The sequence below is a fragment of the Aotus nancymaae genome, unplaced genomic scaffold, assembly GCF_030222135.1.
Source record: "Aotus nancymaae isolate 86718 unplaced genomic scaffold, 86718_ANA_hifiasm-v0.15.2.pri h1tg000064l_1, whole genome shotgun sequence".
Classification (NCBI taxonomy): domain Eukaryota; kingdom Metazoa; phylum Chordata; class Mammalia; order Primates; family Aotidae; genus Aotus; species Aotus nancymaae.
This window is the reverse complement of record NW_026988479.1, coordinates 25,206,790-25,313,696: the sequence shown is the minus strand read 5'-3', so window position 1 is coordinate 25,313,696 and position 106,907 is coordinate 25,206,790. Positions and strand designations below refer to the sequence as shown.

Below are 106,907 nucleotides of genomic sequence, written 5' to 3'. Positions count from 1 at the left end.
TACATTATCTCATTTATTTGCACTAGCAGGCACTGGTTTTCCCAGTTTCCCTTTTTCAGAGGCCCAGAGAGGCTAAGCAACTTCCCAAGGTCACGCTGTAAGAGGCAGTGTTAGGATTCCAACCCCAACTTAGGTTTGTCTTGTGCCAAAACCCATGCTCTTAATACTCCCAGTCACCCAGAGATGGAGGGTGACTTGTCCTCAAAGGAGTAAGGGTGTTATCAGGGAAACTTCTCACTCCTCCCACCATCCCTTCCCGGCCAGACAGTTGCTGGAACTTTCTCCCAGTGCTACTTCACAGAGAGCACTCAAGGTCAGTGTCCAGCTTCTGGACAGCATGGAGGCAGCTCTGAATCATCTGAATCCCGGCAGACCCCAACAGGTCAGCTCTCAGGCCATGACTGGAGGCCACTCATACACTGACTCTTTTACTCCTAGCCTAGCTGGAGGATGTGCCAGGCTCACCAAGGTACATGGGAAGGGCCCTGAGGCTGAGCTGCGCTGCTCTCAGCTGCAAAGAATGTTGCTGACTCATAGCAGTGAGGCAGGCAGATGGTGACTCAGGCAGGGGTCACACAGGCACAGCCCCTCGGGAGGAAAGGAGAGGGTCTCGTTGTAGGATGCGGATCAGGTCCCAGTTCATGGCCTGACATACAATGAGGCCTCTCTCCATGCCAACGATTGTTATCATCTTGCTGAATGATTCAGATTGCCTTCCCCTCAGTGGGCCTTGACCTCCCTGCCTGTGAATGGAGCAGATGCAGAGGATGCTGTATGATGGGATGCAATCTGTGATTAAGGTAATCGAGTGGATGAGAACCAGGTGTTGCAAAGCTGCGAATGCCAGTGTGAAGAATCGAGATTGGACTTTCTGGAGGCCAAAGCCCAGACTGGAGAGTCAGAAGTCCTGGGTTCAAGCTCTTCCCTTTACGAGGACTCATGTATGAACTTGGTAAACATTACCTTGCCTCTTTGAGCCCTGATTCCTGCATCTGTCAAAAGCCAGCTTCTCACGGACAGAGTGTCCCGTCACCAACTTGACTTTGTCACACTCTGTCCTCTGCTGAGAACGCCCTGGCCACCATCTCAGTCTCCCGATTCTTCAAGGGCCTGTTCAAATGCCACTTCCTCAAAAAAGTCTTACAGAATCTCCGGTTCAAAATTAACCTCTCACAGATATTAAAATGATGACATAAATCTTTATTTGATGACATAAAAAATGTCCAAAATATATTAAGCGAGAAAAAAGCAGGAGACAGAATAAAATGCATTTTAATCTATGTATATGTCTATGAATGGAAATGCATAGGGAAAAAATGGCCTAGAAGGATACATATAAATGTTGACTATGGCAGTCTCTGAGTCATGGAAATTATGTCTCGGTGTTCATTTTTCTTAATATGTTTTGAGCGTTTCTAAATGGCATGGAACAAGCATGTTGCTTTTATAAATAAGAGACAGTAGAGCCTCTTCCCAATTAAAAACATCATCTCCACTTTTCCTAAACTAAGCCCTGAGTGTTGGTTATGGCTGCGGCCCTAAATTGTTGTGTGTGCTTATATAAGTCACTTCACCTCTCTAGGCCTCATTTTTCTTATCTATAAAATGAAGAAGTCGGCTGGGCACGGTGTGGCTCACTCCAGTAATCTTAGCACTTTGGGAGACTGAGCCTGGAGTTCAAGAGCAGCCCGGCCAACATGGCAAAACCCTGTCTCCACTAAAAATACAAAAATTAGCTGGGTGTGGTGTCGGGTGCCTGTAATCCCAGCTACTTGGGAGGCTGAGGCAGAAGAATCGCTTGAACCCAGGAGGTGGAGTTTGCAGTGAGCCGAGATTGCGCCAATGCACCCCAGTCTGAGTGACAGAGACTCCAATTCAAAAAAAAAAAAAAAAGTCATACTCTGCAGTCTCTAAATTAATGTTCTCCAGTAGAACTTTCTGTAATGATAGAACATGTCTACCTCTTTGCTGCCCAGTTTGGTACCACTAGCTCTTGAAAGGTGGCTATTGCTATTTAGGGATTGAATTAATTTAAATCTAACTAGTGGCCACCATATTGATGGAGCAGTTCTAAATTTTCTCCTATCTCCAATGTTTGGTCGTGTCACATCTTATTTATTAAACTATAGAGTAATAAATCACGTTTGATTGTGTCATATCTTATTTAAACTATAGTTTAACAAATAAGAACTCTTTTCCAAGAGAATACTCTGTCTTCCACCCTGCAAGAATGTACTAACCCCAACTGCAGCCTCCTGACTCCAGTGGGAGCTGCCCTTTCTTTTGTGAGTGCCACCCTAGACCCTGTTGATTGATCATCATTTCAAAAGGAAACCCTCTCCATTCCCCCTTTCCCCTAGACCCTGGCAACCACCAATCCACGTTCTGTCTCTATGAATTGACCTATTCCAGATATTTCACACAAATGGAATTGCACAATAGATGAAGTTTTGCATGTGGCTTGTTTCACTTAGTGCCATGTTTCTGAAGTTCGTCCGGGCTGTGGTGTGTATCAGGACTTTGTTTCTGAAGTTGGTCTGGGCTGTGGTGTGTATCAGGACTTCGTTTCTGAAGTTGGTCTGGGCTGTGGTATATATCAGGACTTTGTTTCTGAAGTTCATCCGGGCTGTGGTGTGTATCAGGACTTCGTTTCTGAAGTTGGTCTGGGCTGTGGTGTGTATCAGGACTTCGTTTCTGAAGTTGGTCTGGGCTGTGGTATATATCAGGACTTCATTTCTGAGTTCATCCTGGTTGTAGTATCCAGGTTGTGGTATATATAACTTAATTTCTTTATATGGCTGAATAATATTCTACTCTGTGTATTTACTACAATTTATGCATTCATCCATTGATAGGACATTTGGGCTGTCTCTACCTTTTGGCTATTGTAAATAATGCCATTAGGAACATATATTTGAGTCCCTGTTTTCAACTTTTTCAAGTATATACCTAGGCGTGGAATTGCTGGGCCATATGGCAATTCTGTGTCTAACTTTGTGAAGAATCGCCAAACTATTTTCCACAGTGGCTGTACCATTTTACTTTCCTCCAACCGTGTCTAAATTCTCTGATACATTTCAACTTGGACCTAGAGAGTGGCTCTTAGTCCCTTTCTGGTCATGAAGAGGGCCACTTGTCTGGAAAGATGACAATGCTGCCCAAATAAATGTAAAGGTGAAAGATGGAGATAGTTCAAGTCACCTCTGAAACTTGACTCCATCCTGTCTCCTTCTTTGTGGTTACATGAGTCAGGAAATCCCTCCTTTTGTCTAAGCTGGCAAGTTGGGCTTCTGCCACCCAAAGAGTTCACCCTGATGCCCGCTCAGTGCTGGGTTCAGAATCTTGTATTTCAGGGTGCTCTAGGTAGAACCATCTATAATGTCAGCCACCAAATGCCAACCTGGACCCTGCAACTGAATCACTTTTTGGTTCCCTCTGCTCTTCCCCAGGTCCTGAGCTGAGAGCTCCAGACAAACCCTAAGGAAAACTTGACCCCTGGCAGGTCACCTGAATAAGAGAGCAAGCCCAAGAGGCTGGTGGCAAAGGCAGGTCTGAGGTGGGTTGGAGGAGGAGAAGCGGGCCGGGGTCCCCTGAGGACACTGTAGAACAAGGAAAACGGAAGGGAGTCTGGAGGCCTGGCAAGAGTGGGGAGGAGGAGGAGGAGGAGGAGGAGGAGGAGGAGGAGGAAAATGTGGAAAGAAAAACCCAGCAGTATCGCCAATATTTAGATGGCCTTTCCCAGGGTAATCGAGACAGCTCGTCTGTCTGTGGCCAAACATGAAGGTAACATTTTTTCAGGTTCTGAGAGGAAATAACTCCAATTTCATTTTCTGGCTGGGAGAAAGGAATGGAAAGTGATGAAGAAGGGCAGTTTTGGAGACAGAGTCCAGGCCACTCTGATCCCTTAATTCTCTAGAATCTCAAATCTGAGATCTGGGCCATGGGAGCAGAACCCAGCCAGTGTTTCTCTAAATAGGATCTGGACAGCACACTCAGGCACCAGGGAAGTCCTAGCTGCAGTCGACAGAAGAAGGCCCAGACGCAGGAGCAGTGCAGTGTTTGGAGGATGAGCATCGGCCACAGGTGTCACCACAGTCTTGATAGGAAAATGGTCTTGTAATCATTTTCTAAACATAGGATAAAAAGACAATCCACTCTTCCCTCTTGCATGGTTAATTGAGTTTTTCTTCTTAGTGTTTGATGGTTGCAATGCATAAAACATGAGATGTAGTCACTGAGCGCAATGCTGCTGCTGGTTGGTGGCCCACAGACACGGGTTTTCTGATAAATTCTCCTTCACGTGCTATTGGCTTGCTAGGGCCGCCATAACGAAACACCACAAACTTAGCAAGAGATTTAATTTATCAGTCCAGGAGGCTAAAAGTTGGAGATCAAGGTGTTGGCAGGGTTGACTCCTTCTAAGGCCGTGAAGGGATCTGTTCCAGGCAGGCCTCTCCCCAGCCCCCGGTGGTTCGTTGGGAATCTCTGGGCTCCCTGGCTTGGAGATGTGTCACCCTATCTCTCCTTCATCATCACGTGGTGTTTTTCTTTTGTATGTATGCCTGTGTCCAAATTTCCCCTTTTTATGAGGACATCAGTCATATTGGATTAACGGCCTACACTAATGACTTCATTTTAACTTGATTATCTCTGCAAAGACCCAGATAAGGTCCACATTCTGAGGTGGAAAAACATATCCTGTTTTTCTGGTTTTTTTTTTTTTTTTTTTTTTTTGGAGGGGTGGGGACATAATTCAACCCACAACATGATATCCATCAAAAAAAGAAAACGAAAGCAAAAGAATTCCGGATGTGCTAGCTCACGCCTGTAATCCCAGCACTTTGGGAGGCTGAGGCAGGTGGATCAATTGAGGTCAGGAGTTCAAGAACAGCCTGGCCAATATGGCAAAACCCTGTCTCTACTAAATATGCAAAAATTAGCCGGGTGTGATGGTGGGTGCCTGTAGTCCTAGCTACTTGGAAGGCTGAGGCAGGAGAATCACATGAACCTGGGAGGCGGAGGTTGCAGTGAGCTGAGATCATGCCATTGCACTCCAGCCTGAGAGACAGTGAGACCTTGGTCAAAAAAAAAAAGAAGAGCTAGTTAAAAAAAAAAAAAAGTTTTTGGTGTGTGTATTTACAATGGTATGCACCCTATTGTAGAATATTCCTGATAGGAAATAATTTTCATTTTGTTTAAGCATCTTTGAGCACTGAGTCTTTTGCTCAGAATTTTACAGGTCTGAGAGTTGGAAAAATTTTCCACAGCCTAGCTCCTGGCTCCTTAGATTTCAAAATTGTGCCTCTTCTTTGACACATATACTTCTATTGCCAGGGACTGGAAGATGCCTTCACTCTGCCATCCAAGCTTGGGGCCTGCACCTTTGTGTCATTATATGTCAGGTGAGTCAGCTCAGCGGACAGCAAGAGGCCTGGAAGACATTTCTATACCAAGACAGCTGACTTAACTGTACATGTATATCCAGTTCAACTTCCCGTGAGCCAGACCCCCAAAATGCCACGGCCCTTCTAAAGCCATCTGTCCTGAGGAAAAATGACAGTGAGGAGGTCAGAGGGAAGAGTCATTGATCACAATTGATTGCAGTTCAGATGACGGGCTCAACTTTCACAGATACATGATCATGTGAACACATCGTTGGGGCCCCCTCGGGGCTTAGAGAGGTCCCTGTGCCAGGGAGGGGTCTGGAAGCTTAAGCTGTACTAGTTTCATGGTCAGTCTGTCTCAGAATGGGTGCTTCTCCTCATCTTAAAAAGTCCTGTGAACAGGCTGGGCATGGAGGTTCACGCCTGTAATCCCATCACTTTGGGAGGCTGAGGTGGGTGGATCACTTTAAGTCAGGAGTTTGAGACCAGCCTGGTCAACATAGTGAAACCCTGTCTTCACTGAAGATATAAAACATTAGCCAGGTGTGGTGGTGCATGCCTGTAATCCCAGCTACTTGCAAGGCCGAGGCAGGAGAATCGCCTGAACCCGGGAGGCAGAGGTTGCAATAAGCCGAGATCGCGCAATTGCACTCCAGTCTGGGCGACAGAGTGACACTCCATCTCAAAAAAAAAAAAAAAAAAATCCTGCAAACATTCATGCGATACAGACTTAGTCATCTACTATAAGCCAGGGTCTGTACCAGGAACTGAGGAGGCAGAGACAAACTCAGCCAGCTGAGTGCACATGCAATTTCTAGATATCACAACCTCCATGAGGGGCCTGGGTTTGCCCAAGAGACTAGGTTCTCCTAAGGGTGGGTCACAGGATAAAGGGAAAAAAACTAGGTTCAGATTAGGCTCTAACTTGGGGCTTTTCCGTTTGATAAGCATATTGAAAACTCCTATGAGAAGAAGCCTCCCTCCAGGGTAATCTTGATGCTGAAAGGCCCCTTCGCAATCCGAATTCCAAACCAAAGCGAGTCTACCCATAAAGCCAGGAGCATGGGAATTGACACCTTCAAATGAGACCTCGGAGTCATGCTGCTTGCAGGAAATGATCCCCTGCCTGGAGTCCTGGATCCAGGAGACTAGGGCCTCAGCCTCCAGGTCCAACCTCCAGCCTTGGTCTGGAAGCTTCCTGCTGAGCAGAAACTCACAAATCCCTAAACCAGCCCTTCCAGCCAGTGACCAACCAATCCCCGCTGCCTGCCTCAGCTCCAGCCCAGCTTTACGCAGGACTGAGGCACTCTTAATCATGTGAAAGACTCATATTTTGGGGCATTCTCCTCTCTGAGCCTCGGGGTCTTAAGTCTAAGGGAACGACAATGGACCATCAACTCCAAAAGGACCTGGTGGTTTGTCTTGTCCATATCTGAAGTCTTAGTCCCAGTGAGTGAAAGGCCCATAATAGTTGCTCAGTAAGTGCTTGTTGAGTGAATGAATTGAATAAACAGATCCTTGATTTCTGTGTGGATAAGATAGCATTCTTTTTTTTTTTTTTTTTTTTTTAAGACGGAGTTTCGCTCTTGTTACCCAGGCTGGAGTGCAATGGCGCGATCTCAGCTCACCACAACCTCTGCCTCCTGGGTTCAAGCAATTCTCCTCCCTCAGCCTCCTGAGTAGCTGGGATTACAGGCACGCGCCACCGTGCCCAGCTAATTTTTTGTATTTTTAGTAGAGACGGGGTTTCACCATGTTGACCGGGATGGTCTCGATCTCTTGACCTCGTGATCCACCCGCCTCGGCCTCCCAAAGTGAAGACAGCATCCTTACAGTAAGTGGTACTCATCTAGCAGCAAGTGACAGATGTCAACACAAATTGGTGTAAGAAAAAAGGAATGTATTGTTCCCATAACTGAAGTCCAGGGGAGTAGTTCTACCTTCAGGTAGGACTGGAAAGGATCCATACACTCAAATGGTGTTATCAGGGATCTGTCTCCCTTTACCTCTCATTTTGCTTTCCTCTTGGTTGCAGTGAGCTCCAGGCTGGTCCAGGCTTCCAATCTTCTTGCTCTAAGTCTAACAGCAAAGCGACAATGTGCAAGGTTAACACAATGGACAATCTTCTTCTCAAAAATCCAAACAAAATTCTCAGAACTGAGTCTCACTCACCGTCTTAGGTCACTTGCGCATTCCTGAACTAATCCCTTTGGCCAGGGACATTTGATGCTCTAATTGTCCAAGCCTGCTCCTGGAGTCAACCCATCAGTGGAAACCCATCAAGGAAAATCTAGGTTCTGTTTCCAAGAAATGGGAGCAGCTGCAAGGCGGACAACAGGTGCCCACCATGGTATTTGCCTAAAGTCTGAACATTTAGGCAACTCTTCCCTTTTCTAAGTCTCAGTCTCTTCATTTGTCTTTGATAACAAAGATGACACTAACAAAATTCCAGTCCATTTTTACATCCTAGAGCTTTTGTGAGGTCCAAACAAAATCATGAGTTATGAAAACAATTAACATTTTTTGAGGCATCACTGGACATCTGGCCCTGTGCTAAGTAAACCCTTTACACATTTAGTCTTAGCTTTACAACAATCCACATTACTGATGAGAAGCAGGTTGAGAGGCTACAAGGCTTGTATACTGGTCACATAGCTAGGAAGGGTGGAGCTGGGGTTTACAGTAGTGCCCTCAAGCATGAAGCTATATATAAACTGTAAATAATTTTACAAGTATAAGGGATTATTAGTAATGGCATGTACTATTAATAATAGTAATTTTTTAAAACCCTGAAAGGAAATTCAAATAAATTCATACAAATGTTTGTTTAGCACCGACTGTGGGCTGATCACTCACCAGGGGCTCAGAAAGAGACACATAAATAACTGTGAAACAGGCAGGTTGTGATCTAATAGAAGCATAAACATGCCTCAGGGGACTGTGGAGAGCAAGTGATTGACTCTGAATGGGGAAGGAAGGGAGGAGGAGGTCTGGAAAGGTCTCTTGGAAGTGATGGGATTTGAGCTGGGCTTTAAGATTAAAGGACTTCAACAAAGGAGGGGAAAGAGAAAATCAACTTTTAAGAGGCCTGGAAGGATCTAAAGACTCAGAGCAGAGTTCTTGGATAAGGGTTCAGCACTTCTATGCAAAATAACTTTTGCACCAGCAGGAACTTCAAAAGTGATTGACTTAGCAGAGCACAGCAGTTGCCATGGGAACAGAGGCAAGCCTCATCCCTGTCATTAGTGAGCATCTCTGGCTTCGAGCAGTCTAGCCAAGGCCAGGAGGCAGTGGGGGCTGGGTTATGCCATCCCTTAGAAGAAAAACCCAGCAAGATTGCTGCCTGGGGAAATTGACTCATTTCACAGGGAGGTAGAGCTGACAGGTGACACCTGGGTTTGAGAAGATAGAAAGCCAGAGGAAGCCTCTGCCTCGAGGGGCTTTGGGACATCTTGAAGCTATTGGAGCAGGCAAGGGAGCCTCAAGGAGGGAATGGAAAGGCAGAGAACAGGCCTGAGAGAGGTTTCCAAGATGGATCCATTCCCACTCAGTCCTGGAGGAGGGGAGCAGTGCTGGAGGCAGCTCCACCCAGAATCCCAGAGTGGCAGGGGGTGGAGGGCGTCTCCCAGAGCATGCATCCATGTCACTTCTAGGCTCACTCGGACCTCCGAGGCCCTCTGCCAGGGCATTCCACTGCATTGGGAGTGTTGGCATCTAACCACTCAAGTACAGAGGGGACCTCATTCACAGGCTTGGTGACAGGAGCACATATGGTAGGGACTTTAATGTAGCAGGCAATAGGTTTGACACCTAGATTCAAATCATGGCTTTGACACCTTTTTTTTTTGTTCCTGAGATGGAGTCTTGCTCTGTCACCAGGCTGGAGTGCAATGTCATGATCTCGGCTTATTCTAAACTCCGCCTTCTGGGGTCAAGCAATTCTCCTGCCTCAGCCTCCCAAGTAGTTGGGATGACAGGCGCGTACCACCAAGCCCAGCTAATTTTTGCATTTTTAGTAGAGATAGAGTTTCATCATGTTGGCCAGTATGGTCTCAATCTCTTGACCTTGTGATCTGCCCGCCTTGGCCTCCCAAAGTGCTGGGATTATAGGCATGAGTCACCGCACCTGGCCAGCTTTGACACTTTCTAGCTGTGTGACTTTGGGCAAATTACTTACCCTTCGTGTGTTTCTCAGTTTCTCCACCGGCAAGATGCAAATAATGATAATAATCTTACCTGCCTTCTAGGACTATGTGAGGATTTAGTGAGATAATGGATATAAAGAGTTGTGCATGGCAATTTTCAATAAATGTAAGCTATTATACTATTATTATCACTTTCAAATTTCAATTTGGTATCAAATCAGGTGGTTTTTTTTTTTTTTCAGGCAGAGTCTCTTATCATTTGTGCCAAAATCCAGTTTCTCCAAGTATAATAGATGATGACAATGACAGCAGTAATAGTAGTGATGGGACCCATTTACCTTCCATATATCCAGTGACATTATCATGAAGAAGGAAGGCAAAGTTCTAGTGCCCAATGCCTGGCTAAGCGCTTGAGCTTTTTACTGCAGGCAGCTAGTGGCTATGGAACATTTTGGAGAAGAATAACTTGATCAGGGGAATGTAGATTTTTGCCCTGAGGCAATACACTTGCAGAAATAGAATCTAAGTATAACAACAATAATGCTTAGTAACAAAAGCAATAATAGCTACCATTTTCAGAGAGCTAATTGTTTACCAGGCACTGTGCTAAGAGCTTCAGAAGCCTTGTATGTTGTAATCTTCACAACAATCTCATGAGATTATGTATTCCTCCTCCTCTTCCTCCCTCTTCCTCCTCTTCTTCCTCCTCCTCTTCTTCTCCTCCTTCTCCTTCTCCTTCTTCTTCTTCCCATTTTACAAATAAGGAAACTGGGCAGGGTGCAGTGGCTCACGCCTGTAATCCCAGCACTTTGGGAGGCCAAGGGTGGTGGATCACTTGAGATCAGCAGTTTGAGACCAGCCTGGCCAACATGGAGAAACCCCGTCTCTACTAATAATACTAAAATTAGCCGGGTGTGGTGGCACACGCCTGTAGTCCCAGCTACTCGGGAGGCTGAGGCACAAGAATCACTTGAACCTGGGAGGTGGAGGTTGCAGTGAGCTGAGATGGCACCATTGCACTCTAGCCTTTTGAGACGGAGTGAAACTCCGTCTCAAAAAAAAAGAAGGAAAGAAAGAAGAAAGAAAGAAAGAAAGAGAAAGAAAGAAAGAAAGAGAAAAAGAAAAAGAAAACTGGGCACAGAGAGGTTAATTCAGGTAGCTAAGTCACACAGCTAGCAAATGGCAGAGCTGGGCTGGAATACAGGGAATCTGGTTCGAGGAGCCTCACATTTAACCAGAATGTGCTTTCGTCGGGGGGCAGCCCGCCATCCTCACTTTCGAGAGCCCCTCCGTTTTTCTGCATCTGAGCACTGCCACTCTGTTTGATTCTCCGGGACTTCACCTCTTTCTTTGAAAGTGTGTGTGTGTTTGTGTGTATGTGTGTGGGTGGGTGTTTGTATAAGAGAGAGACTGCAGCTGACCAGTGATGACAGAAGCCTCTGGACATCAAAGTGGGCAGAGCCCTGGATGGATGGGCTGGAGGCAGGCCTGGGTCCCATTAGGCTAATTCCTCTCAAGGCTGGAAGAGGCCAGGGCGGGAACTTCTGAGAACATGGAGAACAAGTCCTTTCATACGACCTCCCTTTGAGCTGGCCTCGGGGTGGGACCGGGGTCGGGTGGGTGGAGGGTGGGGGTGTGAGGAGAGGTGAGGCCGCAGTCAGGCTGGGCAAACAGATTGGGCAGCGGCTGTGAGCACAGAGTGCCCATTGTGTACCCAGAGCTCTGCTTTCAATAATCTTCTCTGAAGAATGCTTCATTGAGCGCCAGAGAAAGGAGCCATTGAAATGCCAGGGCTGGGTCCTCTAAAGGGTTAAAGACAAGAAGGCCATGGGTACCCAGGCTCTTGCCACTGGCTCAAAGACCTGATATGGGGATCCTGATCACTAAGACAAGGGACACTCAGTGAGACCACCCACAGGTCTGGAAGCAAGGGTCAGAGGGGGATGTATGTCTGCCACAGAAAGGCTAAAAGGGGTGCCCTAGTAACTAGGAGGAAAACCCCTTTCTTCCCAGAACCATTTTGCCCAAGTAATATCCAGCAAGATGTTAGATATCTCCTCAGATACCCACTCAGCCTGCCTACTGTGGAAAGCAACCCATCGGGCAGGTGTGTCTCTGTGTGGACTTCCTGCATGGACCCATACCAGGGGCCCCGCAATCCATTCTCCACAACACAGCCAGCATGGCTTCCTTAAACACCTCTGGCCTTTCCATTAATCAGTAATTAATTGGCCGGGCATGGTGGTTCATGCCTGTGATCCCAGCACTTTGGGAGGCCAAGGTGGGCGGATCATGAGGTCAGGAGTTCGAGACCAGCACAGCCAACTTGGTGAAACCCCATCTTTACTAAAAATACAAAAATTAGCCGGGCATGGTGGCAGGCACCTGTAATTCCAGCTACTCAGGAGGCCGAGGCAGGAGAATCGCTTGAATCTGGGAAGCGGAGGTTGCAGTGAGCCAAGATCATGCCGTTGCACTCCAGTCTGGGCAACAAGAACAAGACTCTGTCTCAAAAAAATAAAAATCAGTAATTAATTATAAAGAATGATGCTCTAGCGGAGAGTGTGGGAGTTACAGTAAGAACCAGTGGTCACTAAAGTAGGTGAACAAGGGAACATGTAGAGTTTTCTCTTCCAAATAGAAAGAACTAGTCATTAGAGGGATATGGCCTGTCAGAGAGGGCACCAGAATGGGATTCTCTGCTCCCACACTGACTGCCACACGTCTTTGCCAGCTACAGAAGCTCGTGGGGGTAGAAGTGTGGGTAACACCATGTTGGCCTCTGTGGGTGGCACAGAGGAGGCAGAAGGTGAATGAGAGGGGCTTGCCTCTGCGGAGAGAGGGCACTCTTGTTGGGCAGCTGAGAATGACCTCCAGCATCACCATGGAACCCGTTGGAGATGCTGCTTTCTCACTGAGCCTGTGTCTGCAGAGAGGATGTTCTGCAACTGAAGCAGACCTTACTCTATGAACTGTTCATATTAACCATTTTGGATGGAGACCTTGAAAAACAGATAATGCCTTTCTGGCTTTCTTAAAAAGAGGATCCTCAACTGGATCTAAACTGGAGGATGACCTATCATTCACTTCTGTGCTGGACGGTGATTTGGCCATGTTGCTGGGTCTGTTCAGGTGAATATAGCTCTTGGCTCCTGCACCAAAAAACCCCAAACTCCCAGGCTTTTGGAATTCATCAGTTTGATTTTTTTTTTTTTTTTGAGACAGAGTTTCGCTCTTGTTGCCCAGGCTGGAGTGCAATGGTGGGATCTTGGCTCACTGCAATCTCCGCCTCCCAGGTTCAAGTGATTCTCCTGCCTCAGCCTCCCAAGTAGCTGCGATTACGGGCATGCGCCACCATGCCTGGCTTATTTTATGTTTTTAGTAGAGATGGGGTTTCTCCATGTTGATCAAGCTGGTCTCGAACTCCCGACCTCAGGAGATCCACCCACCTTGGCCTCGCAAAGTGCTAGGATTACAGTCATGAACCACCACGCCCGGCCCATCAGTTTGATTTTTATGTTTTTTTTTGTTTTTGTTTCTCCTTAATGTTTCACTGTGAAACATATGAACATATTTTGCTGTAAAATAGGCAAGTGTCTCAAGTCACTTTCTTACATACTCCATCTGAGCTGCTTCTAATATTCTTGGACTTGGAAAGGAAATGATTGGCCTTGTGAGAACTGCGAATGAAGTAAGAGTCAGGAGGTTTACACTGGGGAAGGCCTGAGGAGTTCTCCTCTGAGTTCAGTGATTGAACTCTGTGATATTTTGACTGTTCAGAGGCCTTCTATGTTTTCTTTTGGTCTTTATTTGATCCAGCCTAGACAAATTGACCCCTAGAGAGAGGGCGACAGCATGCATAATTTGTGCATAAGGTTTTTCCCAAGGGCAATAAATCAGAAGGAAATAATATTGGTACGTAGATAATTTTAGTTCAAAGATGGCCAAACATACATATATACCTAGCCACTAACATGCACGTGTGTGCACACACGCACACACACACTCACATACACACGAATGCCAATGAGAGACAAAGCCACAAAACCAACCCACCCAGTTTTTCACATTTATATCTCAGTTCCCTACAAAGTTGTCTGGGAACAAATAATTAAAATCATAACATTTTCAAATGGGAAAGAGCTTTCAAAGTCCTTTAGATTTGCTCCCCCTTTTCTTAGTTCAGGAATCTCTTCTATTACCTCCTGGATAGACGGGCACTTTAACCTCCTTCTTGCATGGATCCAGTAATGGGAAGCTCTGCTTCTATACATGTGAATGGTTATGATGATTGTTCTCTGTGCTTTTGAGAGGAAGGACTAAGTCCTATGGGTGAAATTTACTTTCTGAAGTCTGATTTCATCAATGGAAATCTGTGACAGGAAGTAACAAAAGTACACCCCGGCCACATCTGATCTGCATTTTGTATGCAGATATTAGGCTTTCTGTAGCGTTCTAATGTGGATGTCCTTTTGGAGTTAAGTGACGAGAGCACATCTATGTGAATGGGGGGACAGATCTTTCCTGTGTGGGGTGGACATTCCTGGTGTCAATTGTCTTGGAAACACTGAATTCTGAAAGAGAAACTGAAAAGGCTAGTTTAACTGGCTGGAAAGGGAACGTCTGATTCTCTGTCTTACTTCTTAGGCCTGAACTCGAGACATCTTGAAGTTTTGAGAATCTGTGTGGGTGAGAGTAGGGCTGATGGACATTATCCCAGGGAAGAAGGCAGGTAAGCACCTTGTCTTGTAGAGAACACAAATGGAAGTTAAGTGAGCCGATCTTGAAAGCTATGCCCATGATTAACATTACGCGTTGTGTTTATTTCCCCCTTGTCATCCTTGAGCCTTTGGAAATGTCTGGTTTAAATGTTCCAGCCCGGCCTACCTGTGTAATGGCATCATTGGAATTGCTGAGAGTCAGGGTTTATTTCCCTAGAACATTAGAGGGAGGATGGTGCTCTCTGAGGCCTCTGTGGGTTTTGGTGATTATGGAGACTCTCAACAAAAAAGTGAGTATTGGGGAACAAGAGTTGGACCCGAGGTCTACCCACTCCTTTCCACATGGTGATTCACCCATCGCTGCCATTCGTTTATTAAGCAGTGGCCAGATTTCCTACAAAAGCAATCCTGTAAATTGGTCTGAAATCTGTCTTCCTGTAACTTTCACTCATAGGAATTAGTCCTTCTTCTCAAAAGCACAGAGAGGAATCATCACAAGCATTCACATTCACCAAGTGCTTACTATGAGCTGGACACTTTAATGAACACTGTACTATATCTCATATGTACTATTATCCCATTTTACAGATGAAGAAATTGAGGCTGAGGGAGGTGAAATAACTTGTGCAAGACCAGACCCCAAATGAGTGGCAGGATTTGAACTCAGGCAGTCTGATATCAGAGCCCACTGTCTTGAACTTCGAAGTACTGCTTGTCTCAATGACAGAGATCTGCCTCCTGTGATCTTGCCTCCTTGGCCTTTTTTTTGGTCCAGGGGGAATCCCCACCCCAACCCTTTGCTGTTTCTCTTTGTGCATGGAGTAGAAGGAAGGCATCCCTGCCCAGTTCCTCTTGCCCTGAGGCAATGGAAAGAATGCAAAACCCTAGTCCACCTGACCTCCAGTGACTTGTCCCACTTCGACCCCCAGGACAGCCTCATGGAAGCCTTTGGAAGCACCATTTTATCGGCCTTCCCTTTAGGAGGCTGTATTTTTCCTGTCTGTCCTCAACATGTCTTCTGCCAGAACAACAAGCTCAGTTTTCCCTTCTGATAAATCTGGTCACCCTAAATATGGGGCTTTGAGCAAACGGGAGCGGCTGGCCCCACGCAGCCCTCATTTCGAAATGCAGATTCACACGGGCTGCTATTTTGGAGGTCTGGTTTCTTTCCCCACACGCAGTGGTTTTAAGTAAGAGGGAAGGGACCATGACAGAATCTTGGCAGGGGAAAGATGCTAGGAGAGAAGATGCACCTGGGCAGTCTTTGCTTCCCAAAGTCCCCAAACACTGGCCCTTCAAGAAGCTGGGGGGTGGGGGAGAAAAGAGGGTCCATGGTCACATAACACTGGGATGTACGGCTTACCCAGCCCCTCCTGCAGAGCAGCAGTATGCATGTTAAACAGTTGAAGTCCTAGCAGTAAAGAAGTCTAACTGGTTTTGTTTAGCCCAGTTTTTCCATTTAAAAATGTAGCCTAGTAAAATTTTGCAAAACAATGATGCAGAGCAGAGCTTGCAAACCAGTACCGATGGTCTGATATATTCCTGGGAGAGGTTTGATTTGGCCTATAAAGTGCTTAAATTTTGCTTTCAGTTAGTCACTAACATTTCACAATTGGAATATTTCTCTAATAAAGAGGGTATTCTTCTTGAAAAATCAGAAGATTACGGACCTGGAATCACAGGTCAGTATTCCTGCCTGACTATGGTCAGCTGGAAACCAGGCTGTGATTTTTAACTTGCTGTAGCCCCTGTGTCTCCTGAGGGAAAGACAGCTATCTCCTGCTCTACTCATTTCTGATGCTCCTCGGGTTCCAGAGTCCTCCAAGCTTGCCTTCTCTGGTGTGGAGGTTTCCTTGGGTAGGCGTTGGCCTAGGTGACCACTGGGGCTCATTCGTCCATTCATTCATGCAACAGATACTGATTGAGCTTATACTGTGTGCTGCACCCTGTGGATACAAGATGGATAAAACAGCCCCTGCCCTCTGGATTCCAGCGTTGGCATTCTAAGATTCTACTTGGGAATTGCAGAAGGAGGAGGAGGGAGGGGTTGAGGAGAGGGGAGCTGGTAAGGCTACAGCCAAGCTTCTCGACTAGCCCCGCGTGCTTGTCCAAGGCTTGCCATTCTCCATCGCTTTCTCCACTGGCTTACCGAAGGGAGCTGCCTCTCCAACAGCCACGATGCGCCTTAGAGAAATAGCCACTGACTTGCTCTGTGACTTAGACGCGTTGCGGCTCATCTCAGGGCCTCAGTTTCTCCATCTGTAGAATGACCCGGATGGATTAGAAAATGATGGGCTTTCCTTCCAGGGCTGGCATTCAGAGAGGCTAAGACTCCATGATCGAGGAATGTCTGACCCAGCCATTCCGGAGCTGTTCCATCGAATTCCAAGCAGCCCCACTCCCTCCTTTCTCCATCTCGGTCAGGGGCGGGCGCTGGAGCCAGCAGGCCGGGAGGGCCTGGGCTTCCCGCCCGGGGGTGGAGCCGCTGCTCCGCGTCCCGCCCCTCCACCTGGGGATCAGCCCCGGCAGATGTTACAACTTTTTCGAATTCTCTCCCGCGTTGTCCTCTCGACCCGCCCAACTCGTGCCTCCCTCCCCTTCTCTTCTGGGGTCCTGCCCACCTCCCTGCAGGGAGCTGGACTGTTCTGAGGACTCCGGGTGGGGCGAGAGGCCGGGAAAGCAGAGGCGAGAGAAATTAGGAGGCGGGAGAAATCCAGAGCAAGAAGGAAGAGGGGAGTCAGAAAATGGTACAGAGCACTTTTTGGAAGCCGCCACGCCGCGTCTCAGGCTGGCCCGGCTGAGCTGGGGAAGAGGGAGCGAAGGCGGCGCAGGGCCGGCGCTCAGGCAGCGGGAGGCAGCTCGGCGAGGGCCTGACCTCCCCAGAGCGCCCCGCTGCGGCCGCGCAGATCTGGCCCCACCGTCCGGCGGACCGTCCCGGACCAGACACTGGGCCGCCCCCGGGGGCGCTGAACTTCCTCGCAGCATCCAGGCCGGCGGGCCGGTGGTGCGCCCTGGGCGCACGAGGTGGTGAGGCCCCAGGTGCCCTGCGCGCTGGGACGCGCGGGCCGGCTTGGCGATGCACGCCCTCACCGGCTTCTCCCTGGTCAGCCTGCTCAGCTTCGGCTACCTGTCCTGGGACTGGGCCAAGCCGAGCCTCGTGGCCGATGGGCCCGGGGAGGCCGGCGAGCAACCCACGGCCGCTCCGCCCCGGCCTCCGCACATCATCTTCATCCTCACGGACGACCAAGGCTACCACGACGTGGGCTACCATGGTTCAGATATCGAGACCCCTACGCTGGACAGGCTGGCGGCCAAGGGGGTCAAGTTGGAGAATTACTACATCCAGCCCATCTGCACACCTTCGCGGAGCCAGCTCCTCACTGGCAGGTAGGCGTAGCTTAAGGCCTTGGGGCTGGGTACCTAGGCCCCAGATCAACCCATTTTGTAGATTTCTCCTGCCAGTACCACCCCATGCTGGGATCTGGGAAATCTCCTATTGGCTGTGTAATCATTAGTTAGTCCCTTGCCCGCTCTGGGCCTCAATTTCCCTTCCCTTACACTGAATGGGCTTCATCATCTTTGAGGTCTCTTCTTGCTTTCATGTTCCAGAACACTCACATTCTACACAATGTAGAGACATCTGGTCATCCCTTTGTTAGAGGAACATGGCAGCCTCCGACATTTATTGCTGCTTCTATTTATGGACCCTGAGCAAGTCATTTAATTTCTCTAAGCCCCAGTTTTCTTGAACATAAAATGGAGCAAAGAACAGTTTTCATTTTGAAAAGAAGTGGCAAAGGTGGAATGAGTTGTGTGTGACCTGCTTGGCTGTCAATATATGGCAGTCTCTATGTCACCTGAGGGATTCAAGTCCCCATACTGTTTGATGAATACATTGGGAGAAGACCAAGGAATTGATAGGTGGAAGAGAAAGACACATACGATGCCATGACCTGTGTAGTCTTAGGCTGGTTACTTCATTTCTCTGAGCCTCTGTTTTTTCATCTGCAAAATCCTCCCGGGTTGGCTGGGAGCCCCAAGTAGACATGCTGCTTTTTCGGTAAGGAAATGTCCACAGGTGAGTTGGCAGGATTACAGGATGAAAAGAGCAGGGAAACAGGAGGTGGGGGTATGGAAGGCAAACTCTGGCCACTTAGGAGAAAATCCTCTGGCAGAGCTGAAGCTAATTCTCCTTGGATGGGGTCCAAGGCATGCTTTCTCCCAAGTTCCACCCAAGAGCCACTAGTGTGATCTCAGGAACCAGAAGCCTTAGTCTCTCTGTTTCTTAGTCTCACTATTTCTTGGATGGGAGCAATTGAGGCAAGGACTCAGGGGGGACCCAGCTTGGGGCCTGTGGTCAACTTCAGGGTCTGTGGGAGATGGGATTGAGAGGCCAGGTGTTTGGCAGGGATGCTGGAGCTGGGAATCAAATGGTGCCCTTTCTTCCTTTGATCTGGCACCTGGCGTTTAGATCCAGGAACCAGAAGGAGAACAGAAGAAAGATGGAAGGGTGTGTATGGGTTGGGGTGGTGGTGCAGGGTGGTTGTGTAGTGGTAAAGACCCATGTTGACCTGCAGAAGAGGGAGGAATCTGCATTCCCAAGAGTTGTACACAACTCAACGTTTCTGTCCTAAGAGGTGACTTTTGGTTTAAGCAGCGGAATGAACAGACAGCAACAGGGCAGTGCTCCAGTCCCCTGATCTGTGTGGCTGGCCAGTGCCTGCCCTCCACCCGCTGCAGTTGGCTCCATCTCATTGATGCTTATAGTGCTCATCAGTGTTTGTTAACACATCCAGTTGTGTTTTGTGATGCTGGAGAGAGGCAAAGTTTCTCATGTGACTCACTTGCAGATGGGCTTTGGTGACTCTTAGCTGGCCCATCCACTTTACAAACCAGTGCTCCACGGCACCCCACCTCTATGAAGACAGGCCCAGTTGTGACTCAAGGCCCTAGGGTGCTTCTCATATCAGTTCCAATCACTTATTAGCTTGACTGGGGCCTGGAGAGGCGGTTATCACCAAAAGATTTTGAGTATGAGTTGAGTAAACCCGGGTTCAAAGCTTAGCTCCACTGCTTGTCAGCTGTCTGAACTTGGGTCATTGCTGCACTTTTGACTCAGTTTCATCATATGTAGAAGGGTGATGGTAATAAACTTCCCTGCAGGTTTTTAAAATGAGATTTAAATTAGATAATGTGTCCGTATGGCACATAGTGTTAAAAGCTGCCATAGTAGCTAATTATAGCTAACAACAGTATCAGCTTTAAGATAAGGAAACCAAAACAGAGAAACTCACTCCTGTGCTCTGGTTGAAGATGTCAAGTATTCAGGGCTTGGCTTAATTTGGATGCCTGGGGGTGAAAAAAAGGTGTGGGATTCTAACATACTTGTGAAGTTCCAGGCTTCTTATTTACTCTAGGACTTTCAAGACTTGAGTAAAGGCAAGATACCATAAGCAGATCACATGGGAGCCTTGACCACAGAAGGAGGAAGCTGGGATGTGAATGAATAAGTGAGGAATTCAGGATTCACCTAACCATTCATTCCTGCCTCAGTGTGAGCAAGGGTCATATGAGCTCACAGGCAGGCACATGGGAGCTGGTCTTGAAAAACTGGGAAACTAGACGAGTCTTAGAGATTTCCCATTTCAACCAAGTCCTACACAGGAGCAAACTGAGGCCCCCATATGGGAAGAGACATGGCAACCCAGTTTGCTGAAAAGGAGTCCCTGCTTGGACTCTACTTGTATTTATGTTCAAGTCCTGGCTCTGTTCCTGACCACTGAGTGACCTTGGGCAAGGCCCCTCCCCATCCCTTAAAAAGACCTTAGGTCCTTTTTAAGATGAGATGAGTAAACTAGGGGATGAATTGGGTCCCTTCTGGCTCTAAAACCCTCTTGAGTGTCATTCATTTCTTCATTTCATAAATAATCGAGTGCTCTTTGAACATCACTTGGGTGCTAGGAATAGAAGGTTGAATAAAGGACAGTCCCATTACATGTCACTGGGCCCAGAAGCATGTGCAAATGAGTATAATCCCACGGCCGAGTAAGAAAATGATGGTGTGTACTAAGTGCTAGAGCAACCCAGAAGCAAAAGTGACTAATTCTTTAGGAGAGTTATGAAAGACTTTATAGCCCGGATAACATTTGGGCTGAGTTTTGAAGAGTGAGTTAGAATTTGCCTGGGAGAGCAGGGCTTGCTCTAGGCCCCAGAGCAAGTTAACAGCTTAGAGCTTAGGGATTCTGGAACCAGACTGCCTGGGTTATAAATCCCACTCCAACTACTAGCTGTGTGAATCACCAGGCAAGTAATTTAATTTACCAAGCCTCGGTTCCCTTATTTGGAAAATGGAAACAATAATATGTACCTTCTAATTTGTGGTGAGGATTTGGTAAGATAATTCATGTAAGAGGCTTAGTGTAATGCCAAGCTCACATTGAGTGCCCGGTATTAGCTGTTATTATTGTCATTATTAACCTGGGTTCAAATTTTAACTCCCCAACTTCCTAGCTGTGTGATCCTAGGTGAGTGGTTTAACCATTCTGAGCTTCAGTCTCCTCAGCTGTAAAATGACAATGTGATCGACTTCCAGTGATTTTGAGGATTGGATGAGATAATGCATTTGAGGTGCTTAGCACATTAGATAATACCTGGTGGTTGCTGTAATTATTTTTGCTGGTAGCGCTGGGACCAGAGCCCACCTCACAGTGGTTTTGGGGACTGGGTGGCCAGAGCAGTGGTCTGTAGCTCACCTGTGCCTTCTGTGCCTTCCCCTCCTCCCCACCAGGTACCAGATCCACACAGGACTCCAGCATTCCATCATCCGCCCACGACAGCCCAACTGCCTGCCCCTGGACCAGGTGACACTGCCCCAGAAGCTGCAGGAGGCAGGTTATTCCACCCACATGGTGGGCAAGTGGCACCTGGGCTTCTACCGGAAGGAGTGTCTGCCCACCCGTCGGGGCTTCGACACCTTCCTGGGCTCGCTCACAGGCAACGTGGACTATTACACCTATGACAACTGTGATGGCCCAGGCGTGTGCGGCTTCGACCTGCACGAGGGCGAGAATGTGGCCTGGGGGCTCAGCGGCCAGTACTCCACTATGCTTTATGCCCAGCGTGCCAGCCATATCCTGGCCAACCACAGCCCACAGCGGCCCCTCTTCCTCTATGTGGCCTTCCAGGCAGTGCACACACCCCTGCAGTCGCCTCGTGAGTACCTGTACCGCTACCGCACCATGGGCAACGTGGCCCGACGGAAGTACGCGGCCATGGTGACCTGCATGGATGAGGCTGTGCGCAACATCACCTGGGCTCTCAAGCGCTATGGTTTCTACAACAACAGTGTCATCATCTTCTCCAGTGACAATGGTGGCCAGACTTTCTCAGGGGGCAGCAACTGGCCGCTCCGAGGACGCAAGGGCACTTATTGGGAAGGTGGTGTGCGGGGCCTAGGCTTTGTCCATAGCCCCCTGCTCAAGCGAAAGCGACGGACAAGCCGGGCACTGATGCACATCACTGACTGGTACCCAACCCTGGTGGGTCTGGCAGGTGGTACCACCTCAGCAGCCGACGGGCTAGATGGCTACGACGTGTGGCCGGCCATCAGCGAGGGCCGGGCCTCGCCACGCACGGAGATCTTACACAACATTGACCCACTCTACAACCACGCTCAGCATGGCTCCCTGGAGGGGGGCTTTGGCATCTGGAACACGGCTGTGCAGGCTGCCATCCGAGTGGGTGAGTGGAAGCTGCTGACGGGAGACCCTGGCTATGGCGATTGGATTCCACCACAGACACTGGCCACCTTCCCGGGTAGCTGGTGGAACCTGGAACGAATGGCCAGTGTCCGCCAGGCTGTGTGGCTCTTCAATATCAGCGCTGACCCTTATGAACGGGAGGACTTGGCTGGCCAGCGGCCTGATGTGGTCCGCACCTTGCTGGCTCGCCTGGCCGAATATAACCGCACGGCCATCCCGGTGCGCTACCCGGCTGAGAACCCCCGGGCTCATCCTGACTTTAATGGGGGTGCTTGGGGGCCCTGGGCCAGTGATGAGGAAGAGGAGGAAAATAAGGAAGAGGAAGAGAGGGCTCGAAGCTTCTCCCGGGGTCGTCGCAAGAAAAAGTGCAAGATTTGCAAGCTTCGATCCTTTTTCCGTAAACTCAACACCAGGCTGATGTCCCAGCGGATCTGATGGTGGGGAGGGAGGAAACCATCCTCTGGATGTTCTTCCCCACTCCGGCTTGGCCCTGCTCTTTCTCAGGGAGAAGCCTGTCACATCTCCATCTACGGGGAATTGGAGAGTGTAGAGTCCCTTGGTTGAACTGGGTGGGGAAACTAGTTGGGGGTGAGTGGGAATAAACCAGACTGGGATATCTGTGTCTCAGTCCTGCCTCCTCACTGACTTGCTCTGTGACCTCAGGTGACCCGCATGAGCTTTTGGCCTTGGTTTCCTCATCTGTAAAATGAGCTGTAATGACTTTGTGACTCTGCGGTGTGGCCCTGGAGCCTGGGGCCATGGTGGAGTTCCTGGCCAGCCTTGCCACTTGGCAACTCATTTAAGCCTTCTCCCTTAATGCGGGATCTTTATGGTGGTGTTTGGGTGAGGGGCCACATGGGGGTATCTCGAGGCCTGGCCCCCAGCAGAAGGAAGCATGGTAATCTGGCTGCTTTCTACAGGGACCCCCTGAGTGCTGAGGGTGGAGGTTCAGGGATCGGGGTGGGGGCGTTGAACCTGGGTCTTCACATGGCCTAGGTCAGTCTTCAGGTCAGGCTGGTGTCGGGGGCTGTGGTGCAAAGCTCTTCTTCCTGCCCCTCCAGTACCCAGAGAAATTGACTGGGCCATTAACCACTGCAGCACCGAGGGTGGTGGAAACAGCTGTGAAGAGCCCCCGAACCAGTACACAGGACACCTGGGTTCTCCTCTGACCTTGGGCACAGTTCTTCCCCTTTAGGCCTTGATTTCCCCACCTGCAAGTGGGGATGCTAGCCCTGGCTCTGCCTCCCTCACGAGGCTGGGGAAGACTGGCCAAAGCGAGGTTGTGGAGGAGCTTGTGAACTTGATTAAAGTGTCATGACGTGGAAGCAAGGGATGCAGTGCTATCTGACTGTGAGCACGTGTTGACTGTGAGCACGTGTGGGTGTGCGCAGGTGTGTCCCGGGGGCAGGTGCAAGCTCACAGTTGGCCGAGTGAACAGGAGGGGAGGTGGACAGCCTGGCTAGGAGGTAGAAGGGATGGGAGTCCTGCCGTAGATCCACTGTGTGACCTCAGGCAAATCTCTGACCCTCTCTGGGCCTCAACATTCCACTCTGTTCAGTGGATGAGCTAAGAGCATTTGACCATTCTGGGCTAGTGTGCATGTGTGTGTGCGCATGTGTGTGTGTGTGTGTGCGCATGTGTTTGTGCATGTGTGTGTCTCTGTATGTGTGTTCGTGTGTGTGTGTGTGTGTGTGTGTGTGTGTTGGGGTGGGGGGCAGGCTGAGTGGTGGGGAGGAGGCCACGGTGGTTGGAAAGCCCGCCTGCCGCCTAGTGTGCCTCCATCCGCACACTGCGTTCTGCATATCTCCCTTCAGGTTCCAGTCGGCGCAGTGTGTGTAGGCGAAAGCCCTGCTGTGAATTTTGAAAATAGTTATTTTTGTCACTGGCAAAGGAGGCCTGTTAGGACTCATCAGCTTGTGGATGAGCAGGATGGGTGGGGTGGGTGCGGTATGTGTGGGGGTTCAGGTATTGGTTACAGAGCTACATCCCCACCGCAGAGGTGGCTGAGTCCAGGAGTGAGGGTCTGGCCTCAGGCTGCTGGGTGGAGGTGACCATTCATGCGCTAGGCCTCTTCCTCCTGGCCCTGTTCTTTTTACCCCTTATCACCTCCCCCAACTAGAATCCTTCCCTGCCTCCATGATGTTCATGCCTGGCTGTGGTGGGCAGGACCCAGGACAAGCAGAGGCCTCTGGATTCCAGTGAATTTCATCTGCTCGGGAGGGAGGCTCTGAAGAAGTCACCTGCTAAGGCAGTGGCCCAGGCCTGACACACCCTGGGAGATGAGCTGTCCATAGCTCACCCACTCCTCAGGGTACTCCAGCTCTGCTGAGTGCTTGTCCCAGCTGTGTGGGCGGGGCCTTTCCAGGGTGGCATGGAGCCAGGGCTTCCCTGCCACTCCAGGCTTGCACGAGCTGTATGGAGGCCTCTTCTGTGCCTGCTGAGTCAGCCCTGCCCGAGGCCTACCCTCCAGCTTCAGTCCCCACTTCTTTCCCGCAGCCCCTGCCCTTTGGGGTCACAAGTGCAGGACCATGAATGACCCTTTCTGCTGTCCCCTAATCACTGAGGCTTACTCCCCCTGTCACCAATCTAAACCAAGAAAGACCAGCTGAGGAGGGGCTGGCACCTGTTCCTGGTGCCCTAAGAAGGAGGCTTGGTCCCAGGTCTCGGTCCAGTCTCAAATCCAGTCCAGAACTTGGCTGGCTCAGCGTCCTACCCAACCCAGCACCCAGCAAACAGCCCGGTGGCCCCACATAAGCTTGAGCCTGCAACCTGGTCTAGGGAAGCTGGCAGCTGGCCTAGGCCTGAGATTGGTGGAGTCTTGGGTGCCCCAGAGCATTCAAGCACTACGATGACAGGCTCAGCCTGTTGTGACTTCTGCTCTTCCCAGCAGTTAGCATGGCTCCCACCAGCCCCCTCCCATCTCCTGTGGCCCAAGTTTCCTCCAGCCGGGGCACCTGGGTCTGGACTCTGCCAGGCTGCCAATTGGCACTGCCAGGCAGGTGCTTGTGCCATTTGAGCACCTGTGCTGGTGGGGAGGGAAGGGAAGGCAGATCAGAGAGAGCTCTGGCCCCTCAGGCCACAGATCTGGGGAAATGGAGCCCAGAGATGCCTGGTGAGACCCCCTGTATCTCCCTCGGCTGCACCAGATGGCAGCTGATCTGCCAGCTATAGAGGCCAGAGCCAGGAGGCAGCCTATCTAAGCTGGGCCCTGCCAGTGGAGTCGTGGGCTCTGGTGACCTATCTCCCAAGGGCCAAGAGATAGTGCTTCACCTGGGAGGGCCGGTGCTCTGGGCTCCAACTTTCTCAGGAGAAAGTGGAGGTTCCACTGGGGAGACCTCCTGCAAGCTCTTCCAGGACTCGAACTCAGGCCCTCTAACTGCAGGGCGTGCTGTGCGGCCCTTGGCCCAGGAGCCACTGTCCTCTGTCTGATGGCTGTCTGCTTCACTCTCCCCTGCACGGAGTGCCTCCTGTGTGGGGAGACCTCAGGGACAGTGCTGCTCCCTGACCCCTGACTTCCCCCACTTCTTCATGTAGGCCTAACCTTACTTACTGCAGTGGTGAATGAATCCAATCACCCTCAACCCAGACCCTCAGCAGGAGCATTTCTCTCTTGGCCCACTTTCTACCATTCTGCCCCCCACGCTCACTGCCCTTAGTGGGACAGGCCCGTGGGGACCCTTTGGGTGGCACGCTTTCTGTGGTGCCTACCCAGGCCCTGCAGGACCCCGAGGCATTCAGGCATATGTGTGTGAGTACGTGTGTGGGCTATGGAAGGTGGCATTTGAACCAGCTGTCACAATGCCACTGGGGCTGCAATCACCCACCGTGGAACCCAGCCCTGCTCTCCTTTTGTCCCTTCTGTCTCCGTGGGGCACTGCCTGTGTTCACATGCCAATCCCTATTCTGGCATGTCAGGGCTGACTTCAGCAACCTCCAGGGCTCCCACCCCTGGCCACCAGCCCATAGCATGCAGGCCTGCTCTCGAGCGCCACAGGCGTGTTGCAGATGGGGGTCACACGTGCTGCCTCTTGTGCCTGCCTTGGCCCTGGGGAGTGGGGAGTTTGGCAGGAACAATCCCCCTGATGCAATCATCGGCTCATTCTCTCAGCACCACAGAGGGACGGCTGGCTCCTCAGTGCCCGCCACCAGCGGGCACAGCTGCTAGCTTTGAGGGCTCAGGGGAGGCATTGAATTAGCAGTCGTGCCTTCTCAGCAGAGTGGTTGTTACCCTCAGGATGGGGTGGTGCCTGTCCCAGGCAGTGCCCACACCCCTGAGCTAGGCTCTGGAAACCTCAGAGGCTCAGAAGGGCATGTCTGTATGCTCATGTATAAGACTTTCAGAGGGAACTTCTTCCTCTTCTCCCTCCTTTTCCTCCCTCTTCTGCCTCTCCAGCCATCTCTCCACCACCAGGGTCCTGCAGCCGGCAACTTGCCCATCCCCCAGGACCACATGCACAGTGCAGGCCAGCAGGGGAGGAAAAGAAGAGTGACAGAAAGAGAGGGAGATGGAAACCAGAAAGGAAGTCAAAAGGATGAGAAGGACAGAGAACCGAGAAGGAAAGATGCAAGGGAGGGAAGAGGGAAAATGAGGGGGAGGGGAAGGCAAGAGGAGAGAAGAAAGGAGAGTTGAGGCCGGGTGCGGTGGCTCACGCCTGTAATCCCAGCACTTTGGGAGGCCCGGGTGGGTGGATCACAAGGTCAAGAGATCAAGACCATCCTGGCCAACATGGTGAAACCCCATCTCTACTAAAAATACGAAAATTAGCTGGGCGTGGTGGTGCGTGACTGTAATCCCAGCTACTTGCGAGGCTGAGGCAGGAGAATCGCTTGAACCCGGGAGGTGGAAGCTGCAGTGAGTCCATATTGCACCACTGCATTCCAGCCTGGTAACAGAGCAAGACTTTGTCTCAAAAAAAAAACAAAAACAAAAAAAGGATAGTTGAAAGGAGAGATGTGGAAGTAGGGAAGAAAGACAGAGGTGACAGGAGCAGGGCTGTGCTGGCCCTGCTCCCAGTGGCCACAGAGGTCGCCCCCATGGTCCCCATCACAGACATGGAGAGAGGTGGCCATCTTCCTGCCTGCATTCCTTCACACCCTCCTCTGAGGGACCTGTTGCCAGGGCATTCCCCACATACTCTGCTCACTTCTGAGCATGCTCCATTTCATCAGGGGGAATGGGGAGAGGAAACAGGGGTCAGGCCAGCACCCAGCCATGCAGGACTGTCCCGGTTCAGAACTTTACATTTTCATTAATACGGCCTCATAGTCTCACAGCATAGTTGCTTTTTTGTTTTCCTGGTGAATTTTTAAAGCAGCATCATCGTTCCTTTGGCACCCGACGAGCTGGAGAGCCTTGCGATTCCTCTCCTAGCTCTAGTCCTTTGTTCTATGGAAATTGCTGCAAACTAGGCTTAGACAAGGTGATCTCCAAACCATGAGCTAAACTCCAGTGCGGACTCAGGGAACAGTGCCCTGGAGTGCAGGGACTCAAGACGCTGGTGTGTGCTTCCGTGATTCAGGGAAAGAGGTGTGAGGAGAGAGGACTTTTGAGTTTCTTGATAATAATTTCCCATTTGTTGAGCATGTATAGTATCAGCCACTGTGCTTGTCTTATTGAATCCACAGAACAGCCTGGAGGTAGGGAATATTATTGACCCAATTATGCAGATGAAGACACAGAGGCACAGAGAAGTTGGGATATTCATCCAAAATCACACAGCCTGTAAGTTGTGGAGTCACCCTAACTACTCAGCAACACTGCCTCTCCTGTCCCTGTGCAATGGCAGGTGACCTCAGTGGTCACTAAGGGCTCTTCCAGCACTTTCTTGTGTGGAAGCCATCCCCTCCTGGGGGACAGGCTAGAGGGTCTGAGGCAGGAGTGACAGTGCAGCCCTCCCCTACCTCCCCATGGAGGCCTGTAGCTTAGCCACCGTGTTCTGTGCCCTGCCAGCTGCCCACCGGCTGTGCAGCCCCCGGGCACAGGCCTCTCCTCTCTGCCTCTGAATTGCAACGTTGGCGGCAGAATCGGGAAGCATATTATGCGCAGAAACAAAGCTGAGTGGTTTTCCCTTTTTCTGAAGGTGGTAATGGTGCAATTAGTGGCTAAGCCATTACCCCCCTCCTCCCTTGCTCGCTTCCCCTCTTCCCCTCTGCCGCCCTCCCTTTCCTCTCCTGGGATCAGTGGCTGAATGGGAGAGCTCGCCCATCATTCTCCCCCACCCCCCACTCCCAGGAGGAGGGGCAGAATGGAGGGGTTATCTGGATGTCTCCAGGGGGCCCCTGGATGTAGGATAGTAAGTCAGGGACTTTGGGGGGTTAGAGAATCCCAACAAGCAGGTAACATCTCCTGCAAGTGAGAGGACTAGCAAGGCGATGTGGAGGCTCAGAAGGGGTGGGCTAGAATCGCTGAGGGTCTGGATGGCTGGATCCTTTTTTCCAACCCATGCTCACTGGGGGCAGGTGCTGGCATGAAGCCTCAGTCCACCAAGCTGTGAAATGAGCCAAGGCACCCTCTTTCCTGAGTGCAGAGGGGAAGGGGTATGCAGGGTCTGAGATTCCAAGTCCGAGCTAGAGTGATGGGGTGGTCATGGGCCTGCTTTAAACCTTCATTTTCCTACTCTAGAACCTAAAAAGAGGCCTCCTGTTTATATCGTTCCCAAAGGCCTTTACAGCCCTTAGCCCACTCCATCTTCATGGCCTTCCTCTGCAGGGCATCTTTGTTCCTCTGTTGTGTAGAAAAGAAGGTGGAGGCTCAGAGAGGATGAGTGACTTGCCCATGATCACACAGCTAATAAATGTCCAAGAATCAGAGTTCAAACTCAGATCCTTAGGCTTAAACTCCAGTCTCTTTTCTTCTTAACTCCAAGACCTTGAAGCAAGATCTTGTGGCTGTAGGTATGGCTGATGCCCTGAAGAGCTGAAGTTGGCAGGGAAGGTGCCCACAACATTTGGGAATGAAGATTTCAGGGCAGGTCTCCGGCCAGTGGCCTAGCCTGGGTAAGCCATGCCATGCTCACATCCCCACAGCTGCCTCTCGCCTCTTTTACCTTGAGTGGAAGCACAAGCAGAAACTGGGACGTGAGCCCCAGGAGACCAGATCTCCACGGTCCCCTTGGGGGCATGGAGTGGGAGAGAGGTTGTAGAGGGGGGCTCTGGAGGGGAGCAACTGTCACAGCTGTGAGAGGTGGGGGTGAGCAGGGCTCAGGGACAGGAGAGGCAGTGTTGCTTAGTAGCAACATTCAGGGCTGCTCCCTCCAGAATCCTGGGGTGTCCTCTGCGCTTCTCCGCCAAGCTAGAGTGCTAGTGTGATAGATCCGGTGGTAGAAGAGCTGAGAGAGCAGAAGCATAACAAGAAAGACAGAGGCAGAAGCCAAAAAAAAAAAAAAAAAATACAGAGGGCAACAGAGAGACAGTTACAGAGACTACAGTGATCCACAGAGGGAGAGCCATCCCCGTGAATTAGCCATCGTTTCCCTGTAAACCTTAGAACCCAGCTGTTGCCAGGGCAACGGGGCAATACCTGTCTCTCCAGAGACGAAGTTGCCAGGGTAACTGCATCCTGTCATTCTTTCCTGGGGACCATCCGGAATGCGGCACCCACTGGCCGTTACCATGGCAACTGCCTTTTTGCCCCACTTAATCCTATCCCGTCTGCTACAAGGGCCCCACAGTTGGAGATGGAGGAGGTGGGAAGAGAAAAGATCACTTGTGGATGAAGTTTGTTCTATTCCACCTCCTCCAGCCCCTCCTTGGGTCCATCACCCCAGGGGTGCTGAGTCCATCCATCCCCAGGCCCACACAGGCTTGCAGTATTGTGTGCTGTATGGCCAGGGCGTCCGAGAGCAGGTTTCGCAGTGGAAGGCAGGCAGGTGTTGGGGAGGCAGTTACCGGGGCAACGGGAACAGGGCGTTTCGGAGGTGGTTGCCATGGGGACCTGGATGCTGACGAAGGCTCGCGAGGCTGTGAGCAGCCACAGTGCCCTGCTCAGAAGCCCCGGGCTCGTCAGTCAAGCCGGTTCTCTGTTTGCACTTGGCAGCACGGGCAGGCGAGTGGCCCCTAGGTCCAGGAGCAGAGCAGCAGCACCCCAGTCCTGGTCCCCCAGTCCCAAGCCTCGCCTGCCTGCCCAGCGCCAGGATGGCCACCATCACCTGCACCCGCTTCACGGAAGAGTACCAGCTCTTCGAGGAATTGGGCAAGTGAGTTGTGCCTCAGGGAGTTCTGGAAGACATGGTGGGGGGGAGGTCAGTGTCTTGAGCGAGGCGTGTGTGCCTGCCATGCTTGGGGAGCATTCTTGTGTATACAGATGAAGGCAGACTACATGAGTTTGGGGGTACCTGCCTGTGCACAGAGCGTCCAGAGTCAGGCGTGGGCATGTTTGTGGGTGCATAGATGTGCCAAGCTAGCCAGGCGAGTGTGTATGTAGGGATGAAGGGTTGACAGTGTATGCCAGTACACACGCACACACATACACACACATGCACACAAGTACACACAACCTGGATACACACAGATTCTTAGAGACTCAGGGTTAAAAAGGGATTTTCCTAGTCAGCTGGGTCCAAAGCTGGAATTCCTTCTCCAGTTTTGCTTGAGGTGGCCATTTGGCTTCCACTTAGATACTTCCAGTGACAGAGAATTCACCAGCACCCAGTAGTTCTTCCTGACTTTAGACACCTACAGTGACTGTACAGAGTGGCCAACTTCTCCCTCCCCACCTCCCCCTTCTCAGCTCCTGCCAGGAGTGAGGGCATCAGTACAGTAGGGGTTAATATCTGAGCACGACAGGCTTCCCGGGTGTTGGGAGGTGGGGAGGGGCAATCAGGCAAGCTGTAGCGGAGGCACTGCTGTTTCAGGGGCTGGGGTATGAAGGGTGCAGCGGCTCTGGATCTTTGGCAAAGTTGTCCAGCCCAGAGCTCATTTTCTGTCCTGACGACTGCTGTGGAGAGAAGGGAGGGAGGATGAGGAAACAGGGGAGCCCCTTGTGGGTGGCCTAGTAGGTGGTGGAGTGGCAGGGAAGGGTTCCTGGATGTCTCAGTTGGGTTTCTGGAGGATCCTGGGATGGGTCAAGGGTTGGGTGCATTTTGGAGGCAGAGTTTGCCTTGTGGGCAAAGAAGCACCGATGCCCTGTTGGTTTCTGCTGTGGCAGCAGGAGCACGGGGGGGAGGGGCCCTGGAGGCAGGTGTGTGCTGGTGTGAGTTCTGAATGTGTTTGCACCAGTGTGCATTTTGAGGAGGAGTGATGTGTGTTGCTGTAAAAGGACTTGTGAGGGAAATTGATTGTGACACTGGGGTACACTGGTGTGGCCCGAAAGGGTGTGCAAGCATTCATGCATGTGCACCAGGAAGAGGTGCTTCATGTGTAAGATCTGAAAATGCAAGTGTGCCTGGAAAGGGTGCATGTGTCCTGTGACTATCACAGGAGTGCTGTTGGTTGGGTCGAATGAGAGCAAGGGTGTGGACATGACTCATTATATGTGCACATGTATGGCACGTTAGAGCTGTGTGCACATAGGAAGACACATGTGTATGAGGTCTGGGGGTGTGTGCGGATGCTCATGTGAGATGCGGACACAATGGTGTTCCTATGAGGTCTTGACATGCACATCTTTGAAAGCTGGGGTCATGCACACAGGAAGATGTACGGGTGTGTGCACACGCATGTGTGTGCATGTGTGAGGCCTGGGCTCACAGGCTTGTGTGGGAGTATGGGTGTTATAGGCATGTGTGAGCTCATGCTGGTGTCTGTATATGTGTAGGAAGGAGGTGGCCCTGTGACTGTATACAAGAAGGCTGCTTGCGCGCACACACACACCCCCCCAGGCTATCCTACAGGCATATACCACCTCCCATGAGCACACATACCCATGTGTAGGTGTGTGTTCACTCTTATCTGCAGACTTTCTGCTTTTCTGAATGTGCTTTTATTGGGGGTAGGGGCAGAAACAAAATGTTTGGGGCTTCTCTAGAGGACTGAGGCTGTCTACAAACTTGTGCAGGGACCCCTCTCCAGGTGTTTTCCAGTGCACGCCTAGAATCCAAGAATTCCCTGATTAGCGACGAAGCTGCCTTTCAGGGAGTGACCAAGACTGGGTTCCAGCAGGACTGCGTCATGAGTACAGTGAGATGGAGTTGAGATGTGACTCAAGCACTCAAAGTGAAAATAAAAGTGATGTTTTGCCCTGAGAGGAGATGGATATCATTAAGACTGGGTTTTGTGGGGACAACTTGGCAAAGAGACCCTTTGTGAGCCTTCACAAGGAATTTCAGGGGTAAGGGAGCCCTGGTGTGGCCATGGCAGGAAAACTGAGGGTAAAAGACATGGCTAGGCCTTCTTTAATCAATTTCAGGCTTCTTCCTTCCAGAACCATCAGTGCTTTTAACCTTTTTTAGGTCACATATTCCTTCAGGAATCTGATGAAAGTGTAAATCTACGTTCCCCAGAAAAACGCACAAAGCTACGAAATGTTGCATGCAATGTCAGGAGCTTGCAGGACATCAGGAAGGCTGTGTATGAGTTGAAGGTTGCGGAAGCTTATATCAGAGAAAAGGGGATGAAGTGGCCTGGTTCCACACCTCTGATGTCTGTGTTAAAAAGGCCAGAGCACATCACTGAGGAGTCTGGGGCTCCTGCTCTGCACAGCAGCTTCAGTCTGAGCATCCAGTGGTGCAGGGAGGGGCAGTGCCCTGCATGGCCATTGAAGACACAGGCTCTGTCCCTCACCACCCATAGCTCTGTGACACTGGGCAGGCTGTGCTACCTCTTCCCCTCCACTTGTAGTCTAGAGATAAAAAGGGCTGTGAGGATTCAATGAGATGTTGCATGTAGAGACACAGCCTTGAGCCTGGTGCACGATGGGTCCCCAGGGCCGATTGCTACCGGGGTGACTGTTGTTGTTCTCAAAGGCTGGGCGAGGCTAAAAGCGAGGAACGGGACCTGCTTGTACCTTTTGTCTGGAGTCGGTCCATCCAGGGCTGGGAGGAGGTTGCCCAAACCGTGCTTCCCTGCTGGCTGGCTGGGAGGCAAATACTCCTCTTCTGTGGAAGGAAGCCATGAGGGGTATAGGAAGGAAGCCATGCAGGGCCTGTCCTTCAATTGATGACCCACAGTTCCTACCAGCTGGGACACTGCAGTCACCACCCAAAAGCTGAGCCCGCATCCCAGAACCCACTTCAGATCACTAGCAGGGTGACTGGAAGAGGCAGCCAGGTTGGCCTTCAAAGGGCACATGGGAGCCTTTGGGTCTCCCTCTTCAAGGCCTTGGGCTGCCCAGCTGGAGAAGTGGGCAAAGCCCTCTGGAGGGCTTCTGGCATCCTGCCCAGTGAGGTCTGGCTCAGGACTGCAGGCCTTTGCAGAGCCCCAGGTAGGGCTGGCTATGGATCTGAGAGGAGCTGCTCTTTTCCAGCCCTAGTGGGCAGCCCTCTGGGAACCTGTGACTGGGGCCGGAGCCCTGTGCAGGGCTTCTGGAGCCTCTTGATGCTACTGGACTGCAGTATATGAATTCAGAAGAGTCAAGAACTTGATTCCGGTCCCCTAGAAGGTTGGGGTGGGGCTGTCTCTTGGGATCCAGGATGAGCTCATCCTTCCTCCTTTGACCCAATCCTCTTCTCTCCTGAGGATGAGAGAAATAAAAGCCCAGACCCTAGAGGCACAGAAGCTTGCAGGAAGCATGCTGGACCAGCTCCAGGGTTCAGTGTGACTGAAGTGGCCAAGCCCGGGCTCCCAGCATACCCAGCCTTCTCCAAAGACCTCTCTGAGAAAGGGAAGAATGCTGGTTATTGGGCGAAGGGGTGGACACAGATGCACCAGAGGGCCCAGGGAAGGGGTCACGTTCAAGGAAGTGGAAAATGAACCTTTTCCAGCCTTTGGCATTCTCTGGGCTTCTGATCCTTCCCTCAGGAGGGGTTAGAAAGGCAGAAAGTTGCCCTGAAGCCTGTGTCATCACTGGGCTGTATGGGAAGAGTCTCCGAAGGAGATTTTACTTGAGAGAGGGAGAGGGAGGGAGGAAGAGAGACTGGAGAGAGAGCTTAGCCCACTCTTTTCTCTCTAGAAACAGATTTGAAACTGACTCAAGGCAGAGCTGGGGTGGGAGACGGGGTTGTCGGGGCTGCAGTTGGCCAGCCTGGTTGACAGGGAGGAGAGGGCAGCTTCCTCCACCTGGGCTTCTTCTCACCTGGGCTGATCCATGAGTGGCAGTGTGGCCCAGAGGCAGCTCCCTGCACTGAGGTCCTGGGGCCTGGGTGCTGAGCTCTAACATCTGTAGAATGTGCTTAGTGATCCTGCCTTTCCCAGGCAGAGCCGATGGGGGGATGGACAATGTCATGTTGGAGAGAGAACACTGAGCATCCACGCACCCGAAAACTGGGGGCCGTACTTTCCTCCACCTCTTATACCCTCTCCTATCCACAGCACTTTGGGGCCGGTGAGGCTCTTCATCCATGAGCTCATCTCTGGAGGAGGCGGGCAGGGCTTACTCATCCATCTTACAGATGAGGAGACCGCAGCTTGAGGAGGTGGAGAGACTGGCTCAGGGGATTGTGTCCAGGCCTCCAGCACCCGGCATATGGGGAAGACTGCTGAGAGGGATTGCAACTGGTGCCATAGCTGGAGAACGTCCTTCCTCTTGCCCACTAACAAGGGAAGAGGAGCAGTGGCCACATGGGCAGGGGAACTCTGAGGTTGCTGATTTTCCAATCATGATTCCACCTCTGATATACTGGGCCATCCTGGGTGAATCATTTGCCCTTTGTGTGCCTCAGCTTTACCATCTGTAAAATGGGGATCATAATACCTCTGGAGATGCCTGCAATGCCCCATTAGAGATGCCACTGTCTGTAGCCTCCCTCTGTGGAGGGCACACATGGGAAATTGCAGACCCCCAGAACATCAGAATTGTAAGGACCATGGAGATGCTCTGCTCATTGCATAGATGGTCCTTGCCTTGGTCTCTGGGAGCCAAGGCCACAGGAGAGACAGGGCCTGGGCTTGGGGACTAGATGATGTGCAGCAACCAGAGGCCAAAGGATGGGAAATTGAGGGGCAAGACCTCAAGGAAGGGGTGTCAGGAACAGGGAATGGACAAGCTTTCCTCCCTCTCCTCCAAGCCATCAGAGCCGCAGGCACGCACATGTTCTGGTGCACGCTGCAGCCCTCCGCCCCCGCGCAGCCGCCCCCACACAGGCTGAGACACACTGACACTCTGCTGAGCCTCCCTCCCTCCCTCCCTTCCTCCCCACCTCCCTCCACAAGCACAGTGACACTGCCGCCAGCATCCCCTGCAGTCCGGGCCATGGCCGTCTCTGTGGGTGTACGCACAGCCTCAGAGCGCAGCACCTGCATCCTGTTGCTGATGTCTGCGTGCTCACACACACCTGTGCATCTTCACACAGCTCACAGGAGCACACACATGCACATGGACACACATATACGCTGGCTGTGACAGGGCATAGAGCATCGATCCATCTCCCAGTGCAGGGAGAGCAAGATGGCGCTGGCTGGGTTTCTGGGCTCTCTCTGACTCTGTTTGTCTCCCTCTATGCTCGTCTCTCCATCTCTCTGATCTCACTCTGTCTCTGTCTCTCTGCCTCTGCCTCTGTCTTTGTCCCCCTTTGCCTCAGTCCCCTTTCTGCATGTGAACTGCCTGTGGTCCTCTCTCCCAGCTTCTCCGTGGCACTGTAAGAAGCCTTCCACCCTAGGCAAGCCTGGTGCAGCCCACCCTGCTGAGACCTAGTCCTGGTCCTCTAGGTCCTCGTGTGGCATGGCTGTCCACCACGGAGTCAGGGGGGCTCTAAGGCCAGTGAGACTCTCTGTGCTGGAGAAGGTTGAGGGCCTTGGTGTCTTGGGGTCATATAAAAGGAGGGATACACCGTGCACAGTGGCACATACCTGTAGTCCCAGCTACTTGGGAGGCTGAGGCTAGAGGATTGCTTGAGTCCAGGAGTTCTGGGCTGTAGTGCAACGTGCCGATCAGGTGTCTGCACTAAGTTTGACATCAATATGGTGACCTCCCGGGAGTGGGGGACCACCAGGTTGCCTAAGGAGGGGTGAACTGACCGAGGTCGGAAACGGAGCAGGTCAAAACTCCCATGCTGATCAGTAGTGGGATCGCGCCTGTGAATAGCCACTGCACTCCAGCCTGGGCAACACAGTGAGACCCTGTCTTAAAAAAAAAAAAAAGAAAAGAAAAAGAAATTGAAAAAAAAGGAGGAATACATCCAGGATCCTTGCATCCTTTCAACAGATATTTCCTGAGCACGGACTCTGTTCCCAGCCCTAGGTTGAGCCCAGCATGTACCACATGCAAAACTTATGTGATTTCTGCCCTGGCGGGGCTCACAATGCGGTGCAAAGCCAACATTAATTAAATCACTTCAGAAATCATTATTTAAATGCAACTGGGTAAGGGCTTTGGCCACACACATGGAATTGTGAGCTGCAAAGAGACCTCAATTAGTTGGGGTGAGGGAGGTATCAGGGAAAGTTTCCTGAGGCTGTGACATTAGGGAGCTGGAGGCTGAATAAGAGTTACCTAGAGGTTGGCTGGGTGTGGTGGCTCATGCCTGTAGTCCCAGCTACTCGAGGGGCTGAGGTGGGAGGATTGCTTGAGCCCAGGAGACAGAGCCTGCCGTGAGCTCTGATCATGCCATTGCACTCTAGCCTGGATGACAGAGCAAGACCTTATCTCTGTTTTAAAAAGAGAGAGAACATGAGAGGAGGGAAGAAGAGGTAACCAGAGGAAAGAGGGTGGAAGAGTGCTCCTAAGAGTGGGAACAACTCAGACAAAAGCTCTGAGGTATGTATTTCAGTGGAGCATGCAGCCCTAGGGGTATCTGGGGTCCTACTCTTTTCTGGCCTGTTCAGCCTGACCTGAATCTCTAGATGCTGGGTCCTAGCGGGACTATTAAAAATCTGTAGATTGTCTGGAACAGGGGACCAGGCAGGGTGGTGAAGGTCTGGAAGCTGAATCAAGTGAGAGAACACTGAGGAACTGGGGGGCAGACAGAAGAGACCTCTTGGGGGCTACATCTGCCTCCTCCCCAACCAATCATTTCTGCAGAGATGTCCTGGGGCTTGAGAGGTCCTAGAGGCAGAGCTGCCAACTTTCTAGAGTAAGAGAGGTAGCTTTCAGCTCCACAGAGGGAAGACATTCTTATGGTCAGAACTGCTCCTGCATCCCAGAGCTGGCTGTGGCCTCAGGAGCGAGTGCTCTGGCAGCAGAGATGTGCAAATTCCCACCCTCATTCACTTGCCTTCCTTGCATGCCTCCTGCCCAAATCCCTACCCTCACCTGGGGAGATGCTTTGCTACAAGAATGAAATGGGAGACGGTTTAGGGCCAGGGTATTCCATTTAGCATATTGGAGGGAGGAGGGCTCCGTTGTCTTACAGATAGCAAGATAAGGCTCAGAGGGGTCGAGGGCCTTGCCCATGGTGACACAAGCCAGTGACACAGGAGAACTGGACACTCCAGCCTCTGTCCATTCTAGTGTTTGGCTCTCCTACCCCTGGAAGCCTCTCTCTTTGATGCTCGGACCTCTAAAAGCCTTTGTGGTGTATACTCTGGACCGGATGAGGCCATCAAAGACTGAGAAGAAAGTTACCTCTTGGCATATCCCCTGCCTTGCTGGGCTGTAGACCTGCCTTTAAGCACTGTAAAAAGAAACTTGAGACTGGGTAAGGCGGCTCACACCTGTAATCCCAGCACTTTGGGAGGCTGAGGTGGGTGGATCTCCTGAGATTGGGAGTTCGAGACCAGCCTGACCAACATGGAGAAACCCCATCTCTACTAAAAATACAAAATTAGCTGGGCATGGTGGCACATGCCTGTAATCCCAGCTACTTGGGAGGCTGAGGCAGGAGAACTGCTTGAACCCAGGAGGTGGAGATTGTGGTGAGCCAAGATTGCACCATTGCACTCCAGCCTGGGCAACAAGAACGAAACTCCATCTCAAATAACAAAACAAACAAACACCCCCAAAAAACCAACAACAAAAAAAGAAAATAGAAATTTTTCTGTTTTTCTTTTTGCGACCCATTTGAAAAAACCCTTGCGCAGCCAAAATAAGGAATCTGTTGGAACTTCTGTTGGTTCAGTGTTCCCTGCAGCAAACAGATTCTTCCGGTTCCCAGCCCTTCTGTGTCCCCCACGAGACTTCTGCTGAGCTGGTGTTTGGGGGTGGGGGGCAGTGTGGGACAGCTTGAACACACTGCGTCCCTGCAGCATCTTCTAGAGTCTGGGAGTGGGTGGCTGCAGGCAGTCGAGAGGACGGAAGAGGTATGGTTTCAGTAACAGGTCCTGGGATTTTCTGGCTGTATATATAATGCTTTGGTCTGTGGAGTTCTGCTCACAGAGCTGGGAAGAAGTGGGGAGAGTCAAGCAAAGGGGATGGTGAACACCCAGCCCCATCTTCTCAGAGCTGTTTGCCATTTGAGAACTTGCATAGCTGTGTTTTGTTTGTTGATTATTAAGAAAAGGTACTAATGCCTCAATAGGAAAGAAAGAAAAAGAAAGAAAGAGATGGCTTAAATATTACTTATCAAAAAAGATAAAAAAATGAAAAAAAGAAAAGAAAAAAGAAAAATAAAAAAAGATAAAAACAAAAGAAAAAAAACTAAAAGAAAAAAAAAACAAAAGACAACCAAAAAAAATTATTTATCAACAGTTGATTTCACAGATGGGTAAGCTGAAGCCTAAAAGCTTCTCATTGTTTCTGAATGAATTAGACCCCAGCTTTTTAACTGTTTTGGGAAATAGGAGCCTTCAGAGAATCTCACCTAAGCTATGGGTACTCTCCCCCTCCCAAAATGCACACTCACTGTGACACGCAGAATGCTGTTATTTTCCACAGGTCCTCCTACTCTAAAGCCCAACTGTGGACCTCGAGGTCAGAACCCCTCTGATCTGAGAGTACTGCGTATTGGAAAAAGCAATGGACTATGAATCAGCAGTCCTGGGTTCAAAGTCTTGGTTCCAGTTTCTTCAGCTTTGGAATGGGAGGGGGTGGACTGTAACATGATGGGCTATACCAGGTTCTGATGCAGCCACATGTGGCCCACACTCTAGCCCAGTGCATGGTGCTGCCTCTGTGGCCAACCCCAGCTCTTTCCTTTTCCCCAGGCATTCTAACCCTGTCTATTCTGGGTTCCACGTCCTGGGTAATCAAATCAGCCAGCCTGGGCTATGTGTTACTGACCACCAAGGGGTTTTGGATGCAGATTCTCTCACATATAACAGATCTATCTGCAATTGACCAGGAACTTTCTGAAATCCTCCCCAGCTCATCTCAGAGAAGTGAAATGCTTAAGTATCTTAACTGAAAATGGGGAAATTTTGGGGAGGAGACTGGGATTTGATTATGAGGTGCCTGCCATGTAGCATCCAGGCAAGATAATGAGTAGCTAAAAATATGGGGCTAGAATTCCAAAGACAGGAGGGGGCTCTGCATGTGGATTTCAGTCTTGGGCGATGGTCAATGGCTTTAACTATTTGGGGAGTCATGGACTCCTTTGTGGAGCTGATGACTACGCATCCTTTTTCCAGAACAATGCACAGACACAGAATCATTTAAATACAGTTTTAAGTGGGTTCTCAAATGCCCAGAGCCTCCCCAGAGATCGCAGCTAATGGCCCCTGGTAGAGGGGATGGGCTGGAGTGGTAAGAGGGCGGGTGGAGAGAGGCCAGGGAGCAGCAATACTAAGGGAAGGTGGGGCAGGGAAGGCATTGTCAGTGATGGGGGAGGCCAGGAAACCGCTGCGATCTAGAAACAAAAGAAAAGGTGAACTCAACGCTGTGTTCAGTGGGGCCAAATGCTACCTGGGGTGGGGCAGGCAAGGTGCATTAGGCTCCTGGGGGGACTGCGAGGGATAGTGGTGAGGGTGGGAGGAAGAATGGGTGGGCAAACCTGGCGCCGGCATTTCTTCCATGGAGCCCTGGGGGCGGCAGCCAGATTGTAGTGGGTTCATGGAGTGTGGGAGGTGGGAAGAGGAGGCGGCGGATGTCGGACATTTGTTCTGGAAGTTTGGCAGCAAAGAAAAAGGGAGGAAGGAAACAGCCCAGGCTGCTGGGTCGAGAGAAGGGTTCTTGGTGGTTTTGTTTTATTTGAGGGAGGTGTTTTATTTTTCTGGAAGGAGGGAGACCTGAGCATGTTTGAAGAAACAGTCAATGAAGGGCAGAGAGTAAAGACCGCCCTAAGGGGCCCAGACAATCAGACCCCCATGGAGCCCAGAGTGGAGGGGAGTGCGCGGTGAGTGTGCTGTCCCCAGAAGGCCGCAACAGATAAAAAGTGCTCCTGTCTGCTGAGACTCACAGGTATACCACGGGCTCTGAGTGGCTTGAGGTGAAGGTGAAGAGGCTTCCTTTTGAGAAAGTGGCAGCAACCAGTCTTTGGTAGCAGAGACCCCTCACAAGTGGCCCCAGGAGGGAGGCAGGGCTGGTGTTCCTCACCCCCGTCTTTCAACTGAGGAAACTGAGGCCCAGAAGAGTAAGCAAACTGGTAGCCAAGCTGAGTGAGGCTCAGGACTTCTGACTCCCCATCTAGTGCTCCTGGAGCCGCACTTGGCTACATGTCAACTCTTCCTGCTGTTTCAGGCCAGGGAGGGCGGTGGGCCCCTGTGGGCTGCCAGCCAGCTACACCCGGGACACCTTGCCTGCCAGGCAGCCAGAAAGCAATTTCCCAGCGTGAATCTTGCTTTTCACAGCCCATTAGCACGTTCCCACATTCTCAGCCGCGCACCGGACCCACTGTCACTGTGCCCTCTCGTCTGTCTGCTGGAGTGCCAGAGCGGGGCCTCCCTGCCTGCCCACACTCCTGCTCGTCTACCCTCAGGGGCAGGCTGCTCAGCCACCTCACTGTGGCTCCCACAACACCTCCACCTTGGCTTGCTTCTTCCCCAGGCTTGGCAAACAATGTCCGTTTTGTTTCTAATGATGCCAGCTGTCCTCCTCCCTTTGTGGATAATGATGCCTACACAAGGCATTGTTCCTTGAGCATTTACTATACCCCAGGGACTCTGCCAAACTCATTGCCTACCTTATTATCTCATTGAATCCTTGAAACAACTGCATAGGATTGGTGCTATTATTGTCCACATTTTGCAGGGGGAGGAGACAGGCTTACTGAGGTGAAGTAGCTTGCTAGGAAGTAGCTGACCCATGATGTGAACTCTGCTCCTCTCTATGTAGAACCACACTCTCCATCACCCACATATTGTTATTTAAATTAAATCAAATAAGAAATTGGGTGCCTAGTTCCACTAGTCCCATTTCAAGTGCTCTGTAGCATCTGTGGCTGGTGACTGCCGCAGTGGACAGCTCAGAGTGTTTCCATCATCACAGGAAGTTCTGTTGGAACTGGTAGAAAACATTAGAGCTGGAAGGCCACCGCATTCCTGAGCCTCATCCCTACCCTAACCTCCACATTGCAGATGAAGAGACTGTGGTCCTCACTGGGACCGGTTCTCGCCTAAGTCCTCTCAGCAGGGCTGAGGGCTGAGACTCGGTTCCTCCAGTGTCTGACTGTCTGTCTCTCCCCCACACACCCCTCCCTGCCTACATTCTGTGTCCCTCTGGCTCGCATGGATGCGTCATATCTAGGGTGATATATGTGTGCTTTGTCTCACCTACAGCCCCATAGCATCACACACTTAGGGGCTAGACCAGGTTGCCAATACATGCCTATGGCCAGACACCCACCCCTTGCACACAGGAACACTTCCACCACCCCTCCTCCTTTGCACCCAGGGCCACTCCCCCACATCCCTCCAGGAATTCAGAAACACTTTCACAGACACTTCTAGGACTGTCCATGGCCATCCAGCACAGCCCTCACACCCAGGCCTCATCCCTTCCTCTTGGGACCCTTGGCCATCACCTCCCACCCTTGCCCTCCCCACCTTGGCCTCCTTGCCTCTCCAGCCCTATCCTGTTCCCAAGCTCCAGCCCACCCACCCATCTGCTGGCCACCTGCTCAGCTCAGGGCCACAAGAGGAGTGGGCTGGCTCTTCTGTTTGCCAAGGTTTCCTGGCTGTGGCCACTTGTTCATGCAGGACAAGAATATAGAAATATGGTTTTTTAAAAAACAGAAGATAAAAAGAGAGTTTAGGGCTGCCGACTCACTGCTCTCACTCTCATTTTTGCTAGGACTTTCCTCTGATCCCCACAGCCATGGCAGGCAGGGATGGAGCCTGAGGCTGCCTAGGTAGCAGCCCAGCCCCTTTCCTTGCCTCATTCAGCCCCCCTTTCTCCCCCCGCCATGTCCCATGTGCTTGGTACTGTGCCAAATGTTTCACGCCAGTTACTTCACTTAATCTCCTGACAAACCCAGGAGGTAAAGGCTATCATTGCCCTCTAATAGGAAGACGCAGAAAGGTGATGTGTCAAGTTCAGCGTCACACATTTAGGGGTGAGCTAGGATTGGCCCACAGGTCTTTGTGACTCCAGAGCCTCTGCTCTTGAAGAGCACATTGTCCTGTCTTTGGTTGAGTCAGAGGAAAAAGTGCAAGTGACCTGGATTCTCTTTACAGCCTCAATTTAGAACATGCCTGCTCATGTGAGGCTCAGTTTCCTGATCTGTTAAATGGGCGATCAGAATTCCGACTTCACAGGATTGCTGTGAGGGTCCAAAGGGTGCTTAATGGTGAATGTACATTGGAAAGGAGGAAGACTTCTGGGCTTGTGAGGGGCTGGTACCCTCTGGATCAGCCGCTCTAAACTTGTTTTGAGAAACTCCTCCCTCTGAGCATCTGATAAAAGCTATGCACCTTTACCTCCCCTCCAAAAAATGCACTTGCTTATACTTGGATGCACTGGGTGTCCTTCAAGGGTTCAGGGTTCCCACACTGCCCCACCTATGGCATGGACCCCTGGTGAGGAGCCTCTAATTTGCACCAAAGCTTGCTGCTGTTCTGAAGAGGAAGTTCAGCAAGTGTGGCTTCTCTTGTTTTATAGACGTGGCTCTTATGGCCTCTGCTCACTGAGCCAGGGCCCAGGCTCTTGGGGCCCGTCAGGCCTCCCTGCACAGAGCGCTCACTGGCCCCCACCTGGGTTGATTTCCAAGGGAGGCAGGATATGCGGCAAGACTTCCCCGGAAGGCACTGGGCAGTGCTGGGCTCCCTGGGAAAGAATCACCCCTAGATGGAGTTAAAATGAAATTGCAGATTTCCTGGACCTACACCCAGACATACTGATTTAGGAGGTCTGGGTGGGGCCTTGGAATTTACTTACTTTTTCTTTTGAGACGGAGTCTTGCTCTGTCACTCAGGCTGGAATGCAGTGATGCAATCTCAGCTCACTGTAACCTCCGCCTCTGGCACTTAAGTGATCCTCCTACGTCAGCCTCCTGAATGGCTGGGACCACAGACGTGCACCACCACGCCCAGCAGTAGAGATGGGGTTTCACCACATTGCCCAGGCTGGTCTCAAACTCCTGGGCTCAACCGATCCTCTCACCTTGGCCTCCCAAAGTGTGGATTGCAGACATGGGCCACCACCCCCCAGAATCTGTTTTTTTTTTTTTTTAAAGATCCAGCTGGGCCTGGTGGCTCATGCCTGTAATCCCAGCACTTTGGGAGGCCGAGGCAGGCAGATCACGAAGTCAGGAGATTGAGACCATCCTGGCCAACATAGTGAAACCCCATCTCTACTAAAAATACAAAAAACTAATGAGGAGTGGTGGCATGCACCTGTAGTCTCAACTACTTGGGAGGCTGAGGCAGGAGAATCACTTGAACCCAGGAGGCGGAGGTTGCAGTGAGCCAAGATCATGCCACTGCACTCCAGCCTGGGTGACAGAGCGAGACTATCTCAAAAAAAGAAAAAAAGGAAAAATATAAATAAAAGATCCTCCAGGGGAGTCTGAGGCAGCCAGTTTGATAAGCACTAATCTAAGGTCTTTACCTAGAAGGGCGTTTTGCCTCTCTAATGGAGAAATTATCTTCATCCCTCCCTCCCTCTGTCCAACCATCCCTCCCTCTATTCCCTCATCCACTCAACACATATTAATTGAGCTCTAGCTTTGGACCAAGCTTTGGCAGGTGCTTCTGAGCAGGACGAGACCCAGCTCCTGCACTCTGGAGCTTATAACCTTCCCTGCCTTCTGCCCTTCTTTTCCTGGAGTTCTCAGAACCTTACCCAGATGTGGCCACTTTCAACATTTTTTCTCAAAGGGCTTTTGAGGATCACAGCTCCCAGCTAGACGGGGACCTATAAAGGTCTTTGGGTCCATCCCCATGCCTGGGTAGAGTGGGCACCTTTGAGAGACCAGTTGTCCCCGACCTTCCTTAGATGCCTTTTCCTGTTCCTAACAAGCCATCTGAAAATTTCCTTTTCTGTCTTATATCAGTTTCTCTCACTCTTGCTGAAATCTACCTCCTGCTCCTGCAAGTAACACTCACACCAGGTAGTCAACCACTGGGGGCAGAGAGGAGAAAGGGAAAGTCCTGGCCCTCAGATACTCACTGTCAGTGTGGGAGAGATAAGCAGGAGGAAGAGCCACCGCCAATCTGAGCTAGATGGAGATGTAGGATTACGATATTATGATGTAATAAGAAATATAGAAATATATATTTGGTCATTTTCCCTGGTTCTTGACACAGAACTCCCCAAACTCTTGGGGGTACTAACAGCGTCCTTTGTTCTAATATTTGGTCTTAGAACCCAGTTCCTGACTTGGAGGTCCCACCTGCCTTGGAATTTCCTGGGTGATGAGAACGTCTTTTGTTCTAATGAGGCAGCTTTGGGTGGGTGCCTGTATGGGAGCCGGTCACAGAAAGACCAAACCATGATCAGAAGCTTGGAACTTTCAGCCCCTCCCCCCATTCTCAGGGAGAGGAGAGGGGCTGGGGATTGAGTTAATAATTAATCATGCCTAGTGATGAGGCCTCCATAAAGGACTCTTAAATATGGAGCTCGAAGACCTTCTGGGTTGGTGAACACATCCACATGCCTCAAGGGTGGCACACCCCAACTCCATGGGGACAGAAGTTCCTGTGTTCGAGATCCTTCCAGACCTTGCTCTGTGCCCCTCTTCATCTCGCTGTTCATCTACCCTTTATCATAACCTTTATTGTAAACACTCACACACACACACACACACACACACACACACCCCCAGTAAAAGTAAGTGTTTCTCTGAGTTTTGTGAGCCATCATAGAAAATTATAAAAGGAGGGAGTTATGGGTAACCTGATAACCCACTCTTTGTGATTGGCATCTGAAGCAAGGGGACTGTCTTATGGGACTTAGCCTTAGCCTGTGAGGTCTGGACTAACTCTAGGTAGTTAGTTTCATAATTGAATCATAGGATACCCAATTGGTGTCCAGAGAATCAGTTGGTGTGAAAAAAAAAAAAAAACTCTCCAGAGCTGGTGGCCAGAAGTGTGGGAATGATGGAAGAAAAGTGAATTTTTTTCTAAGCAGGGGTGCTCTGGAAGCACGGAGGAGAGGCTGCATAGCAGTCTCTGGGAAGAGCTTGGGGTCTTGCTGCTTTCTTCCTGGTAGCATATGGGCAGACTGCACACCCCAAGAAGGACCCACAGCTGCATGAGGCCCTCTGTGTGTCCATGAATTCTGGCCCTCTCTAGCTGTTATACAAGGTTATATTTCTTGGTCTCTAGTCTGTATCCTGGCTCCTTCCTCCTCATCCTTCTTCAGTTTCCCAGCCGCTCATTTCCTGCTGCCCAGACATGAAGCCAGTGCTCAGGGCGGTGTGCAGAGCAGGCATCTGTGCTAGCCTGTGGGCTTCCTTGGTGCCTGCCAGCATCCTCCTCTATCTTGTCAGCCTCATCTTTTTGTATGCTCAGAGGTGCCCATAAGCTTGGGATGGGGGATCCAAGTTTGGAGGATGTGATGGGCGAAGCCATGTCAAAAACCTGGGCATGGCCCTGCCTGCCAGGAAGTGGAAGGCTTACTTGGTGTGGAAGTCACACGGAGTGCTAGCATCTGAGTTCTAGACACAGCTCTGCCTATTAGGAACCATGTGATCTTGATCAATCTACACTGAGCTACACTGGAGCTCAAGGTCTCAAGGAATCAGAATCTGCATTTTAACAAGGTGCCTGGGTGATTTCCATGGACATTTAGGTTTGGAAAGCCTGCCCAGGAGACTCTTCTTGCCATTAGCATGGTGTTACGGTGGCAATAGTGGTGACCCTGGTCACTATCAGGCCCTTCAGGACTCTTCTCTGTATACAAAGGGGTTGGACCACATGGCTTTTGTGGCAAAGAGTGCAAAATGGTATCTAGACGCTAGATCTAGCCTTAGACAAGTTTTGTTTGGCCTAATACCATCCTCAAATTCTTTTGGAACAGGTGGCAGTATTTAAAAATTGGGCAATTTCTCATCAATATCTAAACTTGTAGTTTTTCCTGAAAAATCAAATGAGGTAGGAAATGGGCCACATTCTACATGGCAACAATATTTTCCCCTGTGAGCTGGAAAACTCACAGCCTTTGCCCCAAGTTCTCTTCTAATTACTAATAGTTTGAGGATAAAATCCCAAGGGCCTCTTAAAACATGAAAAGATGCTCAGCCTCACTCTTAATATGACAACTACAAATTAAATTACAGCAAATTGCCATTTTCCACCTGTCTCTCTAGCAAAAAAAGTTGGATAATACACTGTGTCAATGAGGGTAAAGGAACTGGTCCCCTTGCATGCTAGTGGGAAATTGAGTTGGTACAATCTTTAGTATGGACAGTCTCTCATTATCCATCAAAATCGGCAAACAACGCCTACCCCTTGACCAGATAACACAAGTTCTGGAAATGTATCCCACACAGACACATGCATACAAAGGAGATATAATTCAAATGCACACATACTCGGCTAATTTTTGTAGCATTGTTTGTGATGGCTATAGATGGAAACTAATCTGAGCGCCCATGAGTAGGGGACTGGCTGAATAAAGGATGGGACAGCCATACAATTACAGACTAAGTAACGAGGAACTCTTAGGTTACGATATGGAATGAGGGCCTCCAAAAATATATCATCTACTGAAAAAAGGAAGGTGGAGAACAGTATACAGAGTCCAGTAGCATTCATGGGTGGGACACCATTAGTGGAAAGAGACTAAGGACATGGTAACCGTGGTCATCCCCGGGAAGAGGACGTCAGAGGTTGCAGGACGGGGGTGGGAGGGAGTCAGTTTACTACCTACACCTTTATATCTTCTGAACCTGGAACCGTGTCCATGTATCACCTACTCAGAGAATAAAAAACTAAAAACTTTCAGAGACATGGATTCTGTGGTTCTAACACTACATGATTCTAATGTTTTAGAGCACGGTGACTCCAACTTTCATAACATTGGCAGCTCCTCTAACTGGAGGCCAGGCTTCTAATCTTCTGCTTCTGGGGCCATCTTCTGGGTCTCTCTGGCCTCTGTCCCTGAGTTGGGCCACAGAAGCCCCTATGAGCTTGAGCAGCTCTGATGAAGGGCTCCCTTTAGCATGGGGCAGCCATGGGAACACCAACATCTCCTAGGGACATAGCGTTGGGCGTTCCCTCACCCTCTCCACCTTCTCCGTCCTCCTAGGGGAGCCTTCTCGGTGGTGCGAAGGTGTGTGAAGGTGCTGGCTGGCCAAGAGTACGCTGCCAAGATCATCAACACCAAGAAGCTGTCAGCCAGAGGTAGGTGTCTGCTCTCTACCCTGCCCGCCCTCTGGGGCTCTCCTCTCTCCCGCTGCCTGTACTGCTTGGTTTAGAACCAGGACCTGGGGCTGAGCCCCTGGGTGATACTGATGGCAAGAGCGGGGGCTGCTCTTCCTGGAGGTGTCATGAGAATACACCTTCCCTTTTTCTTTCTTTTCCTTTTTTCGAGACTGGAGACCACAGCCTCACCCAGACAGGCCAAGCTCTGTGCCCCGACAGGTGAGGGCTGAGGCACCAGTTGAGCCCTCCTTTCCCTGCTCTCCTGCCACTCCCCTTCACTTCTCCCCTCCAGACCTCTACTCTTGCCTCTGCCTGAACGCCATCTCCTGGCTCCTTTCATGAATGGCTGTTTCTCAGTCCTCAGGTCTCAGCTCAAGGTCATATCCTTTGAGAGGTTTTCCTGACCCCCCATCTGAAGTGGCCTCCTTCTCCATTTTCTGGCTCTCCCTCTCTCTCTCTCTCTCTTTTTTTTTAATGAGAAGGAGTTTCGCTCTTGTAGCCCAGGCTGGAGTGCAGTGGCGCCATCTTGGCTCACTGCCACCTCCGCACCCCACCCCCTGCCCCGAGTTCAAGTGATTCTCCTGCCTTAGCCTCCTGAGTAGCTGGGATTATAGGTGTCTGCCACCATGCCCAGCTAAGTTTTTTTTTTTTTTGTATTTTTAGTAGAGATGGGGTTTCACCACGTTGCCCAGGCTGGTCTCAAACTCTTGATCTCAGATGATCCGCCCGCCTCAGCCTCCCAAAGTGCTGGGATTACAGGCATGAGCCACCATGCCAGGCCCATTTCTCGCTCTTATTACTGTTTATTTCCTCTATAGCTTTCCCTGACCTAGACTCATCCTGTTTACTGATTAGGCCCCTTTAATATCCACCTCCCTTTTTGGGCAGTAAACTCCAAGAGGATGGGCTACTCTGCACCCAGCACCTGGGACAGCACCTGCACTCAGAGAGCGGCCGGTGAACTCCAAGTGTATTTGGTTTCAGCCGTGCCACTCTCTGGCCCTCCAGATAGTTGATCTGGGGTGTGATCTGGGTTTTGGAAAAGATGCCCAGCTAACTCTTAATTTGCAGATGAGTTTGAGAGCCATTGTCCTAGGACCTTAGAAGTGGTCCTGGGCCAGTGGCATCAGCATCACCAGCAGCTTGTTATAAAGGCAAAGTCTTGGCTGGGCGTGGTGGCTCATGCCTGTAATCCCAGCAATTTGGGAGACTGAGTCGGGTGGATCATGAGATCAGGAGTTCAAGACCATCCTGGCCAAAATTGTGAAACTCCGTCTCTACTAAAAATACAAAAAGTTAGCCAGGCATGATAGTGGGTGCCTGTAGTCCCGCTACTTAGGAGGCTGAGGCAGGCGAATCCCTTGAACCCAGAGGTGGAGATTGCAGTGAGCCGAAGTTGCGCTGCTGCTTTCCAGCCCGGTGACAGAGCGAGACTCTCTCCAAAAAAAAAAAGAAAGGCAAAGTCTTCAGCCCCATTCCAGACTTGAAGAATCTGAATCTGCGTTTTAACAAGATGCCTGGGTGATTGTATACATTAAAATTTGGGAAGCCCGCCCAGGAGACTTACTTCTTGCCATTACTGTGTGTTTAAGACAGTGATGGTGGCAACCACGGTCAGTGTGTTGGAGAGGGTTATCTTCAAAGATGGCAGCCCCCACCCTGAATGAAATGGTGTATAAGCTTCCCTGGGGACCGCCTGGTGGTGGAGGGAATTCTGTTGGGTGAGGTGGGTGCAGGTGTGGGCTGTACAATCCACAGTTTGTGCAGCGCAGGAGATGTTGTGTGAGTGGCTGGTAGTGTCCAGGTGTTTGACAGGCGCAGCTGTGTGGGGCTAGCGCCTGGCAGGTGCAGGTTTGTGGCGGTCCTCACAGCGGCTGTACAGGAGGCTCATGCTGCTCCCTGCGGTCCTCCCAGCAGGCCCTGTGTTGGACTGTGTGTTGCTGCCTTTCTTCTCTGGCTGTGTTGCTGGGAGCTCAGCAGTTTCTTCCAGTTACCAACCTCCCCTCATGTCTTGAAGGTCAAAGAGGATCAGCAGAGGGGTGACTGGGGGTAGGATGGGGGTCTCTGAAGGACCAGGAGCCCCACATGGACCACAGTCAGTGTGAAAAGTCCAAGCTTATGGAAGGTTGGGAGCTATGGACAGGACAGGCAGGAATGCTGGCAGGGGTGCTGCCTCATGGCCAGATGCCTGGATTGGCGTTGTCATTGCTGTGTGACTAGCAGCGGTCTGGTGCCCTTTCTGTGCATTGGGTGTCGAGTGACCAAGGGAGATGTCCCAATCCCTGAAGAGCAGGGACAGGTGGTGATGGGTTGAGATTATATCAGTGGGAGAGAGGGTCAGGCACCAAGGTCGTCCTGGATGCTGGGGATCTCAGGTTAGTTCACTGCACTCTCGGGGCACATCCACACACACACTTGCACAGTGACCAAAAGAGACAGATGTGTATGGGAGAGTGGAAGGGCCACGGCTCCTGTTTGGCAGGTGACTAAACTTCCCTGGGACAGTTCAGACCTGGGCTATGCAGACAGTCACTACCCAAGCCACCTCTCTTTGGCAACTTGTTGAGTCCTTGATCTCTTGGAAGGAAGGTGGCCCCAGCCTAGGTGAGTGTGGATAGTGGGGGTGGGGAGGTTATCAGAGAACCTTCTGGCAAAGTCTGCCAACTGCCAGGCACTTTTCTTCCCAGCGGGAGAGGAGGAGCAGAGCTTCTTTTAACAGGGTTCTTTATTTGCCACTCATGGTGCCTCGGGGGCGGGGAGGGGGTTTAATGCTGAATATTTGGCAACACACTCTAAGTGTCTCCTGCTGGTGCTCCTGGGTGACTTTTGGCAGCACTCCGCAGGGGCTGTGCCCACCCTCCAGGTAGCTGTGGCTTTCTTTTGCCCACCCTGCCCAACCTCTTCTAGCAAGTCGTTCCCAAACCCAGAAGATATTTTTATATGTATTTTTAATCTAGTCTTTTAAAAATGCTCATAGTATAAACAAGTCAATGAAACTATGAAGAAATGAAATGAAAAGTGAAATTTTTGCCTGTTCCAATCCCTGCCAAATATCTTTGGGAACTTTTTAAAAAACGCAGCTGCCTGAGTTCCACCTATGAGGGTTGGATTGAGAAGGGAGGCCCAAGTCCCTGCATTAAAAAATTCTATCATCAGTAACAGTAGCTATTAACACCAACCTAATACAATGACACAGGCTCAGTGCTAACCCCCAGCAGGTTCTCTACAGCCTCCTAGCTCATCCTCCTGACGACACACACAGAGGTAGCATGCTAAGGGTGCATTGGGCACATGCAGGAGGCTGGTGCAGCCAGAGGCGACTGGCCTGGGCACTGTGACCTCCACAGGCCCCACTCTCCAGCTTGAGCATGAGGCGGTCACTTTCTCGGCTCCCCAGTGACCTGTCTTGGGGCACAAGGTGGGGAGCGTGGCATGAGGTCATCCAGGCTGCACTAGAGTATCATTCAGGTCCCTGCAAGGAAGCCTCTGAGGGGACAGTAAGACACGTGCTTCCTATCTCTGCTGTCCTCCTCCCCACCCCTTGCCTGGCACTCTTGGTTCTTGGGATGATCGCTCTGGCCTCCCAGGATTGGGATGTCCATTGCAGGGGACAGGTACTCCCTGTTCCCAGACTTGAGGTCTCTTTTTCTCCTGGCTTGTGTGCCTCTTGCTGGAATCTCAGGCTGCCTGCCTCCTGGAATCCACTCCCCTCTGGAGGCGGAGCCCTGCCCATCTGCGTGATTGCACATCCTGTCAGGCCTGCAGTGACTGTCAGGTCTGCCCTGTCCTGTCCCATGCTGCTGGAACTGTCTGGCCCCAGGGACCTCACCCTAGAATGTCCATCCATCCCTGTCTGCTGAGCTCTGCTGAGCCTTAGCTCTCACACCCTGTAGGTGACCCAACCATCCAGGAAGGAAGGGAGAAGTTTCCCAAGACACTATCATGGGCATTGAGGGAAGCTCCCCCAGGTACCTAGGCAGGAGGCTAAAGACTTCTAGCTTCCCTCAGTCCTCTCACCATTGTGGGACTCTGATGAGCTGATGGATCAATTCATCAATTAATTAATTATTAGAATGGGGCTGGGCTCAGTGGCTCATGCCTTTAATCCCAGCACTTTGGGAGGCCAAGGTGGGAGGATTCCTTGAGGCCAGGAGTTCAAGACCAGTCTGGGAAACATGGCAAGACCCTGTCTCTATTAAAAATACAAAAAATTAGCGGGGCATGGTGGCGGGCACCTGTAGTCCCAGCTATCTGAGAGGGAGGCTGATGTGGGAGAATCACCTGAGCCCAGGAAGTGGAGGCTGCAGTGAGCCATGATCCTGCCACTGTACTCCAGCCTGGGCAATGAGAGTGCGACCAGAAGTTTATTAGAATGGGAAGCAATATAGTATAGTAACTATGTACATGGGTTGAAATCACAGCTCTGTCACCTGTTTACTACAGGACCTTGGACAAGCTGCTTAGCAGCTCTATGTCCTGCCCTGGGAACGTGGCAGTGACCAACAGAAAAGGCCTTGCTCTCATGGTGCCTGTTTTCTAGGGAGTGAGACTGAAAAGAACAGTAAACACATCCATCAGCTGGGTAGCGTCAGGTAATGACAAATGTCAACCAAGAAAATAAGACAGGGTATGGGGAGGTGATGCGGCAGGAGGGACACACTTAGAAAAGGCAGCCAGGGAAGCTCTCCAAGGAGGTGACATTGTGCTGGGCCTGCCTGATAAGACCCAGGGAAGAGCTTTCTGGGCAGAAGACACAGCAGGTGCAGAGGCTGTGAGGTGGGAAGGAGCTTGGTGTGTCAGGCCACAGAGGAGGCCAGTGTGGCTGCAGCTTCCTAGCCAAGGTGAGGCTGGACCCGGCGAGGAGCTTGCATTGCGCTCTAAGTACATTGGGAAGCTGTTGGAGAGTTGGAAGCCAAGGACTGACAGGATTTAATTGATGTTTTAAAAAGAACTCTTTCTCAGTGCTGGGCGTGGTGACTCATGCCTGTAATGCCAGCACTTTGAGAGTCCTAGGCCGGCAGATAACAAGGTCAGAAGTTCAAGACGAACCTGGCCAGCATGGAGAAACCCCATCTCTACTAAAAATTCAAAAACGTAGCTGGGCATGGTACTGGGCGCCTGTAATTCCAGCTACTCAGGAGGCTGAGGCAGGAGAATTGCTTGAACCTGGCAGGTAGAGGTAGCAGTGAGCTGAGATCGAGCCACTGCACTCCAGCCTGGGTGACAGAGTGAGACTCTGTCTCAAAAAAAAAAAAAAAAAAAAAAGGAGCGCCTTGGCTACATGGACAATTGGCTGAGGGGAGGAGTGGGAGGAAGGTGCCGGGGTAGAGGTTTCAGAGCTCTGAGTTTTCAGAGTGATTTTGGTGAGCGATTTTGATAAAGGGACTGCTCGTCAATGGGCCTCAGTTTCTCCATCTATGTAACAGAGCACAGCCTCTGAGGTCAAAAGAAACATTGTCTCTGTATGTCTTGAGGTTCTCTGTATCTTAGAAAATGAAAACATTGCAAACAGGGTTATAAGAAATATTGCATAATGTATATGTTTACACTCAATAAGATGAACACTTTAAAAAGTGACAACGCAGCTTAATTGCACTATGCACAGGATGATGATGAGATTTACACAATTAGTTCCTAGCATTTCCAGCAGTGAGGTCTGCTAACCAGACACAAGCTGAAAGTTCCTTCTTTCAATCCTTTCAATGTTCTCTGCTCCTGGGTAACCTCATAGGGAGAAAACAGCAAAATTCTGGATTTGGGGCTCCCACCCCCTGAATGTATTGCCTAGACCGGAAGCCCCCTTCCCCCTCCGACAGGCCTGACCTTGACCTGCCTGAGTTCTGGTTCTGCTGGGGGTGGATTGCGGGGTTAGGGCATAGGGCGTGGAGCAGGGGGAGGGCCCCGCCTGGTCAGCTCTGGATGGGCATCCACTCCTCTGCCCAGGAGTCAGCCTCCCCTACCCTGGAGGTTATGAAAGGAGCCCATGGAGGGAGGGGGAACAAGGGAAGCCCCCCAACTTGGCCACACCTCCTCATCCCCAGCTTGCAGCCGGTCTTCAGCTGGAGAGTTGAGCCATGGAAACTGAATTGGACTTAATTGCTTTGCTGGTGGAAAAGCCACCTTTCAGTATTGATTTTGGCTCCTGCAGCCCTTGGAGGACAGCCAGTGATTGCTGTAGTGAAGGGGGCAGGGGGAAGGGGAGCTGGGTTCCTGGGGACAAGGGCTGGGACTTTCTCCATTCTCACCACCCCCACCTGCATACCTGCCTACTCTGAGAGGCCAGGGTTCTAGTGTGGGCTCGGCGTCTGGATGTTGGCTTGAGTTTCCTTCTGTGGGCTTTAATTTTCCTGTTTGGGAGTTGGGGGCAAAGGGAGGTAGTGATTATGAGTTGGGGCACAGAGAACAGTATAGCCCAGGATTGAAAGCCCAGCTCTGGAGTCTGACTTTCTGGATACAAAGCATGGCTCCACTGCTCACTGCAGGATTGAGTTTGGGCCTCTCTGAAGCTCTGTTTCCTCCTCTGGAAAGCCAGAAAAATGATAGTAACTCCCTCAAAGGATTACAGTGAGGGCTGGAAAGGCATATAAAAGCCCTCTGCACAGTGCTTGGCACAGAGATTTTCAAAAGGGGTTTCTTTTTTACGGGTTTGTTTGTTAAATTAAGGTGTTAACTACCAAATTGTGAAAAAAGGACCAAAAAGGAAAATGAGAAATGCATTTTCAGTTCCAGCTCTGCCACCACGGAGGCTTCAGCTTGTTCAGGCTGCGGTTTCCTCATCTATAAAAGGAGGAGAGTGGTGCCCCCAGCCCGGGATTGTTTGGGGGCACCGAGTAGGGTCATGTGGCCTACTGCTCCCAGCAGCAGGAGAATCAGAAGCCACAGTGGCAGACCCCAAGCAAGGCCTCTCCCCCCAGGTGTGTGGGAGCCCCAGGGGACTCGCACAGCAGCCCAGAAGGCAGGTGGGGGAGCTCTGGGTTGGCCCCTGCAGATTCTTTGGGGGTCTCTGTGTCCCGGTCCCAGAGTCTACTGAAAGGGAGGTGACTTCTGGGAATTAACACAGCCCTCTGGAAGAATAGCCACTCCCTTAGAAAGGTGCATTCATTCAATCATTTATTTTTTCATTTGGTTCTTTCTTTCTTTCTTTTTTTTTTTTTTTTTGAGATAAAATCTCGCTCTGTTGCCTAGGCTGGAATGCAGTGGCATGATCTCAGCTCACTGCAACCTCCACCTTTAAGTGATTCTCCTGCCTCAGCCCCCCGAGCAGCTGGGATTATAAGCGCCCACCACCATGCCCAGCTAATTTGTGTATTTTTAGTTGAAATGGGGTTTCACCGTGTTGCCCAGGCTGGTCTTGAACACCTGAGCTCAAGTGATCTACCTGCCTCGGCCTCCCAATGTGTTGGTATTATAGGCATGAGCTATTGTGCCCAGCTTCATTCAGTTATTTATTGAACACCTACTAAGTGCCAGGTGTTTGGGTAGATGTCAGGGGTACAACGGAGACCAAGTCCCTGCCCTCAAGGAACTAGATGTCCATGGGACTGGGTGGGACATGCTGTTCGGGGGCTCCGAAAGCACAGAGGACGGGCGCCTGCCTGCCTGGCAGTCGGAACCTGCTGCCAGGGGCCTGAGACATCTAAGGGTTGGTAGGAGTGAGTGATGACCAGTGAGCAGCGGGTGGGAGGTAGAGGAAGTGTTTCAAGCTGAGAGAATTGCATGTGCGATTCCCAGCTGCTCAGGAGGCTGAGGCAGGAGAATTGCATGTGCATGTCCCGAAGTGAGAGGGCCCAGCAGGGTCTCCCTGTAGAGGTGAAGTTCAGCCATTCAGTCTGGCCAGAGTATAGGGCCTGAGAAACAGGCCTGTAGGTGTCTTGGAGAAGCCTCTCATTTAAGAGCTGTGGAAATGGAGGCCAGAGAGGGCGAGGAATGTGCTTGAGTCACTGCAGCCCAGGCCTCTTCCTCTTTCCCCTGCACCCCACGGTCTTCCTGGAGAACTCAGAAGCCCTGGCCAGAAGGTGAGCTTTCCCAGAGCCCAGGGGCTGCCCTGGGAGGTGGAGATAATACGAGGCTGTGAGGAGGGAGAAATGGAGGGTGGTGGTTCCTCCCTCACCGGGGACTCACCTGAGCCTCTGTGTTTCAGACCATCAGAAACTGGAGCGTGAAGCCCGCATCTGCCGCCTGCTGAAGCACCCCAACATTGGTGAGCCCTGCGGGATGAGAGGGGCACGGTGGGGGGGCAGGACCTGCTCCCTGCCCACCCTGGCAAGTGGGTGTTTTTGGGTTGGGTGGAGAGCAGCTGCTCTCTTCTCCGGGGATGGAGGCAGCAGAGATGGGAAAGGGGGCGTCTTTAATGGTTTCCACATTCCTCAGAGCCAGCTTGTTTCGGGGGAAGGTGAAGAAAGGCCCTTCCTCCCATCCCACACTGCCGGCAGCCTCCTTCGGAAAAGCTGTTTCAGGAAAACTTCTAAAGCTCTGGGAGAGATGAAAATAGGCCAGGGGGAAGCGCGTGGCCTTGACCGCTGTGGCCCATTCCCCAAACACATCCCCATGTTGATTCAGCCTGGCAGCGTGGCCCTGCCCTCCTCCCTTGACCTGGCACCTGCCTGCCTACAGGGGCAAGCTCTAACTCAGGCCCTGGCCCACAGGCCGGGCACGGGCTGCGTGGAGAGGCTGGGCCACCATGGGCTGGGACAGAGCCAGAGCAGCAGCACCCATGGGGGTGGGCTCTGAAATAACACCTCACTGCCTGGCCCCCTCCCCCAGCCCTTGTGCAATTGCGGGACTGATCCCTGCCTGTCAGGGTCCTGAGTCATGAGGGCAGGAAGTGTGGCTTTGAGAGCTAATTCTGTCAGGGAATGGCTGTGTGACCTTGGGCAGAAGCACTGCCCTCTCTTAGTTGCTTTTTCCCATCCTCATGAGGGAAGAGCTGTCTAAAGCAGCATCTTGGGCACCTGGTGAAAAGGTGGACTTGGACTTTGTGGGCTGGGGCTAGGGCTGGAATTTTGCAGTTCTAACACGCTTCAAGGAGATGTCAAGCCTGCTGACTCACAGACCACACGGAGGAGCAGGGCCTAGGCGACGGCTATGGACTCTTCCAATTCTGACAGCCAACACGCCTTCCCCTCAGGCAGGGAAGCCTCTCTCTGTGCCCAGGGTCCCAAGAGTTAACTCTCCTGCCAGAGAGAAGCGGATCCATCTGCTATTTATACCCAGAAGGCACCTCCCCTTCCCTGTTCAAACAGCAGCCAGAGGCTCCCCAGCCAGCATCAGAGAAGATGCAGCACAGGGCTGGCTGGAGCAGCCCTGGTTGAACCCTGGTCCCTGACCTACTAATGTCCTCACTGTGTGGCCTTAGGCAGCCCCTGCCCATTCCAGGCCTCCAACCCCCCAGCTGTGTGATGGAGGGGATTGGGAGTGACCTCTGACTGTAAGATTCTATGGTTCTTAGAGAGGCAGCCGGCTCCGGTGGAAGGAGGGGAGTGCGTGTAAGTGTGTGAGAGTGTGTGGAGTGTGTGTGAGTGAATGTGAGTGTGAGAATGTGTGAATGTCTGTGTATGAGTGTATGTGAATGTATGTGTATGTGACTGTGTGGAGTGTGTGTACATAGTGTGAATGTGTGTGAGTGTATGAATGTGTGTGTGAATGTGTGTAAGTGTGTAAATGTGTGTGTGTTTGAATGAGTGTATGTGAGGGTATGTTGAGTGTGTAAATGAATGTGAGTCTGTGTAGGTGTGTGAATGTGTGTGAATGTGTATATCTGTATAAATGTGTGTGAATGTGTGTGTATGTGAGTGTGGAGTGTGTGAATGCATGTATGTGGTGTATGTGACAGTGTGTGGAGTGTGTGAATGTCTGTGAATGCATGTGTATGTGTGAATGTGTGTGTGAATGTGTGTCTGTGTGTGTGAATGCATGTATGTATGTGCATGTGAGTGTAGTGTGAATGCATGTATGTGACTGTGTGAATGTGTGTGAGTGTGTGAATGTATGTAAATGTGTGAGTGCATGTATATAGTGTGTGAATGCATGTATGTGTGTGAATGTGTGTGTGTGTCTGTGTATATGTGAGTCTAAGTGTGAGTGTGTGAATATGTGTATGTGAGTCTGTGTGTGCGAATATGTGTGTGTGTGTCTGCGAGTGTGTGAATGTGAGTCTGTGTGTGAATGTGTGTATGTGAGTCTGTGTAAGTGTGTGTATGTTGCTGCACAACTGCAACTGTCTCAGGTCAACACTGCCTCCTCCTGTTCACACCTCCCTCTCCCTCTCATTCCCAGCTATAAAATGGGGGGCAGTGTGTTTTGGCTTTGGACTGACTACAGCTCAAATCCTTGATTTGCTGCTTCATTGCTGTGTGACCTTGGACATGTTGCTCAACCACTTTGAAGCTCCATTTTATCTGGAAAATGGAAATGATACCTACCTCCTAGGATTGTGATGATGAAATAGAGCGTAGCATCATGACAGTCATTATCATTAACCTGTCCCCTTTCCCCCAGTCAACACCTTCCCTCAGAACAACCTTGTCTGAAGACCTCCTCTTGCCTGAAACTCCATAAGACTGTCATTCCTCGGGGCCATCAAGATTTTTAGTTATCACTGGAGGCACTGCATACAACATGGTGGTTAGGAGAATGGCATTTGCAGTCAGGCGCCCAGTTTCAATCTCAGCTCTGCTGTTAACAAAGTGTTTGAGCTTGGGCAGGCTGTGAACCTCTCAGCCTCAGTATCCTCCTCTGTGAAGTGGGGATAATCACAGCACCCACCTCCTAGGACTGTTGGGGGTAAAATGAGATAGCACGAGGAAAGCACTTGGCACAAAGCCTAGCATGTGATAAAAGCTCAGAAATGGTAGCCATCACCACCATCATCATCGTCATCATTGGGTCATTTACTCCTTCCTTCGTTCACCTGATGTCAGGTGCATTATAGACCCACCACAGGCCAAAGTATCTGTGAGGCCCTGAGAATGTGCAGGAGAAGTGGGGATGGGAGATGGGACTGGGGGTGGTGGCTGATGCACAGGGGATTGGAAAGAGAGCTGAGCATCCAGCACAGGAAGACCCCAGAAGAGCTTTGAGCTACTGTCAGGGCTGGAAGGGTCCTTGGAGGGTGCACTTTCCTGATTTTCCAAGCATCTTCCTTCAAAGTAGATTGTAATCTTCCCAAAGTTGTGCAAAGAGGTACAGATGTGGGCTCAAAACCCGAATGGCGAGCCTGTGCCTACAGAAACTGGACTGAGTCCTGTTCGGTCTGCTTGGCCAATCTAGACAAGGTTATTGGTCTCTGCTTCCTTGTGGCCACTGTCCAGTCCCCACGGGACCAGGTCAGTGAGGTCCCTGGGTCAGCACTGGTCAGTCCAACTGTGCTGTGCACAAAGCGTTTACCTCCCAGATCCTTCTTGGGAGAGGTCAGTAAACTGCTGTCTGTACCATCACCACCTGCAGATGGGACAGACCCCAGAAGGCCACTCCGAAGCACAGTCCTCCGAAGGACTGTGCTAGGGACAACCTGAAAGCTTAATAGGTGATTTGTGGTGGGGAAGGGAAGTATGGTGAGTCAGTGATGAAGATGATAATGTCTCCATTTATTGACTTCTTCTAGGGCCAGGTACTGTGCTAAGTGGTTTACAGGAATCATCACATTCATGACCACAACAGTCCAACAGTATTGGCACTACTGTTTGGAATGGAGGCTCAGAGAGGTTAAGTCATTTGCTCATAGCTACACAGCTTGTAAGAAGTGGATCTGGGAGGCAAACTCAGCAAGTCTGATTCCAGAGCCCTCGTTCCCAGTCCTTCTATTTAGCTTTCTGAGTGGATATCACAAATGTGGTGTCAGGGGCACACGAAAATAAGGGAACAAGTACTATCCTTCAACCTCCAAGAAAAAAATGCACTGTTGGAAAGTCACAGGAATGCCAGAAGTGCATGAATCAAGCTATGTAAATAAAAAGCTAGGTTGCAGATTTGTTTGTTCTATGACAATATTTTAAACAGTCAAAAGTGACAGCATGACTCAATGAGCACAGATATGTCAGTCACTCCACCAGGAGACAGGACCGTGCTGACAGCCTATGGCCCTTGAATCTTGGGCTCTGGCTGAGTCCTTTCTCAGGGCAGCCTCCACTGATGGGAGGGGAGGCTTTGTGTGGAAAAATGGCTCTGGCACAAGAAATCCTGTCTCCTGGGCTCTGAGGTGTGACTTGATGCCCCTCAGGGACTGAAGCCAACTCTAGTACCATCACGCAGGTGGTGCACTGCAAAAGTGGGGGCTGAATTCCAACCTGTGTGCCACTCGCCCAGCTGCTCAGAGGGACGGACTCTTATCATCAGCACAAAGCCACCATCTGAGTGAGAGTCAGCTCTGGAGAAAACCTCCCTCAGTTCTGTCAATTTCCCTGAGACCCAAGGACTTTCTCTAAAGGGGCTGAGGCCCCAGGTCAGAGGGTGGATCTGGGACCCCAGTCTTCCTGGTGCTCCTTCCAAAGCCTGTTGCTGTGGTTCTAAAAGTCCTTTCTGAGATGATTCTAGCTGCAGCTTGGCTTCTCAGAGGGTCTGATACTCAGGAAAGGGAAGCCAGAGACATGGCCCACCAGAAAGAATAGGAAAGGGGTCACTCCACAGAGACCACCTGGAGGAAGGCAGGGAGAGGGAAGAGTCTTTTGCAAAACTTTACCTTGATACACTAACAATGCAAGTTTATTGCAGATAAATGAGAAGACATATACTTTTTAAAGTATCTCCTATAACCTCACATTTAGAACTAACATTTAATGATATGTGCTTCCATATGATATATGACATATGTGCCTTCTCAAGTACTGTATACACATATCATCTGAGGTCAGGTTCCCTGGAAGCAGAGCCTGAGTCAGGGATTCAGGTGCTATTAGCATCCCACACTCTAGCACCTGGGGTTTCGATGCACTGACTTACCAAAGGGATTCTGGGCAGTGCCCGGATGTAGAATTGCCAGATTCTGCACACCAAAAATGCAGTTAAATACACGTTTACACTTTAAAAATTCAGCCTGCACTTACTTTGAAATGTACTACAAATTAAATAAATCAATGGACAGAGGAATGGTTAGAAATGTAGTAATGCAAGTATAGGAAAACATTAATGATAGAATCTAGATAGTGGGCATCTGGGTGTTCACTTAACTGTATATTTGATCTTTTTTTTTTTTTTGAGATGGTGTCTTGCTCTTGTCGCCCAGGCTGGAGGGCAGTGGTGTGATCTTGGCTTACTGCAAGCTCTGTCTCCTGGGTTCAAGCGATTCTCCTGCCTCAGCCTCCTGAGTAGCTGGGACTACAGGCGCCTGCCACCACACCCAGCTAATTTTTGTATTTTTAGTAGAGACAGGGTTTTGCCATGTTGGCCAGGCTGGTCTTGAACTCCTGACCTCATGATCTGCCTGCCTCAGCCTCCCGAGTAGTTGGTATTACAGACATGTGCCGTCACACCTGGACTGAATTTTTTATAATAAAATTTTGAAAGGAATTAAAGCAGAATTATGTATGCCTTTAAGATTTTGTTTTAGAATATATTTAAAACATCTTTCAGTTATTGTTTATAAATGTGTCATCATTGAGGAATGTTTTAAATTTGCATTTTATTATTATTATTATTATTATTTTGAGACATTCTCACTCTATTACTCAGGCTGGAGTGCAGTGGGGCGGTCTTGGCTCACTGCAACCTCCGCCTCCTGGGCATAAACAATCCTCCCACCTTAGCTTCCCAAGTAGCTGGGACGACAAGTGCCTGCCACCATGCCCAGCTAATTTTTGTATTTTTTGTAGAGATGGAGTTTCACCATGTTGCCCAGGTTGGTCTTGAACTCTTGAGCTCAAGTGATCCACCTGCCTCAGCCTCCCATAGTGCTGGGATTACAGGGTGAGCCACTGTATCGGGCCTAAATTTTTATTTTACCTTATTTCTATCTTATCTTATTTATTGTTTTTTTTTTTTTTTGAGATGGAGATTTGCTCTGTTGCCCAGGCTAAAGTGCAGTGGCATGATCTTGGCTCACTGCAACCTCCGCCTCCCGGGTTTCGTCACGTTGGCCAGGCTGGTCTCAAACTCCTGACCTCAGGTGATCCACCTGCCTTGACCTCCTAACGTGCTGGGATTACAGATGTGAGCCACTGGGTGTGGCCTAAATTTTCATTTTAATTTGTGCCCCTTCATTCTCCATCTCTGGTGCCCATCCCCCTCTTTCTACAGGCACCAGCTCTGGGGTATCTGATGCCTGCCTGTCTCCAAACTTTATGTGCAAATATGAGAGCCATGAACAAGTCATACGGAGTCAGAAATATATGCACATGGCAAACATTCAGATGGCACTAGGATTCATAGTGAAAAGTGGGTCTCCTCCCATGACCCAACTCCCCCAGTTCCCCTCCCAAGAGGCGCTCCCAGTGCCTGCTTCTCTTTATTCTTCCAGAGAGACTTATGCCATATATAAACGTAGATACATCCTTTTAAAAAAGCACTACGCAGACTGTTTTGCGCTTGGCTTTTTCACCGAACGACATAATTCGGAGATGACTCTGAACCAGTAGATACATAACTGCTGCATTATTTTAGCAGCTGTGCCATTTTCCATTGTGCAGATGAATCGTCATTCACTGAGCCAGCACACCCCTGCATGGACATTTTTAGGCTGTGGCGCGGGGAAGGATGTGAGCTCTGTCCTGTGAGAACTTGCTCTTGACTGACAGGATGCAGCCCCAGAGTCAGCCCGAAGACTCAGGCCTTTCCTTCTAATAGCTCAGGGGTGCATGCTGGGAGCTCCAGGCTCTTGGGAGCTTTGCCTCTGTTCTGGGTAAATGGAGTGTGAAGAGATGACAGCTCCTCAGCCCGCCAGAACGCAGGGATCCTGCCACTCCTGCCTCTGGCCTCCATGCTCCATTATCTCCTCAGGCTTGGGGGCAGAGCAGAATATTAGCTCAGGCAGCACTGAGTAAGCACCAACTGTGTGCCTCCTGGAACTCTGATAACAAGCCTGCAAGTCTGGGAGTTTCATTTCCGTTGTCCAGGCAAGGAAAGAGAGGCTCAGAAAGGCCTAGCAACTTGCCAGAAGTCACACAGCTGGTAAGTGGTAGAGATTGGAGCCACAGGCTTTCCATGACTTGGGCCTGGCCAGCGACGAAACAGGTTTTGGAGAGGGGAGGGGAGTAAACTTTGACCTAAACAGGATCATTCGCGTATAAGCCCAGGCCTCTTTCAGTAATGCCTGAGGTCTATGCGGACTCAATACAGTGAGCTTTTGTTCACTGGCGCTTGCCAAAGCACCTGGCACCTGGTGTGTACGCAGTGGCTGTCTGGGAGCATGGGATGTTGAATATAAGCGGGAGGGGAGGGAGGAGGGGGCCTGGGCAGCAGTGTGTCCCGCTGTAACCAACTGCCTCGCCCCGCCCACAGTCCGACTCCATGACAGCATCTCGGAGGAGGGACACCACTACCTGATCTTCGACCTGTGAGTTTGGCCCCGTCTTGGGATGTGCCAAGGGTCTCAGGGCAGCCTAATCAGGGCTGACCTCGCTGGACCTCTTGGGCTGAATTCCTTCCTGTGGTCCAGAGTTTCCCCAAATGTGTCGGGCCTGCTACCCAAGCAGTGCAAGCTGACTTTCCTAAAACACCAACAAACACTTTTAGCTTTCATCCTATATTTATTTTTGCTTCTCTTCTATTTGTGGCCAGTGATGCTGGTTTTCCATTTTCAGTGGCAATATAAAGTTTCCTTCTGGAATATGTTTAATTTTTTTTGAAGAATGTTGATTCAAAGAAAAGCAATAATGAAATGATAGGCCTCAGTAGTTCCTGGGATGGCAGCGAAAATCAGTGATGGGACCAGCCTCATCGATAAAAAATAGCCCTTGAGATATTGATCACAGGAGATGCCATAGGCTTCCGAATGAGCCTAGTGATGTGCTCTGAATGTTCCTAACCTCCGGACTCCAGCCTGGCCCAGGTGGGGAAGGGCCAGGGATGGCGGAGGAGAGGGGACTGGAGTCAGTGAAGGGTGCAATGGAAGACGGGAAGGGGACTGCAACAGGGGACACCCCAGTAGCCCTGGGGCCCCTCCTTTTGTGACTGAGATTCTGAGGTCCCTGAGCCCTATCCTTAGCTTCCTGGAGACTCCTCCAGATGAAGCAGCACCTGGGGTTGCCTCTATTGGAGGGTAATTCCATGCCTGTCTCCCCAGGGTCACTGGTGGGGAATTGTTTGAAGACATCGTGGCCCGGGAGTACTACAGTGAGGCGGACGCCAGGTGAGTGTCAGGAGCTGCCTGGCAATGGTGCCTCCTGTCAGCTTCCCAGGGGAGGCCTGTGCTCACACCACCGTGACCCCTTCCTCTCTCTCTTCCTAGTCACTGTATCCAGCAGATCCTGGAGGCTGTGCTGCACTGCCACCAGATGGGGGTGGTGCACCGGGACCTGAAGGTGAGCAACCCACCGTGGGTGTGGCTCACCCCGGGAGCCCCTCTCCCCTCTGCACATCCCTCCACCTGCAGAGTTGGACACGATCAGAATCCCTTTAATTTCTCTGAGTTAGGCTGGAAGTGTGTGTGTGGGGGAGGGAGGTGGACAAGATTATTTTCCCCACTGTTCAGACGAGGAAACTGAGTTTAGGAAGGTAGAGCTGGAGGGGCTTTGCCCTGAACCCAAGTTCTGCCATTTGGAGCCACACACAGACCAAGCCTCCAGCTTGGAAGATCCCTAGAGGGACTCTGGCAGCTTTGTTTTAGCTGCTGAGTCCCTGCAGTGTGTACCCATCCCTGCCACACTCCCACTGCAATGTGATTTACAGGCCAGCCTCATCCTGGGCACCCTCCCTGGGCATGCTCCCCTGGGTCTGGGTCCCTCTTTGGGGCACAGGGCTCTGAAGATGGCCCTGCCCCTCTCTGACCATCCTGGGCAGGCCATGGCTTCTCTCCTGAGCCCCAGGCAAGCTCCCTGTGGCTCACTCTAGATGAAGCAAGTGTGCACTCGAAGAGGGTCTCCAGCCAGACTGCAGGCCGGCTCTCCCAGAGGGCCTGTTCCCATTATAGCTGCAGCCCCCGCACTGGAAGAGGAAGGAGGAGAGGCAGCCCAAATTTAGGCCACTCTGGATACAATAATTAGTGACACATTCATCAAATCAGGGCAGGACGGCTACTGAGACCCAGGACATGTTAGGAACATCGTCCCCAGAGGACAAAGGATGCCTTTGAGCCAGGCAGGTGGAGGAAGCTATATTTGTTTGGGTCCAGCCTAGCTTTAGACAGTGAAAGGTCAGAGGTGGGACCCTTCAGAAGTCCCACTGGGAAGTGGGTCAGAGGAGGACTGGAAACCAACAGTCTTCAGAGACTCTGAGCCCCTCCCCAGGCAGAAAATAGGAGTACTAACATTTACCAAGCACTTACTGTAGGCCACAGCGAAGTGCTTGTATCAACTCTCTCGGTCAGTCCATGCACCACCCCATAAGGTAGGCATTTTTCTCACAGGAAACTAAAGCTCAGAGAAGTGAAATAATTTGCCCACGTGTCATGGCATAGAGGTGGCAGCACTGGGGTCAGAAACTGGGACTATCTCAGTGAGTCCACACTCGTAGCTCCCCTCCATCCTGAGTCCCAAGGTGCAGGGATCAGCAGGAAGTGGAGAAATTCTGGAGGCTGAGCCAGTGCAAAGCAGCAGCCTCAATGCCCCAGAGGCCAGGTACAGGACCTTCCCAAGTCAGCTGCTGGCCCCTTGTATAAGCCCCATCATCTTTCAGCCTAGAGCAGTTAAGATGGAGTCAGACTTTGGCTCTTTCTCTTGCTAACTGCGTGATCTTGGCCAAGTCACTTAACCTCTCTGAGCCTTAGTTTTCTCATCTTGATATACATGACGAATACTTATTAAGTGCCTGCTATGTGGCCCTGCAGCCTAGGTGCTGGTGATAAAGTGGTGAACAGCACAGAGAAGAAACTCACATTCCACAGGGCTGACAGATAATGAATGAGCACATAGACAGATGGGGGAAACATTGCAAATCGTGATGAGATCTATGAAGGTAGTAAACAGGAGTAAAGACAGGGGGCACCTGAGGGCTTCTCCTCTAGATAGAGTTAACCATGGAGGGCCTCCTTGTAAGGGTGACATGAGAGTGAGGGCTGGACAAAGTAAAGGGGCCCGCCTTGTGAAGCTCAGGGGAGAAAAAATTAGAGGAGTGAAACAGGAAGTGCAAAGGCCCTGAGGTTGAAACAAGATGGACTGTTTCAAGGGATGTAAGAAGGTCACTGGAAAACGTAGGTAATAATACCTACCCTAAAGGGTCATTGAGATGATACATGAGATGACTCACGCAGAACACTTCACCTAGCGGCTGGCACATAGTAGGGACACAATCAATGCTGCTGCTGCTGCTGCTTTGTTGCGATGGTGACCGAATCACCCCGCCCTCACCTCAGCCTAGCTCCAGACCATGAAGTGGGGAGGGAGGCGTGGCTGATGGAGAAAGGGAGGCCTGACGGAGGTCTTGCCATAGGATAGTCCCTCTCTGGGGACTGAGACTCAGGAGCCTGAGGTGGGGCTGGAGGTGGGGGCAGGGGCCCTGGGGGGCCACTGGGCTGCTCTTCCTGTGAGCCTGGGCCCCCAGAGATGAGGCTCTGAATCTCCTGACGGTCTCTTGGTGCTTTTCTCCCCTTCCTCCCTCTTCTCTGGTCCTGACAAGCCTGAGAATCTGTTGCTGGCCTCCAAGCTCAAGGGTGCCGCAGTGAAGCTGGCAGACTTTGGCCTGGCCATAGAAGTGGAGGGGGAGCAGCAGGCATGGTTTGGTAAGTGGGGTGGGCTGGCAGGAGTGTTGGGGGTCAGCACTCCTTTGTGTTGACACATCAGCTTCTGGGAACCCACTGCCCGAATGGGTCTGGCTGGAGATGCTGTTGGGCCAGCCGGCACTGGTAGAGGAGAGGCCCTGCCCCACCCAGTCTCTGAGCCAGTGGGTAGCACCCATCTGTGTCCCTGGGGGCCAGGCACGGGACCCTACGGGCTTCCACAGGGCTCCCTGGGGCCCCCTCTCTCCTTTCCTGTCACTCACCTCTGCCATCTCTCCTCCCTATGGTTGAAAGCCTTAGGGAGGTTTCTACAGAGCTGCCCTAGTACTCTAGGTGTTTGAGATCATCATGCTGATTTTATAGATGAGGAAAAAACTGGCAAGAAACTTGCAGAAGGTCAAGAAAGTTTAAAAGGGGTACACTAGGACTTAAACTCAGATGATCCAGCCTGCTTTGTGATTTTGGTGTAACTGGGTCTCTTTCAGCTACGTGGGAGTACTTTTTTTTTTTTTTTTGAGACGGAGTTTCGCTCTTGTTACCCAGGCTGGAGTGCAATGGCGCGATCTCGGCTCACCGCAACCTCCGCCTCCTGGGTTCAGGCAATTCTCCTGCCTCAGCCTCCTGAGTAGCTGGGATTACAGGCACGTGCCACCATGCCCAGCTAATTTTTTTGTATTAGTAGAGACGGGGTTTCACAATGTTGACCAGGATGGTCTCGATCTCTTGACCTCGTGATCCACCCGCCTTGGCCTCCCAAAGTGCTGTGATTACAGGCTTGAGCCACCGCGCCCGGCCGGGAGTACTTTTTAGTGGGCAATATTGAGCCATGGTTAAGAACCAGAGTTCTGGGGTCAAATCCTGACTCTGCTACTTGTAAGGTGTATGACTTTGGCTAAGTCACTTCACCTCTCTGTGCCTTCATTCTTTATCTGTAAAATGGGAATAAGAATTGTATGTTCCTGCCGGGCCCTCGGTGGCTCACACCTGTAATCCCAGCACTTTGGGAGGCTGAGATGGGCAGATCACCTGAGGTCGAGAGTTCGAGACCAGCCTAACCAACATGGAGAAACTCCATCTTTACCAAAAATACAAAATTAGCTGGTTATGGTAGCGCATGCCTGTAATCCCAGCTACTCGGAAGGCTGAGGCAGGAGAATTGCTTGAACCCAAGAGGCGGAGGTTGCGGTGAGCCGCACCACTGCACTCCAGCCTGGGCAAAAAGAATGAGACCCTGTCTCAAACAACAACAATAACAACAACAACAACAACACACACACACACACACACACACACACACACACACACACACAAGAATTGGATGTTCCTCAAGAGTGGTGTGAGGATTAAATGTGACCAAGCATATAAAGTGCTCAGCCCAACGCCTAGCATATACATGAAGTAACTCATAACTATTCTTAAGATTACTTGTTAGAATACCTTGGGTCTTCATTATTTCAATTAACCCTCTCAACAACACTGGGAGGCACTTAAGATAGGAATCCCTAATCCTTCATTTGACAGATGAGGAAACAAGGACTAGAAGATAAAGAGACCTACCCAAGGGGCAAAGTCAGAGTTAGGACAGGCCCATGACCAACTCCAACAAGGGGGTGCAGAGTGGGCCAGGGCCGACCTCTCAGCCTGGGGCTGACACGGCAAGTACATTTTGTCTTGAGGCCACCAGCAATGGATCGCTAGTGGCTCCTGGAAGAGTGGTGCTGAGAAGTTGATGATCCTGAGTCAGGACCCAGTGGGAAGGAGCTCTGTGACTGATGACTGCTATCTACCACTGGTTCTGGAGTGGGAAGTGGTGACAGGTGTGCTAGTTGTCGATCTGATCTAGAGGCTTTGCTAGCTCATCAGGCTTATGTCTTGGGCCCACTGGGGTTGCACAATATAAGCCCAAGTGCACCTGAGGGGCAGGGGCTGTTTTCCTCCACTCCAGAGCAACCCTCATCCCCTCTTCCAGCAGGATCTTGCTGCAAGTTACTTACGAGACAACCTCTGTGTATGTGTCTGCCTATCTGTGTGTCTGGGAGCAGGGTTTGCAGGGACTCCTGGATACCTCTCCCCAGAAGTGCTGCGGAAGGACCCATACGGGAAGCCTGTGGACCTGTGGGCTTGTGGTGAGTTCATCCTAAGGCCCTTTTGTGCCCCTGGCTGCCCCCTAGCATCTGGGACCCCCTCTCTCCTTTCCCATCGCACCCCTCCCCCTATGTCTTTGCCCCACAGAGGGTTGAAGGTTCTCTGGTCCTCTCTCCAGGGGTCATCCTGTACATCCTGCTGGTTGGGTACCCCCCATTCTGGGATGAGGACCAGCACCGCCTGTACCAGCAGATCAAAGCCGGTGCCTATGATGTGAGTGTCGCTCCTCTCTTCAGCCCCCATCATCCCCTGGTGTCCTTTCAATGAAAGCCGGCGCCAAGCCACTGTCTAGTCCTGGCGCAGGGGTGAACCCCAGGGGAGCACGAAGACTAACCAGGGCCAGGTGGTTACCATGCTGTGCCTAATGATTGGAGTATCCTGTGGGGCCCCGGAAGGCAAGAAGCGGCACCAAAATGGAGTGAGGAGTAGGGGAGAGGCAGCCTCCCAAGCCAGGTTTTCTCTTTCTCTCTCATCTGTACAAATAATCACAATAGCTAACACTTCTATAGCACTCTTCTGAATGTTTTACACATATTATTACACTGAATCCTCACACCAATCTATGACATAGGTACTGTTATTATTCCAGTTTTACATATAGAGAAGCTGAGATACAGAGAGGTCAAGTAACTGCCCAAGTATATAGCTAAGAAATGGTGGAGCTGGGATTTGAACCTGGGCAGTCTGTCTCTACCATTCATGCTTCTAACTACCAAGCTATATTGCTTTTATGCAGATAGCTATTAAGCTATGTGCTATATGTTTCATATTGTATTTAATTCTCAAAACATCTCTAGGGATAGCTCAAGGGGTCATGTGACTTACCCAGGTGACACAACCCAGGAGGCAGAGCCAGGACTTCAACCCAGGCCTTTTGATTCTGAAGTCTGGCTAAAGCCCCTGGCCGGCTGCTCTCCAAATAAGGCACAATCTCAGAATGATGGATGGAGGGAGGCCTCCTTTCCCTCCACCGTGTTCTGATTTGTATGGGGTCAGGGTGCCCAGCCCCTCCCCTGCAGCGAGGAGCCCCAACTCCTCCTGGTGTGGATGCCTGAGTGGATGGGCAGTAGGACCCCTGCCTGCTCCCCTGCCAGTCAGGGGCTGGGGGATCGCAGGGGTGGCCTGGGGCAGGCTGGGCAAACCTGGCCCCTCTGCCCCTTCCAGTTCCCGTCACCGGAATGGGACACCGTCACCCCAGAAGCCAAGGACTTGATCAATAAGATGCTGACCATTAACCCATCTAAACGCATCACAGCTGCCGAAGCCCTTAAGCACCCCTGGATCTCGGTGAGCCTCCCTCAGCAGGACCTCTCCCAGGAGCCCCTCCAGACCTCATGGTCCAGGCCCCCACAGAGTTCTGGCACTGTCCCTGGCCCATGGGGGCCGAGAAGACTTAATCCAAGTGACTGGCCCTCCTGTGGTTCTCAGGGTTAGTGTGGAAACGAGGAGCGTTAATTGGCTTACAACTGAGGGTGCTACCGGCATTGAATGTCTGGCACCAGGATGCTAAGCACCCCGAAACATCCCCTAAGACATCCTGCTGAGGGGTACCCTTGGGTGGGCCTGTCTTTTCCAGTCTGCCTTCCGCTTACAGCTCTCTCCCCCACTTCCCCCAGCACCGCTCCACCGTGGCGTCCTGTATGCACAGACAGGAGACCGTGGACTGCCTGAAGAAGTTCAACGCCAGGAGGAAACTGAAGGTAACAGGTCCCCATCCTCCGCAGTCCCAGACATGGGACTAGCTCTGCCTGGGTCTCCACCGAAGCCAGGAGACTTGCTCACTAGTTGTTTCCTTCATTGATTCAATAAGCATTTATTGAACACCTACTACATGCTGGATGGCGGGCTGGGCTTGGGGAGTGAGCGGTGTGTGACTGAGCCCTTGCTCTAGAGGAGAGGATGGACAAGTACCTGGGACGTTACAGGGCAGTAATGAGTGTTGTGCCTGGGCAAGCCTCAAGGTGGTGGGAGAATACAGCCGGGCAATGGCATTCTGGGTCTGGAGCCGGGGCATTTAAGCTGAGACCTTGAAGGATAAGCAGATATTAGCTAAAGTTGGAGTCAGAATGGGAAAATGTGGCCGGGTGCGGTGGCTCACGCCTGTAATCCCAGCACTCTGGGAGGCTGAGGTAGGCAGATCACTTGAGGTCAGGAGTTTGAGACCAACGTGATGAAACCCTGTCTCTACCAGAAATACAAAAATTAGCTGGGCGTGGTGGCTCATGCCTGTAGTCCCAGCTACTCAGGAGGCTGAGGCAGGAGAATCGCTTGAACCTGGGAGGCGGAGTTTGCAGTGAGCCGAGATCATGCCATTGCACTCCAGCCTGGGCAATAAGAGTAAGACTCTGTCTCAAAAAGAAAAAAAAAACAACGGAACAGCCTGTGCAGAAGTCTGGAAGTGCACATGACCACCCTTAGGGGTGCCACAAGTGGTTCAGAGTGCCTGGGGAGAGCTTTTGGGGGTGAGATGTGACTGGACATGAGACCCTGGTATGGGAAGGGGCCCCAGCTGCCAAGTACTGTGGAGGAATGGCTGAGGCACTCAGACAGCGATCGTGGCCCCAAGGAGGCTCAGTGGGACCCAGGTGGGCCCAGAGCTTCACACGCTTGCAGGTTCTGTGTGCTCTCAGGGCGGCGAGGGGCCCCTGGCCAGTGGAACAGAAGAGCCGTCAGCACACTGAGTATGTGAGGAAGAGGTGGAGGCCCCAGCACATGTGGAACCTCCTTACCTACTGCCTCCAGGCTTTGAGTGGAGGCTCAGGATGGGGACACACACCAAGGGGTGGTGGCCGGCACGATGCCAGGAGAACGGAGTCCCACCCCCGTCCTGCAGCGGAAGCTACATCACAGAGGAAAGTCTCAAAATACCACGATCAGGAACTCTTAACATCATACGCAGTGGGATTCAGACAGTGTCAAGTCAGGTCTGAATCAGATGGCTCTGGAACCAGAGGGGCCATCAGCCCCCAGCCTGCTTATTGATGGAAGAGAGTTTCTCTGCATTAAGAATCCTCCCAGGATTCTCTGAACCCAGAGGCCATTGATGGATGAACTAGTCCTGGAGCGGGATGCTTTCAGCATGGGACAGAGGGCTAAGAGGTAGAGGGGTCGGGGGATGCAACATCTGCTGTTGTTGCCCAAACAAGAAAAGTCGCTGGTCTTCAGGACCCTCTGCTGGTAGGTGTCCCTCAAGTTCATCAGCTTGGGCCAGGCTGAGGGACCTATTAATATCTGCTCCTAGGATGGCTTTGTCCCAGGAGCTGTGCTGGCTAAAGCCTAGCTCATCCCAACTTCTCAAGGGGCAAGGGATGGGCTCTGGGCCAGGGTTGGGGTTGGGACAAATGGAGGGCAGGGCAGAGGCTTTGGCTTCCTCTTGGAATGCAGAACCTGCCTCTCCTTCCTGTGGTCCTCCTGTCTCTCTGTCCCTCCTGTGTCCCCTCCCTCTGGCCTCTTCCACGGCCCTCCTCTTATCTCTTGCAGGGAGCCATTCTCACCACAATGCTGGCCACCAGGAACTTCTCCGGTAAGTGGCAGGACCTCAGGGTCCCCAGTAAGCTCTGCACCAGTTCTCTGGGGGCACCGTCCTGTCGGATATCTGGGTGCCCCCAGGCCACCGGGCCTGGGGAGAGTGGGAGTTACAGAGGACTCTGTGACTGGGGGCTTAGCTCATCTGCCATGGCCTGTACCCAGAAGCGAAGAGAGGTCAAAAGTCAGCAAGCCCAGGGCCCAGCGGGACTGGTTAGTGGGTTAGTCTGGCTCCCCACTCCTCCAGCAATGCTGGGTGACCAGGAGGGGACGGCTTCCGACTGCAGGGGTTGAGGTCTCGGCAGGGTGGAGTCAGGCTTAGGGAGTAACAATATTGCCCACCATGATTGGAGCTCTGTGCTAAGCAGTCCCGTGCGTCCCCTCAGGTGGCCTTCATGACAAGGCAGCAGAGGGGGTGCCGGGGGTGCCGCCATCCCTGTTTCTGGGATGAGGAAGCAGAAGCACAGGAAGTGAGCTCTGACTTGCCCCAAGTTGCATGGCTAGAGAGGCAGAGCCTGCATTCAGCACAGGTTTGACCAACCCCAGAGCAAGTGCCCTTACGTGGGCTAGGTCACCACGGAGTCCAGGGCAGGAGCCTCCCAGACCCTTGGCCAAACTGGGCTGGTTAAGGCAGGGAGTGCCCAATTACCTGAGGCATGTGCCCCCGAAGAGAGGAGGGAAGGGATTATTGTCAGGATTTAGCAAGAAGCTCCTCTTGGCACGTCAGAGAGGGCTGGGCCAGTGCCCGCCAGAGGCTTCCTTCTGGGGAGTGCAGACCGCTGGCAGGCTGCAGAGCAGATATAGATAGCAGATAGAGCAAAGCTCACCCGAGGGGCCCTCTGACTGGGGCTGGGGCCAGCCGAGAAAGCTGCTGCAGACTTGTGGCCAGCACCACAGCAAGACGGCAGCTCTGAGAAAAAGGCAGCCCGGCTGCATTGAGTGGGCCCACCTGCTCATGTAACTGGTTGGGAGGAGTGAGACCCAGAGGTGGGCAGATACTGGAACTTCTGACTGGGCTTTTCCCACCTAGTTAAACTGCCTTCCCACCCTCTCCCTGGACAAGGATCCTGCCACTCTGTAAACTGAAAGATGAGCTCCCAGCCAGTCAGAGTCTTTTTTTAACAACCGAAGCACCCTAGAGAACTCTGGTCCTGAGCTCGCAAAATGGCGGGCTGTGAGCTGGATTCAATCTCTTGATATGCTTTGTGGAGGGAGGGGTGTTTAAAAAAGTTTTTTCTTGAATGAGTTTCTAACACTTAAAAATTAGGAGCTTTCATAGAAAACCCCAGATTTCTGTCGTCTTTTGAAAATCAGACACTGTGGCCTCACTGGACCCCCAATCTTGTGACAGTGGGCTGGAGCTGAGAGAGGCGTCTGCCTTGAGGCTGGAGGAGAAAGCACCCCCCCGCCCCACTGCCCATCCTAGTCCAACCCCCAAAAGCCTGTGGCGAATGGACGGTCATTCCCATCAGCTTCGGGATCCAGAGGTGGCCCCTGCCTTGGTTTCCAAGTAGGGAACTTTGAATGGGAGCCTTGAAGGGGTCATAGGTAGAAATGTGGGAGTGACTGGGAAGGTAACCTGCCATGAGCCCCATCTCTCAGAGCCCCTGGGACATCAGTGACTCGTATGGCCCTCCTCTCAGCTCCCCTTCTCAAGGCCTCCAGGAGAAGTCTTATAATGGCTACCGTTTCCTGAGCATCTGCGGCATATGGGTCAAGTGCTATGCTAAGTACTTCACAGATGCCCTGTTTTGTTGAAGGTATTTGCTTAAGTCAGAAGCAGCCAGATGCCAGTGGGCAGGGCTGGACATTTAGGCCATTTCCTGGCTGATGCCCACTTCCAGGGCTCTGGCCGGGAGGTGAGGAGGGAGGTAAGGGGAAATGACAGCAGGGGAGGCCCCCAGGGAGCTGTTGCTCTGCTTGCCCCTGCCACCTGGGCTGTAGCCAGCGGCAGCATGGGGAGGCCTGTGTGGCCTGAGGAGAGAGGCAGGGGATGGGTGCTTTGGCAGGGTGGGCCCCAGTGGGGGCATCTGCTTCTTGTCACCGGCAAGACGCAGCCTGCAGCTGTCCGGAGTGAGTAGGCAGGGCTGACACATGACCTCCGCAGCAGCATGGGGCTAAAATTAGAGAGGGCCAGGGAGGGGAGGGCGTGTCTAGCCTGGGGCCAGGCAGCCGGGCCTCTGGGTTGGCCACTGCCAGCACGGTGGTGACCAGGATTCAGAGGGAATCCCCAGGCTGAAACAGCAGCCTGCGGTCCTGGGACATGTTGGACACCTCCCTCAAACCATGAAGCCAGAGGGTTACGCTTGAGATTGCTGAGAAGGCGGGGAACCTAGGCCCACCCAGCGGGCGACTGGCAGTCCCTGGGCCACCAAGGAGGGAGCTGGAGGAGGAGGAGGCCTCCCCCAGGATCGCTGGGCCAGCTCTGCTCCCCGCGGTCTGCCTTCTGGCTGCGCGTGGATGCTGCTCTTCCTCGCCCTGTGGGCCCTGGTGCCCTGCCTGGTGTTGTTAACCCTCTACTTTTTCTCCTCCACAGGAGGGAAGAGTGGGGGAAACAAGAAGAGCGATGGTGTGAAGGTAAGCCCCTCCGGGACCTGGCAGGGCCTGGTTCTGGCAGCGTTTCTGCCAACGGAGACCGGCTTTCAGGCCCGGAGCAAGACCTGGGCCTTGCTGATGGTGTCCTGGGCAGACGTGGGTCACATTCGTGACCAGCCTGTCTCCAGACCCACAACGTGGGCTTCGGTGGCCACCGTCACGCCGTGAATGTTGGGGGCAGATGGGAGAGGGGGGACTGGAGGAGGGTGGAAGTGACAGGTGTCCTGGGGCTGGGGCTGGGGCTGGGGCAGGCGCAAGGCAAGGGGCAGGTCAGAAGGAGATTTCTGTGGTTCTCCAGGGCTGGAGAGCTGGTGTGTAAGAGATGGTGCAAGGAGAGGGCAGAAATGGTCATGGGGGTGACCTCCATCCTGCCTATGCGTGGGCTGGTTGGAGCCCCTGCCCCGCTGCACACCCTAGTCCCACCCAGAAAGCCCATGGAGGATGAACAGCCATTCCTCCAGGCTTTGGGTTCCAAGGTGCCCCCTCCCTCCAAGGCCGACTGGTGCTGGTTCAGTGACAGAATCCCCTCCCCGCTCCACAGGCCTGCCCCAGCCCATCCCCAGAGCCCGAGTTACTTCCCTCCACTCCCTGTGGTCCTCCTTCCCATCTCTTCTCTCTTCTTCCTCTGCTCTCCAGGGCCTGGTCCCCTGCTCTCTGCAGTTCCCTCCTTTGCCACTCGATCTTATCCTCTCTTGAGACCCTGCCTTTTTCTGGGCTCAGAGCCCTGCCTGGCTAGGGCCCCAGGGGTGGGGTGTGCCCTGGACATTGGAAGGTGTGGGATGCCGTGTGGATACAGCCAGGTGTGCTGGTGGCTTGAGGGCTTTGTCTAAAGAGGGATTTGTGGTCTCCGGCTGCTGGTTTTGGTCTGGCAAGGTTGCATGGGAGGAAGTCTGGGCTGGATGTCCATGGCCAGGACTGGGTCTCTGCTCTGCCCTTAGCCTTCTCCCAGCTTGAATTTTCCATAACTACAATGAATGGGGTGTGGATGTGATGATCATTTCCAAGATTGCAGCTTTAATAAAAACAAAAAAGGCAACAAAATTCTATCTAATCACTCACCCTTCTCATCTTGGGTGCTAGAGGAATACATAATGATTTGGTTATTAGTCCAGGTCAGTGGTTTTCAAACTGAACTCTTTAGAGCCCAAAGGTACTGACTGGGGCAGCCGATGGGGTGCAGTGGGATTAGGGAGGGGGATGCCTGGTTTACACGGTTCTGAGCTTCTCATAACCACTTCAACCAGAATATGACCGTGGTGAAGAGAGACCTTGGGCTTGCCTGCAGCTAGACCTTGGTTGGGCATTTATATTACCTGTGCCTGTGCTTCTTCATTCATGCAATAAGGCTAAAAGAGGTCTCCACCTCCTACGGCCATTAGTGAGGATTAACTAATACAAAGCGCATTGAGAGCTTACATGGTGCTGGCGAGCAATCCACACGCACGCGATGCTAGGCTCCCTTATCTTTCCTCTGTTTCATATATTAGACTTCTGGGTTAGACTTCTCTCAAAAACAAAGTTTTCTCAAGAATATTTGAAAACCACAGATCTAAAGCCAACTCAATTTAGAAAGTTAACAGGGCACTCATCCCAAATACTGTAATGGAATCTGGCATTGAATTTTGGCTTGCCCACTGTTTTGGGTTACCCTGAGCCAACCCCCCGCCCCTCCATGTGTAGGGGTAACGGAGGACTGTGCAATGTGGGGGCACTGCCAGCTTTGGAGTAGCTGGGGCCCTCTCTGACCCCAGAGCATCTCCTGTGGAGACGCTGAGCTAGGGGTGCTGGACCTCCTGGGGAAAGCAGACTCCCTGGCCCTGGTTTGGAGGATCTGGGGACAGAGACCACAGGTGCTGGTGGGCTGTGGCCCAGGTGACTGGAGGAGAAGGAGGTAGAGAAGCTGCCGTGATCTGCTTGGCTCTTGGATGTGGCCCTGGTAGAAGCTGGGCAAGGGGTCAGGAGAGGCCTCCATCAGGCTGGCTCTTGGGAAGAAATCCTAATTAGCTCTTTTAGGGCAAGGCCAGGAGGCGGAAGGTCCAGATGGCAAGGACAGCTCACAGTATGGCGGGGCTCTGCGGGCCACTGCAGGCTTTCCAATGGGTACAGCTGAACAAAGCGTCGCTGCTTCCTGCGGCGCGGGACAGACTCTCAGGGCAGCCTGGGTGTGGAAGAGGAGCTCAAAGGCCACTCCTGGCCTGCCCATCTCTTTGTAGCTCAGCTTCCTTCACTCCCTTGGATGGAGGAGGGAAGAAGTCCTATTGGAAGATGAGAATAACCTGGGGGCCTGGCCCAGGATTTGGGAAGCCTGGCCTGCCATGTTTTGCTCCTGGAAGGAGTGTGGGGAGAATGGTGGAGCTGGGGGTCCAGGCTCATTTTCAGTACGGGTGAAACTGGACCGCAGTCAAGAAGCCGTGGGTTCCAGTCTGAGCCCCACCATTCTTTCCCCGGGGTACCCAAGCCGGAGGTTCTGCTGCCTGTGCCAGGGGAGCACCACAGCTCTTTGCAGAGCGCTGGTGAGAGGGTCACACCAGAGGGGCCTGGTGGAGCCACATCAGAGGCTCCTTTAACTGACTCACCTTCAGCCCAGTGGGGAGGCACACGTTCCTCCTACTGCTAGAAACAACCCCATTTCATCCGGGCTTAACTGAAGAGGCAGCGATTGGCTCCAGCACTGCAGGAACGGCAGAGCTATGATGCTATAATGTACTTTATGGGCCTTTAAGGGCTTTTCAAGGCTATTTTGACCATGCTAGTTTCTATCATCCTTGCTAACCTTAAAACCATGCTTCCACATGTGGTTCTAAGAGAAGTGATTTCTGCTTTTAGTGAAAGAGGGAGATTTCTACTTTTGGTGAAAGTCCCTGTAAATTAAACTCTAAAGTGCTGGTCAATGCAAGATTATTAGCATCATCGTTTGTGATTCAGGGAAGTTAAGCCTTCCTATCACCAAGAAGCAATGTCCCGCTCCCGGCCACCCCTAAGCCTGGACTTCTAGGAGGAGGGCCTACTGCTCACCCCACTCAGCCCACTCACTGCCCCTGTTGGTGTCCCATTGTGCGTCGTGACCTCTCTCCCCATGTCCCATCCTGTCACTGTGCGTCCGAATCTGATGCAGTCTCTGCTCTGTGTTTCCTCCTCGTGTCCCGCCTGGAACCTCCTGGCCCCTGTGCAGCTCCTCAGGTTTCTGCTGACAGCTGAGCTGTGTGGGGCCTGGCCCCTTCCCCATTCTGTGCCTGGCCTGGCTCCAGCCAGGAAGGGAGGACAACCAGGGGAGAGGGGAGGGGAGTGGAGGAAAGAGGGGAAGAGGGAAGGGAGAGAGGAGGAGGAGATGAGAGGGAAGAGGAGGGGAGAGGAGAAGAGAGGAAGAAGAGAGAGGGCAGGGGAAGTGAGGAGAGGAAGGAGGAAAAGACGGAAGAGAGAAAGGAGGAGGAATTGAGGAGCAGGAAGAGGAAGGGAGAGGAGAAGAGAAGAGGAAAGAGGAAGGAGGAGAGGGGAGAGGAAGGAAGGAGAGGACAGAAGAGAGGACAGGAAAGAGGAGAAGAAGGAAGAGAGGAGGGAGGTGGAGGAGAGGGAAGAGGAGGGGAAAGAAGAGAGGAAGAAAAGAGGGAGGAGGAGAGGAAGGAAGAGAGGAAGGAGGAGAGGGGAGGGCAAGGGATGGGAGGAAAAGAGAGGAGGGGAGGAGAGAAGAGAGGAATAAAACAGGAAGGAGGAGAGAGGGAAGGAGAGAGGGGAGGAGAGGAAGAAAAGAGGAAGGAGAGGAGGGAGGAGAGGGGAAGGGAGGGGAGGAGAGGAGGGGCTGACTGCTGGTTGCTGACGGCGGAAGCCACACCATCCAGCCTAGCTGGGGAAGATGCAGGGTCTGTCAGCATTTATGCCTCTGTGAGCACATGGGCATTGGAAGTGCCCAGTGAGCCATCCTGTCCCCCCGGGATGGAAGGCACAGGGCCTTGAGTTCCCGGCAGGCAGAGGCTTACTGGATCTTGGAGTCAGAAACCCAGAATTAGACCTGAGACCCTCAAGGCATATCCAGTGCCTCTCATGGTGAAGGCCTACCCTGTGGGCTCCTCGAGTCCCTTCTTTGCGGCAGGGAGAGGTGCCTCCTGGCCTCTGTGGTGTAAGGGCATCTAGGATAGGATGAGCCTTTGGAGAGGGGTCGAGCTCTGGGTACCTGGAGACCTGGGCAGAGGAAAGAGCTCTGCAGGTCCAGCCTGGTTCTAGCCTCAGCTCTGCTGGTGGCTTGCTGCAAGGCCTTGGGCAGGCGACTGTACCTCTCTGGGCCTCAGTTTCTCATCTGTGCAATGCAAGAGTCAGTCTTCACTTGCTACCTTCTGTGAATGGGAGTCTTTAGGACTCCTGGCTCAGAGAGCTGAGGGAAGGAGAAGGTAATTTACATTTGTCCCCCTCTCCTTCCCTTGGTTCCACAGCCAATACAGAGATTGCTACAAATCCCCAAAATGCTAGTGTAGGCTAAATGGCAGGGCCAGAAGACTCAAGTTCTAGACTCGGCTCCACCTCTGGCTGAGCCTCAGTTTCTCCATCAGCATAAGGGAGTGGAACAGGCCAGCCACCGGAGGCTGTGAATGCAAGCTGGATTTCAAAGGCCACTTAGAGGACTGGCTCCCACGCTTGGCCCTGCTTTGGCATCACCTGCAGATATTGTTTAAAATGGAGATGCTCAGGCCGCACCCCAGACCTAGTTATCAGACTCCTCAGGGGGACCTGGTTCTGTTTACTGAAACGAGTTCCCCAAGTGACTATGACAGTCAGTTGGGAATGAAGTCCTCCTGGCCGAGATGCACAGGGAGCCTAGGAGAAGACATTGGGCCTCACCTCCAGGCCTGAGCACATTTTGTCCTTCAGGAGCACTGGATTCTGGAGGCCTCCAGTGACTGGCATCCAGAGCCAGGGTTGGCTTTTGCCATCAGAGTTAGGCAGGGTGGGTGGCCCTGGTCCCAGAGAGGCTTGGCCACGAGCTTGGCTGTTAGATGGCTAGACCCAGGCAGCGTGCATGAGGACCCAGAGCTTCAGGCCGAGGACTGGCCCCGCCAGGTCAACTGTTGCTGGCGGCCTTGACTCCTTGACTCCTTGTCCTGATGCCAAGCCAACAAAGGACTACAGAGGATGACCCCGAGGCCCATCCTCCTCCCAAACCTCCCCTGTCGTTCCTCTGCTCCCTGCCGTTTTCACGCTGTGTCTTTTCCTGTCCCATCTCTTCTCCTTGTTTTTCCAGAAAAGAAAGTCCAGTTCCAGCGTTCAGTTAATGGTGAGTGTCTGCCGTCTTCTAACGCCGGTAAATGCTGGGCCTCAAACCCTTGCTCCTGCCTCCCTCCTGCAGGCTGCACTGGGAACCTGGGGCGGGGAGAGGGTGCTCAGGGCGTGCTTGGTACGTGTGCCTTGTGTGACAATATGTGTGTTGTGTGTGTGTGTGTTGTTTGCGTGTTTCTGTTGACACCTCCAACTCCACGGCCCAGACCAGCAGTTTGACAGCAGATCTGAACCTAATCCTACGTCCAGCCCTTGGCTTCTCGCTTCTCCCTGCCCCTCTGCTCTAGAACTCATCTCAGGCTTGGTTTGTGCCAGTCGCGGCGAGGGTGGGGCTTGGTTTGGCCAAAGTAGTAGGTGCCACGGAGGCCCCGCTTGAGCTGGTATAAGGCTACTAGGCCCGCCTGTGGCAGGGGGCCGCCAGCCCTGCCTCTGTCTAGGGTCCAGTGGTGGTACGCTGACCCACCTCCCTCTTCTGGTTCCATCGCTGTCTCACTCAGTCGTGTGGTTTTTCTCCCCTCTCAAGAGCCCACTCTCTCTCACACTGGGCCTCCCTCTCTCTCTCTTCCTCCCCGCCAGCGTGTGTTCCTCCCCACTCTGCAGCCGCCATGATGTCTCTCTGCCCCTCCACACCCCTTCTTCACCCTCTCGAGCAGAAAGGACCCAGGAACCCCCTCCTCAGCCCTTCCAGAAAGGCCAGGGTTCTCCTTGCAGCCATTCCTCTCCCTCATCCCGGCCCCCGGCCACCTGCTCAGCTGCACCCTCCCCATCTTGAGGCTGAGAGTCCGACAGGGTTTTCAGGACAGCATCTGGAAGGCAGAGCCTGTGAGGCTCACAGAAACCAGCCGCGTCACCAGGCAGCCAGGGCCTGGCCATGCCTCGTCCCGCTCCCAGGCAGGCCTCATCGTCTCCTGTATTCTCTTTGGCAGGAATCCTCAGAGAGCACCAACACCACCATTGAGGATGAAGACACCAAAGGTAGGGAGAGGCCTTCAGGGTCCTGGAACCAGCTGGGCAGACCCCCTTCCTGACAGCTCCCACGTGCCAACCTCGTTTCTTGCTCGTCTACAGAGAGCATCGCTCTGGTGCCTTATAAATGGCACACTGGCAGGCACCATTCCCATGGGGGGCACTAGACCCACTGCTGGTGCGTAGATAAGTTTTCTTATCTTATTTATTGATTATTATTTTATTTTTTTTGAGATGGAGTCTCGCTCTGTCACCCAGGCTGGAGCACTGTGGCATGATCTTGGCTCACGGCAACCTCCGCCTCCCGGGTTCACGCGATCCTCCTGCCTCAGCCTCCCAAGTGGCTGGCATGACAGGCACCTGCCACCACGCCCAGCTACTTTTTGTATTTTTAGTAGAGACGGGGTTTTGCCATGTTGGCCAGGCTGGTCTCAAACTCCTGACCTCAGGAGATCCACCCACCTTGGCCTCCCAAAGTGCTGGGATTACAGGCGTGAGCTGCCATGCCCGGTTGGTTTTCTTATTTTAGAGGTTATATATTTAATGTGTATTAGAGAAACATTTAACATATTCAACTCATAAGTGTATGGTAATGGTATACATGTTCCTTTTGAAATAAGTGCTTTTGAGTTTTTTATAAAAGTGAATTGATTGTAAAAACATGAAGTAACAGTAAAGGAAGGGAGAGCCAAAATCAAGAAAGCTCCGGTGGCTAGAGTATGGGAAACACTGTGTAAGACCCACCAAAGATGCTGTGCCACTGGAGCTAGTGGCCAGCAGTCCTCAAAAGCTCTCAGGTGGAGGAGGAAGCAAAGCGCCAGGTAACTGATGGGATTATGAGTGGGATCAAAACAAGAATAGTAATAAGCGCTGCCGTTTATGAAGCATTTGCCATGCGCTAGCCCCGGTCCCAGCACCTTATCTGGACTGACTTCCTGGAGCGTCACAACAGCCCATGAAGGAGGTGCTGCTGTGATCCTCATTCTACAGCTGAGGAAACAGAGAACAGAGGGGCCGAGTACGTTGGCCTGTACTCTGTGGTCCTGTACTCTGTTGTCCTCATAAGGATGGCGCTAGGATTTGAACTCAGGCAGTCGGATTCTAGAGCCTGGCTGGTAACCACCACTCTGAAGGCCCTGGTGGTAGAAAGTGCACTTGGAGCTTGGAGGAAGGGGCAGGGACTGCTGACTTCTGCCTTGGGGACACCAGATCCTCCAAGTGTTAGCAGCCAGCCTCCTCCTTCCCCAGGACAGGGAGCCAAGTGGTTCACACACTCAGGTGTGTAGCAGAGACGCTTGGTTGTGGTGGTGGGGGCGGTGGTCTCCAAAATATAAAAAAAGGCCATCGACCTGGAGGGAACTTGGCAGTACTAGTTTAGATATTTTGTCTTATACTATAGAGATGGGAAAAAGAGCACTGTGTTTTATGTAGGAAACATTTTTGTATAATTGTGATTCAGGCTTTAAGGCAGTTTTGACACACCACATACCACGGCTGCCACGTGTCACTGCCAGGATGCCTGGAAGATGAGCCGCGTCCTGTGTGTGTCCCTTCCTGGTCATTCCCAACTTGGGGCGTGGTGGGTACTCTATCACCACAACCTGGCCCTAGAGCAAATCCATCTTCCGTGACGGCACCAGGGACAACCTTTAAAAATACATTATCTTGAACTACTCAGGAGGCTGAGGCAGGAGGATCACTTGAGGCCAGGAGTTTGAGGCTGCAGTGACCTGTGATGGTGCCTGGGAATTGCCATTGCTCTCCAGCCTAGGCAACATACCAAGACCCTGTCTCTTAAGAAAAAGAATGAATGAATGAATGAATGAATGAGAGAATACATTATCTTGAAGAATTCCCTGGTAAAGTCAAGTCAGCATTCTGAATTTCACAAAAGTCCAGTGTTCTAAACACATTCCCAGGCCTGCCTCTGTGAATTCTGACTTCATAGGTATGTGGCAGGCCAAGAAATGGTGCTTCTAAGCCGTTCCCCTCATTTGAGGCTAGCTGCCCAATGATAAGAGTTGGGCTCTGGGATGTTGAGGAGACTGGATGTAGCCACATAATCCTGGCCTCAGAACAGGCAGGGACTGTGGGGGTAATCTGCTCCATCTTCTCCACGGGAGTCCATTTACTGAATGACCTCAGACAACTTGCTTAACTTCTCTGAGCTTCAGTTGCCTTAACAGTAAAGAGGTGATGAAAATAGTACCATCCTCAGAGGATTGCTGTGCAAATGAAATGAGAAGATGCATATGAAGTGCACATGTAGTGTTTGGCCCAGGGTAACTGTTTAACAAATCTCAATTTCTTTTTTTCAAACTGGAGTTCATGGTTGAATGATAGGAAGCCAGGTGGCATTTTCTTGGAGCGCCAATTTTACCCAAAGATGATTTTAAGGCAAATTTATATGTTAAACAGACAGATAAATATTTGGAATAGAATACAAAATTCTTATGTACTATTATTGTAAATTGGCCATCAAAGACATTTTTCTCTGGGGTAATGGTTTTGGGCTGCATCCCTGAGGTCTCATATTTGCAATCCTTATCCTGTGCTTTAGAACAATCAGGATGGGGCAATTTGTAGTCTTGAATTTTGGCTCACTTTCCAGATTTCCCCCCTTTCCAGAGGGAAATCTGAGGCCTAGGAAGGAGAAAGGGTACATATGGCTTATTAATGGTAGGACTGGGGCCCTGTTTCCTGCCTCAATTTCCCCACATGTAAAAAAACTCAGAAGCCACGTCTGAAGGAAGAAACACTCAGCCAGGAGCTTCTCTCCATGTTTGGCAGGAGAAAGGAGCCTGTGTGCCTCCCCCAGCCTCTCCCGGCCTCAGAGAAAGTTTCCAGAGAACTATTTTCTGGTGTTAATTTGTTAAGTCTTCTTACAAAGTGAGAATAGCAGCTGGTGGGGTGGACTCTGACCTGACATGAAAGTTAATTAGAAATGTCATCCTCCAGGGAACATATTCCCCTGAGGAGAGAAAGAGACATTAATATTTCAGAGCCCCTCTGGCTCCTGCCCTCTGAGCTGTGTGGGGCTCTGCCTCCTCCCCACTCCCCCATCTCTTCCTGATTTGCTCCATGAAAAATTAATTTCCTCTCCAACTAAAGAGCTGTCTCTGCCTCGGGCAGAGACATTCTGGGAAATATCAGTCAGGAATGCTGATCCCATCTCAGTCTTAGCATGCTGTATTATCTTGAGAGAGTGTCCTAACCTCTCTGGGGTCTGGGCTTTCCCATCTGTAGGGGAGCATTCCCGGATTGTCTGGGCGAACAGCTGGCAGATGAGAAAGGCCAGCGGTTGCTACTGAGCAGCTGCTGAATGAACACAGCAGTGGGGCTGCTGAGGACATGGAAGAGGCCCAGAATCAGAGTGGACTTCTCTAGATGTAAGAAGCATCAGGACTCCAGATCTTCTGTCCCACAGAACAAAGCAAGGGAGATTCCCACCCACTAGGCTTTATTGTTGGTAAACTCGATGTCCTGAGTAGCTGGAGGCACAGCCAAGTCAGGCACTGTCTCAGGCTACATTAATAGAGGTATAATATCCAGAATTGGGGAGGAGATAGAGAGTGCTACCCCAGACCTGATACACTGCATTATTCAGGCCAAACCTGAGATTGTGTGCGCATACTCAGAGAGGTGTCTAGACAGCTCCAGGACCTTCAAGGATTCAATCGCCAGCTTGAGTCAGTACCACATCCTGGAGGCCCTCAGCTCTGAGAAGAGAAGAGTGGACATAGAGGCTGAGGGAGCAGGTATTCACTTCAGGGCCCCAGAAAGAAGAATGAAGACAAGAACTATATCTAGGGACTTTTGGAAGGGCAGATTTCAACTTGAAAGAGAAGGAAGTAAAAATAGCCAGAGCCATCCAACAGTGCAGCCAGCTTCCCGGCAGGCCGAGAGCCCCGGGTTCAGCCAGAGCCGCACCCCTCACACCAGGCTGCTGGGAAACATCCCTGCCCTGGCTAGAGACTCTAGGATGGCCTCAGGAGGAACTTCCAATTCACAGATTCCCAGATGATAATAACCACGCTCGCATTTCCCAAGTGCAAGGCACTGCGCTAACTTCTTTACATAATGCAGCATCCTTTACATAAGTGTGTCCATCTAAAGGACTCGGAGTAGCAGCTGGCTCTCTGTGAGGACCACGTACATGTTAGCTATTTCTGTTGACATAGTCTTAACTCACTTAATCCTTAGAACAACTCTACAAGGTAAGTACTATTAGTATCTTCATTATACATATAGGGAAACTGAGGCATGGGACATTCCCTTGCCCAAGGGAACAGCTATTAAGTGGCAGAGCCAGAATTCAAACCCAGGGAGTCTGGCACCGGAATCCATGCCCTCAGCCACTATGCTAGACTCTGTGAGATGGCAGTGAGAAGCAGCCCAAGGAAGTGAGCCACTGAGCACAGGCTGGTGGAATGATGACCCAGAAGGGTCTTAAAGTCCATGCAGGGAAGGCAAGGAGGGTGACGCAGGTCCCATGTCAGAAGCACGTGGATTTGCTCTGGTGGTCAGCCCTGATTCCATGTGGGAGTGGTTAGAAAGAGGTAGCTCTGGACCAGGCACAGGGGCTCACGCCTGTAATCCCAGCACTTTGAGGCCGACGTGGGCAGATCACCTGAGGTCAGGAGTTCGCGACCAGCCTGGCCAACATGGTGAAACCCCATCTCTGCTACAAATACAAAATTTAGCTGGGTGTGGTGGTGCAGGCCTGTAATCCCAGTTACTTGAGAGACTGAGGCAGGAGAATCACTTGAACCCGGGATGGGGAGGCTGCAGTGAGCTGAGATCGGACCGCTACACTCCAGCCTGGGCAATACAGAGAGATCCTGTGTCAAAAAAACAAAAACAAAACAAAACAAAAATCATGTGGCTCTGGCCGGGCTAGACTTCTTCCCATCCTCAGTCTCCAGCTTCTAGGAAGGAGGGCACAGGCCAGGTTCCAGATGTCCTAGGGACAGTGACTACCAGGCAACTTGGGCAAGTCCAAGGGGCAGGACAAAGATAGCAGCCCAGACCCTGGTTTGGACCCATTCACTCATTCACTCATTCATTCATTCATTTACTCAACACTTATGTATTGAGTGCTGCTTCTGCCCCAGCCCTAAACATCTCCCCAGAGCGGGAGGTACAGCAACACCTGTGTGACCCAATGGCATTCATGGTCTAAAAATGGACTAATTCCCAACCCAGGTGGTTCTGATTGGAGCCAGGAGAGAGAGAGAATTACCTGTTCACAGTCGTGGCTGACATTGAATGATCATCGCTACATCTACCAAGGGTGGTGCTGGGCATGGTGTGGGAGAGTGTGATGGGCTTTAGAACTGCAAACTCTGATGAGGGTCCCAGCTCCAGTGGAGCTAATTATTTAGCTTTTCTCACTTTCAGCTTACTCATCTGTGACATGAAAGTGGAGTTGTGCTATGTGGCTCTGGAACTTGGTAGACTAAGCACACAGCACATGGCCTGGTACACTCACTCACTCATTCATTCAATGATGAAGGCCTATGGAGGCAGAGTCTGTTCCAGGCTCCAGGACACAGTAATCAAGGGATGCACAACCCAGCCCCCATAAGCTCGTCTATGAGTTGGGGCATACGTAAGCATTTGGGCAAAGCAACTGCATGAGGTTAGTGTTATGAAAGGCAGTGAGCTGGGGCTTCAGGGGCCTATGGAAAAGGCCCCGGGCAAAGAGCCCAGCTCTCCACCTGGTATGTGCCATGTCCTTGGGCAAATCACAACCCCCTCACTAGGCCTCAGTTTCTCTAAAGTTTGATAAGGAGGCTCTGGCCTCCAAGGGTTCTCTTAGCCTGGATGTTCTATGATTCTGTGTCCTCTGGGCCTGAGGTGAGCTCCTGTGTGGGATGGTGTGGCATGGGCAACCAGGAGGACAGGGCTGGTGAGGGCCTCTGCTAGGCTTGGACTCCCTCCTAGGCTCCCACACTGAGAAGTGCTGAGGCCAGACTTGAGCTTGCAATCCAGGCAATGTTTTCATCTCTTCACCCGAGACAGCTCCAGTGGGCCAATGAGCTGGCCAAGTTTAAAGCCAAGTGTAAGCCTGCGGAAGGAGGGAAAGTGGGCCTGCCTCTGCGAGACTGAGCAAGGCTTCTGTTAGGCTCTGCCAGGAGCCAGGACACCCGGCTTCAAATTCCTCCATCACTGAGGCTCAGTCACCTCGTATGTGAAGTGGAAGGGAGCTGGCCTTGCCTACCTCCCAGGGTGTTAGTGAAGAGCAGAGGCAACCCCTGGCAGGGGCACAGGGAAACAGGACGTGGCTGCACTTAGGAGGTGCATCCCCTGTGTGCCAGGCTTTGGCCATTGCTTTGTGTGCATCACATCACCCCGCCCTCATAACCACCCGGGGAGAACACTATCATCTCCATTTGACAGACCAGCAAACCACCTTGTGGCCCGCAGTTGCACAGCTTGTGAGGACCTGCACAGTCATTTAGGTGAACATCTGTCTAAGCTGAAGCCTGGATTCTTTCCACTATGTATTTGGCTCTGAATGAATGAGAGGTGGTGGTGTCCCCATTTTACAGATAAGAAAACTGAGGCTCAGAACATCACACATCTAATAAGACTGCCATCTAACACCACCAGAAAGAGCAGCTGTTTGTGGTGTTTCAATGGCAGACAGGGGAGGGCCAGGTCTCAGCAACTGGGATTCATTATTCCTAGAAAGTTCTAGACAGTTTGGTGTCTAATTCCTATTGGCACCCAAATAGAGCAAAAAGCTCACCTAGGTTCAAGTGATGTGTATACCCTAAGACTTTTCTTAGTGGTCCTGGTTTTGGCCCTAAGGAAGCCCCTGGTTCATGGCTATCAGTGACAGTGCCACAGTTGATCCTGTTTTGATTCACATGGCAAAGCAAAGGTGGTAGGAATAAGTATTTGGGAGCCAAGACCTGGAGTCACATCAGGCATAGAGTCAGAATGTGCACCATGTGTTAGAGGCAAAGACCGCCAACAGAGACGCTGGCTCTGCCGTTTGTAGTTGAGGAACTTTCACACCTTTTTTGCCTTTCTGGGCCTCAGTTTCTTCTGTGGAACGGGAGTGATGACGCCTATCCCCCAGCAGCAATGCGAGGATAAACGAGATCATCTGCATGAGGCCTTCAGGTTCCAGCACAGGGTCTGGCACATGATAAGGACTCAAGAAGTGGTAGCTGGTGCTTCGTTACCATCGCTATTATTATCATTATTTCTGTGTCCCCTTCTGCCTTACAGTGCGGAAACAGGAAATTATAAAAGTGACAGAGCAGCTGATTGAAGCCATAAGCAATGGAGATTTTGAGTCCTACACGTGAGTCAGCTGGGCTCATTCTGCATGTCCTGCCTGGATCGTTGTTCAGCGGGTACCGATGGCTAGCTTTGGGGATCCTCATCTCCGACCCTCATCCACTCACTTTGCATGTGCTGTGAATCAGACTGAACTCACATTTCTATTTGCATCTGGACTTGATGCTTATATTGAGCTTTCTGTTCGCAACACTTCTCTATATGTCAGTCCTCCTCCTCCTGTCCTTCCTCCTCCTCACATCTTGTTCCCTGGGAGGAACGCCAACAAAACTCCCTTGCTTCCCCAAGGAAAGAGGGGGTGGACAGCATCATAGCATGGGCCTCCTCAGGAGATGAGCTGGGAAGGTGGAAAGCGAGACAGGCCCCCCCGCCATTCCTGCCCAATGGGCCTGGGCGCTCACCCTACACTCCCTTGGACCTGTGACCTCAGACAGGCAGGAGCAGGCAGGATCCACAGGGAGTGTCCCTTTGGTGAGCAGGCATAAGCAGAAGTACCTCTAAGCAGAATCTGAACTCCTCTGAGAAATAAGGCAGCATGCACAAAAATTACATAAAATGAGACATCCCAGTGTGTGAGGGCCGAGCCGGAGCACCTGTGCTGCCCACTCACGCCTTTCCTGGCCTGGCCCAGAAACAAACTTTGGCCGGGCCCTCAGCTGGCCTGGGGGAGAGTAAATATTCTGGGCTTAGTCCTTAATAGTTTGGCCAGTGCTGACAAGGCCTGGGCCTGGAGACCAGACATAAGCTTTTTGGAGGACAAAGACTGCCCACCAGGGCAGAGTGATTTTTCCCTGCTGGGTTAAGGTGAGTTGGGCATAGCCTGGCTGGGGTTCGCTCCTTGGGCAGCTTGGTCCTTGTTTCCAAGATGCCTAGAGCTGGTTTGCCTCTCAAAGCCTTGGCAGGCCAGGTACATTCTAATTGTGGGAGGGTTTTCAGCGGCAGCAGGTGGCAAAGCCCCCTAGAAGGTCACTGGCTCCCTTTGGAAGAACAGGGGCTTGGAAGATGCATGTGTGGAACTGAGGGTGACCTGTGCATATGTGTATGCATGCACTTGTACACATGTGTGCACGTTTGGGACTGTGCACAAGGAGGGTGCGCAGGTGCGTGTGCATATGTATACTGGAGTGTTGCACTGAAGCATGGAAATAGGCTGTTAAGCTGGTCTCGCAGCCAGTTCTAGAAGGAGTGAACTTGGAATGTATCATGCCAGTGGCTCTGGAAGGACCCAGCCAGGGAATGAAGGAAAGTGAGATGGGTCCTGTGGTCCCCAAGCTCCTCAGTGGCACTTCTGGGGGTCCTGGGGAACCCCTCACACCTATGGGATGTCACTTCCTCTGACATCTGCAGCCTGCTCTACGTTCTGACCCCTTGCCATGACCTCTGGGTCCAGGATGCCCTGTGTAACCCTGAATATGTTCCTTCATCTCTCTGAGCCTCAGTTTCCCCATAGGTACAATGGAGTTGGGGCAATGGCCTCCAAGTCCCTTTACTCTAGGAGGCAGGAATACCAAGGTGCCTCCAGGGTTGGGGCTTCTTCAGTGGGGGTGCGTAGTCTCCCACATGCCCAGACCCCCACCACTGGCGGATTCTGGAGCTGAAAGGGTCTTGGGCACCCCGTTTGGTCTGAGCACAGTCCCCCAGCCCCTGGCGTAAGCCATCTGGAGAATCTGGGGTCATGAGTAGAGAAGCAAGTTGCCTGGGGCCACCCAAACAGGCAGAACAGAGCAGGGACAGTGCACCCTGCAAATGCTTTCTCCAGCTCAGACGGTGCTGGGCCTGACACCCCCTCCTGGGTGTCTCCAATTCTACCCTGGGTTGAGAGCTTTGCTTGTCCTGGGACATTCCCTGTCCCTGGCTTCATTGCTATTGCCACGGGGGTCCATGTTATGCCACAGAAGATCCCACAGACCTGTTTCCCTGGAACGAGGAAAAGACAGCTTGTTCCCTTCCCTTGTCTGGCTGTCAGGGTCTCCCAGAAAACTAAGACTTGGAAGGGAACAACAGCTGAAAATACACAGCCTCCGTCATGCCCTGTGCTTCTCCTCCCAGATATTACCTCATCTAATGCTATTTTTCTCATCCTACAGAAGAGGAAACTGAGGCTCACAGCCAAGGCGGCTGGTAACAATAGGGAACCCTTGTTCAAATTAGCAAAACTCGTCCCTTCCAGGTATATACCTGGCTTGATGAGCAGAAGTCACTTTTATGTGAAGGAAAAGGCAGTGCCCCCCAGTCTCGACCCCACAGGAAGATAAATTAGAAAAAGCCCCCTCTGGATCCACTGCCCCGAACCAGGGAGCGCAATTTGGAGAGTAGAGAGCAAACGGAATTTCCTCCCCACAGCACCGTTAGTGCCTGCGCAGCCCTGCACACCAACCACGGTGCTCTCGCTTAAAGCGGCTAAGCCACTTGCTTGGGGTCTCATAGCCACTGGTGAGCCAGGGCCTGAACTTAGGCTTCCTGGATCTAGATGGCACACACCAATCAGTGATATCCCATACTTTATAGCTTGCTTGCAAGCCCCTTCCCGTCCACTAACTTCAATGATCCTGTGAGGTGGGTGCAATCATTCCTATTTCACAGGCTCACCCTCCAAGGGTCCAGTGAGAAGCCACACCAGCCCCTCTTTCCTCTGGCTTCTTTCCCCCAGGAAGATGTGCGACCCTGGCATGACGGCCTTCGAACCTGAGGCCCTGGGGAACCTGGTTGAGGGCCTGGACTTCCATCGATTCTATTTTGAAAACCGTGAGCAATTCCTTCTCTCTGTGGTGCCTGTTGTCTGCTCTCGTTCCATGTCCTGCCGGATGGCACAGCAGGGTGACGGGCAGGGCCCCAGGGGCGGCTCAGGAGCCAGCGAAGAGGAAGCTCCCATGTGGACTGGGGTTGGTACCCTCTTGGTTCCCTCTCCTAACCCTGGCCCATCGACTACCAGCTGCCCCTCCTGTGGTTGAAAATGGGGCAGGCGAGGTCCCAGAGACCAGGGACACTCCGGACAAGCCCTCCCAGGCCTCTCCTGCCCATGACTCTGGGCAGGGTCTGGGGAGGGCCCTGATTCCCATATTATAGATAAGGGAGCCTTCCCACTGGCACATACACCCAAGTTACAGTCATCTTGATGCCTAGGGCCAGCTGAGCTGCCCAGCTGGTCACAAGCTGGCTGGTGGGTTGTTATGCAAGTGACCTCTGTGGGTGGGCAGTTTGGGAAAGAGGTGAGGACAGCGAGCTCACACTGCTGTTCCCCTGCCTGTTGTCTAGGTCTCTGTCCTGCATGTCTGTCCTTCCCGGGCTTCTCCTTTGCAGGAGAGACCTTGGCAGCTTTGCAACCAGGAGCCTTCAGTGGGTAGAGGCTGGGCCTGACCTACGGTGCTTTCTGCCTGTGTCTGTGTTTCCCTAGGCCAGAGGTCAGGTAGGGATGAATTAAAATGCACACAGGTTAGAATCATGCAGCTTAGGACAGGGAGGAAGGACCTACGAAGTCGTATATCCAGGGTCCCCCAAAGTCAAGGGCGTGTACCACTGAGGCTACAAAGTGATTTCAGGTGTATGTGGGCACCACTTTAAACAGCATTGGTTTACACAGTGAGAGAGCGGTTTCCTTCTTAATTTTCTTTCAATACTCTGGCTTCATCGGGGGGAAAGTCTTTGCTAGGTGCTAGCCTGTCTTCAACACCCCTCTGCCACTGTGTAATTTCCCTCTTTATCAAAGAGAAAACAAATCTCAGGCTCAGATCTCTTTCAGGCAAGAGTGTGGTGCAAGGATTATGTAACTTTCTTTCATTTTCACCAGCCTTATTATTAGAACTTTATTCATGATACTGATTGTTCATTAATGGTTATGTCAATAAGTTTTCTTTTAAAATAAATCTATAGCCAGGTGCAGTAGATCATGCTTGTAATCCCAGCACTTTGGGAGGTTGAGGTGGGTGGATCCCTTGAGGTCAGGAGTTCAAGACCAGTCTGGCCAAGGTGGTGACACCCCTCTCTTCTAAAAATACAAATATTAGCTGGGCGTGGTGGTGGGTGCCTATAATCCCAGCTATTCGGGAGGCTGAGGCTGCAGTGAGCCGAGATTATGCCACTGCACTTCAGCTTGGGCGACAGTGAGTCTCAGTCTACACACACACACACACACACACAAATTATAGAAATTAGTAAAGTGAGAAATACTTTTCTTTCTTTTTTTTTTTTTTTGAGACTGAGTCTCACTCTATCACTCAGGCTGGAATGCAGTGGCATGATCTCCCCTCACTGCAACCTGGGTTCAAGCAATTCTCCTGCCTCAGCCTCCTGAGTAGCTGGGATTACAGGCACCTGCCACCACGCCTAGCTAATTTTTGTATTTTTAGTAGAGACAGGGTTTCACCATGTTGGCCAGGCTGGTCTTGAACTCCTGACCTCAAATGATCTGTCTATCTTGGCCTCCCAAAGTGCTGGGATTACAGGTGTGAGATACCACGCCTGGCCTGGGAAATACTTTAATGAAGTAAGTACAGGTGGTACTTGTGAATGGTAAAAATAACGAAGAAGGTACTTCAGTGACTGAAGTAGGATCTAGTCCAACTCTTCATCATACAGAGGGGAAACTGAGGCTCAGAGAGGGGAAGTGACTTGTCTAAAGGAATCCAGAAAGCCAGTGGCAGAACCTGGAGCTGACTCACCCCAGTGCCCTTTCCCTTCCCTGTAGCACCTGCTGCATCTGCACATTAGCAAGCCCCCACTGGGACTGACACTCCTCTCCTGGCTTGTACCCTCTCTGCCTGAATTGTATAGCATACAGAGGCCAAGGACACCCTCCAAAAAGCTGTGAAGAAGAAAGCAACATCTTCCTTCAGTAAATCAAACGAATTCTCGAAGGCTAACAAGGAAGATTAAATTCTCGGCCGGGCGTGGTGGCTCATGCCTGTAATCCAAGCACTTTGGGAGGTCGAGGCAGGAGGATCACCTGAGGTCAGGAGTTCAAGATCAGTCTGGCCAACATGGTGAAACCCCGCCTCTACCTAAAAATACAAAAAATAGCCAGGTGTGGTGGCTCACGCCAGTAATCCCAACTACTAGGGAGGCTGAGGCACGAGAATTGCTTGAACTTGGGAGGCAGAGGTTGCAATGAGCTGAGATGGTGCCACTGTACTCTAGTTTGGGCGACAGAGTGAGACTCTGTCTCAAAAAAAAAAAAAAGATTGAATTCTCAGGCAAGGAGAGGTGGCTGGACCCCATAGGTTCTATCACCCTGGAGCTCCCTCACTGGTTACGGTGGCGACCATCCTACAGTCTGTCCTCTGGGGGCACCAGTCCCCCAGGGTAAACTTACAATCCCCACAAAGCAGGGACCAGGCTAAGGCCCAACTGCAAAGTCTGAGGGATGACAAAATGGAAATCATCACAGAGAGGAAGCCATGCAGCCCTTTGCCTGCGTCTATGCAGGGCCCCTCTTAGCGTTGGTCCCCCGACTCCAGGCTTAAACATCTGGTGACCTCCAACGCAGAACTCACAAGGGCAGACCCAGAGTAACTGCTCACTCCTGGCCAAGCCCCACCTTCCAGAGCCCTATTTTTTCCTGTTGACGACTTGGCTCTGTCTCCCACCCTATGCACAACGATAGATATTGGAAGCCTCCTATTTTTTCAAAAGACACCACATCAGGTGGCATTTCTTTACAAATACCTCTTAAGACCCCAGCCCTTGCTGACTGTAGCAAGGCCCAGTGCCCGCAACAATGCTAAGCTCTGTTTGTACCTCCTGGGGTTGTTCCAGATTGTCCTAACCCAGTCTCACCTGGAAACTGACTTCTTTTTCAAAAAATAATTTTATCTATCTATCTATCTATCTATCTATCTATCTATCTATCTATCATCTATCTACCAACCAGGTTATGAAACTGGCTATTTTTCATATTTTTCGTAGAGACAGGGTTTTGCTTTGTTGCCCAGGCTGGTCTCGAACTCCTGGGCTCAGGTGATCCACCCACCTTGGCCTCCTAAAGTTCTGGAATTACAGGCATGAGCCACCACTCCCAGCCAAAACAGACTTTTTTTAGATTCCACTGCATTTTTTTCAGGAATTAGCCCGGCCTGGGACAAGTCAGGTTGCTTCTCTGGACCTTATCTGCATATCTGTGGAATGGATGTGTTGAATAGATGGTCTTGTATGCCTCCAGCCCTGAACGCTGTCAGGGACACTTACAGAGCTCTCCTCAGATTCTACAGTTGGGCTGCTGGATGACCTCTGACCTCCGAGGTCACTCCCAAGTCTATGATGCTAAAACTCTGCATTCTACATGTCCAAGAGCCCAGAATTCTGTTATTCTACGTGCCTAAGACTTGGTGAAGTCCTTTATCTAAAGCCTGGGTGTAACGTGTTCTAACAGGAGATAGGTGCTATTGGATACTTTCTGCAATCCCGAAAAAAAAAAAGACACTTTACATTTTTCAGAAAATAAGTGGCTCACAAACCTGGCTTGGCACCAGGATCAAGGGGTAAGGAAGGAGAAGGGAGATTTTTAACACTAGAGATTCTTTTTTTTTTTTGAGACGGAGTTTCGCTCTTGTTACCCAGGCTGGAGTGCAATGGCGCGATCTCGGCTCACCGCAACCTCCACCTCCTGGGTTCAAGCAATTCTCCTGCCTCAGCCTCCTGAGTAGCTGGGATTACAGGCACGCGCCACCATGCCCAGCTAATTTTTTGTATTTTTAGTAGAGACGGGGTTTCACCATGTTGACCAGGATGGTCTCGATCTCTTGACCTCGTGATCCACCCACCTCGGCCTCCCAAAGTGCTGGGATTACAGGCTTGAGCCACCGAGCCCAGCCAACACTAGAGATTCTTGATCTCCGCTCTCTAAGGGCGGGGTTGGGGAAGCTGTGTTTAAAGTCAGCACTTCGCATGATTCAGACCTGCATTTGGGCTACATGAATAGAAGCGTTCCTCTCAAGCCCCAGATACAGATCACCACTGTCCAACTCCTCCCTGGGTTGTTGTCTTTCTATGCTTTCATTTTCTACCTTGAGGAAAACATCGAGTTTCTAGAATCAATATAATAATAGTAATGGTGGTATCTCATTTCATGCGGTGGGATCTGGTGTCAAGGACTTTGTCAGCCCTATCATGACTCCAAGAGTTATGTATTGCTTCCTAACTCTGGAAAGCCCCATGACCTTGCAATGACCCCCATGACTGCTAATATCATCCCTATCATTTCAAGGTTCTAAGATTCTACAATTCTCATATTCCCCCAAGTTTCCACAATTCTATCTATATCTACAGTAGAAGTGGCCAGCAGGCCCACAGGCTGTGTCTGAACTGCAGATATACTTCACATGGCCTGCATGTTTTAAATTTGAATTATATGAAATCAAAAAACAAAGAGTTTTCATATAAAAATTCAGATTTCCAGATTCTCTTGAAAAACCAGGTGTGTCAACACCAGTGTCACTCACATAGCAGCCACCAGGAAGCTGTGTGTGGGACGCCCTCTTTAGGTGGGACAAGGCATTCTGTTTGCCACAGTCCCCATCTCTCCCTATTGCCTCCCTGACCCAGAGGCAAAGGGTCAGTTGTCATTTAGCATCTTATACCTGGCTCAGCCCCTGTTGCTTATGTGCCTGCCTGGCACCTAGGGAGATCCGGCTTTGAGACTGTGCTCAGAGCTCATCTGGTTCTATAATCATCTAGGCTTACTTCCATGGGCTAACAGTCTATGATTCTAACATTCCATTTTCCCATGTTGGATGAATTCTGCATGTCTGAACTCCACTGTATCTAAGCTGGGATGTGATGTCCCCATCATCTAGAAGTTCCACCTCACCCCAGGTAGCTGAGCCCTGCCACAGAGGTCCCCTCCCTGCAAATGAAGCAGGCAGGGCGCCTCCGCTGAGAGGGCTGCTGGGAGTGGAGAAAGTGAAGACAGTGAGAAGGAGGCACCCGGTTGCATCTCCTCTGCCCCTCCCATCCCCACCTCCAGTGTGGTCCCGGAACAGCAAGCCCGTGCATACCACGATCCTGAATCCCCACATCCACCTGATGGGCGATGAGTCGGCCTGCATTGCCTACATCCGCATCACGCAGTACCTGGATGCCGGCGGCATCCCACGCACCGCCCAATCGGAGGAGACCCGCGTCTGGCACCGCCGGGACGGCAAATGGCAGATTGTCCACTTCCACAGATCTGGGGCGCCCTCCGTCCTGCCCCAGTAAGAATCCCTCTTTCCTGCCTCCCAGATTAATGTAAAGGATGGGGGTGTTGCCCTGGAGGGGGTTACATCGGGGAAGCTGCTTCCTTCAGCTCTGAAAGGCTACAGAGTGGGAAGACCCCACTCTGCAGGTCGAGGGCAGACCCCAAGAAGGAGACCAGGCCTGCAGTTCTGGGGGAAGAGCTGTGCTTGGACTCCATCTAAGGCGGCAGGGTGGGTGGGTTGCCCATGCAGGAAGCACCATGCCCTGAGAAACACCCTGTGTGTGTCTTACAGCTGAGGGACCAGGCCAGGGTCGCTGCGTTGCTGAGCCGCAGAGATCCACTCTGTCCGTGGAATGGAGCTGCTGGTTCTCCCAGGTGGATTTTGCTGGAATTCCCCCATCTCATCACCCCACCACTGTCACTTCTGTACCTGCATCAAGAAAATCCGCTTGTCCACAAAAGTCATCGCAACTTCAGAGCCAATGGCCACATCTCTCCACCTCTCACCCCCACCCTCTCCCCGGCCAGGCTGGGGCTTCCTCAGGCCTGAGTGCCCATGGCACTGGCCCCCTCTCCCTGGCCCCGGCGGCTGTCTGCCTGGCCTGCCTTGGGCTGTAGGTTAGAATGCCCGGGCAGTATGCCCACCAGGGGTTGGGGAGAAGTAGGGGTGGCACGGTAAGGAAGGCAGCATCCGCCAGTCCCTCTCCTGGACCTCTCCTCTTCCAGGGTGTCTGAGGAAGGGCAGATAACACCCCCTAGCCCCCAAGCCAACCGCCCTGAAGGAGTGGGGAGAGGAGCAGACGCCAGGAGCCTCCTGCCTCAAAGCGCTCCCCGAGTCTTCTCCCTCCTGTGCTGACCTCAGGGTGGTCTGACCCTTCCCTCAGTGTGGGGGTCGCGGCCCTCTCAGGTGCCCCTACTTGCTTTCTGCTTCCTTCCAGGAAGTCCACCTCCAACATTCACCCCCTCACACACCCCACCATTGTTCCTGGAGAATTCCAGCTTCGTCGTATCTCAGAGAGGAAATCTAATTGTTTTTTGGGGCAAAAGAAAGCAACATTTAGGTATCACTTCTACTTGGACCGCATGCCTTTTTATAGCCAAATTTCTGTGTATTTCGTAAATGGATTTTGCGTTCCTGGATATTTATGTAATAACTAGACTTCTCAGATTATTGTGAGAAGGGTCGGGTTGGAAGGGGTGTAGGAAGAGGGATGAGGGGTAGTTTTTTTCTGTTCTAGTTTTTTTTTTCCGTCATCTCTGAGATGGACCTTGTCACCTGTGGTTATTAGGGCCGAGGCGAACTCAGCTCCAGAGAGAAGGGCCTCTCTGCCATTTCGGTCCCAAAGTGAGCTGACACAGGCGTTCCTTTTGGGGCTGTGGAAGCATCAGATGCCAGCGCTGACTCAGGAATAGCAAGTCAGGGCAGAGAGGAGGAGGGAGGCTGTAGGGATGGAAATATCTGGACTTTTCTTTGCTTCCCTCCCAAACTGGGGTCTTCACTAACGCACTTCCCAGGATTTCATCTCACCATATCTGCGTGCCGCCCCCAGCACCACCCACCCACCTCTGGGGGGCCCACGAGCATGTGTTCTCATTGCCTTTCCCCCCATGGCATCTGATGACCACAGCAGAGCACTGGGAATTTCTACTCTTCACGCGTCATCCTGCAGCCTCGGGTTCGCATCCTCTCTTTCTTTTCCTCTTTCCCTCCTTCCCTGGGATTGACTCTGAGTGGAATACCTTGGCACATCCACTAGGATCTACTGTCTGCACTGTTTTCTTTGCATGACTTTATATGCAGTAAGTATGTTGAAAACAAACGAAAAGAAGAAAACGCTCAACAAAACCAATCTACATGTTTTGGACTAAAAAAAAATAGAGGTTGTATTCTCAGTGTCCGACTCGGAATTATGTTGCTGCCTCTCTGTGCTTTTGGCCTCTGTGTGGCCGTGTTTTGCCAGCATGAGATACTGTCCCCTCTGGAGGATTTTAGGGGAGGAAGAGCCACGTCCCCAGGGATTGGAGGAGGCTCCGGTACCCTCAACCCTCATGGGTGTTGGTTGGAGCAGAACTGGTGAGGCTGTTTGATCCAAGACTTTCTTCTGAGTTCTCCCCGATCACCAGCTGTCTGCTGGGTTCTTAAGTCCTGCTGCCCAGACCCAGGTGACACAGGCAGCGCCAGGTCTGCAAGCCAGGAGAGATGCTGCCCAGGCCTCCTGGTTTCCAAGCTGGTCCATCACTGGCCTCTGTCCTTGGCAGAGACCTTGCTGCCCAGGTCCTGGGGTGGGCTCTTGGCCTGCCCCAGGCCCAGAGGGTTTCCCAGTAAGGCCCAGTGATCCCACTGTCCCTGGGGCAAAACCACTTGTCCCCCTTGTGAGCTGCCAGTTCCCTACAGCCATCCCCAGTCAAGCGTGAGGGTGTGGCCTTCACCAGGGGCTGCTGCAATTACCAAGCAAGATCTCAGCTCTTCTTCAGCCTCAGTTTCCTCATTGGTTAAAAGGGTTCATTGCTCCCATCCAGCTGATGAAGGCGCAAACATCTGACGATGTGAAGCCTAATTTACCCACAGGGATAGTCACTGGGAGGACTCCTGTTTACTTCTAGAACTGGCCAGGCCCCACGCCCTCCCCTGCCTGCCCCAGATTCCCCTCTTCGGTGCCTGTCAACTGCTTTTCAGCAGTGGACTGCAGGGGAAAGAGCAGTGGTTTGGAGTGAGTAGGCTTCCATTTCCAGCTCTGACCTCACTTGCTGTGTGACCTTGGGCAAGTTCCTTCCCCTCTCTGGAGCTTGGTTTCCCCGCCAGAGGAAATGGAGCTGGAGGAGCCTGAGGTCCTGCCTTTCACTGGCTGACACACCTCCTGTCCACTGTGTCCCTCTCCAAGTGCCAGAGAAGTGGAGGCAGGTCGCTACCCCAGGCTGCGATGGCCCCCGCTGTGAAGGCCAGACTGTGGGTAGGCAGCCACCTGGTGCCACCACAGGGCACCAGGGATGATCCTGAGGCAGCAGGCAGGGGAAACTCACAGAAAAAACTGCCCAGAGCCTGCCCTCACCAGACAAACTCCATGCTCCTCCAAAACACCCTTTAGATGCAAAAAAAAAAAAAAAAAAAATCCAAACCCAAGTCAAAACCTTGGCTCCAGCATGCAAACACGTTTACAGGAAAGTATTCTCCTGGGTTTGTGCCTACAACGGTGCGAATCCTGACCCAGGGCCTCCTGGCTCCCTTCAAAGGGAGACCCTTTGGGGGGATGAGTTTGCCAGACTCCCCGTGCTGGTTTCTTTGTTACTATTTGTTTGGGGGTTTGTTTTAGTTCTTTTTTGTTTTTCTTTTCTTTTTTAAAACTATGTGGCTGTGAACTTGAATGACCACTGCTCAAACTTTCTGCTATTTCGGGGGTGGGATGGGAAGAAGGGGCGTCTGTTTTATTCTTGGTGTTTTCAGTGCAATAAATAGCTACAAACTTCTGTGCACTCTGTGTGTTCCTGTCTTGGTCAAGCCCCTGCGCTGGAGGCTTTTGTTCGTTTCCAGTTCTAGATCTGCCCCAGGGCAAAATAAAAGTCTCGGTCTTCATTCTGATTGGGCCAACTATGGTCACATGCTCAAAGCTGAACCGGTCACTGTGGGATTATGCCTGGACCACATGCCCCACCTGTAGAGCCAGGGAGGGGGTCAGCTTTCTCCCAGGGACATGGGGTACCTTCAACAAGGGCTAGGGGGTGGCCATGGGTTGCCTGAGCAGCCAAGAGCTAAAGTCTCCCTCAGGCCTTGGGGTAGGCTCTTCTCCTCCGGGCCTCAGTTTCCCCGTACAACGTGGAGCTTATTCCACAAGTCCCCTAACCCATTCTCTTCCCTCAGCCCAGTCTCACAGACAAGCACCCAGGACTCAGCACACCAGAGATAAGAAGAAAATGCTTTAAAGCACAGAGAGTGCTTTAAAGAATGGAGAAGGGAAAAAAGGTTATCTTTATTCATAAACATATGTCTGGGCCAAGTGCCTGGGATACTTTGGTCCTTGGAGCCCGAGCTGCTGGCCTCTGGCGGGGCAGAGTCAAAGTGGTGATGCAGAGGCTTTGGCCACCTTGAGACTGTGGCAGAGTGATCAACCTTCCCAGCTACCTATGTGAAATGTTCAATGCTAAAACCAGGACAGCACCAGGCCAACCAGACCAGCTGGTCACCCTAAGCCTTGACCCCCATTGCCCAGAGGCCTGGTTGCCACGGGGCTAAGAGAAGGTGCCCATGGGAGCCCACAGTTCCCTCTAGACCATACTCCAGGTGCCTGAGACTCCAGAATCCCTGCACCAGCTGCCTTCCGGGTCTATCCTCGCTGCTGGTGTGTGGAATGGCCAGGGCGGGGTCTGTGGGGAGTGTGCCCGTGGCACATAGGGGAGGACCTTCACAGTGAGAGCACAGGCCAAGGCTGGTAAAAGCAAGAGAGGCTTGGGGACAACTCCTCTTGGGCAGGAGTTGTCATTTTTTCCATTTTCCATCCTTGCCCCAGAGTCTGCAAGGGTTAGTGCCAGGCGTCCTCCCAGCCCTGCCTTCACTTGCCCCAGAGGCTCCTGCACAAAGCCTTGAAGGCTTGGATGGCCATTGTGCCTTTTTACCAGCAGGTGGCAGCACAGGAGCAGGTTTCAGGCGATCCTTGGCTCCAGCATGTCTGCCTTGCCCTGGGAGACATCCTTTAACTCTCAAAAAGTACTGACTCCACTTAAAACACTATTATGATCTCACAGGAGCATGATACTCTGCAGTTCACAAAGTGCTTTCACAACACCTCTTGTCCCAGTTGCAACAGTCCTATTTTGAAGATGAAAATAATGAGACTCAAAGGCAAAGAGGCTTCTTGCAAGACTGTGACGAGGACGCACCCCAGCCTTCTAAAACTCCGAGCACTGCACTCTGTTCCCTCCAGGGGCCTCCCCTGCCCCGGTCTGTGCTGACCTTCCCCCATCTCTGGACAGCCAGCGAGGAGTGAGTGGCATTCTTAGGCTCTCCTCCCTTTTTTAACCCTCTTCCCCTTCCAGCCTCTGCTTTCTCTCTCGGTTGTCTACACCCACAGTCTCCATACCCCAAAATGCACTGCAGAGGGCCGTTTCCCCCTCATTTTCCAGCTCAGCGCACTGTGACACCTTCTCACCCTTCAGGACATGGCTCCAGCATCTTCTCTGGGAAGTTCCCCCACCCTCCCTGGCCTCTCCCATACCCTGGGCTAGGTCCCTCCTGGGCTTCCACCATCCACTCCACCGTCCTCACCACAGATCTCTGGTTTGAAGTCACCTAAGCAAGTGTCTGCAGAACTATGTGCTCTTTGAAGGCAGAACAGCTTCTTGTCCACGCTCCAGATGCACGCAGCAGATACTGTCATTCTTGCACAGAGGAGACCCCCGCAGATGTGTCCTGGAATGAAGGAGGAGTGGAGGCTGTGCGGGCATGAGTATTCCACCCACCCAGAGATAACAACGGTGAACACTTACTGGGGACGGACCGATGCCAGGCACGCCCTACCTCTTTCATAGGTGCTCTCTCAATCCTCAGCACACCCCTCCACTTTGGGCACTATTATTCTCTTCATTCTGTGAATAAGAAGACTGTGTGCCCAGAGGGAAGGAACCCGCCCAAGATGGCCCAGGGCACGAGGGAGGGAGGTGAGACTGAGGCTCCCAGCCTCGGTGAACACCTGCTTCCCACACCTGCTTCCCTGGGGCGTGCTGTGGCTGGGCTGGGCTCCAAGGAGGGCTCAGAGATGAGCTAGACCTGTCTCGTGTCTCCTGTCCCCCAGGAATCCCTAGTGCCATTCCAGACAGTGAGAGACATGCAGAGAGCAAGAACTCAAGGCAGGCTGGGATGGGGGCTGGATCTGCAGGTGCAAAGTGTGCCGGAACCCAGAGGAAGGAGAGATGGCGATGGGGCTGCATGAGGCTTTGCGAGGGCGCTTGGTGGGATGGAGGCAGGGCAAAAACTGGGAGCCCAGAACTGTGGTGGCAAGGTGAGCAGAACAGGCTCAGGGGGAGGCTGCGGGGGCCGGAGGTGTCTAAGGGCTGAGTGAGCCCCGAATCTTCTCAGGGCACGGGTAGGCTCCAGCAGTGGAAATGGCCTTCCCCAGGTGTGGGTTGCGGCAATCTTTTAGGAAACATCCCCTAGCAGGTGCTGGGGGTGCGCAAAGGACAAGGTGGGGCAGGTCCAGTCCTGTGGAAATGCCCCCCTCTCCTTGTCCTTCCTCCTGGGACCAGCCCCACCCTCCTGTCTCCACCTAGCCCACCAGAGGTCTCAGAAGCCACTGAGAAAAGGGAGGATTGTCAGCATCCTCTCCCAAAGTGACGTTGGAGGAGTCGCATCCCCTCTCTGGGCCTCAGTTTCCTCATATTACAGTGACACTGAACCTGTGGGCCCCAAGTCTGGGAACTGAGCTGGCTGCTACAGACTCACCAGGGAGTTTGCGAAACATACAGATGTTTCGGGCCCCACCCTCAGAGAACAAGAGCCATTCTTCTGGGCAGGGGTCCAGGCAGCTGTAGTTTTAGTAAGCAAGCGCCTATGTTTGGGAATTTGCATGGAGCATCCCCTCCCCCTCCCCGCATTGTCCCCACCCCGTTTCCAAAGTCACAATGGCAGCCTGAAGATGCAGTTATCAGGGAGCCCCACCCCAGGCTTCCCACTTCCCTGTCCTCCCCTGACTCAGCTAGATCAATATTGACTATAGGCCCCTCCCCTGCCTCTAAGTCATGCCACCTTAGTCCTGAAGTTCTCTGAGACCCTGACCTTGGATCCACAGAGTGAAGGTCAAGCCAGGCTTGGGACTGTGAGGATGTTATTGCTGTGCCCACACTCCCCCTGTAGCCCCTACTCCCAGTGACTGGGCAGGGCATCTGGCTCACTGGAGAAACCTGCAGGGCTCCTAATCCTTAAACTCATCCTCCTGGAGGGATGAGACTTCCTTCCCCCAGGTGGAGCCAATCCCAATCCATCTCTGAAGACGGATGCTGCTCCCCTCCCTAGATCCCGTGGCGTGGTCCCCAGCAGAAGGCTGCATGGAGTGAGTGGGGGCAGAGAGTTCCCCTTTGCTCACCTCCCTCCACCAAGGCACCTCTGCAGAGCCCTCTGTCCTTGTTCAATCCATTTGTTTTACAGATGGGGACACTGAGGCTGGGTCCTCGGGGCACACCAGTGGTGCTGGCAAGCCTGGCCTCCAGCTTAGCCAGTCCCTGGCTCCAGGCACACCAACTCCCAGCCTCCTTCTCCCCAGGCTGGTTGGAGGTGGGAGCTGAGCCTCAGTTTCCTTATCTGTACAAGGGACAGCTGGCTAAGGAGAAACATCCCATATAGAGGGTTTCTGCATGCCACATTTTGTGCTAAGCACTTTGATTGCTCTTTAAAAATATGTATTGAGCGTCTAATTTATATCATCGAATCCCCTGCAAAGGGAAAGCTCGTCTCTCCTTTTCAGTCGGAGAACACTGGGTTCAGAGAGGTGAAGCAGCAGTTTCGGCGGGGCCTCGGAGCCAGGTCCACTCTGACCAGCCAGTCCAAGGCCTCGTTGGCTCCTACTGCCCAGTTTTCTTCTTCTTAGAGAAGGGTTCTTACCCTGTCACTCAAGAGATCCAGCTGGGTAAGATGACTTAAACCTGTAATCCTAACACTTTGGAGACTTGAGACAGGATGATTGCTTGAGCCCAGGAGTTCCTGACCAGCCTCAGCAACAGAGTGAGACCCTGTCTCTACAAAATAATAATAATAATATTTAATAATAAAAAGTAGCTGGGTGTGGTGGTGTGCACCTGTGATCCTAGCTCCTAGGGAGACTGAGGTGGAAGGATTGCTTGAGCCTGGGAGGTCGAGGCTGCAGTGAGCTGTCATTATGCCACTGCGACCCAGCCTGGATGACAGAAGGAAAGCCTGTCTCAAAAAACCTCTACAGAACAAAAAACAATCCTCCTGCCTCAGCCTCCAGAGTAGCTGAGACTGCAGGCACAGACCACTATGCCTGGCTATTTAAAAAAAATTTTTTTTTTTTTTTGTAGAGATGAGGTCTTGGCACACTGCCCAAGCTAGTATTGAACTCTTGGCCTCAGATGGTCCTATGGCCTCAGCCTCCTGAGTAGCTGGGATTACAGGCGCCAGCTCCCTGGATCACAGAACCTGGCTCCCTGGCTGCAATTTTCTAGGGTTGCTGCTCACAGAGCCCATGGACTTGAGCAGGAAAAGGCTTTCTTTTCAAAACAAAAAGTGATTCTGAATGGGGGTGCTGAGAGGAGGCCTCCCTATGGCCAGAGGGGGCGGGCTGCTGCTCTGTCCTGGGGGAGAAGGCCAAGGCGGCAGGAAGTCAGGCGGAGACGGAGCAGGGGGGAATGCTGGCTGAGGATCCAAGGACGGGCAGGCGGCCCTGGACACCCTTCCAGGGCAGGACCAGCTTCAGCAAGGACTCAGGCCCCGGAGGGAGTGGCCTGGAGCTCAGAGAACCAAACTTTCCATGAGCCACCAGCAAAAAATGAGTCTGGAGGAGCCTGTCCACCGCAGACCCTGGGGCTCAGCAACTAAGGGTCACGTGGAATTCAGAGGGGCCTGCGGTTGTCTTAACTCTTTGCTGGATATCCCCAGAGCCACCAAAGAACCAAAGAACTGTGTTCCGTTTGATGCTTTGTGGTGCAAAGCTGTGAACCAGCCTTGTGGAGTCACTGGGACGACTGGGAGATGAGAGTCCAATCTCTGTCCTGGAGGAATTGGTAGTGGGGCAGAGGTGGTAGACACAAATGTGTTCCTCTAATCAATAACTGTGTATCGCACGCCCACCAAGCCCCTGGGTGATGCTGCCACGAGGCAGGAGTTGTCATTACCCACATTTTACAGGTAAAAGAATGAAAGCTTAGAGAGGCTAAGTGACTTCCCCAAGACCACACAGCCAGGGAGGGGCAGGGCTGGGAATGAATCCAGGTCAGTGTGGCTGAGCAGGCTGAGTCTTCTGCACCATGCCCTGCTGCAGCCCCAAAGTGCTCTGGGGTCCAAGGAGCGTGACATAAGAGGCTTCACTATATGGAAACAAAATGCATTGTCTCAAAAGGATGTGACCGCCCTGGGCAGGCAGGGCTGCGCTGTCAGGACTCACCAGATGCAGGCCTGAATGAGACCCCCTGAAGATTCTAGGCGTCCACATCTGGTTGGGGAATTGAGGAAGGCTTACAGGGGAGGGCATATTTAGGAGGGACTTAAAGGTTGGCCAGGATCCCAGTGGGTGGTTGGAAGACACTGGCTCAGGGCGGAAGGCACTGCCTAAGCCAGGGTTGGAAGGCAGGACAGCCTGGGTCTGTTATGAGCTGGGCTGGGGTGATGGAAGGGAACACAGGGCTCGGGGGCCACTGAGGACCAAACACTCAGGTAACCAGTGTGACCCCTGGAGCCTGTTGACCCTCACTTGGTCTCAGGAATATGGCTCACCTAATGGTGTGTGGAGGACCCCCTGCCCCTCCACTGCTTTCCCTCCTTCCCCGCCGCAGAAAACACATGTTGGCTGTGGCTGCAGATGGCCAGGCTGCTCGTCTCAGCATTTCCTGGTGCCCAAGGGCACCCTCTGACAAGCCCCAGAACAGGAAGGAAGGGCCCTGGGCACCTTACCCCACACTCCAGCCAGGCACCTACGATGCCTCTCAAGGCTCCACACCAGCCTCCGTAGTTCAGGGGTCCACAGACACACAGATCAGATGAGACAGAACGTAGAGGGCTGTGAGGGTAGAGAGCCCTGGGGCCTGACCTCAGCTCCAGAATATTCTCCCCGTGGGACCTGGGTAGCTCCTCTGGGCTGCTCATCCCCTGAAATTGCAGAGTAGTCAGCTGCAGAGAGGCCGACAGGAGGCCCTAATTGAGCCGTGCTTACAACTTTTTTTTTTTGAGACAGAGTTTTGCTTTTTGTTGCCCAGGCTGGAGTGCAATGGGGCAATCTCGGCTAACCACAACTTCAGCCTCCCGGGTTCAGTCGATTCTCCTGCCTCAGCCTCCTGAGTAGCTGGAATTACAGGCATGAGCCACCACTCTCAGCTAATTTTGTATTTTTAGTGGAGACGCGGTCTCTCCATGTTGGTCAGGCTGATCTTGAACTCCAGACGTCAGGTGATCCACCTGCCTGGGCCTCCCAAAGTGCTGGGATTACAGGCGTGAGCCACCATGCCTGCCCTCTTACAACTTCTGAATCAGTCATCCACATTGCACATTGGGACATTGCTCATAAAAACATCCAGATTTCCAACTGCCCTTAAAAAGCCCGGAGATCTGGCAGCCTGGGCCCGTACTTCTGAGAGGTGCCCTCTCTCTTAAGCTAGGCGTGCTTTCTTCTCTAGTTCGCCACAGTCCTCACCACTCTCTCTTGCCTCTCCAGCACTTGCTGAGGGTCAGTTGCATATATTCTCCTGCTCAAACCAACAGCTTTACTCACCCAGGTTCCCGACTGGCCCTATAGGCATGTGGGTTTGCTGCCAG

General features: G+C 51.9%; 2 protein-coding genes across 4 annotated transcripts; both read left to right on the top strand.

Moving 5' to 3' along the window:
• Positions 1-16,795: 16,795 nt before the first annotated feature.
• Positions 16,796-23,335, top strand: ARSI (arylsulfatase family member I). Its single transcript, XM_012450898.3, has 2 exons — positions 16,796-17,637; positions 21,038-23,335. Exons 1-2 carry the CDS (start codon positions 17,327-17,329, stop codon positions 22,443-22,445), a joined length of 1,719 nt encoding a protein of 572 aa, XP_012306321.2. The 5' UTR covers positions 16,796-17,326; the 3' UTR covers positions 22,446-23,335.
• A 6,304-nt stretch (positions 23,336-29,639) lies between these two features.
• On the top strand, positions 29,640-99,910 carry CAMK2A (calcium/calmodulin dependent protein kinase II alpha). Of its 3 annotated transcripts, XM_012451118.2 has the most exons (20): positions 29,723-29,874; positions 30,046-30,205; positions 47,542-47,636; positions 55,798-55,857; positions 63,087-63,141; positions 63,871-63,936; positions 64,036-64,108; positions 66,360-66,462; positions 68,502-68,585; positions 68,723-68,817; positions 69,769-69,891; positions 70,221-70,304; positions 72,085-72,127; positions 74,666-74,706; positions 79,955-79,987; positions 80,916-80,964; positions 88,198-88,273; positions 90,920-91,014; positions 96,227-96,455; positions 96,732-99,910. In XM_012451118.2, the coding sequence occupies exons 2-20, from the start codon at positions 30,144-30,146 to the stop codon at positions 96,733-96,735; spliced, it is 1,470 nt and encodes a 489-aa protein (XP_012306541.1). In that variant the 5' UTR covers positions 29,723-29,874; positions 30,046-30,143; the 3' UTR covers positions 96,736-99,910. The 3 variants fall into 3 exon arrangements, with proteins under 3 accessions (XP_064222579.1, XP_012306541.1, XP_012306625.1); XM_064366509.1 differs by lacking the exon at positions 79,955-79,987 and having other exon boundaries at positions 29,640-29,874; XM_012451202.2 differs by lacking the exons at positions 29,723-29,874; positions 79,955-79,987 and having other exon boundaries at positions 29,976-30,205.
• The last annotated feature ends 6,997 nt before the right edge of the window (positions 99,911-106,907 follow it).

Excerpts from the sequence above, each read along its gene's own strand:
- ARSI (XM_012450898.3), top strand. The coding sequence starts at position 17,327 with ATGCACGCCCTCACCGGCTTCTCCCTGGTCAGCCTGCTCAGCTTCGGC. Across the intron at positions 17,638-21,037 it reads AGCCAGCTCCTCACTGGCAG|GTACCAGATCCACACAGGAC; the intron begins GTAGGCGTAGCT and ends CCTCCCCACCAG.
- CAMK2A (XM_012451118.2), top strand. The coding sequence starts at position 30,144 with ATGGCCACCATCACCTGCACCCGCTTCACGGAAGAGTACCAGCTCTTC. Across the intron at positions 30,206-47,541 it reads CTCTTCGAGGAATTGGGCAA|GGGAGCCTTCTCGGTGGTGC; the intron begins GTGAGTTGTGCC and ends CCGTCCTCCTAG. Across the intron at positions 64,109-66,359 it reads TGGTGCACCGGGACCTGAAG|CCTGAGAATCTGTTGCTGGC; the intron begins GTGAGCAACCCA and ends GGTCCTGACAAG.